Source organism: Pinus tabuliformis, chromosome 6, assembly GCF_031772625.1.
Source record: "Pinus tabuliformis cultivar Carrire ecotype Pingquan chromosome 6, CPIR1, whole genome shotgun sequence".
Classification (NCBI taxonomy): domain Eukaryota; kingdom Viridiplantae; phylum Streptophyta; class Pinopsida; order Pinales; family Pinaceae; genus Pinus; species Pinus tabuliformis.
Genome location: NC_142292.1, coordinates 417,052,744 through 417,196,922, shown reverse-complemented (window position 1 = coordinate 417,196,922; position 144,179 = coordinate 417,052,744). Strand labels below are relative to the sequence as shown.

Genomic DNA, 144,179 nt, shown 5'->3' with positions numbered 1-144,179 from the left:
ATCATCCTTTCAACTTGTATATCCCACATAAAGTGGAATGTAGACCATTTGTGAGACACTTGCTTCTTCTTAAGTAGAGGTGAATCTAACAAATATTATAATGGAGGATATTAGTGATCCTTATTCTAAAAATTCTCCTCTCTAATGATGATGATGTATGCTAGTCTCTTTATCTTCTATCTTTCTAGATTGCTTTCTCCACCCATATAGATTTCTACTTTGGTTGCCCTTATATGCTTTCAATAGATATTCCATGAGCTACTTTCTTTCTATCGGGATGACTGTTACAACCATTTAGACTTTCAATTTTAGTTATTCTTCCATGCTTCTATGATGATGCCATATCTGTCCTACTATAATGCCTCCTATCATACTTGTGATTCTTTCTATAACTAAAAACAACTAATTGAAGGAGATTATCTCAATCTTAGCAGAGATCTTTCACTTTCTCCTTCTTTGATTTCCTTTTTTTTTATTCTTGAATTTCTTCGATAGCATGGGCTTCATTTATTTCATTTCTATTCTTGTTGTCCTTCTTGAGTTTGGGACAATTCCTTTTAAAGTTCCCATATTAATTACACTCATAGCACTGTCGTTTTGACATATCCATCTTCTTCTTCTTCTTCTGACGATCAAACTTTCCAATATTTCCTTTTTCTCCTAGCCATCACAACATATGCTTGAACTTGTTCATTTGATGCAACCTCACTCTTTGCCTTCAACCTAGTTTCTTCAATCTTACATAATTACCAAATTTCACTGAATAGAGCAACTTCCTTCTTTCCATAGATACTTGATACAAAGTTGCCCCATTCATTAGGTAGTGCATTGAGCACAACGATGGTCATCTATGTATCAAAGATTATTTCTTCTAATTTTTGCAGTTGATCTATTATTTGTGACACCCTCATAAGGTACGAGGCTATCCCTTCTTCATTTGATACCTTCATTTTGTGTAGTTCGGTTTGCAATGATATAACTTCTCCTACAGTGCTTACGGAGAATAATTCTATTAGCTTATCATATATATTTCTTTCAGTTTCTCCAAATTTGGTACCTAAGGGATGAGGGGATCCTTGATTGATTATATGAGGATTTCTTAAGCCCTTATCTCCCCTTTCATATAATTTGATAGTGATTTAGTTTCCTCTTGTGATGGTATGGAGATTGAACACTTAACATGTCCAATAAATTCATTCTATATGAGGATCAAATCTATCCTCTTCTTCCATGAAAGGAAATTTGATGACCCAAATAGTCTGTTGCTTTACTTGTAAAATGAAGTCATTATAATCGTAGATTCAGACATAAAGATGAAATACTTACTTGTAAAATGAATATTCTCCTTTTGTATATCATATGTTGAATTTGGTATCTTCTTCATGGTTTTGATGATTGACAATCCCTTCTTGATGCTAATTTATTTCTTGATGATCTTCTTCAAGGATATTTGAGATGTGATATTTGTTTTAATGTGAGGGATATCACCTTGATGTCTTTGATTATGATGGAAACGCTTCTTATTTCTTCCTTGGATGTTAATACAGAATGTTGAGGCTCCCCAAGGTGTTTCAAGTGTAGAGTCCTCCTTTCAATGGAGGTAGGGTTTTTGAGGTACTTTTCTTCTTCCAAGAGTTGTGATGATGTGATGGATGGTCCTCCTTGATGTTGCTTAGTTTTCTCAAATATTATGTATCCTTCTTCCGTTGGATGGACTTTTTCTAGCTGCCTTTCCTTATTGTAACCACCTTAGCTTTGAATATCATATTGAAAAATCTAGGGGCAACTAGATTAGGTGATTTATCTTACTTTGATAACTGTTTGTCATGTATTTTTACTTAACCTGATTATTATTAAGTTCTTATCATAAAGCAACTACAAAACAATGAAATAATGGTGAGACAAGTGGATACAAAATCTAGGCTACTAGGCAAGGCCAAAACCTCTCCTCTTGTTAGGAAAGCTCACAAGAATTCTTCTCTTCTTATAAAATATTCATATGAAGAATTCCAAGACCTAAGACCCTTGACATTAACCCCTCCAAGACCATGTCAACCTTCCTTCTTGATGATATTTCCTTACACAAATTACAACAACAACCTTTGTCCTTCGAGCAACAACTTCAACCCTAAGAACTTCTCCAACAACTTCGACTCGAACAACTTTTCCAGCAACTTTGACCCCAACAAATTCTACAATTTCATTTTTCCCAAAAAATTTGCAATTTTGACTTGCCCAACAACCTATGCAATTTCAACTTTCCTAGCAACTTTAGAAACCCTAACACAAGAGTGAGAGAGAGATCCAAAAACTTCGATCTTGTTCTTCTTCTTGTTGTCCTTTTTCCATCTTTTTAAACTTACTTATCTTGTATCCAAATGAGGTAGATTTCACTGTTATATATAAGATTTCCAGGGGTGTGAATTTCCTCCATTAATTGACAAGGTCTTGGAGGGTTGTTTATGGCTCACATAAGTTTCTTTTACATAATACAAGATGCCCAAAGAGGTATTACATGTAATACAATGACTCTTTTGACTTCATAATTCTACGAAAAACCTATAATCACTCAATAGTTTCTTGACCTACAAATAAATTTACCTTAAGCATGAAACCCATGCATCAAGAATGAATATAATAAATTTATTTTTCTCTTTTCATGAAATACATAAAATCATGATTATACTAGACATTATGAGGACCAAACCTAGTTACACATTTCAACAAGTAAAACCCCATAATCAATAGACAAAACTTCAAAAATAAATGAATGGATAGGATGGGGGATTTCGGAGCCCATGTAATGGTGGGAATGTGGAGAGAACCACTTGTAGAGAAAATGCCCTCAACTAGGGAAGACTTGGATGAAGTTATACAACATTCAAGAGGAAATAACTATGAAGTATGTGACTCAAAGCATCCCTACAATTCATGTAGCACTTGATAATAGATAGGAAGGTTAGAAAGTTATGACTATTCAAATGGAAGGTATGGTCAAACAATTACCGGTCACAATTTCAATGATCCATGTTCTAACTATAGTTATATCAATCCGAAGATTGTGGAAAAATGTGAATTTCCAAAGATAACTCACATGAGGAATAATTTCTAGTTCAATTAGCTACTAGGATAAAGAGATGAGTAACATAAATAATCAAGTCATGCCCCATGGAACTTGGTGGCGTCACCACTTCTACTAAATTTAATTTGATTCCATTAGGGTCATATGGTATTTTGGTCGGTATGGACTAGTTGGAAGCCCATAGGAGTAAGGGTTACTATTATGACAAAGAGTTGGGAGGTCTCAGCAATGAGGGTGAAAAGAAAATGTTGTAGGTAATTAAGAGGTTGATTGCACTCAGAATGATATTAACACTATATGGCATCCACGTGACATATGAAAAAGAAGCTAGCACAAACCATTTTACAATGCACCCAATGTTGAAGAAATACAATGATGTGTTCCCAGAGGAATTTCTAAGACTTTCGCCTAGTAGAGATATTGATTTCACTATTGAGTTGATTATGGGAACAACGTAGCAACAAAGGCTCCTTATCATATGAGCACACTTGAAATCATTAAGTTAAATTGTAGTTGAAAGAAATGATGGAAAAAGGGTACATATGGCTTATAATTTCACTGTGGGGAGCACCAAATCTACTCATCAAAAATAAATATGGAATGATGCATCTATGCATAGACTATTATCACTTAAATAAAGAAATTTTGGAAAATAAGTATCCACTACCTAGAATTGATGATTTATTTGATCAAATCAAATGGGAGATTGTATTCAAAAAATCGATTTGAGGTCAAGATACCATTAGGTCAAAATCAAAGCAGAAGACATTCACAAATCCCCTTTTTGAACGTGGTATGGCCACAATAAATTCAACGCAGTACCTTTTGGGTTGTTTAATGCTCCAACAAATGTTATGTTTCTGAAAATAACGTGCTCATACCATACTAGGATAAATTTGTGTTCATATTTGTGGATGATATATTGGTATATTATTCAATAGGATGAAAAAGAGCACGACGAGCACCTGAGAGTTATTGTAGAACTTCTAAGGGAGCATAGGTTATATGCAAAACTCAACAAGTGCCTTCTTTTCCAAACCTAGGTTCACTACTTTGGGCATGTAATTTCCCAAGGAGTGGTTCTTGATCTAAAAAAGATCAAGGTAACTGTTATCACTGTAAAACTTCCTTAAAAAGTTTGGACAACTTACATGGTTTCTCAATTCTTGTACCAGTCATGGTCAAGTCATGGTCAAGTCATTTTTATGTTTTAAAGTCTAAGTCATAGGGTTAGAGTCTCATGTCCATCTTCAAATAAAGTTTGATAGCCTCATTCCATGTCCTAGAAGCCTCACCATGTGTTTAGAAGACATATCTCACATAATTTTGGAGAAATTTTGAAACTAGCTACGAATCCACGTTTTCGTAGCGCGGACAGTGTAAAAATCCTGTTTTGCGCTACGAAATCAGTGTTTTCGCAGCGCGCTGCGAAACCCCTGTAGCAGCCTGTTTCAGCAGAAAAAACTGTTTTACTAGGTAACTTCCAGAAGCTTTCCAGAGCCGTTCAGAACTCAATTTTGCAAACTGAAAGAGGCTTTTCTTCCTAACATGTTGAATTACAAAAACCTCTATCAGTTTATTCAATTCCATTCTGAGGTGGGAGAAAAGGGTGACCAAAGCTGCGCTACGAAACTGCTGTAGGTGCAGTTTTTCATCTCCTGTTTGACAACTATTTTTCAAAGACTTATTCTGGGCAGCAGGAGGAATGTTTTAAAAAACCAGGAGAGTTTTTTGTTCTAGACAACATGGGCTACAAAAACCTCCTTCAGTTTCGTAAAATGTGTCATGGATGAGGAGATAAAGGCTCTGTCCCATGTGCCATTTTCAGGGATTCTAAACCTAAAAACAAGGAAACATGTTCCCTAATTTCTAGGGTTTGTCTTCAGCAGTCAGATGACCACGTGGGAGGCTTCATCAAATTCGACTTCATGGAGTGTTAGGTGTCAAAGAATGCTTCAAATGTCTAGATAAGGTTGTTTTAGTCATAATAAGGAGTTACACTCCTAGTTGTATTAGGTCTCTAGGACTACTAGTTAGGTGTCAAATACATTTAATGGTTTGTTTTATGGTTAGAATAGGTGTCACTGATGGCAAATTCGAATTCTCTTGAGGAGGGATGATGTAATCCTAATTGTAAATGCTTTATATATAGCAAGAGGTCGAATTAACAAGGGGTTGGAGACTTTTTGGCTCAACTGTTGCTCTATGTGCAGACTGTGTATATTTTTAACCTAATGCAGAATTTCTACTTAGACAACTCAAGATTCATGAAGAGTTCTTGTATGTTCTTGTTTTGATGGCATCTTCCAATACTTACATTGCAGTGAGGTTTACTTATGATACTCAGAATTCATCAATGATGCTCTAACTTCCTTCATAGATAAACTAACTGTGTTTCACTGTTTTATATTTGCATTTCTGCACTTAAAACTCTCTATGCCCTGACTTCATGTTAAGCTGATCTTGCTGTGGTACTGAAACATACTTTGACTCCATAGCCCAATGGTAGCCAGCCTTCATCTTTCAACCTATAAACATATACAATCACAAACCTTAGAGTTAGCCATCTATCTTATTCTTTAATCTAAATCATTAACCCTTTGAGAGAGCCCTCTCAGGCTGAGGAGGCTAAGCCTTAGCTAAAAGATTTGGTTTGAAATAGTTACTTGAAGTCTTCCTAGTTTGCAGCCTTCCAGGGCTTGATTTTGAGATAACATTTTGGTGCGTCTGCCGGGAGTCTGAAGATTACTCATTCCCAAAATCAATTGTTGAACTTCTGAAGGTAGCAGGAGCTCAGACATCTATTTGAGGCTGCAAAACTACCTTGGCGACTCCACACATCAAATAAGAAATTGGAAGGTGACTCCACTGCTAGAAGATCAGTAGCTTGATGAAGTTTCAAGATGAATTCCACTGCAAGAATGAATGCCAGATATGCTCCTATGAATCGGTCTCATATCCCTGGTTTTCCAAATCCTATGCCAAAGGTTGATTGGTTAGAGGATATTCCAATATTCAAAGATGAAAAGAAAGACAATGCTGCTCTTCATTTGGTTAAATTCCATATGCATGTACGCAGTCTTAAGGTTCATTTCCCTGAAGATTGTCTCATGAAGATGTTTATGACCACTTTAGAAGGAAAAGCATGGTCTTGATATAAAAGTTTGGAAAATGGTTCAATATATTCGCTTGCTAGTTTTCATGATGAATTCTATGAGATGTATAAAGAATGTTATCCTTCCTTATTGCTGCTCAAAGATTGTTGTAGACATTCTTTAAGTCTTATTCAATACTTGGAGGATTGTTATGATGATGATGAATTTATGGATGAAGAAATTTTAGAGGCTCTTCATAACAATGCATTTCAACACCAAGAAGAATGTATAACATCTCATGAAACGCAGCATGAAGATCAGCAGGGGTTTATTTGTGAAAACCATGTTTCATCCTTTGATATGAATGAAAAGATGCAGCAGACTTCTCATTCTTCGAATCATAATGAAGATGAAAATGATTACACACAGCAAGAAGAAATACTAGAGGAAATTTTCTATGACCCTCAGGTGGAGGAAAAGGTTGTTCATTTTTGTGATTCCTTGCAGCAACTTGCATCAAAGAATGATCTTTATAATGAAGAAAATTACATTGTTTGTGGGCATCATTTAGAAAGGCAGTTGGATAGCATATCAAATAAATTTGGTGTGGCTGAGGATCAGTTGTTTGAAGATATAGAATGTTATGAGAATCATCAAACTAACCATGTCTTCTTTGACCCTATAAGTGAATACATGGCAAAGCTTTGCACACCAGTATTTCATTTTCATTTGCATTATGAAGATCAGGTACATTATAAGTTGATTTGGTCATCTCACTATCATGGTTATTTTGAGGTTGAGTGCAGTCAAGAGCCTCTTATATCAGAAAGGACAATTGATTGGCTTTATTGGAAGTTTCATGTTCCTTGAGCTACAAGTGGAGATTGCAGCTGATAGGGTAGGTAGGAATGTGCAAATAAGCTCAGGGTAGGTTGACTGAGCATCTGTTTCAGTAGGTGCAGTTGGAATTCTTCATTCAGAAATAATTAAAGGCTTGAGGAGCAAATTGGGCAGAAGTTCAAAGTTTTCTTCTAAAGGATGGATAGCGGCACTGGAGCTACAGGTTCTTAATGTACCACAAGGGCACACTATCCCTAGTGGAGCCACTGTTATCACTGTAAAACTTCCTTAAAAAGTTTGGACAACTTACATGGTTTCTCAATTCTTGTACCAGTCATGGTCAAGTCATGGTCAAGTCATTTTTATGTTTTAAAGTCTAAGTCATAGGGTTAGAGTCTCATGTCCATCTTCAAATAAAGTTTGATAGCCTCATTCCATGTCCTAGAAGCCTCACCATGTGTTTAGAAGACATATCTCACATAATTTTGGAGAAATTTTGAAACTAGCTACAAATCCACGTTTTCGTAGCGCGGACAGTGTAAAAATCCTGTTTTGCGCTATGAAATCAGTGTTTTCGCAGCGCGCTGCGAAACCCCTGTAGTAGCCTGTTTCAGCAGAAAAAATTGTTTTACTAGGTAACTTCCAGAAGCTTTCCAGAGCAGTTCAGAACTCAATTTTGCAAACTGAAAGATGATTTTCTTCCTAACATGTTGAATTACAAAAACCTCTTTCAGTTTCTTCAATTCCATTCTGAGGTGGGAGAAAAGGGTGACCAAAGTTGCGCTACGAAACTGCTGTAGGTGCAGTTTTTCATCTCCTGTTTGACAACTGTTTTTCAAAGACTTATTCTGGGCAGTAGGAGGAATTTTTTAAAAAACCAGGAGAGTTTTTTGTTCTAGACAACATGGGCTACAAAAACCTCCTTCAGTTTCGTAAAATGTGTCATGGATGAGGAGATAAAGGCTCTGTCCCATGTGCCATTTTCAGGGATTCTAAACCTAAAAACAAGGAAACATGTTCCCTAATTTCTAGGGTTTGTCTTCAGCAGTCAGATGACCACGTGGGAGGCTTCATCAAATTCGACTTCATGGAGTGTTAGGTGTCAAAGAATGCTTCAAATGTCTAGATAAGGTTGTTTTAGTCATAATAAGGAGTTACACTCCTAGTTGTATTAGGTCTCTAGGACTACTAGTTAGGTGTCAAATACATTTAATGGTTTGTTTTATGGTTAGAATAGGTGTCACTGAAGGCAAATTCGAATTCTCTTGAGGAGGGATGATGTAATCATAATTGTAAATGCTTTATATAGAGCAAGAGGTCGAATTAACAAGGGGTTGGAGACTTTTTGGCTCAACTGCTGCTCTATGTGCAGACTGTGTATATTTTTAACCTAATGCAGAATTTCTACTTAGACAACTCAAGATTCATGAAGAGTTCTTGTATGTTCTTGTTTTGATGGCATCTTCCAATACTTACATTGCAGTGAGGTTTACTTATGATACTCAGAATTCATCAATGATGCTCTAACTTCCTTCATAGATAAACTAACTGTGTTTCACTGTTTTATATTTGCATTTCTGCACTTAAAACTCTCTATGCCCTGACTTCATGTTAAGCTGATCTTGCTGTGGTACTGAAACATACTTTGACTCCATAGCCCAATGGTAGCCAGCCTTCATCTTTCAACCTATAAACATATACAATCACAAACCATAGAGTTAGCCATCTATCTTATTCTTTAATCTAAATCATTAACCCTTTGAGAGAGCCCTCTCAGGCTGAGGAGGCTAAGCCTTAGCTAAAAGATTTGGTTTGAAATAGTTACTTGAAGTCTTCCTAGTTTGCAGCCTTCCAGGGCTTGATTTTGAGATAACAGTAATAATGGAATGGGCTACTCCTTGAAATGCAACAGATGTTAAATACTTTATGGGATTGGCTAGTACCTATCGAAGTTTCCTTCGTAACTTCTAAAATATTGGACATCCCATCACTACTTTAGAAATAAAAGGAATAAAGTTTCAATGGATGCTTGAATGTGCAACTAGTTTTGAAAAACTAGAGAAGTTACTCACTTTGTGCACATATCTTGAAAATTATTGACCTAGGAATATTTTTTGGGATTTGCACTGATTCTTGTAAGGAGGGACTTGGTTAGGTTTTTATGAAAGAAGGACATGCAGTCTTCTATGAATCTATGGATTTGAATGATAATGGAAAAAATTATGTCACCCATGACTTGGAACTAGCATCAATAGTTCAGTTTTTAGAGATGCGGCGACACTATTTAATGGGAATAAGATATGCGTTGATAATAGGAAATGGGGGAATGAAATATTTGTTGGATGAAACCAATTTGAATGATAAAAAAGCTAGGTAGTTAGCTTTAATAAGTGTGTTTGAATTTGAGATCAAGCACATCAAATGAAAATATAATAAGGTGGTAGATGCACTCAATAGGAGTTTGCAAGATATTCACTTGGGAGATTTGAGCACATGCTCATTTCACATCGAGGAAATAATTAAAGAGGTGTTGATTAATGATGAATACTAAGAAACATACGAAGAAGTGTTGGAAAAATCCACTAGATGGATTTGTGAGCATAAGTTAATGGCTCAGTGATGATGGCATACTATTGTTAAAAAAAAATATTTACATAATGCAGTTGATTTAAGGAATCTTGTTATGGATGAGTTCCACAAGAGACCCTATGCAAGTCATCTTGGTTACCATAAGATGATAACGACCATGAATAAATCATGTTATTAATTACGATTTAAGAATTATACAACTTAAGACACTACTAAGTGTTTGGAATGCTAACAAGTGAAGTTGGAATGTAGGCATCAAGCTGGATTGTCGCAATCAATCCCAATCATAGAATGGAAATGGGAAGTCATACCAATGGACTTCATCACGATATTACTCAGTAAAGCTAGGAAATATGTTGCTATCATGGTGGTAGTGGATATGTTAAGCAAAGAAGCTTATTTTATAGCTATTAAAACTACTCATAAAGAAATTGAGAGAGCTCGAAAGAAATATTTAAGTTATATTGAGTATTTAAAAATATAATATCAGACATAGATTCCAAATTCAATTCATACTTTTGGAAGTCATTATTTGTTGGTTTTAGATACTATCTAGCCTTTAGCGTTGCCTACCATCCTCATATATATGGTCAAATATAAAGAGAGAAAAATCTTGGAGGACATGTTGAGGTGTACGTCATTCATCAACCAAGGAAGTGGGAATACTTCCTTACACTAGTGCAGTTTTCATATAAAAATGGTTATAAAGAATGATTCAATTTGAGGCATTATATGGTAAGAAATGTAACAATATTATCAATTGGGATGACCTAGTAAACAAAGAATTTATTTGACTTGATGTGTTGAAGTAAATGGAGTAGGAGATGGTCAAGATCAAACAAATTTAAAAACAGCCTAGGATAGATAGAAGAGTTATATAGACCAAAAAATAATGCATAAATGTTTCCAAATGGGATACCATGTCTATCTCTGCATGACGCCAAAGAAGAGCTCATTGAAATTTGGATCATGTACCAAGTTGGTGCCCATATGTTGTAGACAATTTAAGATCTTCAAAAGTGTGAGAAAAATAGCTTAGAGAGTTTCCCTAACACCCATAGTGAAAGAACAATATGTTATGAAACCAGCTCACAAAAAGATAGAAAAGAGAGATCCACGCCTTAGAATTTAGCATCTTCGAGGGGGCAACCTCCTTTACATTACATAAATGATCAATTCTTCGATGATTCAAATGACAAAACCTCCTTTCTATATATAGGAGTCTAAGGAGTCACAATATAACCCAGCCGACCTAAAAATAATAATATAAAGCCAAAAAAATAAAAATAGAGGGATTCTATGGGGCACAGTAATAAAAATATGGGGACAATAGGGGTGCAACAATATTAATAAGGGATACAACTACAATAGTAATGGGGTAATCACTAGTATTATAGGGACCCAACATGCCCCTCTCCTTTAAAAAATTGTTGTCCTCAACGCTTCAGTAGTTTTGGATGCTTCTATATAAAATTCTCATCCTGCCATGTGGAATCTTTAGTGGATAAGTTCTTCCACTTGATAAGATACTACGAAACTGATCGATTTCGTAACTGTCGAGTTCTTGTTTCTGTGACTGCTTCTGGTTCTAATATAATTTTTCCTTCCTCGTCAAGTTCTGGCAATATTGTTTGAACTGGGAGCTTGTCACCTATAACCTTCTTTAAACATAAAACATGGAAAACTGGGTGCAATGGAGAAGTTGTAGGAAGCTCCAATTTGTATGCCATAGTACCAAACTTTTGCAACACCTTGTATGGACCATACTACTTTGGTGATAATTTATTATCCTTCTTAGCTTGCTTGAGGGACATTTTCTTATATGGTTGTAGCCGTAGGAATACCCAATCGCCTACATCAAAACTTCTTTCGCTACGATGTTGATCTGCCTGTTGTTTCATTATATTCTGTGCCAGCACGAGGTTATCCTTTAAGAGTTGGAGGACATGTTGTTGATGTTCGATGTGATGTTCCATTGCTTGAACCTTAGAATTTTCTCTTAAATATGATGTGATGGATGGTGGCTGATATCCATAAAGTGCCATAAATGGGTTCATTTTGTTGTTGTATAGAAGGAAGTGTTATACCACCATTCAGCCAGAGGCAACCATTTGACCCATTTTGTCTGTTTATCAGATACAAAGAAACGCAGATATCCTTCCAAACATTTGTTTACTATCTTAGTTTACCCATCAGATTTAGGATGATAAGATGAGCTAACTGAGTACCAAGACAAGAAAATAATTTTGTCCAAAAATTTCCAGTGAAAATGGGATCTCTATCACTTACAATAATCTTTGGGTTTCCATGTAGCTTTTGAATTGTTTCCATAATGTAGTAGAAATTGTACTGGCTTTAAATGGATGTGCTAATGCACAAAAGTGTTCATACTTGGTAAGTCTATCAACTACCACCATGATTACACTCTTTCCCTCAAACTTGGGTAAACCTGTGATAAAATCCATTGAAACCTCCTCCCAACGTTGGCTTGGAATGGATAAAGGTTGTAATAGACCCGGTGTCTTAATTATTTCAACTTTATTTTGTTGGAAAGACAAACATTCCGCCACAAACTTTTGAATATTTGATTTAAGGCCCTCCCAAAAGAATTTCTTCTTAACCTTGTGGTAAGTTTTTAAAAATCCTGAGTGCCCTCCTAAGGGAGAAGTGTGCAATTCCATAAGAATCTTTTGTTTTAGCTGGGAATTCTTACAGAGGTATAGGCGATCTTTGTACCATAACGAATAATTTTGCCAGCTAAATGTATCAGACGTACTGGAGTCTTGTTGTAACTTTTGAACAAGTACCCACACTTCTTCGTCATTCTTCCATTCCTCCCTTGCTTTGTTTATCCAATCTGGTTGGATAATAGAAATGTCACACAACAATGCTTCCACATCCTCATCTTGTCTTGAGAGTGCATTTGCCACCACATTTTGCTTCCCTTTTTTGTAGATGATTTCAAAGTCATAACCCAACATCTTTGTGACCCACTTTTGTTTCTCTTTAGAGGATAATATTTGTTTTAAAAAGTATTTAAGGCTATCATAATCCATTTTTACCTTGAAGTGTCTTCCCATTAGGTAGGGTCACCATTTCTTAAGTGCATGGAGTATTGCCAACATTTCCTTCTCATAAATAGCTTTGTGTAAAAACTTTCCCTTGATCGGATGACTTTCGAAAGCAATGGGTCTTTCATCTTGCATTAAAATAGCACCAATTCCATTTACTGAAGCATCACATTCCACAATAAAGGTTTTTGTGAAGTCTGGTGTAGCTAAGACTGGTGCTTGGCACATTGCCTCTTTAAGATGCTCGAAGGCTTTTGTTTCTTTTGGAGTCCATGAAAATGCATCTTTCTTCAATAATGTTGTTAGAGGTGCTGCTATTCTCCCATAATTCTTAACAAACTTGCGATAATATCCTATCAACTCAAGAAATCCTCGCAGATGCTTTATGTATGTGGGGATTTTCCATTCCTTAATGGCTTTAATTTTGCTAGGGTCTACCTTAACTCCTTCATGAGATACAATATGACCCAAATATTCCACCTCTTGTACTCCAAATAAACATTTGGATCTTTTTGGATATAATTGTTTCTCCTCCAATAATTGTAGCACCCTGTCAACATGTTCAACATGATCCTTCGAAGACTTGCTGTAGATTAGTATATCATCAAAAAATACTAACACAAATTTTCTAAGGAATGGTTTGAAAATGGAATTCATCAAACCTTGAAATGTTGAAGGTGCATTGGTAAGGCCAAAAGGCATGACCAACAATTCATAATGACCCTCATGAGTTCTAAATGCTATTTTTGAAATGTCTTCAGTCTTCATTCTGATTTGATGATATCCTAAACGAAGATCCAACTGGGTGAAGTAAATTGATCCATGCAATTCATCCAGTAATTCATTAATGACAGGAATGGGAAACTTATCTTTAATAGTGAGCTTGTTGAGCTCCCTATAATCTGGACACATGCACCATGATCCATCCTTCTTGTGCACCAATACTATTGGAGCAGAGAAAGAACTTTGACTTGGTTGAATTATACCAACCTCTATCATTTCTACAACCATACATTCAATTTCACTCTTTTGGGCATAGGGATATCTGTACGGCCTAATGTTCGGAGGAACGCTTCCTGGAATCAAATGAATAGCATGATCATGATCACAAATAGGTGGGAGACCTTTGGGAGTCTCAAATACCTTGGAATGATTGTCCAAGACATTTTGGAGATTTGAAGAAATAGATGATTCCAATGTGGAAACATCTAGCGAACATAATTGTGCAATTACACCTCTTTTTTCCTTTTTTAGAAGCTTTGTCATACTATTAGAGCTGATTATCTTTCCCGGTTTCCCTTCAATACCCCTTAATTCAACTTCCTTTCCTTCCACAGAAAATTTCATGAAATGTTCTTGAAAATTAAAAGTTATTGTACCCAAGGATTGTAGCCATTGGACTCCTAGTACAACATCAACACCTCTCATTGGAATGGAAAGCATTGGGCTAGTCAATACATATTCTCCCATGGATAGCTTGATATTATAGCACTTTCCAGAGCAATTTATTGTTCCTCCATTTGCAACCATCACTTGACACTCTAGTGCTGGATATAAGAAGCAATTCAATTCTTTTGCTACCTTACAATGAATAAAATTGTGGGTACTTCCTGAATCAATCAACACTATTACCTTTTTCTCTTGATTTGTCCTTCTATCTTGATGGTTTGAGGAGTGGTAATTCCTGCCAATGCATTACAAGATATGGTCGGATTCATTTCTTCTTTATCTAGGCTTTGTTCCTGGAGTATATCCTCTTCTTTTGACTTTTCTTGCTCCTTTTCTTCTTCCTCTTCACAATCTATGTAGAATAATTTCTTCTCATCACATTTATGACCTTTAGTGTATTTGCTATCACAACTGTAACAAAGCCCTTTTGCTCTTTTTTCTTCCAATTGTTGTGGTGTCAACCTTATAGGTTGTGGAAGACTAGGAGTCACAATATAACCCAGCCGACCTAACAATAATAATATAAAGCCACAAAAATAACAATAGAGGGATTCTATGGGGCACAGTAATAACAATATGGGAACAATAGGGGCACAACAATATTAATAAGGGATACAACTACAATAGTAATGGGGTAATCACTAGTATTATAGGGACCCAACACAATATTTTTAACATATTTCATTGCTTAAGAAGTTTTTTCACAATGCTAATAACCTCGGTGCATCCTGGATCATATGAAAATTTCTTTATGGAATCGAATAATAGAGCAAGTAAATGTATAATGGAAGCACTTTGGACTTAATGAAGCCACATGGGACATCACTGAGAAAATAAGGGTGATTTACCCATCATTTGTTTTCTCAATAAGTGAATGTAAGAGCTATTTGTAAAGATCAGTGTTCTTCTAGAATTTTATTGATAAGAAAACCGAAGGCAGTGTTCCACTTAAGGGGGTGGGATCTGTAGCACCCATGGTATGCTCCCCCTAAATTTTGTAATGTAATTTTATTTTGAATATGAATGATTACGAAGCTAATTGAATAGATTAAAGGGTGGGATGAAAAATCCATGATCTAAGAGGGGAGATGAAGATGAATCTGAGTAGTGATATTTGGAACCACTACTTAATTAGATATTGATCTAGCAAGAAATATCTAGAAAGAGGAAAATCATTCTATGAGGAAGAACAAGGGGAACAAAAGAAAAATATGAAAAGCGATTTGAGCAGTAAGAGAGGAGTTTTTCTCTTGTTGGTGTCTTTTTGGTCCTCCCTTGGAAGGAATGGGAATTTGGCATTAAAAATTAATTTTTTATAGTGTTGGTTGACCACTGGTGTGGCCTACTAAGGTTGAGGGAATGGAACTCCCTGGTGGTGAATCTATGGATTGTGTGTGTTTCTAAACTTGGAGAAGCTCTACGAAATATGTAAGGAAATAGGTGATGGGTGCTTGTGACAAGGATGATAAACCACTCAAGGTTCTTTTGAGAGGGATGGTAAACCACTCAAGGTGCTTGTTGTAATGTTGATAAACCACTAAAGGTGCTCACAATTGAGTTTATAAACCACTCTTAGAGTGCTTTCCATAGCTGATAAACCACTTAGATGTATGAAATTCATGTAGTGCTTTCCTAGCTGATAAAAAGCCTATATATCTAAAAATTTCCATACCCCTAGATATGAGCATGGATTTCTATTTAATTTGTTGAAGGAAAATCCCTTGGATCATGAATTTAACTTCAAGTTGAAAAGTGGAAGTAATATTCATTGCAGTTAGTCTATGGTTGGGTGGAAAATCAAAGTCCCACATCAATTTTGTTCATCAGTATACATAATTTGAGGAAAGTATTAATAAATTTTGAGTTGTAAACTTGTTGAATGGTTCTTTATGAAATTAATGTACAACTTAGTGTGAACTTTGTAGCTACCAAGAAGGTTCTATTATCCCATTTAATTATTTCCTATTACTTATTCATGAAAAATTAGTTATTTTTCAGGAAGTAACAAATAATAACATAAAAAACACCAATAAAAAAAATAGAATCACAGGAAATATACAATAAACCAATCATAGAATTCACATTGATGTTTTTGGGCAAAACAACCATGGAAAAAACCCAATATAAGGAAACTAGTTTTTAAATGTGGGGAATTTTTATTAATATCTCCAAAAAAAATGCTTAATGAGAAATTACAACTACTTTCCCGACTCTATCAAAACTCCAACAATATTTTTATCTCCACCTTTCAACAAATAGAATTGGAAAACTTCATTGTCTCCCTTTGTAGTTCAACTTGACCCTTTCCTACAATTAACACTCCCTTCGTACAATTGCACTAACTAACTAATAATTAGCACTTCTTTTCCCAGAAATTCACATTTCCTTTTGGAAATTGATCTAGAAAGTTATATTTCCTTAGGAAACTCACATATGCCACTCACACTACCTCCAACAATTTGCACTATGTTAGCCTCACTCTCACATTAAAAACAATTCTAAGTCCAAATAATTAAATTAATTAAAATCATGAAAGTTAGGATTTAATCCTACCTTTCTAGATTGAGTTTGTTCCTCATGGTTAGGAGTCCTTTTAGGCTTAGTTGGTTGAGAGATTCTCTCCAACTAGTTAGGCTCCTAGATTAGTGTGTTGTTAAGATATTTTCTCAACCATAGTGTCCAAGATAGACGTACTATCTTGAGACCAACCTCCTCATGTATTTATTTGTACTATTGCCATTCTTTGTACATTTGATTGATTAATAATGAGAATATGAGGAACACTGTAAGGCTGAGGCCTTTTCTGCCTTGTTTTTCTATATCTTTGATATTTTTATTTTATGAGTGTGAGTGTTTTATTAGTGGTTTAGTTTTCTTCATGTGGTATTAGAGAGCTTAGAATGATTCTGTGGTAATTTTCCATGGGATGTGGAGAACTCAAATCTCATGGTGGTAATTTTGGTGTGCACTCTCTTTTTCAAATTGTATGGTTAAAGAAAGTAATGCTAGAGCAAGGACGAGCAAGCAGTGTGAACGGTGGATTGCGTGTGGAACCTATGAGATTGGTGAAGGAAGTGTTGACTAGTAAGAGTATTAAATTGTTGTATAAAGCGTTGGATGATGTGAAGCCACATTGGTGATAGACATGTGTTTGACTGTGTAAAGAAAACTAGCGTGCAAGTAGCCGTGAAGTCATGGAGCACCGAATATTATTGTTATTATAATCCTGTGTGCTTAAAACATGTATATGGACATTGGATCTATGATTTGGAATGCTTGAGGAGTCAGCAAAATTGCAGAGATCTGCATTAAAATCCATATCAAGCCTTGTAATTGGCCATTTACATTGAGCATGCATTGCATGGAAGACTACGTATAGCACCATGGAAGAGTTGTGCATGTTGAAAATATAATTTCAACTGTGATCGCCGATATCGCATCGGCAAAGTCGAAGTGAAGGAATTATAAAGAAGCTTTTGTGTTTCCGACGAGCGATCGCCGATATCGCTATCGGCACATCGCTATCGGCAATATCATAGGGTCGGGGTCTTTAACATGAGTAAAGTTGCGATGCGATGGAGCAGACCCGACAACATTTTAAATAATTTTTGATAAACTTTCAAGTCCGCGATCAGGGCTTCCGATATCATTTTCGCCGTACGATCTGCTTCACTCCTTTCAACCGTTGATTGCCCAAACCTGCATACGAACATACATTAATGCTATTGCGTGGAGTAAATTAAAAGCATGGTTGACCGCAGTAAAATAATTATGGAATTAATTGTTACTGTAGAAGTATTGGTAAGGGTTTAAATTTTAATGTTTTTTTATATATCGGGGGTATGGGCGTATGTGCTTATTACATAAATTTTGTATGGGATATGTGTATGTAATTTTTTTTAAGTGTTGACCATTTTGAGAAACGTGCGGCAGTAAAAACCAATAGGCTGTAATGTTTTAAATATGTTGGCCATCAAAAGAAACTGTGGTGCAGCGAAAACCATGTGTGGTATGTATTGAACACACAGCAGTGTGTAAAAAGATAAGAACCAGGTGATGTAATTTTTTTATGGTGTTGAAATACTCTGTCTCTCAGTGAATTTTTTTTTAAGTCTTCTGTGCACAAAAGGATCCTGGAGAAAAGTAAAAACAGAGCATTGCCTCTGTGTGTTTGAATGTTAGGTTTTTGGTATTTTCCCCATTAAAGAAAAAAAAGTACACCCGACAGTGGTATCAGAGCGGGCTTAGGCTCTTGAAGGTGTTCAAGAAGCTGAAGGGAGAAGGTTGTTGCTGCAGCAAAACCTCTCAGTCAGACAGAAGACTCAGACAACAAAGGGTTAAGGTATTTCTCAAAGATTTTTCTTTGTGTTGCTGCTGAAAGAAACAGTCAGTTTTTTTTAAATACACAGTCAAAGAATGGCCAGCACAAGCACTGGTATGGGTTTGTTTAACACCCAACTCCCACAGTTTAATGGGAAGAACTATGACTACTGGTCAATAACTATGAGAGCCCTGTTTGCCTCTCAAGATTTATGGGAAATAGTTGAAGATGGTTTTGAAGAAGTAGCAGATGAAAATGAGTTCAATGCACTAACTCAGGGAGAGAAGGATCAGCTGAAGAGCAATAGGAAGAAGGATGCAAAGGCCATTTTATTGTTGCATCTAGCAGTAGACCAGAGTATATTTCCAAGGATAGCTGCAGCTAAAACATCAAATGAAGCATGGCAAACCCTTAAGACAGCCTATCAAGGCATGGAGAGAGTGAAGACAGCAAAACTACAATTGCTGAGAAAGGATTTTGAGAACTTGAACATGAAGGAGTCAGATAACATTGACTCATTCTTCACTCATGTGATTGGTGTAATCACACAAATGAGAACTCATGGAGAAACAATTGAAGATAGAAGAATAGTGGAGAAAATATTGAGGGTCTTACCCTCAAGGTTTGATGCCATAGTCACCACCATTGAAGAGACAAAGGATCTCTCAAACTATTCAATTGATGAGCTACATGCATCACTGATAACACATGAACAGAGGTTGAGTAGGAATGAAAACTCATCTCTAGAGAAAGCCTTCAAGACCCAGATGTCCTTTGGAAGAGGAAGAGGTCAAGGAAGAGGAAACAAAAGAGGAAGAGGCAGAAGCCAGAACAGAGGTGGAAGGAACAGTCTAGCAAATGCACAAGGAAGAGGCAGCAATCCAAATCAGAACCAAGGCCAAGGCAGCAGTCAACAAGGAGGACAACATCATGCTCAAGGACAAAGGTATGATAAATCTAATGTTCAATGCTATTATTGCAAAAAGTATGGACATTATGCTAGTGATTGTAGAAAGAAACAACATGATATGAACAGCAGACAAAATGCAAATGTTACAAGAGAAAACAACAGTCAAGAAAATGTCCTGTTAGCTTGTAACATGGCTGAAACACATAGTGAGGACATATGGTTTTTAGACTCAGGTTGCAGCAACCATATGACAGGGAATATAGCCCTCTTTTCAGCCTTAAATCAGAATGTGAAATCAGAAGTCACACTAGGAACTAATAGTAAAGTGTCTGTTATGGGAAAAGGAGAAATAAAAATACTTTCAAAGCAAGGAGAAAGGAAAACCATAGCAGATGTATACTATGTCCCCGGAATGAGATGTAATCTCTTGAGTATTGGACAGCTAGTCCATAAGGGGTACAATGTTTTCTTTAAAAATGATGTGTGCACCATCATGGACATACCACCCAGCAAAAGATGCATTGCTGAAGTGAAGATGACAAGGAACAGGATGTTCCCTCTCCGGATCAGGGCAGACATGAAGAACAAAAGGGAAATGGCAGCAGTCACCCAAGAGGCCTTCCAGAGCGTGCCAAAGGATGAGAACTGGTTATGGCACTTGAGATTTGGGCATCTCAATTTTGGAGGCCTAAACTTATTGAGCAGAAAAGGAATGGTAAAGGGATTACCATTGATAAAGAAACCGGACAGCCTATGTGAAGGCTGCATTTTGGGAAAACAACATAGAGAAAGTTTTCCATAAGGGAAAAGCATAAGGGCAAAGACACCCTTAGAGATTATCCACTCAGATTTGTGTGGACCAATGCAAGCTCCATCACTAGTAGGCAGCCTATATTTCTTGACATTCATTGATGATTTTACAAGAAAGACTTGGATATATTTCCTCAAGAACAAAAGTGAAGTCTTTGAGAAATTCCAAAACTTCAAAGCACTAGTGGAGAACCAAAGCGGGCTGCACATTAAAGTTTTGAGAACTGATAGAGGAGGTGAGTATATCTCCAAGGAATTCCTAAGATTCTGTAGAGAAAATGGAATTCATAAACAGTTTACAACTCGGTACACCCCACAGCAAAATGGAGTTGCTGAAAGGAAGAACAGGACCATCATGGATATGGCGAGGAGCATGTTGAAGGCAAAGCATTTGCCAAATGAGTATTGGGTTGAAGCTGTACATTGTGCAGTTTATATATTGAACAGGTGTCCTACAAAAGCAGTAATGAACAAAGTGCCAGAAGAGGCATGGAGTGGGAGAAAGCAAGGAGTCACCCACATGAGAGTTTTTGGGTGCGTGGCCTATGCACACATACCAGATCAGCTAAGGAGGAAGTTGGACAGCAAAGGGGAGAAATGCATCTTCATTGGATACAGTGATGAATCCAAAGCCTACAGGCTGTACATCCCATCTACCAAGAAGTTCTTTATCAGCAGGGATGTTCAATTCATTGAGGAAGAAGCTTGGGATGGAAGCATAGAGAAAACAGTGAATGTCAAGAACTGTTTGTCTCATGATGAAGATGAAGAGGAGGTGGCTGAAATGCATCCCCAAACAGCAGCGCCAACACAAGGACAACAAGGGACACCATTGAGGATCAATGAGAGTGCTTCTCCAAGCACACCACAAGAAGGAAATTCAAGTGCATCTTCAAGCACTTGCACACCAAGTGAACGAGGTAAGAAGTTTAGAAATCTAAGTGACATTTATGATGAAGGAATGAATTCCTTATTTGCCTTGTATTGTCATGTTGATGATCCTATTCATTTCGAAGATGCAATCAAAGATAGTAAATGGATAGAAGCTATGGATGAGGAGATGAATGCCATAGAGAGAAACAAAACATGGGATTTGGTTGAGTTACCAAAAGGCAAAGAAGTCATTGGTGTGAAATGGGTTTATAAGACCAAGAGCAATGCTGAAGGTAAGATTGAAAGGCATAAAGCAAGGCTGGTTGTCAAAGGCTACAAGCAGCAGTATGGGAGAGATTATGAGGAGACTTTCGCACCGGTTGCAAGAATGGAAACCGTGAGAGCAGTGTTGTCCATAGCAGCACAAAACAAATGGAAAGTCTACCAAATGGATGTGAAATCAGCATTCCTAAATGGAGTGTTAATGGAAGAGGTCTATGTGGAACAGCCTCTTGGATATGAGAAGAAAGGTGAAGAGCACAAAGTGTGCAAATTGAAGAAGGCTCTTTATGGGCTGAAGCAAGCGCCAAGAGCATGGTACAGCAGGATAGATTCTTATCTAATGGATAATGAATTTGACAAGTGTGAAGGAGAACCCACAGTCTACATCAAGGAAAAGGATGGTAAAATTTTAATTGTTGTCTTGTATGTAGATGATGTTATTTTCACTGGAAATGATATTTATCTTATTGAGAATTTTAAATCAGTCATGAAGGATGAATTTGAAATGACTGACATGGGTTTGTTGAGATACTTCTTAGGCATAGAAGTAGATCAAAATGAAAAAGGAATTTTTATATCTCAAGCAAGATATGTAAATCAAGTTTTGGGCAGATTTAAGATGGAAGAATGCAAGGCAGCCATCAGTCCCACAGTGATGGGATTAAAGCTCAGCAGAGAGGACAGCAGCAAGGATTTTGATCCTAGCTTGTATAAAAGCATTGTGGGGAGCCTTATGTATTTAACAGCAACTAGGCCTGATTTAATGTATGCTGTTAGTTTAATTTCCAGGTTTATGGAGAGGCCAAAGGAGGCACATTGGCAGGCAGCAAAGAGAATTTTGAGGTATGTCAAAGGCACCAAAATGTTTGGAATTTTATATCATGCCTCAGAACATTCAGATTTGGTTGGTTACACTGATAGCGATTGGGCTGGAAGTGTAGATGATCGGAAGAGCACTTCCGGTTATGTTTTTCATATGGGTTCAGGAGCCATTTCATGGGCTTCTAAGAAGCAGTCCATTGTAGCATTGTCTACAGCAGAGGCTGAATATGTGGCAGCTACAGCAGCAGCATGTCAAGCAGTGTGAATGAGAAGAATGTTGAAAAGCTTAGGCCAAGAGCAGGCAAAAGCGGTAGTCATCTTTTGTGACAATAGCTCAGCTATTGCATTGTCAAAGAATTCAGTGTTTCATAAGAGAACGAAACACATTGATACAAGGTTTCACTACATCAGAGAATTGGTAAGCAATGGAGAAATCAGTTTACAACATTGCAATACTCAGGAACAGGTAGCAGACATTTTGACAAATCCATTGGATCAGAAGAGCTTTGAATTTTTGAGGAAGTGTTTGGGTATGATTGAATGCCCGACAGTTGAAATTAAAGGGGAGTGTTGAAAATATAATTTCAACTGCGATCGCCGATATCGCATCGGCAAAGTCGAAGTGAAGGAATTATAAAGAAGCTTTTGTGTTTCCGACGAGCGATCGCCGATATCGCTATCGGCACATCGCTATCGGCAATATCATAGGGTCGGGGTCTTTAACATGAGTAAAGTTGCGATGCGATGGAGCAGACCCGACAACATTTTAAATAATTTTTGATAAACTTTCAAGTCCGCGATCAGGGTTTCCGATATCATTTTCGCCATACGATCTGCTTCACTCCTTTCAACCGTTGATTGCCCAAACCTGCATACGAACATACATTAATGCTATTGCGTGGAGTAAATTAAAAGCATGGTTGACCGCAGTAAAATAATTATGGAATTAATTGTTACCGTAGAAGTATTGGTAAGGGTTTAAATTTTAATGTTTTTTTATATATCGGGGGTATGGGCGTATGCGCTTATTACATAAATTTTGTATGGGATATGTGTATGTAATTTTTTTTAAGTGTTGACCATTTTGAGAAACGTGCGACAGTAAAAACCAATAGGCTGTAATGTTTTAAATATGTTGGCCATCAAAAGAAACTGTGGTGCAGCGAAAACCATGTGTGGTATGTATTGAACACACAGCAGTGTGTAAAAAGATAAGAACCAGGTGATGTAATTTTTTTTTGGAGTTGTAAGAAATCCATGTGTGTCTTTTGCACAAGCAGTGCATAAAGAAAATGGTGAAGTTTTTTTTTGTAAGTCTGTGTGAATTTTGTTTACAACAGTAAACTTATGTAAACTTTTATTGTGTTGCAAGATCTAGGAACAGCTAACGTTTGCAAAATTAAAAGGTGTGGAGCTACCTAAATTTGAGGGCCACCATATCTATTGAAGCGTAGAGGCTACATAGAACAAGCTAGATAGAACCCCAATCACAAAAGCAAAGCTTGAAGGGGTGTTGATCAGGGGAGAACTCGGCTTGTTACGGGTGGAGTGAATAATATCAGTGCACAGATCCTTGCTACTTGTTAAATATTCACGAACGTTGGTGTGTTATCTAGTTAGTTTTGGGATTGATGACAATCAAATGCATGTGGAAGGGTGACAGTGTTTTGATTCAACCGCTAAATTTTACAGATCTAAGAAGGGATATTGCAAAGTTCCAAGGATCTTTCCAGCCCGTAATTCTTGAACCTTGTTTAGGCGAATAACGCGAACAACATCTCTGTCTGTATCATCTGTTCAATTAAATTGATAGATACATCGCTCTCCGCGCCTGGTATATTGCATTCAATACTAAGTTGAAGGAAGTAGTGCTAGGCAGAATTCCGTAATCTTCCATCTGTTGGACCAAATCTAGCAACTCGCCAGCGGATGTGCCAATCATCAAATTAGCACGCAAGTAATGATTATATAGGTTAATGTCAGACTTGTTAGGCTTGTGAGTCTAGTCCAGCAATCTCAACCACAGCTCGAACAACTCCACAATGTCAAACCACTTCTGTGAATTCATTCAGTCTACAAACACATTCAATATATTGGGAAAATTGTGCGACTAGGAAACCATCTGTAGTCTGGTCGACGAGTGCTCGTCATATGGTGTTGGACGAATGAGACAGTGCTCAGATGAAAAGCCAATGGGAATGAGAGATTGTGAAGCAACGAGGTCAGAGCTCAATGGGTTTATCCAATTTTTCCAGATACAGTTTGCAATGGAAGCATGATTGCATCATCTTTTCAAGTGTGTGGTTGTATGATTAAGTGTTCCATCCTTATAGCATAGTATAAATCTAGCTCATCCATTCATATGAAGCGGATGTGAAACACGAAGATTGTATTTTTTCTGTGCATGGGGAGATCGATTTATGCTTACAGGACCAGCTGTGAGGTGATCTATTGACGGTAAGCCTCCTTCCATTTCTCGAGAGACACATTTTTTTTAAAAGAGTGAATTATTGTGGTTAGAGGCCGAACGCATTCATATTTTGGGTGTGAGTATTTGACAACCCGATTTCCATCTGATTGTTGTGCAGGTGAGTAAATGTTGACGGCGTGGGTTCTCCAAATCGAAATTCTAGTCCATGGTCAAATTTGCTAATCACCTGACGATAGAAGTTGTAGAGATCTGCTTTAAAGTCTCATTGGCCCCTCTAGTATCATTTGCTACCATAGCCTATGCACAAATAAGAAGAAGTGACAACAAAATGGTAAAAATTTTCTGGAGTGGTAAGTGACAAGTTGAGATAGGGAGTGATAAGTTGAATTTTGGGATATATTATTTTTCATTTTGGAGCAATAAGGTGAAATTATTTTGAATTTTTGGAGTGATAAGTGAAGATTTTTAAAAGGAAAGTTCATTGTTGTATTTTGAAGATTTTTTTTTACCAAAGTGTACTTTTATTTTTGAAGACAACTTGCTTTAAGAATCTGTGAGCTTCGCATTCTCATTGTTGGAGAAATTTCATTCATGATGTTGTGAAGGTGAAGACTGATGTAATTCACTACTTAATAAAAACATATCTTTTAGGTTTCAGATAACACAGGAAGACGTGAGTATGGATTTCAAATCTCAAGACACTGATAGGGACAAGAATACAAACAGAGTAACGGAGTAGTTCTAGTTTCAACTGGTAGCAGTAAACAAAAACAAAAACATTAATCATATGTAAGTGTTGTTGATATTCTGAACAATATAATAGGAATAATGATAACAGTCATATGTAGATAATCTATTTGGAAAAACTTCTTTTGGATAAGCATGGAAATAATAAATCTATCATTATCCCTTAGTTGAATATAAACTTGCGAACACCTTCCCGGGCCAAGCTTTCACCTGTCAACTATGGCTTATTATAATGGAGAATTTAGAGTTTTTTTTAAGGGTTTTGTCAAATGTAATACCATGGATACAATACCATGAGGCATTAATACCAGTGCTTAAAACCATAATTGTTAACCTAAAAATATTATCTATTTTATCTAATCAACCAAAGATTAGAGATATCAAATCTCTTTTCACTCTAAAATAGGTTTGCATCTATGAAAGTTTGATCCTGTCAATGCTTAGTGGATCTCGAGTTAAAGTGAATCTAAGCAATTATTAATTATTAATTCTATATTTTATTTTTAGTTTTATATAATTTGACTAAATCAAAATATTTTATTGATAGTTATATTTATTAGTTTTTAATTTAATTTTATCTTATTTTTAATTTTGACCAAATCAAAATATTTATGGGATATTACAACATCTCTTTCTTTTAGATTTAATTTTTAAAATGTTATAAAATAAAATATTTATTGATTATTTTCATTTTGAAATAAGTTATGGTTTTTGTGCATGTGGTATTGATGAGTCATGGTATTGGCCCATGGTACTATAACAAACCCTATTTACAAGTTAATAATATTTATATTAAAATGTGAGTGAACATACATGGTTAAGAATCTTCTTATATTGTAAGTATTAATTTTTTATGTGCTTATTAATTAAAATTAAATATGGTTATGGAATCATTGAGCCTCTAGGCTCATTCTCCACCTCAGTATGATCTGTAACCCTATCCTTTCATCATCAAAGTTGAAATTTTACTCATGTCAACCCAAATTTTACGTTTGATTTTTGGGAGATATAAGGATTATATACTAGCATTTGCACCAGATGTTGCAAAGGAAACCCCCGCAAGGCATAAATTGAAGAATAATCAAGACATGGGAATGGGAAAATCTAAATAAGATGTAGAGATGTAGTAGAAATGAAATTCTAAAGATATATAAACTCAAGTTGATTTAGGGTGCCTAAGGCTATTTTTTATTAATTATTAAATTAATATTGCATATAAATCTCATAAAATTCAACCAACTTACAATTCATGGCTTTGATCTCTAAGTTTTACTTTGGGTCATTAACATGGTGATGCTCTGTCTCAACCACTAAACCACAGGCTAACAAACAAAAGACTAAAAAATGTTACCATCATTATTTTTCTAGAATCATTTTGTGAACTTACAATTCAAGGCTCTGTTCTCTAAGTTTGAGTTTGGGTCATTAACATAGTGATGCCCTGTCTCAACCACTAAACCACATGCCATATTATATTCTATTGTATTCCACTTCAAGCCATTCTAAATCTCCAAGATTTACGAAAATAATGTTTGGGAACTTTGCAAGGCTTTCCTGCAACGAATCACTTTACATGTGCTTCAGATGCTCCACCTCTCAAGATTGAACTTGTTGACCCTCAAAATGTCTTCTGTTGAGGCTTGGGTTTTGAAAGTCAAATCGCAAATAAACATTTCTAATAGCCATTCAAAGATTATTTTTCTTTGTAGCTTAAAAATTGGTTATAATCTCCATGTGTAATCAGGAAAGTTGGATATTTTTTCATAAAAGTGAAGATTGCATTGGCCTTCTGTCTTCAATCCATCATCAATTTACGACCATTTCCTACAAATTCCATGTACAATTTAAGCTGTGTGATGAAGAGTTTGATAAGTGATAGCAACAACTCTCATTGTTTTCACCATTCATCATTCAAAAGCCAATTGAATTGTCTATCAACTTTCTCTTTTCACTATCCAATCCCCCAGGATAGCTCAAAATTTCTGAGAAATTGTGTGGGCCCAACTACAACCCCTCCAATAACAAAGGTTCCATCCATATATGCACCGAAATCTTTGCCAATCTAAAAGCTAAATTTCAGATCATTACCAAGGATCATATTAGCTACTATTGTTTTTGGAATGTTTTCAGTGTGATCACCATGTCAACAAAGAATGAATGAACCAGACAACAAAATCTAAATAATTGGTCCCATAAGACATCACTGGGTTGGTCCTGACTGAAAGAATACCTTACTGGTTGATTGGGACCTTACTGTCTGTAAGGACTCTACATAGATTTTGGGTTAAGGCCTTGAAGACATAGTATTAACCGGAAGCTTGTTTATGCCATGTACAGTTTGAGATGGGCAATGAAGAGTTTGATATGTGATAGCTGCAACTCTCATTTTTTTTCCATTCATCACACAAAAGCCAATTGAATTATTTATCAACTATTTCTTTTCACCATCCAATCCCCCGTTATAGCTCAAAATTTCTGAGCAATTGTGTGGACCCAACTACAGCCCCTCAAATAAGAAAGGGTCAATCCTTGCTTCATGTTGTTAAGTGTTCCATATGCATAATAGTTGTGAAACATATGTTTTATAAAGCATACCTGCATCGAAAGGTTTGCCAATCTAGAAGATGATTTGCAGATGCAAGTCCCCATGTTGACGTGATAGCATCCTCCCACACTAGGATACTAACATTACTGATGATTTCAGTGCTATGCCTTGTGAAATCATCTTTTCCTTACAGTTATTATCTATGGGTTGTTACATGCTATCTTACCACATTGACATGTTGATGTGTTGAAGGGCCTCCTATTGATTAACCCACAAATGATAGTCGACCCCATAAGTGCAGGAAACAACCATTTACCAATTTCTATCCATAAGACTAGTACTGCTATAAAAAATACAAATGATTGGCTGCAAGAAGAAAAAATAAGAGTGCTGCCCTCAGGGAGGGCACAAACGTGCAGGATAACCCCTTCTATCTGTTGAAAAATGCCAACAAACAGCCAAGAAAGGAGGGCACTAGAGGAAATGAGGATAAAAAAACATTTAAAACAATTTGTTATGCAAAATAGAATGATGAAACCTAATTTCATAACTAAAATTTACCATAGCTTCAGACCTAGAACAACTCTGAAACAATATAGAATAGAGAAAGAAGAGTCCACAGTAGCTTTGATACCATGTTGAGATTATAAGATGGTGGATTTACAATGAAACATTCAATAAACCCTAATTCAATGCAACAGAAAAATATGGCAGCACTTCAATAATGGGCCTAATATATATGAACCCATACAATGTGCTTGAAAGAGAATTTCTACACAAAAAAGGATGATCACTGTCGAAACACAAGTATTCAAGAGAGGGGCACTATAAGTAAGATTACCCCTAGGTCTTTTATCAAATAAGAACTTGAGTGATTAATTTACAAATGAGGAGGATGGTGTACACTGTATATATATAATATTACGCCTAAAAATCCATTCAGGTTTAGAGTACCAGTCCCTAGATGATGAGATGACTAGGCCAACATAGTCAAACATTGATAACTGATAAGTACAATAAGGTGGGTTAATTATCAATATGTAGGCTCAATAAAAACGCTGAGACCTCAAATAGAGGGCTGACACATGGCATCAATTGTATATTAGCCATAATCTCAACAAAAATAAGTGTGCCTTTACCGTTGTTGTACAAATCTACTGCTATACCAAGTCACTGACTATGCCCCGCTACTCTAGAGAAGACTACCAAAGAAAAACAAGATAAAAAAATAAAAAAATCAATCTAATCATATTATATTTTATTCCACTTCAAGCCATTCTAACTCTGCAGGATTTACGAACATAATGTTTGGGAACTTTGTAGGGTTGTCCTGCAGCCAATCAATTAACATGTTTTTCAGATGCTCCACCTCCCATGATTGAACTTGTTGACCATCAAAATGTCTTATGGGGAGACTTGCACTTTTGAAAGTCCTGTACGTGGTTACTGACTGTGCCCTGCTAGCCTAGAGAAGGCTACCAGAGCTAAACAAATAAAAATTTAACAAAATCAATCAAATTATATTATATTTTATTCCACTTCAAGACATTCTAACTCTCCAGGATTTACGAACATAATGTTTGGGAACATTGCAGGGTTTTCCTTGTAGCCAATCACTTAACATGTGCTTCAGATGCTCCACCTCCCACAATTGAACTTGTTGACCCTGAAAATGTCTTCTAGTGTTAAACCTGAATTCCTTTTTATCATGCTTACTCCAACCATTATAGCACATTACAAATAGACACATAGACATTTCCCCACCAAGATATGCAATACCTGCACTTTCCAAACAAAACGATAGTAGACTACCCCTACTGCCATGGAAGTGATCCCAACACTAGAAGAAATAATAGGAAACAAATATGCATATCATTCAACCTTCTTCCTACCTATTTTCTCAAACACCTTTATCTGTCTTTCATTTATTATCATTAACTCAAATGCTAACTTTGACTGCAAGGGCTCATCAATATTTTCCTTCTCATCTTTCTCTAGGCCTTTCTCTATTGCTATTTATTGAGATCCTTCACTCAATGCCATGTTGCACAATGACAATGTTTCTAAACAATAATATTAAGAAATCCTAATACTAGCAAGACGAACGCCAAGAATGTCTTGTTTTGGAAATCGTACAGTCTAGAAAAAATCCAAGGCAATTTTTTCAGGTATAATTTCATGGTAGGGGAATTTATTTAAACTCATGGTCCATGACAAAAATGAATTCATCACCAATGTTTTCAGAAGAAACCAACCCCACGAAACTCCCTCCTAATGCTCTTTCGTTCCTTCCTTCCATGATTACGTAATTTATGAAAAAACTCTTCTCAAGTCTATAATCCTTGCATGGCTAGAATTATTCATAATGGTTTTAAAATAATGAAAGTATTCATTGTACTGGAATTACAAATGGATGATGCATGGTTTGTCAAAAACCTGCAACTATTAAGCATGTTATGTGGAACTACGAGATTAACAAGACATTTTGATATGGCTTGTTGTTGAGAACATTCTTCTCTTTGTTACAACTCTTTGTTATTAAATGGTTCCTTTTGGGGAAAAATAGATAATCTCCAGGAACAAAAACCATGGGAAACCAAATCAGACTAACATACAACTCCTTATGGAAACAATGGTGCATAACAATATTCTAATCCAGTCCATTTTGGAGAAGTTTCAATTAATAGAATGGAGTTGGCTATGAAAATCTATAATATGATTGAAATTTTTAGGGATGATGTAGATGCATTGATATCAGATACAAAACGAACATGCTTCTCCTTTCTTATGTAGGGATGGTAAACCTAGTATGTGGTCATTGTCTTTTGGGTTCATAATGTATCATTCTTGATTCACATTTTTCTTGTGCCGTAGTGAAATATCAAATGTATTATTCCCAAAACAAGTGATACAAGGCTGAAGAGTTTGGCCATACCTAATTGGATTCTCCTTAAGATTTACCTTCTCTGAATGGATGGCAGGCTCTCCAGTTATAACAACATTGCATACTTTATGTTGTGTGTGATGTGTCATCATGGCCTATATGCACCAAGATAGAAGCCTATTTCGGAATTATGCTAACAAGAACAATCTATATAAAAGGAAATATTATTGTGTCTAATCTGAAAGATAGTGCGACATACAATGAATGGAACTGCCCCGCACCTATCATCATGGCCTATATGCACCAGGAGAGAAGCCTATTCGGAATTATGCTAAGAAGAAAAATCTATATAAAAGGAAATATTACTTTGTCTAATCTGAAAGATAGTGTGACATACAATGAATGAAACTACCCCACACCTCCACTTGGATCTTGTTTGAATTAGGTTTGTGATGGTGGCCATGTAACTGTAGTATGACAAGACATAATTCTAATTGGCCTAGAGTCTGTAAGAACAGAGCATCAACCTATTCAAGGTACACATTACTCTAAAATGCTTGATTAGCTTCCCAAGTACCCAATTTATTAGCTCATTATACTTTAAATACATTTGAATGGTTCGCGTAATTATAATGGTATTTGCACTTACAAATGCATTGTTGCAATAAAAATTAGATGGTAAAGAGTCACGAGATTAATAACCCAAAAAATGACACACATTGTCTAATTTATGAGCTGTGTATGTCCCTTCTGCAAAATAGAACAATCGTTAATGTTACGATACTTTTGCTAGAATATCATACAAGAATCTAGATTTGTTAGATTATATAAAAACTTATTTAGTTCAATAAAAAAAACTCTAAAATCGAGACCAATGTACATGCTCAAACTCCTGAAAGCATTGGAGGCTTAGATCCCTAGACTACTTGAGTGCATAAAACATATGTTGTTCTAACTCTTAACCAATAAATGGCATCCCACATAGATCATCACAGTATGCCACTTTGTCAAGTATTGTACAAGGTAAGAGAGAACATTAAACCTTCCGCTTCCCTACCTCCTCAACTAATTTTGCCAGAAATGTTTCAGTTTCTATTTGAGTATCCAACAAAAAGGAAATTTTTAGTCTATGTGCATAACAAAATGACTATGCCAACACTTTAAATTTGATACAGAACTTTGAGGAAGCAATCAAATATCCCCTAATACCAAACATGGATATGAAGGAACTCAATGTCACAGGAATCAAACATACGTTAACTTGTGGAAGAAATGACATATGATCTTCATTTGGACTAGAGGGAGAAACATGACCTTCTCTCTATTGTTTCTTAGATTTGTGATATAGGTATAGGTACACAAATATAGAGAAGATGGATAGGAAAGAAAAAAACAAAGGAATAGAATAGTTCGAATTTGACATGGGAGGAGCTTCATTGGAACATAGGGAAACGTAGGAGCATCTCACCTTAAGTTTCAGATATACCATATAGGGACAGAAGAGTAAAAATAAAGGAATATGAAAGTTTGTATTTCAAAAATAACAGGAACTTGATAAGGTTAGAAATAGAAACAAAGGAATATAGTAGCTTTCATATTGGAAGGAGCAATTTAATTGGAAAAAAAAAACATTAATCATAGTAAGTGTTGTTGGTATCGAGATAAAAAAAGTACAAAAAGAATAATGAAAACAACCACACATACGTTAAAAATATACATAAGTCATGATTTACCTTGGAAATCTCCAATCATGGAAAAACTAGTTAATAACCAACATAGATCCATCTTAAGTGTGAATCTAACATGAGTCAAGAAGGATCAAATTTCTTCACGGAAAACTTCTTTAGAGTGAAAAATAAAACGTGTTATTTTTTATTATTTAAATTGTATTTTTGAATTCTAAACATAATATATATAAGACCAAATAAATATTTTAACCATAAAAACTTATTTTTTTTCATGATATATACATAACTTTTTAAAAATGATATATAATGTATATATAATTTACATTAAAATATTTTACATCACATGCACATCAAGACATTTTATCATGCAAATTAAAATGGTTTTTTATTATTAATATATTTTTAAGTATATGTCAATATTAATTCTTATTAAAATATTTTATTGATAACCCACATTGAATATTTTTTTATATACAACATTAAAATGTTTTATTTTAACAAATCTCTCTCTCTCTCTCTCTCTCTCTCTCTCTATATATATATATATATATATATATATATATATATATATATATATATATATTGGATATAAATTAGTTAACACATCTTCAAATAGTTTATTTATATCTCTTGTTGAAATAATTTTGAAAATTAGAAAATTTAAACATCTTACTCATACATTTTTTTACTTCTATTCGTTTTTTAAATTATATTATTTTTCTATTTGGAACATCATTTTTATTCTGTATTTTTATTTTAAAAGGGGATGAACATACAGACAGACTCACACATCCCTTCATACTGGGTTGTAGAATGCATCTCTTGGCTCAATAAATCTACCATGGGCTTAATATCACAAGTCACGAATACCAAGTTCCGTAAACCACAATTGCTAACCTAATAACTTTAATTCCTTCAATGAGTTAAGTTTCTCTAACAATTCCCACTTTAGACATTATTTGGGGTTTCCATTGGCTGAATTTAGTCAAATTTGCCAAATGAGCCAATACCACTCACCTCGAGGCCATACGTCCTTCAAAATTTATATCTAGGGTATTTAGAAATTTGAAATGTCTGCTTATCACCTAGGTCTAAATCTAAAATTTATTGTTTATATCCAGGGGAAGGCATACCCATTTACATGCAATAAAAAAAAATCAATTCCATCTAAATTGGTTATTGTCCATTTCTTTCATCCTCAACAATGCATAGTAATGCCTCATGGTGATCTAGAAGGCTCCATGAAGCCTCAAAAATCAAATCTCTCAAAATCTTACAGAAACAATGTCATGTCGAAGAGCTTTATGAGATGATTCCAACGTAATTTGAATCACGTTAAACAAAGCTAATATAAGGAAGATATTGTGGTCTAAAGTTTGTACCAACTAGGAAAAACAAGGGTTGTAGGGTTGCCACATGGAAACACCAAAGAGTGCCATATGGCACTATAGGACAATGATGTGGTGCTAAGTTGGTGAATGGCGTGGCAAGGCAATGTAGATGTGGAAAGTTAACACGTGGCAGGAAAAGACGGTTATATGGAATTGAGTTGGAAGATGACCTGGATCATTGAAATGTTTCCATGTGGCCCAATCAAGTGGTGGCACATTGGGATAAATGGGCCATGAGAGTCCATGAGGCTTGATTAAGCATCGTTGAGGATGCGACGATGGACAATAACCAGATATATATATATATGTGTGTGTGTGTGTGTGTGTGTGTGTTTTATAATGTGGTTGATTTTTTTTTTTTTTAATTACATGAAAATGGAATGCATACCATTGAAAAAGTAGCCATAAAGGTTGGAGTTAGACCAAGGTGATAAGGGCATTGTCAATTACTAAATATGTTGTATATAAACTATGAGGGTGGTAGGGCCTAGAGGTGAACGATGTTGGCTCATTTGGTTGGTTTGGTTAGATTTTGGTCGATTTGGTCAATGAAAACCACAAATCAAGCATTGTTATTGTTGGGCTGAGAGACACTTTGTAGCCTAGTGTGGGGGAGATGTGTAGGGGTTAACCGTAATGTAAGAAAAAATGCATGTCAACATTTTTTAAATACTTTATTTCAATTTATTTAATAACATTTTTGGGTAGATGCTCTCCAACCTAGTATGGTAGAGATGTTGTAATGGAATGTCTTGTTTAAGATTTTAACTCAGTTAAAAATAAAATAAAATATAAAACATAAAATCAATAACTATATTTAATAATTAAACCAGGCTAGATCCATCTTAACTTTGGATCTATCTAGCTACCACATGGATCAAATATCTTGAGATGAAAATCTCTTTCAGACTAATAGATATTTGATCAGACACTTGGTAGATCCGAATACAAGAAGGATTTAGGTTTAAATTAAATCTAAAAGCAAAAAAGTATGGGGGAGATGTAGTGGTCTAAAATAATGATTCCATAACCATATTTAACTATAATTAATAATCACATAAAACCTTAATATTTACAGTATAACAAGATTTTTAGCTATGTATATTAACAACCATTTTACCATGTATATTATTAACTTGTAGAGAGACTTTGTTACAATATCATGGCTTATCAGTACCACACTAAGAAAACCATAACTCGTTTTAAAATCATAATTTTATTTTATAACATCTTTACCTTGAGCTCTCCAAACCAATATGCAAGAGATATTATAATGTCTCTTGTAAACATTTTTAATCAGTCAAAATACATAAGAATGAAAATAAAACTAAAAATAAATAAAGAAATTAATATAATGTAAAGAAAACATTTTAACTCCCTCAAAATAAAATAAAAATAACCCTATGTTAAAATAAAAATTCTACAATATCATTTTTTTATTAATTTTTGTTGAGTAGTTAAGGTAATCATGACTTGGTCAAGTTAGTGGTGGTTTTTGTGCTCCAAGTTTACAAGAACTGATGGTATTACCCATGGCATTCATTTGGAATATAGCCTATATAAAGGGGGAATCTAGGTTGGTTTTAAATAAAATCTAAAACCAAACAAGTATGGGGAAAATGTTGTAATATCCCAAAAGAATTTTGACTTGGTAAAATTACATAAAAATAAAAATAGAAATAATAAAAAGAACATAAACACACACACACACACATATATAGATATATTATTAATTATAATTGATAATAAAATCATCGTAGATCTATTTTAACTCTAGATCTACCAAGGGTCAAGAGAGATCAAATATCTTAAGATGCAAACCTCTTTTAAAGGGAAAAGTATTTGATCACTCTTAGCATTTGTTACATTGAGAATGACTTAAGATGTATCTAGGCTAGTGAAAACTTGGCTAGGTGAAAAAGTAGTTGACAATTATAGTTTTAGACTGGTATTTGTGGCTTTTAGTAATGTGATCATAATATTACATGTAACCAAGCCTTTAAAAAGCTTGCAAATGCTAAATTTTAATGAACGAGAATTGAAAGCAAGTGCTTACGACCAGCTGAAAATGTTGGCCAACCTTTTTTGTTGAAGCAAGAGCAATACCTTCTATATCATTAAGGCAACAAAAATTTACATAGTATGCAAAAGTCCACCCAACACCGTGGACCCAGGCAAAAAAATGCTAACCACCTAAGGCATGACCCACAACCTAACAAAGATTACCGCCAAACCCTTGAAAATACAAACAAATTTGGCGCCAAGTGGACAGAAGAACATAAGAAAACCACAGAGTCATCCGAACGCCTGCTCCCCTGACTTGCATCTTTGATCTTAACCATCCAATCACCACGTGAAATCCACCAACAGAGGAAGAAATCGCCTGATGAAGTCAAATGAAGTTTAACAATCCAACCCCACCAAACTGCATGATCTTTCCTGACCATAGATCTGCCCCGCGAAATTCAATGGTCGGGAGACATATCTCATGGAACAAGGCATCTGAACAATAGTGGCTGGGGAGGCTGGTATTCATTTCCACCCCCTACCATGTGTAGGAAGCCAAATGGAATCGCTCCCAAAACACTAAAACCAATTCCCGCTTAAGGGTCGTGCGATCACCTGAAAACCACCATAGTAGCGATTTTCCTTCCCAAAAAAGAAAATTATGGAACTTGCGGTTGCCGGAAAAACCGTGCTTCCCATCCCATACATTCTTTCTATTGTGCCTACCATGAAACCCTCGAATGTTGTGATCCATACCACGATGCACCCACCCGAAAATCTAAGGAATCCCGTTAACGAACATCGAGGTTTTCCGAGGCCGACCTCCAAAGAACATTCTAAAGAACAAAGGTGAAACATTTTGAGATATTGTCATTTTGTACTCACCTTCTCATCTCTGTTACGAAATACTTCCATATCCTCTTTCTCTTGCTCGATACAAAGAGCATTTAGTCTTCTCTAAGGAATCTCTTGCCACTTCATCAAAACCTTGCCTTCTGTACTACACACTCCTTGGTTGCCTAGAATATCCGCCAGCTTATTGGCCTTTCTTCGAACATGGTTGAAAATTACTATGTGAAGACCAAGGAGGTGACTTTGAATTCTTTGGAAAACACAGATTAGCCTCCAGCGTTTTGACACTTTCTCTGGCACTGCTCCACAACTAATTCTTTTCACAGAGCTAATGGTTAACTCGGAGTCTGCTTCTATAATTACATTTAAGCGGTTGTCCTGCTTCAGAAACTCTAAGCATTTTTCCAAATCCATTAATTCTGCCATGTTGTTGGTAGCTCTACCTAAATGGAAATGGAAGATAAAGATAATGCTTCCTTCTTCATCCTTTAAAACCCCTCCAAAACCAGTAATTCCTGGGTTTCCTTTTGAAGTGCCATCAATGTTCAATTTCAAAAGACCTGTCGGAGGAGGATGCCAAAAGTCCTTCTCCACTTCCTTTGTGATCCCCTTCCTATCCAAGCCTTGAGGAATGAGCCCCTACAAACCCAGTTGTCTGAGAATTCTTAAATTAGCCTCTGAGGGAAGATTCCTAGGGTGATTATGAACTATGGAGCCAACTGTCTCCTTAATCTATTTCAAGGTTAGCTCAAATAGCCGATGAGGGGGATTCTTTTCATCCTTGAATATTCTCTTGTTCCTTTCTTTCCAAACATTCCATATAATGAAGCTTAGCGTTAGGGCCCACGCCAAGCTGAGGAACTCATTATCCAAAAAGTTTATTCTCCAATTATTTAGGGTATTAATGATACTCCCTTTGTCCCTATTGGTCTGTTGAAAAATGGTAGCAAACGAATCCCATAACTAGGAGGTGAAAATGCAGCTATTAACAATATGCTCCATTGTCTCTTCTTGGGCTTTACAAAGCTCGCATATAGAAGGCCCCAGAATACCCCTCTTTCTGATATTGTCCTAGGTCAAGATTTTCTTATGAAGAACCAAACACATGAAGAGTTTGATCTTCATCTACCCTTGGTGCCTCCAAAGGTTCTATCAAATCTTATCCGGAACATGGGAATCCAGCTCTAAGAGAATACCTTTTTCTTCCTTTAGATTAAAGGTGCCCTCTTTATTGTTGCCCCATCTTAGTTGGTCCATCCCCCTTGCCACTAAGATCATCCTTTGATCCAACATTCTCCTAAGTTCTTCTGCTTTTGCTTTCAAGGACCTATCATCTCCGCAATTAATATTTCTCTAGATTCTCCATTTTTTGTATTCTGAGTATGATCCTAGAAATCCTTTACCTTGTTTAAGCCTTGGGAGTCTGTTTCGTTCTTAAGGCTAAAAAAGTCCTCTTTTAACAATGTTGGTTCTTGTTGCCATCTGTCCTCCTAGAATAGTGCTAGATCTCCCTCTCTAATTTCCCAGAAACTATTTTTTTGTACTAGGCTCTTGTTCTCCCGGAATTTATTGCAGATGTATGACCCCTTTATATTTCCGGTCATTCTTATGAGATCACTTGTTTTCCAAGAGCTTGCATATTTTTCTTTCCAAATACTTGCTCATTGAGCTTTTGGATCATGAACCCAATGCCACCATAGTTTGGCCCCTAAAACATTACAGAGAATCTCCTAGTCATCCAAGCCAAGGCCCCCATGGTTCTTGGGTCTACATATTTTTTCCCAAGAAACTAAGGCCCATTTCTTCCTGTCTCCTCCTTACACTAGAGAAAGTCTCTTTAGATATTTCTAAATTGTTGCAGAACTCCTTTTGGAGCTGGGAGAGCTGATAACATAAAAATAGAGATAGCTTGTAGTAAAAACTTTGTAAGAACCAACCTACCAGCCAGATTTAAGGCTCTGACGTTCCATTTTCTGACTTTGACCTACATCTTATTGATCAACAGTTCCCAAATGCTCTTGTGCATTAGTTTAGCAATTAGAGGAACTCCCAAATATTTTGAGGGGAGGGAGTCCCGTTGAAAACCTAGAATTCTAGAGATATTTCTCTGAATAGCAATATTGGTATTAAAGAAAAAGATTTTTGATTTGGAGAGATTAACTTCCATACCTGTGGCCCTGGAAAAGTCATTCAGGATTTGTTTGTAGGCTGTAGCTTCTTTGACTGTGGGGATTCCCTGTAACATGGTGTCATCTACAAATTGTTGATGAGTCAAAGCCTGACCATTCTCTATTAGTTGAAGGCCCTTGATCTTACCCGTTGCTTTAGCATGCTTGATAGACCGACCAAGTCCTTCCATCATGAGGATGAAAAGAAATGGAGAAAGCGAGTCTCACTGCCTAAGACCTCTAGAAGGAATGAAAATCTCAGAGGGAGAGCCATTCACCAATATTGAAAAACTGGAGGAAGTCACAAGGGCCATAACCCATCTAACCTAGTTATGTTCAAAAGAAAAGGCAATTAGAACTTTTTTGATGTAGGTTTAGTTCACCTTGTCATAAGCTTTGGCTATGTCCAGTTGCATGATCATTCCAGCCTGCCTCTTCCTAGTTAACGAGTGAACCACCTCATGAACTTGAATAATGTAATTTAGATTTTTTCTACCTTCCCCATAACCTAATTGTTCCCCTGAAACAAGTGAAAGAAGTAGAGGTTTGAATATGTTGGCTACTACCTTGGAGATGATCTTGTAAACCACATTGCATAAAGCTATGGGTCTATACTTGTCAGGAGTTTGAGCGATGTCCTATTTAGGGATCAGGGAGATGAAGGAGGTATTGAGCACTTTCATAATAGTTCTGTCCAACCTGGAATCCTCCACAACATTCAATATATCCTGTTTAACTATATTCCAGTAAGCTTGTTGGGCAATTTATTGTGCTTAAATTGCTGCATTAAATATCGACCAGGGAAACTCGTACGCTTTTGATGATGCCAGCACTATATGTGCAGGAGTAGGCGACTAATTCTATGTCTAATGAAATTATCTAAGATTCAATACAATATGCAAGGGAAGAGGCTCCTAACTAAGGAGATCCTGGTTGTCCTTCCCTAGAGTATCATAGAGAAATCATAAAACTTAGAAACTTAAAATGCAAACAAGAGGATGAACTTTAATTGTTGTTTAGATTCAAAGAGAGAAAGACTAACTTAGTCTCTTGATTGTCCTCTCTTGTACTAATCCAGACTAAACTAAAATTCATCCATAAGCGTAAACTAAATGAAATAACTTGAAACATAAAAGCAAAAAGTTGAATTCCAATTATCATACAAATCATTGGAGAGAGAGCCTAACTTAGACTCTTGGTATCTCCTCATATGATACTTGAAACATAAAATCAAAAGAATGAATTCCAATTATTATGCAAATCAAATAGAGAGAGAGAGCCTAACTTAGACCCTTAGTTGTCCTCTCATATGTTGATTAGATTCTAATTTAAAACTCATCCACCAATCACAAACAAATCCTTAAACAAGTAAATGAAATAAGATCTAATATGAAATAACATGTTTCTCTCATCCTTTTAGAGTGAGCTCAATTCTCCTAAGAACAAGACAAATTATTCCATATACTACATTAAGCAAACTTATATCTAAAAACTACATAATGGAAATAAAACTACATAATGGAAATATATGCAAAATGAAGCTTTATTCTATTCCATCATCAATTGGATACAATGCTCTAAGAGTCCTCCCTCTTGGAATGGAGGAGGTACTCCTATTTATACAAAAACTATGATAACAACCTCATAAATGTAGACCCACTATTCTCTCCTTTGACCCACATATTTCTCAACCAATGATGACACATAACCCTATCCTCCATGAGGTCCATGATCTTCTCCATGAAGCTTATCTTATCAAATTCGAATTTGATCATTCAAGGCCACATAAAGATGCCCTGGAAGCGTCCTTTGTGCCTACACATGTCAACAAACTCATGCTAATTGTTAGGTATAAGTTTAAGCATATTATTTTCTAAGTTTTAGCCATAAATTCACTTAAAAATGTTAAGAATTAATAAACTTTGGAAAAGTATTGTTAGAACCCAATAATGAGGTAAATGTAATGATATGGAGGTGGAATGGAGGTGACATGAAGGTAAAATGTGAAAATATTGGTGAATAATGGAGTGAAAATAGGGACTATTTTGAGGCCCAACATCTGCCCCAAACTGAAGGTATTGCATGTCCTCATGCAATCTATTACATTACTTTTTGGTACTTGAGCTTTGGCTTAAACTCTGCATGATATCATTTACATAACTTTTGCAAAGCATTATTTTGATGAATTACAACTTGGTTGGTTCTTGTGTTTCAACCATATTTTGTTTGTTGCATTCAATGTATGATCTTTGCATATTGATAATGTGATTTTTGTTGCAGAGTATTTTTGTAGGAATGTATCATGGTTGGTTCTTGTGTAACAACCATGATTGTGTTGGCATCCAATTAACTTTTAAATACTTTTATCAAAGCCATTTGTAAGCTCATGTAATAATGGCAGAGTATTTTTGTTGGAATGCGTCATGGTTGGTTCTTGTGTAACAACCATGATTGTTTTGGCGTCCAATTAACTTCTAAATACTTTCAACAAAGCCATTTGTATGCTCATGTAATAGTGAATATACTTTGAAGGTAAGTGGGGTTAAGTGGGGTTGTGATATATGAATGTAACAAAGCATGTATGTAAGTGTATCCTTCCCCTTAAACAAATGGTTTGGGCAGTTATGTGAAATGGGAAAAAGAAGGGGAAAGGAAGTGAAGTTTCTTTTCCAAAAATTATTATTCTAACTTTTTAAGGAATTTAATGGTTAAAAGTTAGAAAATATCATACCTTAACTTACCCTTCCAAAAATGGATGAGAGTTGTGCACGTGTGGCTGCAAAAATGTCATTCATAGTCCTCCTTACTTGGTTGTGAAAATGGTGGATGAATCATGCATGTTCAGCTGCCACAATTCTGCTCTGAAACTTCTTCTTCAAGTTGTGGATGAAAGATGGATCTGTATTGTCGTATCGGCTGCTGGATCCTCTGCTACTAGATGAAAAATCTGAAGAGTCTGCTGAGCATGGCTGAAAGTTGTATCTGCTGCAGGATGATGAATCTGATGAGTCTGCTGAATATGGTTGAAGATATATAAGGCTTGGAAGGTATACAAAATATAGAAGTTACCTTTTCCTCCCAACCTTATTTATTCACTTGTCCTCAAGTGAAATACAATGTATACAATGAATGGAAATACAATGAATGGAAATTGGCTTCATCTGCTACAAAATATGGGTCTTCAAGTCTTCAACGCTCGATGGCACAAATCTTACTATGTGATTAAATGTGTTGATGTCGAACATAGCAAGAAGTTGTTGACTTAGTGGCCGTTAATGAATGCCCCTAGCCAACACAAGAGCTCCCACCATTGATTCCAATGGGAGTCAGGATGCCTAACACATCTTGGTAGGTACGAATAAATTTGTCGTGGTCGAGTCACCTACAAGATCCAACGAACAAGGGATATTAATGTACTCCCATTGTTCATTGGCAAGAGTACTTGCCATTAAGGCATGCAAGCCTCTAGGTGTTTTTTCAATGATACATAGACTCTAGGACTTTGACTCAAGCAAGGTTTTATTGGCGGAAATGAAGGGGAATGATAATGACAATGAAAATGGATGATGTAAGGAAATGCATGATGTATGAATAATAACTCTTGCTGTGAAAAATGGATATGGAAGTGTCACGCCTTATGGATGTACGATTGGTGGAATTCAAAATCGTTTTCAGAAAGGGAGGTGGAAAGTAGTGGTTGTGGAAATGGATTTGTCTTCAGAATTTTTCATGAATTTAGTCGTTGGAAGACTAATTGTCGTCACAATGAAGTCTCCTTAATGATCACTTTGTCATCCTGTAACCTGTAAAAAAACTTGGCAGAAAGACAACATAAGTTTGTTCAAGAAGAATTGTGCATTTCCTTCATGATTCTTACGCAAAAATTTCTAACCAAATAAAACAGATTTAAGAAAAATCAAAGCGTTGAAAGTAACTCAATTCATGATATCAATTTCAATCCATTCTTAAAAACAACCATGTGAAATAATACTCCCTCTTGGTGTTAGATAACTCATGTGCTTGGCAATTTTGTCCTGCATATTAGTGCGTCATAAAGCATAGAACAAAAAGATGTGATGCCAACTAAAAGCTGTCAGAAATAATTATCGTCTTGAGAATCCTCCAATCGATTTTCGAAATGTGTTTCCAAGTATCCCTTTTTTTTTTTTTTTTGCAAAGCTGCGATTTTCGAAATGTGTTTCCAAGTATCCCTTTTTTTTTTTTATTTGCAAAGCTGTGTGAATTTTGTGAATTTTTTTTTATTTTATCTCTTTTTTATGAATACATAATTTTTATTTTTTTTTGTATATTGATTTTATTTATTTTTTTTAGATTTTTGTTTAAACAATAAATTAAAAACATAAATGTTTTAATTTATTATTTAAGTTGAAATATTTAAAAATCAACACAATTTTATTTATCAAATCCTAATAAAGAAAATTTCTAAAAGAAGTTAGTTTGTTTTTTTTTTAACAAAAAAAAAAACTATTTTGTGTTGTTTTGATTTTTTTTTTTTTTTTTTTTAAACACAAATTAAAAAAACATAAAATGTTTTTTTAATTTAAGTTGAAATGTTTTTTTCTATCAACAAAAATTTATAAAACCTAATAATGAAAAAAAACTATCACTAAAAAGTTATTTTTATTTGTATTTTTATTTTTAGTTAAAAATAAAAATAAAGAAAACCTTTTTTTTTTAAATTATTTTGTTGTTTTGATTTTTTTTTATTATACAAAATATTAAATAAAAAAAAAAAAAAAAAGGAAATGTTTATTTATTTATTTTTTTTAATTCTAATCCACACACAAATTATTTTTTATTTTTATTTAAATAAAAAAAAAACAACACACAAAATATTTTTTTTATTTATTTTTATAACAAATTAAAAACAATGGTTTTTAATTTATTATGTATTTTGATTTTTTTATTCGTTTTAGTTGTAAATAAAAAAAAATGAAAACTGATTAAAAACAAACCGTGGGCAATTCAAACCTGAAATAGATTGATGAATGATGGTTTTAGACCGTGAAAGGCGAAACCGTAGAGTGATAAACCGGCAACAAACCTTATCACGATCACCCTACTATCAATTGGATCAAGGATGGCCTTGGATAGATAAAACTACAGACTGCCAGCTAACGAGAGGTGGTAGAAGTTATAACAGGGTTAAGAGGAACTTGCTGGCCACAATCAAGATTATCACCGGCTTGTTCTCGTCCAACGCCCAGCAAATCAAGGAAATACAGGTAATGTGAAATCCTGTTGTTCATTGCATCAATATCCCCTTTCCCACATTCTAAACCCCCATTTAGAACATTGATGACCATTCCAAAACCAGGGAGCCTATATGATTCAGTGTCATTTTTGGTTGGTTTCCAGTTACCCACAAACACATCATGAGCAGAGGGCTGTTTTGGCTTGATGGGATTCATCCACCTCCACATTGCAGTTAAAAATCCTATCGTGGCATTGTTTGACACCATATCTGGATTAGTAAGCAAATCAAGTTTCAGTGCTTCACCAATCGGTCCGTAGTTAAAGTTCCATTAAATAGGCAGGGCACCACGTCCATGGTAACTGGCTCCTGGAGCGCAAGGGTATAGCAAATTTTGATCACAGTATAGCTGGTCCGGACTCATTTCTTCTTTGTAGCACAAACCCCAAGCAGTTGGACCACCAGTAGCAACATTGTAACCACATGAAGTTTCAGCTGCAACATTGCTAAGGAAGGCTGCAAGCTCCTTCTGCTGCATCAGCTGTCCTCCAGTAGTACCAAATCCTATGCCCTCGAACTGTGCAGCCGCGTTGATGAAGGAATTGTAATCCCAGAAACCCACCGCATGAGCCACTGGGGTATTCCTCTTGGAGAAGAGTTCTTCGAAATTGTCCACTATGAAAATTTCCGATATAGTCTGGTTGCAGCAATAAGTCCCCTTGCATTCCCATCCCTTGTCGCAGACCTTCATCTTCTTCGACGCCAGTGAAACATTCAAACACAGTGCTAATGCCAACAAAACAACCAAACAAATCCTTCCCATTGCCATGACAGGCGAGATCTCCGCCAATCTAGGAAGATTTTGAATCTTAATGGCAATATTTGCTGTTGCAGATCCGACATTGGAGATCTGCGGATTTCATCAACAAAAGCTGGTGCATAATCGTTTATGAAATCGTCGAAGGGGATCGAAATGTCGTCCTGGAATGCCGCCGACCATTGTTGTTCTTCCAGAAACTCTTCCAGATCGACCGATTCTTGCTGCGATTACAACTAGACTTGTAGGAAAAATGTTTCACAACCGTAATCGCCGGCAGGAATGATGTAGATATATTCCTTGTCAACCCAGATATGGAGGGCAATCTCCCACCGCTCGCGATCTCCAGGATAATCATCAATTGCCTCCTACTAGGATAATCATCAAGGTGCACGGGCAGCTGCATTGCCTCCACGTCCACAGCATCTACTATCACCATCGGAAACGCCGGAACACTCATCTTTTCACCTCCAAAATCGCCTTAAAAATGTAAAAGATCTTTTATCTCTTCAAGCGGATCTTGTATCTCTTCAAGCAGCACATCTCTTTTGCTCTTCAAGATAATGTTTAAAATATGTTTACCTTTTCTTCCGGTGGGGGGCCGGGGCGGCTTTGAATGAGGGAAGGAATAATGGCCAAATCAATGACCAACATAAACAAGGATGGAGGGCGAAATTCCCAATATCGTGCATGATGTGCATGGACGTTAAAGTGTATTTGCATACGAAACACTTCGACAATGAACCGCCGGCCACCACGTTTGAAGTCACTGCATCCTTCCAAGAACTGAAGCTTGGAATTCCGAATCAATGTCAATGAAATCCGAACAGCTAGACTGTCCCACATCTTCATGAAGCCTTGCCAGAGGAACAGGATTACCTTGCTTCAAAGAAGATTTGGGTTGTTTTGGTATACGTAGAGACTGCAATGTTGATTGCTGCTTCAGAGAAGCAACTGCTGCTTTATTATCACTTACCACAATCTCTTTCTCATTCGGTTTTTCCACTGACTGTTTGCAATGGGGGTGTACTGAAATTTGCTCAGCAATTGGATTAAGTTCTTTAGGATTGTCCTGTACTTCTTTTAGAGTGTTCACATTATTGTTTTGCTTATCATCCCCGATTGCATTACCAGCAGATGCATCGTCAACATTACAAATAGCTGGTGAGGTCTTTTTTTTTAATCTCTGCCTCTTGAGTAATCTTCTTGTTATTCCGAGGAATTCCTCGGCCTCTTCCCTTGGCATTGGCATTCTGAGATACAACCTTAACTGCTTTTGGTTTTTTTCAAGCAATCAACCGCGGCCGCTTCCTTACAGATATTGGACACATCTGATAACACTGCACGTCGTTTAAGGGGTTCAGCAGCAACACTGGATCCAGAAATATTTGACTCCGTTGCTGCACGTTTTCCTCTCGGTTTACCTTGGGCTGGCGGAAGAGGAGGAAGGGCATTATTCAACGTGGACGTTGCAGCCCTCGCCCATGTAATGCGAACATTAGATGCCAGTTCTTGCAGCCCAGCCAAAGGACCACCATGGCCGATCAGCTTGCAACAAAAGAAAATTGTCTCAGTCACATTCTCGATGGTTTTTATTTAATGTTTTGCATTTTTTTTTATATATATATATTTTTAAATATCTAAGAAAAACAAAAGAAACAAAACAAAGGGTTAATTTAACAAAACAAATGGTTAATTTTTTAAAAATATATATATATGATATATATATTATTAATTTTTTTTAATTTTTTTTTTAAATCTAAAATTAAAAAACTAAATTTCATCTAAAAATTTAAAGATGTTTTTTTTTTTTTTTTTTTTCTCACAAAATTCTTTATTGACATATTACACATTAGTTTTCCAACAAGAGTATTTTTATTCGAACGAAATCAATAGACTTTCTGATCTTCCTGATCGCACTAAGCGCAGGAAGAGAGCATACTAGTCGCTTGATTCGTTTTTATTTATGCAGGGGGGGTGTTTTTGAAAAGACAAAATTTAAAACTAGCTAAACACTAAAACATAAAAAAACTTAAACTTAAACTCCTTTGTGAAGATCCTGCTGTCACCAGGTCTCACAAGTTATTTTGTCTAAAGAAAAATAAACACTGAATTAAATTCTAATGTCTAATCCCTTAGAACCATCCCCGGCAACGGCGCCAAAATGTTGGGCAATTTATTGTGCTTAAATTGCTGCATTAAATATCGACCAGGGAAACTCGTACGCTTTTGATGATGCCAGCACTATATGTGCAGGAGTAGGCGACTAATTCTATGTCTAATGAAATTATCTAAGATTCAATACAATATGCAAGGGAAGAGGCTCCTAACTAAGGAGATCCTGGTTGTCCTTCCCTAGAGTATCATAGAGAAATCATAAAACTTAGAAACTTAAAATGCAAACAAGAGGATGAACTTTAATTGTTGTTCAAATTCAAAGAGAGAAAGACTAACTTAGTCTCTTGATTGTCCTCTCTTGTACTAATCCAGACTAAACTAAAATTCATCCATAAGCGTAAACTAAATGAAATAACTTGAAACATAAAAGCAAAAAGTTGAATTCCAATTATCATACAAATCATTGGAGAGAGAGCCTAACTTAGACTCTTGGTATCTCCTCATATGATACTTGAAACATAAAATCAAAAGAATGAATTCCAATTATTATGCAAATCAAATAGAGAGAGAGAGCCTAACTTAGACCCTTAGTTGTCCTCTCATATGTTGATTAGATTCTAATTTAAAACTCATCCACCAATCACAAACAAATCCTTAAACAAGTAAATGAAATAAGATCTAATATGAAATAACATGTTTCTCTCATCCTTTTAGAGTGAGCTCAATTCTCCTAAGAACAAGACAAATTATTCCATATACTACATTAAGCAAACTTATATCTAAAAACTACATAATGGAAATAAAACTACATAATGGAAATATATGCAAAATGAAGCTTTATTCTATTCCATCATCAATTGGATACAATGCTCTAAGAGTCCTCCCTCTTGGAATGGAGGAGGTACTCCTATTTATACAAAAACTATGATAACAACCTCATAAATGTAGACCCACTATTCTCTCCTTTGACCCACATATTTCTCAACCAATGATGACACATAACCCTATCCTCCATGAGGTCCATGATCTTCTCCATGAAGCTTATCTTATCAAATTCGAATTTGATCATTCAAGGCCACATAAAGATGCCCTGGAAGCGTCCTTTGTGCCTACACATGTCAACAAACTCATGCTAATTGTTAGGTATAAGTTTAAGCATATTATTTTCTAAGTTTTAGCCATAAATTCACTTAAAAATGTTAAGAATTAATAAACTTTGGAAAAGTATTGTTAGAACCCAATAATGAGGTAAATGTAATGATATGGAGGTGGAATGGAGGTGACATGAAGGTAAAATGTGAAAATATTGGTGAATAATGGAGTGAAAATAGGGACTATTTTGAGGCCCAACAAAGCTTTAAAAAATCCACATTAAAATCATCTGAGCCGGGTGCTTTTCCATTCTACATTTCTTTGAGGACCTCACTGACTACCTCTTTCGTTACTGGCCTATTAAGGTTGAAATTGTCCTCTCTAGCCACCAACTTAAGAATGTGATTAGTTACTTCCCTAATGAACTGATTTCTATCTGAATTTTTTCATGAGTTATGCCTCGGAAGTGTTGAACCAATATAGTATCTATATCCTCATGGGAGATATGAAGCTTCCCATCCTTGTCCTTGATCAAAGAGATTCTGTTGTGAGCTCTATTATCCATGGTAGATCTGTGAAAAAATCTAGTGTTACGCTCTCCTTCTTTCAACCATTGAACTCTTGACTTTTGCCTCCAAAATATTTCCTCTTGTTTGCACAAATTCTCCCATTCTTGATGATGTCTATCAACTTGTTCACTTTTGACTTTATCAAAGCCTTCCGAAATTAGAGCTTGATTGAGTTCCTGCATTTTGATTTCCATAGTTTTTTTCCCACAAAAATATTGCCAAAATCATTCTTGTTCCAATCCTTAAGCCTGAGTTTGATGTGCTTTAATCTTTTATGCAGAAGGAACATTCTTGTTCCTTGAATCTGCAAATCTTCTGACCACCATTTTTCAATGTTGTTGATGAATTCTGGGTGAGAAAGCCAGATGTTCTCAAATCGGAAAGGTTTGTTCCTGGGAGTACCTATGCCCTTGATTTCCAGTTGAACCGGCCAATGATTTGAGCCTCCAAAAGGAAGAACTCTTGTTGTTATTTCCTTATCTATAAGCATAAGATCTTCTGAGATAATGAATCTATCTAATTTGGAGGCGACCTGAGCCTTTCCTCCTATTTTATTATTCCAATTAAAGAGGTCATTGTTCGTTTCAGTATCAACAAGATTAATATTATTTGTAAAGGTTTGAAATGCGACAGAGTCTTTACTTACAACTCTAGTTCCCCCTTTTTTTCTGAAAGAGATTTGATCATGTTGAAATCCCCTCCCATGATCCAAGGAATTCCTACATATCTGTCCCTGAGATCCACAAGGGAATATAGAAACTTGAGTTTATCCTCTGTTCTTTGGGGGCCATAAACATTCGTGACCAGATAGGTATCCCTATCTCCTACAAGCTGAATAACTACTGATAAATAATTCCTAGATGCCTCTGCATCTATTATGCCAATTTTTTGGGGGTTCCAAAGAGTGAGGATGCCCCCTACTATATTCCCTGCTTTGACTTCTAGAAACTCAAATTTATTGAGCCATTTGCTGTGAATTTGTCTTAGTTTTTGAATGGAACATTTGGTTTCCTGGATAAAGATTATGTCTGATGCCGCTTGTTTCATTCTATTACTAAGCATTCTTTGTTTTCTTTTACTGCCTAAACCCCTTATATTCCAAGATGTGAACTTCATAATTAAAGATTTGTAAAGGAGTAGCTAGCTAGATCTTTCATCTTACCTGAGTCTATCATTAGCTTTCCACACTCCATCAAGAGCTCATTCTGCTTTTCTCTACCTCTCTTTTTTTCTGAAATTTCTGGTTGCTAACCCAGGGGTTGTTTTCATCGTTTTCACACCTTTATTATCCTGCTTGTTACTGTTTTTTCCTTTCTCAAACCCCTTGGCCTGAGTTTTCCATAAAAACCATTGTTGTATTCTATTGAGCTCTTCTTGAGATACTGAATCTACCCCTCCTGTGGTTCTCTTAATCAAGAATCCTTCTAGATCTACGTGCTCCTTGTCAAAAATCTCTTGAAGCTCCTAGTCCTCCTATTCCATTTCACTTTGGGTCATTTCCTGGTCCATCTCCAGTTCTGCATCACTCATCATAGTCTCTTTCTGATTATCAATATCCTGTATTTGTTTCTAATTATCTTCTTTCTCCTTTTCCTCAGGACTCCCTTCCACTTCTTGATCTTCTTTTATACTCACTTCGTCCTCCTCAAGAATTTGGAATGTGTTATGGCTGACCTTTTTCCCTTCATTTAGATGTTGCTTTGGCCCTCTTTTTCCTCCTTTTCCTTTATGTACCACTTTGTGAAAAATATCATTGTCCTTCATTGTATTAGCTTTGCCATTGTTTTCTGCTTTACTGGGGAGCAGTCTCTGAATAGGTGCCCATGTTCATGGAATCTACGACATCTGAATGGAATATGCTCATAGTCTACTATTTACACCCATTCTTCATCATAAACTTCCAAGATTACCTCATCCAAAAAGGCTCCAGATAGATCCATTTCCACACATATCCTTGCAAAGGAAGTACATTTTCCTCTTCTTGTGGCTTCAGAGGCCTTGACAAAACGACCTAATTTATTGCCTATAGTAGCTAACGATTATGTTTGCCAATAATCAAGAGGTAAAGAATAGAGCCTTACTCAGACTGGTACCAAAGTAAAAGTTTTCGCGCTTTGGGACAAAATTCATTATCCATGGCTACTTATAGAGGCCAGATGCTACATAGAAGTAGAGCCCTCCTTCAAACATGCTGTCTTTGTCTTCAATATTTGTGAACACCACCGTGAAGAATCCCTTTGACCCAAGATGTAGGTCAATGCTTCCTTTAAGTTTCCACTGATATTTGATCCATGTTTGTAGAGCTTTTTCGGTGGGCCATAATCCCATGAATTTGCAGATAATAGCATAAGTCCTCATGTGATCCTTGTGCACCTACAAAGTAGGATCATTTAAGACTATTTTGGGTGTGATCTCAACGTTGAGTTTACATGGTCCCTTTTGTTTTTTGTCTTTTGTTCCCTGCATTTTGTCTTCTTCCTCCTTGTCTTTTGTATCATTATTTTTCTTGGTTTTGGTTCCTCATGTCTCCTCTTCCGAGTTCCTTTTCCTTTCCTCTACGATACCGTTGTCATTTTCTAGAGGTTTCTTGCCTCTACTGGCTATGGCATCCTTGTAGGAGGGAGTGGAGCTTCCTCCTCTGCATCCCTCCATGAAGATCAACCTCTGTAACTATTTGAAACCCTCGATATTCTCCCGCTCCGCCAGCGTTCCCAACTCAGCTCAATGTTGGCCAACTTCACTGTGTTCAATTCTAGAATTATTTGCAATTTTCTACCCCCTAACGTTTTCCAAAATAAATTTTGTTGTTACTATCTCTATATATAAAGACACACATAAGTGTTATGCTTACTCCTTTTATATTTTTCTCAGTGTGAACAGCACTCACATATTGTTATCATAATTCTTTTTATATTTTTCTGATATGGCATAGATCATTTTTCTGATATGGCATGAATAATTTTATACGCGATACCCATATCGCCACCTTTATGTAGTTTTGAAATTCCTGGAAAATCTTACATGGAATATTTATAGAGAGTAAAGTTATAATGGGATTTATAAATTCACAATTTGGTTAATATTAATTAGTTTAATTTTAATGTGAAATATTAAATTTCTCAACATAGTGTAGAAAATTATATATTAATTTTATAATGTCATTTGAAAACTATATAAAGAAAGATTGGTAGAAAAAAATATGGGGTTTGATTTTGTAAAAAATTATATATTAAATTTATAGTCATTTGAAAAATATATAGAGAAAGATCGGTAGGCAAAAAAAATATGGGATTTGATTTTGTTTTTCTGTTGTAAAGGTGGTTTAAGCTTGTATATAAGAGATATCGTAATGTTATATTATATAATACATATATATTTGATTAAATTAAATAATATGAAATTAAATTAAATTTAAAATAAAATAATATTAAAAAATTTAATATAAAATAAAGAAATTTAATAATTATAATAAAATTAATGTAAAATAGTTAATTTATTACTGTTATTTTTTGGATTCATATTTTGATAACTCATAGTTTTGTTAATGGTATTTTTATTTAATTTAATTTGATAATTATATCTAGAAAATTTAAAAAATGTTAGTAATTTTCATATTTCAATTGAGTAGAAAGAATTACTACTAAACCTATATGACACAAATAATTTGTAGTTCTAAGTATGCAAACTTTGGAAGAACAATCATGCTCATTTTGTTGCATCACCTTACATTTGATTATTAACTAAATATAATTCCTGAGGCTGTTACTATTTTTTTTATTATTATTAACTAAATATAATTTTTTCAAATTTAGAATCATTATCTTAGACCCATAACAAAACCATTGTTAGAGGTATCACAAAATTTTCAATTACATTACTTGTAGTCATATTATAAGAAACTCAATATATTTTCCACAAATACAAACTCAATATATATTCCACAAACGCTCAAACGAACGATTTATGTACATTTGGTTCTATTGATGACTCGTATATTAAATTTGTTAAAGATTGGAAAATGTGGAGCGAAGTGCCCTTCTCAATATTCTCAAAAATCACATATATTACGTAGAAGACAACAATAATAAGTGATTAGAGTGAGACTCAACTACATAGGAGACAACAATAATAAATGACTAGAGTGAGACTCAATTATAACACGATTGAACTAGATTGAACTCAAACTAACTATGGAACCTCAATTGACTGTTATGACACTTAGCAGGTGGTTGGAATTATTTTCTCCAACACTCCCCCCTTATTTTCTCCAACACTCCTCTCAGTTAGACTTACAATTTTAAAAAAATTTGACATCTGTTGAATTTGTTTTTTCTTTTTCTTCTAGATCATGTATCCTATGGATTTATTAAACTTTGTCTTTTCATTGTAGGCTTCAAACTTTAGTTTCTTCATTTGTTGGTGTAACTCTTCCATTGTTCCAAGCTTTCCATGTATGTCCTCTATGTGTTCAACAGTAGACTTGTATGTGGAATGCTACCACATGTCCTTTTCTGTAATGTACTTTTCCTTATCAATCTTTTGTTACAACATAAGTCCATAATACAATTCCATCTATTCAATACTCCAATACATGAAAATTTCATGAATATTTTCATCATCCATGTTGTCTTCAACAGTCATTTCTACAACTTCTATGTAGACTTTATCAAATCATGGTGTTACAAACCATGCTTCAAGGAGCTTTAATTATGTTTCAAAATTTGTTGTTTTTTTCCTATTTGTTGTTAACATCTGCACATTCAAAATCAATGTTAAGTTTAAAAAAAATTGCAGAACTACACTCGTTCTATTCTTTCTGCTCTATAATGATATCTTTCTCCTCTTGTGCTTCCTTCTTTGCCTATGTTGCTTCCACTTCTTTACTAACCTATGTCGCTACAAACATGTTGTCTTCTACTTGGTTTTTAGACTCAAGTGGGCTTCTCTCACTAAATAACATCATGTTGATATGATGTTTCTATTGCATCATCTATAACCATTTATATTTGGCTAATTGTTCTCCATCAAAACTAGCATGAGATATTTTAATTATTGGATTCATCATACAAGTGGCTTCTCTAATGACAACTTCATTTTCATTAGCAATATTTGTTGTTGGATTCACTTGATTATAATCCACTTGTGGTTGTGAAAAATGGGATTCAGGAGCTTCTGTGTGCTCTTTCTCTGTTTCTTATACAATTTTTTCACAATCCTCATCCACTTATGGCTGAGTACAATGGGATTCACAAGCATTTATGTGCTCTTTCTTTGCTTATGGTAATAGATCATCATCATTGCCATCCACTTTCAAATGGGATTCACCAAATTCTTCATCTTGTTGTAGATATGTTGTTATAGATCCACCTTCATCTTCAAATTCAACACTCACACTTACACCAAAACTCCTTTCAAGGGTATCCCAAGCTTCCTTTACTGTATTTGCATCTGCAATGAGGGGAAGAATGTTGTCATCTATGCATTTTAATTCAAAGACATAAATTTTCTTTTTTTTTCTTCCAATTCATTCAAATAGATATCCAACAACTCTTGTTGTTTCTTTGAGTTTATCATCCTCTTAGCTTTCCTCATTTGTTGAGCACTGGTATAATGTGGATCAACAAGCAAATCAACCTACAAACATAACAGATGCTTGTAGTTGCATCTCTATGGTGGCCTTTTGTTGGTTAGCTTTTACAAAAGAGACAAGTCTATAAATTCTCTACAACAGAAACACTTTCACAAAATCCTTTTAAAAATTACATTTTAAATCACTATTTTCTTCTGAAAACTCTATCAAACAATCCCTTTGAAGTGGAAAACAACACTTTAATATGAGGGAAACTCTTTTTCTTAATTAAATGAATAAACCCCTTTTTAACATTATGTAAATTTTAAAACAATAGTCTCTCTTTTGAAAATAACATAAGGCCTCTTAAAAATTTTTGAAACAGAGCCCTTAAACGAATAAGCATTTTTAATAAAATACAGAGGTCCTTTTTCTTTAATGAAAAGTGAATTTTTCAAACAAAGAAAGGAGGTATATTTGAATAATTCATAGACATGAGGTATTTTGATGAGTCATCTTGTGACCAACGCCTCACAAAAAATGACAACGTCTTTTTTAATTGAATTGAATTGTATAACATTTGACATCAATGACAACTTTCATACAACAATTTCACCCTTTGTCATTGATGGCAACACTCATGCTCCCCATGCCATCATGCTTCACCAATCATCGTGCTCCCCTCATACCTATTCTTTACTTCCTTTGTCTCCATGTTGCACTTCCTTTTCTCCCCCCCTTGAAATTAATGGAAAGTATGACTTATATATTTGGGGTTGATCCCTTGAACATATGGCACTCAGCATGATTTTTGACTTCTTATCCCTCCATTCTTTATTGACATTATGGATCTTTTGATTCACTGTAGGTTTCTTTTGCTCTGCTTGATCTAGAGTATATCTGTTGTTTGGTATTCTTGTGGATGTTGCAACCAATCTTCCTGAATATTCTTCCCTGATTTCTAATTTTAGATTCAAACAAGAGATTATACCCCTGATCACAAAATTTTCCAACACTAAGAAGATTGTCCTTCAAATAATTAAACAACAAAACATTTTGTGCTTTCATATGTTCACTTCCAAGACTTTCTACACATTTTCGAGGTATCTTAACAAAGGAGTTATCTCCAAACACAACAATGCCATTTTTTTTCCTTTTAGGCTAATAATTTTCTTTTGATCTCCTATCACATGTGTTGAGCATCCATTATCTGTTTACCATTCATCTTATTTATCATCAACGATAAATGCTATATTGAAAGTTTCTTTCTTTTTCTTTTCCCATTTCAAAATTGGCTTCTTGGACCTTTGGTTGGATCATTTTCAAGCCTAAAATCCTATGCTTTGTGACCAAGGTTATTGCACTTGTAGCATACTTTTTTTTGGTTCATTTGTGGTTCAAATAAATTGTAGTTTCACTTGGTAGATCAATGAACGATCGCTAATCTAAGGTCAATTATTTCATATTTATTTCAAAGTTATATCTTGGATTGATTTTATAATAGATGGATTTATGTCCAAAATTTTTTCAAGAGAAATAATGACCAAAAGAAAGTGTTCTCATATCTAGAAAAGTAGGATGAGATTTTAAAGTTTTTCTTCCTTGGATAAGGTTCAATCCATTGTTGATCAACAATAGTAGTATCCTTTCTAAAATCCATTTGAGTTTCTTCCTCTAGAAGCTTGGAGCTTGTGTCTTCCTTGCTTGAGGATGCATTTGTATAGCTAACACCGATTTACCTAATGGTATTTGATAGCTAATAATGTTTTTCAACAATAGTGATTTGTTCAAGTTTTTATTGAGATTATCAAATTTAGCTCTTTGTCAACTAAATTTACTGGGTAGATTAAAACATATATTTTACTCATCAATCCAGGTTAGTAATCTTAGAATCAAACCACAATCTATGGAATTTTGGATAAAACTAATATAGAAAGTAGTTTTGAAAATGGAAATGCATATTACAACTATAATTTATTCTACAGAAGAAAGTAAAAGCATTTAGATCTATTCTATAAAAGCATAAATTATTGGTCAATGAGTTTAGTCTATTTTAGAAGATTGAAAATAGGCTCTTTTCTAAGAGCCTTGGTGGTCCTTCCACAATATTTCTATAATAACATTTCTAAACATCTAAGAAAGCATAAGAGAATATGAATTATGAAAGCACATGAATTTAATCTAGAAAAGCATATTAGAAAGTGAATCTTAATAGAGTTTAAGCTTATGTGATCCATATCAAGTTAAGAAAGATTCTTCGGCGAAAATCACATGGAATATCATTTGTCCACGCGTTTGGAACCAACTAGTGTGGTTCATCGTCAGGACAAGTTGAAGCAACAGATCCAGCTTAGCATGATAAATAGTTTGAGCAGAGACTCCAACGGCTAAATTCCTTAGCAGTTGAAGCAACAGATCCAGCATGATAAATAGTTTGAGCAGAGACTCCAACGGCTAAATTAATGGCTAATTTTGACCTTAGGCCCGGTCAAATTCTTATTTACTATTTTTAAGGAAATCAGTTGAATCGGTCAAATTCTTATTTACTATTTTTAAGGAAATCACTTGAATTCGGTAAAGAGGATGGTTATAAAAAGGGAATCTGTTTATTTATTTAAATTAATATATATATATATATATATATATATATATATATATATATATATATATATATAAAAGGTAGGAATAAATGGTTGGTTTGCTAGTATATTTATTTATTTATTTTATTCAATTTATAAAATAATTATTATTGGTATTCTACATATATAGATTAAAATAATAAGATGACTAGTTTTTTATTCACTAATAACTTAATGGTAGTTTATTTTTATGGAAGTTAGTTAAAATAATTTTAAGGTTAAATATATAAATATATATATTCTATGATTAAAGTTAAAATATTCGGTTATTAAGGTGAAAGTTAGGGTTAATGGTTAGAATTAAAAGGATAATTTATTTACTTATTTAAATTATTTAATAATTAATAATTATTATTATTATTATATATTATATATATATATATATATATATATATCATAGGTTGAGAAAGTAATTAATAATTAGTTTATAATAATGTTTAGCACCAATCCCATACAAATAATTCTAAGGGGTATTAAGATCAAAAAATATTATCAAAAATATAATTTAAAAGGAAATAAAGTTAAATAAAGGACCAAAGAATATAGAAGTTAACTAGTAATAATAAAATGGAAAAAAGGATTTAATAAAATAAAGCAAAGTTAGTTGGAAAATAGTTAAAAATTATAACAAGATTAGAATGACTATAATTTTTAACAAGATTAGAATGACTGTAATTTTTAACTATTTTCCAACTAACTTTGCTTTATTTTATTAAATCCTTTTTTCCATTTTATTATTATTAGTTAACTTCTATATTCTTTGGCCCTTTATTTAACTTTAATTCCTTTTAAATTATATTTTTGATAATATTTTTTGAACTTAATACCCCTTAGAATTATTTGTATGGGATTGGTCCTAAACATTATTATAAACTAATTATTAATTACTTTCTCAACCTATGATTAATTATATATATAGGCATGTATATATATATAATAATTATTAAATAATTTAAATAAGTAAATAAATTATCCTTTTAATTCTAACCATTAACCCTAACTTTCACCTTAATAACCGAATATGTTAACTTTAATGATAGAATATATATATTTATATGTTTAACCTTAAAATTATTTTAACTAACTTCCATAAAAATAAACTAACCATTAAATTATTAGTGAATAAAAAACTAGTCATCTTATTGTTTTAATCAAAATATATATATATATATGTAGAATACCAATAATAATTATTTTATAAATTGAATAAAATAAATAAATAAATATACTAGCAAACCAACCATTTATTCCTATATATATATATATATATATATATATATATATATAGATATATATATATATATATTTTAATTTAAATAAATAAACAGATTCCCTTTTTATAACCATCCTCTTTACCGAATTCAACTGATTTCCTTAAAAATAGTAAATAAGAATTTGACCGGGCCTAAGGTCAAAATTAGCCATTAATTTAGCCGTTGGAGTCTCTGCTCAAACTATTTATCATGCTAAGCTGGATCTGTTGCTTCAACTTGTCCTGACGATGAACCACACTAGATGGTTTGAAACGCGCCGACAAATGATATTCCATGTGATTTTCGCCGAAGAATCTTTCTTAAAGTGAATCTTGTTTCAGTTTAGTCCTAACTCATGCAGAAGAAGCTCTTTTCTAAGAGTCCTGGTTTTCCTTCCACATTCAAGCTAATTATTGAAAGGAAAAAAATATTCACTTAAAACATGGCCATAAAATGAATTCATACTGAAAACATATGTAAATATTTACAACAAATAAATATGATGAACATGAAGAATTAAAGTAGCATATGCACAATTATGAACATTATACAACAGAGTGTACTTAGCTTGGTATGGGGGTCCTCCAAACTTGCTGGTACATTGTTAAAACACTTAGCTACAACAACTCATTCACTCCAGCAAGCATAAAGAAATCTTGAAACAAAATCTCTATCTTCAAATTATCTCAAAATAATAATCTTCAATTTTTCTCCATTGTTTCTAACTGTGAATACCTCTTCTTGAATAGGAAAAATGATAACAATATAAGCTAAAAATTCTGAAACAACTATCATTAACATTATCACACTTCATCACGTTGAAACTATCCATTAGATATAAAAAATTAGGATGAATCCCCAAAAATCCTAATATTTCCTTTTTTTCAGGGGATATTCTAGATGACCGGTCAAGTTTGACTAGCATTGACCAGCTACTTAGCAGTTAGTTTAATGTGCCCCAATAGTTTTCATTCATCATCGGTTCCCTTTGTTTCCAGATATACGCTTGGATTGAGCCCAGGTGTCTTGGAACCATGACTTCAATGGAGCCATTACAAGCTTTTCCAGTTCTGCCTAAATTTTAATTAAATGCTTAATTTTTAGAAAAATACTAAAATAATTAAAATACTTAGTTAAGTTAACTTTTTATGCATGGATGGATGAAAATGAGGTGAATATGGTAGCAAGATAGTGGGAAAGAGTGATAAATATTGAAATAAGCATAATAAAAATAAGTCAAACTCAAAGGCCAACACTTCCCCTTGCTAAGCATCAAGCATCTCCTCATGTTTAGTTGCTTCTTCCGGATCCTCTTTCCTGGAGCTGATGATGGGGCCTCTACTTGTGCTGCCTGTAAAAGTGCCTCTATCCCTGCTGCTTCCTCCTGCCTCTTATAGATTCCAGTCTTCACCTTTTGGGATTCATATTTGTATTTCCAATGTTTTTGTTCCTTCAACCATCTATAATCTTGTTTTGAAATGAGAATATTTTGTGTTTCAAGCTTCTTTGCCTTCCATTTTAGTTTCTTATTCTCTTTCACTAGGTGATTGTTTTATACCTTGTACATTTCATTTTCTTTCTTCAGATGCCTCTCCATGATCTCTAATACTTGAAGTTTTGCCTTTAATTTCTCTATCTGTTCTGTTTCGCTTTGTTTTATTAGCTTAGAGGTCTCCCCATATGTTTCTTTTTCCACTTCCTTAAGTTTCCTACTTAGTTTTTCATAAGGAGAGTATGAAGAGGAACGATCCTTTTCAATTTCATCACACCACCTATCTCATTTGTCTTCTTCTATTTCCCTCAATCTTTCATTTAATTGTCTCTCTAACTTTTCGAGGTGGTCATGATGTTCTTGATGCGCCTCATCAATAGGCAGCACCTCGAAACTTACTTGTTCATCTTCATCCTAGATTTCAATATGACTAGTTTCCTCAGACATTCTATTTTCTTTTGATACCCTCTTCCTAGATTTCCTAAGGAAAGAGACAAAAGGTTTATCCTTCTCACTATTTTCTAATTGGAGCTTTTTCCTTGACCTTGTTCTTGGATATGAAGATGTGTTCATTATCTCCTTTGAAAAACTTGTTTGGGTATTTTCTTGTTCTTATTTTTCTTGATTATCTGTGAATTTATTTCTCTTAATGAAATCCACCCATGTCTCCTATGTTGTTTTTTCCAATTGATGTCCAATGATCATTCTTATCAGCCCTTGATGATAATAGCTTGTTTCCTTTCTTTCTTTCTTTTGATTAACTCCCTCAATCATTTTAAAGAGGCTCATTGTAAAGAAGTAGGGTAGATTAATTTTATTTTCCCCTTGGATATGTTGGAGAATTTTAACATGGTACATGTGCACCATACTATATAGACTCATAGGTAATATACTTTTGAATGACCAAGATGAGTTCCTTCGAGGGATCGTGAAACCAATCCCTTATAACTCCAATTTTCCAACTAATTATCCCTTTTCTAGACTTCTGTAAAAAGTAGTTCCACTCCTTACCCTCGAAGTGTTGTCCCCTATGATATTTTTCCCTTCTTTGTGGTAATCCTATAACCTATGCTATGTATTCTTCATTAACTGGAATAGTCAAACCTCTTATGACTGTTTTTCCTTCCTAAAAATTGGCTACAAATTATTCTGTGAGTTCAGCATTATGCCCTCTAAATTTACTCAGGAACTCACGAAAATTGGCCTCAGGGAGTTCAGTGATACTCTCTGGTGTCCAATTTTCTATTTGAAAGCCTATAGGTTTAGTTCTTCTTTCCATTGAAGAGGCTTTGTGTTATGTTTAGAAAACACTTTCAATTTCTAGGTTTTCAAAAATGAAATTTTATGCAAAATTTCAAAGAAAACATGTAACATTGTTGAATTCTTAGGAGAATAAACGAAAACAATGCCCTATACATACCAATTTCGTGTGATACCATGGTCCAGTTGGTTTTGTGGTCGAAACAATACCATGTATCCTTCTGCATTTTTTTTATAAGGCTCATCTACGAAACAATACCATGTATCCTTCTGCATTTTTTTTATAAGGTTCATGTACTATAAAGAAGATTTGTGCATTGTAGTAGCCATGAGGAACATGCATTACTCCTTTGTACCGACAACCATATTTATAGATAGAGAAAGAGAGTGAGGCAACCTCACCTTCTAACTAGATTTTCTCTCAAAAGGGTTTCCCAGAGAGCATAAATTGTGTCTTATGTGTGTGTGTAAGATTATTTTGTCATTCTCTACCTTTCTGCATGATTTCCATTCACATGCATTCACTAATTATAGTTAAATCTATAGATCTTAAAGTTTAATAAAATTATAATAGTGTAGAATATCATATTTTTAATATAATATTATCAGATATGTTATGACTAACTATTGAGTGGAATATCCATTATAGTTTATGGATCATCAAATTCCTAATTTCCAACACAATTTACCATTTATGAAAAAAAATCAGGCCTTGAAATTTCAGAGTCGTTTTGAGGCACTAAATGATGTTTTTTTTAGAAAATTTGCAAACTAGTGCCATGGATCTGCAGTTGAAAGTTTTTTTCCTCAGCGAGACCTTTCTAATGAGTTATCATATGCATCAAACAGAGATCATATGCCAAAGGTATGACCCTGGGAAATTGATGTACCAACTAACCCCAATGGGGCACACAAACTTTTGGCGCTTCATCCCCTATGGTTAGGTTTTTAGATTTTTAGAGGTTTCCCTTGTTTCTCAATAATAAAAAGGAATTTGAGCATCATGGTATCCATCACCTCTCTTCTCAAAGATAGCTACGATCGCCCGAGCTAGTTTGTTTCCATTCTGCATGTAAATAATTTTCAGTATTTGTTATTAATGAATTGAAGTTTAGTTTTCATTGTAGCTTTATGTTTTTATTTAAATTTGTATTTCATTTCATTCTTTCATAAACCTAGATTAGAGGTTCCATAAGTTTCATGCAACCAATACATGACCAAAAGAGTGTATATTTTTAAACCCTGATTCTACAAAATCTTTTGGAGCAACAATCTGATCCCATGCCACTAAATTCCATCCATTGTTATGCTTCATGCCAAAAAAAAGAAAATGAAAAATCAACTTCTGAATATTTTTTTAAATACCTTTGGGCACCCATGTAATTGAGGTCTAATAAACAAGGATACTTTCAAGAACTGATTTAACCAAGACTAATCACCCACCTCTTAACAAAAGTCTATTGGTCCAAATAGAGATCTGACCTTCCACCTTCTTAATCATCCACAACCAATCATTGAAATGGTAATCATTTGGTTTAAGTAAAAAACATAGATGTTTTATGCCATCTTCAATCAATTTTAACTGGAAATGGAAGTGTTAATGAGTATCATCCATTATTCTTTAAGACAAACATAAAAAGGAAATAGTAGACTTCGGGTTACTAACCATCATGCGAGTAAGAAGGGAGAAATGGTCTAAAATTTCTGATATTTCTCGAAGGAAACATACTTCTCCAAGGACAAAAATAAAAACACCTTCATCAAATAAATACATTATGTGATATATTAATGCCCTCCAACCTTCCCTTTTTTATGGCATCTCAAACGAGCTTGTTAAATGCATCCACTACCAGAGGAAAGAGAAGGGGGGATAAAGGAAACCCATGACATGTGCCACAAGAAGGATTGAAAAACTCCAATGGATGACCATTGATAAGCACAATGTAATTAGAAGAAGTAATACACCCCATAATCTAGTTTACAATAGCACGATTTAAGCCAACACAGATGAGAACCAGTGTTAAGAAGGTCCAATCCACATGACTATAGGATTTAGATAGATTGATTTTAATAACAACAATAGGAATGTTTTTTGTTTTGATAGAATGGAGTGCTTCGTAAGCTAGAAAAACAACATTGTGTATTTAACAATTTTGTAAAAAAATGAATTGTTACTTTATAATGATCACACCTAGAATAGGCTTCAGTCTAGTTGCAATGATTTTGGATATCAACTTATAAGCCACATTGCAACAAGAGATAGGGTAGAAATCATCGAAATAATACGCCTCCTACATCTTAGGAATTAGGGCAATAAAATAAGAATTAATAGCACCCAATACCAAGCTTGATCTCTAAGATTCTCTAACAACCTTTAATACATCCTCTTTGATCAAATAAAAAAAAACACAAAGAATTCCATTTTCATATGATTCAAATTGAGGCTTTTCTCCTTTTGCATGGATAAAAGGGCTACTTGAACTTCCCCTTCAGTAACTTCTTGCAAAAGTGAAGCATTCATGTCCTTGGAGATGAAAGGAGGAAATATAGATAACAAACCTAGCAGCTCCAAAATAGGGCATCCTCTAGGCTGAGTGAAAAGCGATTTAAAGTGTTAAACACCAAGTTGAGAAATATCCTAAAGGGATGAGAAAGAATTCCCCTCAATTTCCTTCATATAGCATATAGTTTTCACATTCCGATGATGGTTGGCATAATTGTGGAAAAAAATAGTATTATTATCTCGTTATGAGATCTAGATAGGATGCCTCTTTAATCTCTAGGTTTCATCTTCTTTGTCAAGGATATATCTCCTTTTGCGTTCAAGGGAATATAATGCTTTGATGAATTCAAATAACAAGGCACAAATAATTTGATGAATACAAAACATTAATTTTGTCTTCCATCTCCTTCAACGTAGCTCTAATGAGTTTATTAACCATTGAAATCATTTTTTTTAGAAAAACAATACACACACTATATCATGGTGATTAGTACTTTATAAACTGGGATAAATGCTACAGTAGCCATACAAATTAAATGGATAGTAAATTCCTATAGCCATAAATCAATAATCAACATCAAAACACTTACAACTTGACACATCTCACATTGCTAAAATTTTAAAAATCACAAACAATAATTAAATTATAACTTTATTTTTAATTTTGTTGTTTTTTTGTCGATAAAAAAGCTTTCATTAGAAATTTAAAATAGAATAGCATACAAAATCAGTCTCAATAGTCCTCGCACTCTCATTCTGACCAGAAATTTTGAGATTGGGGACTAGAGGATACCAAAATGGACACTTCACATACATTATTTTCGTAAGGCATTGAAACTGTAGCATACTAGGAATAACAAAAAAGGAGACCAAAATTGACAACAACATATCAAGGAGGGGGTAAGGGGGAAGTTCATGGGGAGATGCGAAGTAACCAACATGATCATGAATGTGGAAATGTTCCACTCGCGCTTCCAAGCTACGATGATGATCATTGGTGCGATGATGACTACGATGGAGACTATCTAGTTGAGCCATAATTTCATTTTGATTGTATTGAATATCAGTAAGATAGGTCAATATTTCATTTTGATCATCATACTAGTGGTCCTTGAAGATGTCCAGATCAATTTGGATGTGTCACAACTGCTCAACAATGGATTCCATAGAAGCAGAGGCCTCCATGTAGCCTAGAGAGAGAGCTAGAGAAGTAGCTTATGCACCCTCTATTTCCTAGCTAGTCGAGTTGGTGGAGGATGATTTGTGTCCAGGCTCGGGGTGCCATCCTGGGCATCCTGGCCCCTCCCTCGATGGGGTTGGCCCCGTTGCTTGGGCATACTGAAATTGAGAGAGGCTAACAGTCAGCTAAGGGTGAAGACCAAGAAGAGTCTGTCCATGTACCTACAAGAAACAATACAAAACCAGATACCATGGAATCATTGCCCCAATTGAAAAGATAACCAAAAGACTAACACAATGTGTAATGGAACAAGAAAGGCAAGACAACCAGGTGAGAGGGCTAGATGGGACATACCCCACCAACGACCCAAGGAATTTACTAGAATAGAAAATACAACCCCAGTTGAGAAGAGGAGTAATTTTAGTGACTTGGACCCATAACAGACTCTCAGACTCCCTACCAAACTTACCAGAGGTTGGGGTATCGCCTTCACGCCATTGTAGACTAGGAGGAGGTATGAACACTGAGGCCACAACACAGTGTACGCCAACATACAAATACAAAACCTTGCAACAAAATAAGAATGCAAAGGATGTGAGAGATAGAGAGACCTTACCCCACACACCTGAGGGAGGAACCCAGAGCTTCCGAAGATGTGAGGATGACCTAAGACCTGAAATGATGTGGAGACTATGTCAGACACCATCTGCTCAGGTTCTAGGATCCTAGGGGTAGACTAGTAGACAAAACCCAACCCAAACCAAAAAACCATAGTTTCCCATGCCGCTCCTTAGCCAAGGTTGAAACTCCAGAGAGCCACCATGGCACTAGACTCGAACACCTCCAAACTCCTCACAACCCAAATTCATCGCTCAAGCTTCCAAACTCGAGCAAAACACTCTCCAAACATCAAATTGAACAACCGGTTGCATGGAATAAATCATCGCACAAGGGAATTGATTGCAGGGATGACACATTAAGGAAGAGTTAATACCCACGTGGCAAAGGAGCAGGCCCCAATGGCCACACTAATTTTCATCATAAGATTACTCTTAAGCAACAGAAAGAATGAAGATCGAACCTTATTTTGTATACATACCATAGATCTTCTGACCATCATGGACTATTCCATTAAAGGAATTATACCATCTTATTGTATGGATTAAATAACATGAATATCTAGCTTCATGATTTCAGACTTAGAACCAAAATCATTTGTCAGGTATAGTTACCATTTTCCAACTCCTTAGGCATGGTCAAAGGAATACTGATATGCACATCAAACCACAATGGATGCAATCATTTCATAAGAAAACATTAACACAAGTAATCTATTTATGAATAATTGTCACATGCCAATTTCTACCATGAATGGGTCCTAGAACTGTTACCCACTAGACATGCTTCTACAGTTAACTTCACACTAGAATGCAACCTGCATAATAAATCCGTCATTCCATAATAGAGATAAATTCAACCATCATTATATCTGAGATAATTGATTTTAATCTCATAACATGTAAGGATTAACACAAAACACATACCATGCAAGTGAATCTCATGAGATTAGAGGGAAGCATCATTAAATCTATTAATACATAAGCATATACTATTCATCAAGCATTCTCATGGCGAAGAAAACTTAAGAACTCTTCTCATAAACAAACTGGAACTATAACATAGAGAGAGTAAGAATAATCATACAACCATTTCACACATCTGACACCAACTAAAACCTCACTTGGAAGGAGGAGCACCACCACCCAGCCATGAATCACCTTTGATTCCCCCCAAGCTAAAGATATTGCCAAGGATCAACTGTCCTCAATTGATCAATGCACTAGGTATTTAATATCGTCTTTCATAATTTAGTTATCATTAGCGGTGTCCTGCTTTTATAGATTTTTCCATTTTCCTAGTTCTTTTTCGGAAAAGCTCGTCTTTATCTCCCACGAGGCTTTTCCTCATAAAATCTTGCCTTTATCTCCCGCAAAGATTTTATGTCCAATGGATCTTTAATCCATCCAAGCTTATCTAGAATCACATCTAGAAGCTTTATCATGAAAGATTCATCTCTATCCCATTCCTCATGGGATTTGGCAAGCATCTCCTCTCTCTTGGTGCTCCACCCTCCAAGCGATTTATTTTATCAATTTATTTAATAACACATTTTCTTTTCATATTACATATCACCTAGTTTTCCTTAGCTTAGGTTTACAAACATTTAACACACAAGTGAGGATATCACACCTAGCTTTAACTTAGCTTAGGCTTACAATAATTTAGTACGCAAGGGAGGGGTGTTACAAAATTAAAAAAGAAAAATAAAGTAAAGTAAATTAAATAAAAAGTTTAATTAAAAAAAAACAAATAAATTAGGATGGAGCTTTATCTCAATTTACAAAAATGAGGGAGTCTAACTAACAATCAAAATGATTTTTTCCAAAGTTCAAGGATAAAATTTTGGGTGAATTATATTTTTTCCAAAATTCAAGGATAAATTTTTGGGTCATTTTATTTATTAGTTAAATTAGCCTATATCCATCTTAACTTTGAAGCGCCCAGAGGGTTGGTAGATCAAGAGTTAGGATGGATCTAGGCTAATTTAATTTTCCCCTTTAAATAGGCTATATTCCACATGATTACCATGGGTCAATACCATGGTTTCTCAATACCATGAGTCATTTTTATGTTTATTTTATTTTTTTATGTAATTTGACTTAGTCAAAATGTTAAACATTATTTTACAATATTTCTATCATACTGAACTAGAGAGCACCTCTAGGCTTAATTACCCTAAAAAAATCCATTGAAAATATTAAATTCATCCACTTATTAAATCACTTTATCTAGTTACTAATTTCTTGGTGCACTTATTAATTTATTTGTCCACTCATTAATTTGTTATAAAAATAAACAAACTCAACCCCTTTTCATTAAAGAAACAATTCTAATCTAATGTTAATTTTTAAAAATATAATAAATTTTAAATAATTAAACCAAAACATCAATTTAAAAAACAAAAACAAAAAAACTTAAAACTTCACATTAAACCAAAACTATTTATTAAAAACAATTGAATTTTGAATATTAAATATCCACTAATTAACTTTATTCCACTTATTAACCATTATAAAAAGAAATTAACAAATAAATATACTCAATCTCTTTTAATATAATTATTTTTGTAAGTGGAGATTTCCATGGTTATTTATATTGTATTGTCAAAATTTCGAAGGAACAATCTCAAGGTAATCTTGTCAGACTTTTGCGGTACACTTTACCCACTTTACCCATTATTAGGGCCTTAAATTTCATTAATTGACCGACTTTTGGGGTGGACACTTTACCCACTTTACCTATTCCACTTATTAAGTTTTATAAAAATAAAATAATAAATAAATATATTCAATCTCTTTTAATATAATTATTTTTGTAATTGGAGATTTCCATAGTTATTTATATTATTAAGTGTGTTGAGTAAAGTGTCTACCGAAAAAATTGGAGAGGAAATTTTTAACAAAACCTTTTAAAATTTTAAAAAATATAATTTGGCTTGATTGAGTAAAAAATTAAACATTAAAAATATTAATTTTGAACATTTTCATACCTAATATAACCCTATAAAGTGAGTAATAATAATAATAATAATAATAAATAAATTTAATAATAAATATTAAACCAAAAAAATATATTAAATATAACAACTAGCTTACTAACCTTCCATCTTCCCGCTTCGTGTTGGTAAAGTTTCACCCAATTTAAAGCTGTACTTCTCCTCACCACCGTGATCACACCATACCTATAAATATGTGCTCGTGAGAATTGAATTTTTAACATTCTCTATCGTCGTGTCGTTCTAGTGAGAGTCTGTTGCAGAATTTTTAACTTTCTATGGTGCTATCGTTCTAGTGAGAGTCTGTTGCAGAATTTTTAACTGTTGAAGATCTTGCAAGGGAGAGCATTTTGGGTGTTAAAGGAGTCCCCGTGTTTCGCTCGAAGATGGAGAACGCTGTAATGAACAATCCGACTGCCAATACCATCTTAAGAGGGTATGTTTCCCTTTCACTTCTTTTTACTGTTATTGAACGGTGTAATGAGAAATTCAACTGCTAATACCATCTTGCGTTTTCCTTTCATTTTTTTTACTGTTATTATACCTGCCCACGGCATGGTATATATCGTTGCCACTAGCATTAGTTTGAACCAAAACAATAGGTCTATTAAAGTTTTTTTATTCATATTTTTTTGGGTTAATCAGATATTGACAACTTCGGAGTCTTATTGTCAGTGATATAGATAAAAGAGTTATCTATAATGTGATTTTTTGGAGATTTGGATGACTGAATAACTAATTCTAACTGTGAAACTAATTAATAATAAGTTAAGGCGTAGTGCAAAAACATTTGCGTCAACAAACCCGCTGAGGACTGTGCCGCGCGGGTGGCCCCGGCTGGAAATTCTGTTCTGGCACTAACCCCTGGACTAGCGCTCATATAATCTATTTTTTCAGTTTCCTACGACAGTTTCCTAATGTTTTCCACAAACTTAGTATCCTAACGTTTCCTGCTATTTATGTTTTCCACAAATTTCAACAAAAATGAAGAAAAAAAACAGCGAGCGCATTAGCATTTTTCAAGTCCATAAAAAAAAAAAATTGACTCTCACTGCAAATTTCAACAACAGGGATGCTCGCTTACTATTTTATCTGGAAAACACAGAGGCTTTGCAGCTGCACAAATCTCCCCGCGAAATCTCCACAGCCCCACACCACCAACCAAATTTGTTCGCAACGGCAATTACAAACAAACCGAAACGTTGCGCCATGGGTCACCAAGTGAACTCATAAACCCCACATACCTCAGAGGAATCCAGAAAGATACTATCCGACCCTATAATCGTCGGCAGGGCTTCCATGGTTCTCCTTTGCACTTCCCCTCCCCGCGACATCACAAACCCCATCGAGGATGCATCTTGGAAACGGACCGCAATGTGTCTCCAACTTTAGGCCGACAACGAACGGCGGAGCGACAACGCTTTCTTGCGAAGCGGCCTCCGTTTTCCCCATTTTCAAAACAAAACAAAATGCAATTTCGAAAGGTCCCTTTCTTGTCCTCGAAACGCTCGGCATGTGGCTGACGACTGGTGGCGAGGCCATCCGAGTAGATGCAATTTCCTGTAACAAGCTTCTCGCCCATTTGCCTAATAACAACCATGCCGAGATAAACGAATGCCTCATGAGCTTCCTTTCTGGTCTTACCCTTCGGACATCAATGTAAAATCGTGTGGGAAGAATCACCCCACCTTTATAAAATCAGTAATTTCGACTTAGAGATCCTATTTACTGGTTTAAAACTTTTACTAACAGCTGCGAGTTTATGGGGTAACAGGAAACCTCAACATCCACAAAGCTATTTTGCTTCAAAAAGTAATGGGCTTCATGTCCCCACAGAGCTATTTTGTTTGAAAAGTAATGGTCTTCATGTCCCGCGTGGCGAGCTTGCCTAAAAGCTTAAAGTCAGAGGCATTCCAAATAAATTTAGTAGTTAATTTAAGTTATCACTACAGCAACAAACCGCCGAACCTGAACGTAAACCTCCACGAGGTCTATGGATAGGTTAATACAGATACCATGTTGGGGCGGAGGGATGAAGAAACTCTTGATTCTTGGTTGCGAGTGATAGGGAAGTGCGTGCAGTGATAACTATCCTCTTAAGCACCTAACCCTCACTTCAGCATATCCTATCTTAGGTTTCCTCTTCGATGCCCCTTAGGAATAGGATTGCCCTGCTTAGGAATAGTCGATCTGTTAAGGCGGGCTTAGGTTTGTGCTCAGAGGCAGGGCCTTCTTCCCGGACAAGGGAATTGCTTTTAAAGATAGGAGAAGTCGACCATGATGGAAGTATTGAACGACACCGTCCAACGACTTTATAGCGCAGTTTACTATGTTAATTGATTTGGCCCAGGATGGTTTTGTACTTAGGTTGGCGTATTTGGCGAGCTTTACAAAGCAAATTTCTCTGAATCGCTTTTTAGGGTCAATTGAATTTAATATTTAAATTGTCACTAGCCATGTGAGTGACTCTACTCTGAACCCATGCATAATTCCCACCATTATGAGGATCGCGTAAGGACTTTTTGTCGCCATCGGTGATATGCGAATCTTCACTCAGACAAGGTTTGAAAAGAGAGAGATATAGCTAGACAGTGTACTCAAATGCTTATTGATAATTTAAGTGAGGCTATATATGTGGTAGGTTCTAAGAATACCACAGAATCAAATGCTTTCGTTTCCTTAGAAATCAATGCTTTCTCTTAACCTATTTGATCTTACTCACTATAGCTAACTGTACATGTATAACTCAACAGATTATACCCTCATAGTTAATTCATTGTTTATGCGATTGCACATTCATTTCTAGTCCGCAATAGTAGCTGTTGTTAAGGTATTTAGTATATCATACATTCATTTGATTTGCCCTTGCCAAAGTTTATTTTTTGGATTATGAGTTTATTCATTCTTTTGCTTACTGGTAAATAAAATAAGAAACTTCATATTTGTTACAAGTTGAAATCCTTGGCTTTGTAGATGCACAATCTGACCATTGGTCAATCCATCGATAGCCATGATCACAAAGACTTTGACCATACAAGCTGCCCCGTATCCCCTAAAATCATGGGTGATTTCCTCCCAATGTTCAGGATAGAGTTGTTTCTTCTCCTTGTTTGGAATGGTATACATCAAAGTTGCAACAATAAAAGAGATATTATTTCCTAATAAACCTTTCTGTCCATAAAGATAACCCCGAGTCACAAAGACTGGATTAGGGATAAAGGGATTTTTCCCATAATGGGAAAGGACCTACATGTTAAATAAATTCTAAGGAGATTTGATTGCAAGGTTAACAACGGCAAGCCTATCCATTCCACTTCATTTAACATTCCCTCAATGACTCACGACAAGTGAGTATTTTCATGGTTAACTCATGAAAGAAATTTCTGTCCATTCAAAGATAAAAGCTAATCACAAAAATTAGTTTAGCGATAGAGAGATTTTCCCATACTTGAAAGGGAAATGACATACATGTTGAGTTCTAAGAGAATTTGATCACAAATTTAACAATTACAAGCCTATGCATTCCACTTCAATTAACATGTCCTCGATGAGTCACTACAAGTGAGTGTTTTCCGCGTTAACTCGTGAGAGAACTGTTAATTGATTGATTCATGCTAAGTTACAGTTATATGTAACATTTGCAATGTCAAAATATTTAGTAACACATAGAAGAAATGTTCCACTATAGTTTTGAACCTGGTTTCCAGGATCTACGATGATATAATCTTGGCAAGCCAATTTAACACCTATTCATGATACACATTACTTGCAGGGTGGATTCTCTATGATATTGCACCAAATCATGGTGATTGTTTAAGAGCATCAAGGTTTCTCATTCTCAACATAAGAATGAACACAATGTTTTTGACACTCGATATCGTACATAAAAATCAACTTAAAAATGAACTCGGTTATTGATTTAGTTATTTTCTGCAAAGAATTGATAGAAAGTTGGTTGACTGCGTAATATCCCAGAGTTGCATGTATTCCATCTTCCATGCACACTTGTTAATCATAAGCATTAGTTTTGGTTGGTGATATTTATATATTTAGTTTTGATTTTGTTTTTTTGGAATACTCTCATTGAAATGTTTTGGTGGACATTTATCAATTGTGGCTCATCTTGTAGTGTTTTGAAGATGAGAAGTATTGTTGGTAAAAATTGAAATGTGAGTATTCTGAGAATATTTCAAGTCTCACAAAAACCACCAATCTCAAATGTGTTTAGTTTTATTAAGGTTTTATATAAAAGTTTCATTATGAAAATTGTTTTGGAATGAGCTAAATACAAAAAAAAAAAAAAAATATTGGGTATTTTTGGATTATGAAGGAAAATTAAAGTATAATAATATTCACATTATTCAGTATTTTAATTTTTGAGTTCCTCCCTTTTTATATAAAATTTCACATTGATGTTCTAATATAATGTATTGATTGTTTGTGTAGTAAAACAATATTTCAATAGTGTTGTCTCTGATTTTTTTTAATTCTATCATAATATAGGTATCAATTGGAAATACTCCATGCTGCTCTCAACAATAACGTTATTGCTTTTGTGGGAACTGGATGTGGCAAAACATTGATTTCTGTGGAACTCATGAAAAAAATTGCTCAGAAGTGGACGACTACAAGGAAGAAAAGTTTAATGATTTTTCTTGCACCCAGCATTCCTTTGGTCAAACAAGTAAGTTCTACCATTTACACAATGATTATTTCAATTGAATTGATGGTAAATGTACAACCTATTTTTTTAGAAAATTGATAACATATATTTGGTGAGATTTTCAGCAAGCTAAAGTGATTATTAGCAATAGCTATTTGAAAGTTTTCATTTATCATGGCCAAAGTGATAGCCTATGGAATGATGAAAAGTGGAAAACAGAAATCAACTTGAATGAGGTACATCTAGTCACAAAACTCTTTTATCATATAGCTTCAATCAATGTTGCTCTCTTAGGTGCATGTTGTTACCATGTTTTTGTTAGGACTCAACTCTTATTATTATTATTTATTTAATTTTAAAATATTTTTATATTTATTTTGCATAGATAAGTGTTTTAAAATTATGATGAAAATATTGTATTAAATAAATATTTATGTCTATATTTTTGGATTTCTAAACGTTTTTCTTTATCTTTCTTAGTAAAAATTAGGCGAGTTTTTTTATCTTTCTTTATTTATTCATCTACCAACAAAAAAATAAATACTCTCTACCATTCACATTTAATTTTCAAAGGCAGCCCCAAGGAGTGTCTTAGTCTAATTATGCCATGATTGGTACACACTGAGGAATATATTTCACACATGAATTCCTTTGCAATGGAGATGAATTTTATTGCACATAGATTTGGAGGTGCATTCTTATTTTGGAACAAGATAGGATTATAAACCCTCCAAATTCTACTAACTAGAATGCATGGGAGGATAGAGAGAGTGAATTGATTTATCTGAAATCCAAATTTGACACTCCTAGAAGAGTCATTCCCAACTGAAATAGGAAAATTCATATGAATGTCTAATCCATTCTATCAGATGCTTTAGATAGGTCTAATTTTAGTATTATTGCACAATATTTGGTGGATTCTATCTGGTACATTACCTCCTACATAAGAGGTACAACATCCAATATGTTTTGATTTTGAAGGAATCTAGATTTCTCTTGAGAGATGAACAAACTCAACATTATCTTGATTCTTTTGGAAATACTTTTGGAGATAATCTTATATATTACATTATAGTGGGTGATTGGATGGTTATCTGTAAAAGAGGTGCCTTCTTGTGTCTTTGGGATTAGACAAAGGAAAGCAACATTAAGAGAACCCAACACTTTATTTTTTCTTGGGATCATGCTCTTATATTTTTGCATGGCTCTCAAGGAAACCAATATTTCTAAGTTTTATACTTCTTCATTCATAACAGAATTCATTTAATCATTGATAATGGGGGGAAAAAGAGAAACCACCCATAGTATTTCTTATATTGAGCAACCCCATAGGTGCTTGAAAAAGATAGTGAGAATAATGAGCTCTCACCTCATCTTTCTCCTAGAAGGAGAAGAGAGAAGCCCCTTCATTGGTTTTGATTTCCCAAATGGTACTTATATACTTTCTTTGATTGGAAAATTGATGAAAAATTTGTATCATTTTGTTCTCACTTGAAACACATTGATCTTATTTTCATCCTCCGTCTTTCTTCTTAATCAATGTCTCCATTCATTAATGGATTTTAGTTCCTTCAAGACATCTAATGTATTCCAAGAGTCTAGTATGTTGTCAATGTTGGATAGCTACATTTCCACCTTAGTGAACTCATTCAATTAAACATGATGATATTTTTCTCATATTTATGAGGCCTACTTGATAGCTTTAAGGTTTTCTACAAATTATTTCATATAAGAGGAATACTCCTAGGAGGAAAAGTGGACCCAAGTTGATTGAATCATGGATTTATAGTCCTCAAGGAACCAAGAGGGATTGAAATCTAAAGGGAAGGAATTTTAATTTCCCATGGGGGATAGATAAAGAAGGATAGGCTTGTGATTTTAAAGTCCACCCAGCTTGATTGAAGGTTTGATTTCACATCCTAAATTCCATAAACCCTCATCGATTAGAAATTGATCAAGCCTTTTTTCTACTTTGGTGCAATATGAGTTTTCATTTCTCCATGTTGGTGAAAGTATGACAAGCTCTATGTTGATTAAGACATGTTTTATTAAAAAAATTTGAATGTAATCACCCTATGGATCCAATTGTGTGTTTGGATCCCAAACTTTACGCAAGGAGTTAGTTAATTTCAAATCACCATATATGATAATCAAATGGTTAGTAAGAGCACATGCTATGATCAATTCTACAAAAAAACAATAACAATTAGAATGGGTTCCATATATATCATAATCAAAATCCTTTAATTTCAATTTTAGAATGATAGAGGAAGGAAATGAGGAAGAGAAGATCATTGAGTAATTTGGACTCCATCTAGTGATTAACCCTCTTCAGTGGCCATCCACATCCATATTGATAGAATGTCCAATTCTTAATAATACCTTCTAAAGCCTTATTAGATTTTTCCTTAGGACACATAGCTTCCTGAATGAGTATAAAGTATGGATTTTAGCTAGTTACCATCCTTTTGAGGGCTAAACTTTTAGAGGCCCCCCAAATCCTATGGCATTAAAGGAAGGTATAAACATGGGTCCTTATTCGAGAGGGATCTACTTTCTCTAAGGGCCTTGTAAATTGGAACTTGTTTCCCCTCTTTGATATAAATCAAACCTCATTCCTTTCATTGGATTTGTATAAATTAGATTTATGGCCTACAAGATTGCGAGAAAGTTGGTTGAGTTCCAAACCCCCACTCAAGGGGATCACTTCATTCATTTTTATGTGAGGATGAAGGGAATAAATATTTTTTCCTCCATTTTAGCAACATTGGAGGGGGAGATAGAAATGGGAAAAGGGGAAAATTTCGTTCATTTTCATGTGAGGATGAAGGGAATAAACATTTTTTCCTCCATTGTAGCAACATTCAGGTGGGTGGGGTTGTGGGGGGGGAGGGGCAAACAGACATGGGGAAAGGGGAAAATTAAAGATAGGGAATAAAATTATTAGGGATTGAGGGAGGAGGGGGAGAGGAAGGGTGAGGATATAATGAAATTTAAATCACCACCTATGACCTCATCCTTCCTCCAATAATCCATGCCATTGGTGAGTTATAATGTGTAGAGTCGGTAAGAGAATGTGGGATCTTTAGCGAAGTGGGACCAGAATGCTAAAAGGAGCCAAAAAGATAAGTGGGTGGCATAAGTATTGAGCGATTAAGAGGGAAAAAGGGGAATCTTCTCAAATCCATGAAAATATATGAAACCTTAGCCCCTTGTTATTTATTTATTTATTATTATTTATTATTTTTTACATAGTTATAAAATAGTTTTTTATAGTTATTTTTCTATGTTGTGTTTTTATTTAGTTTTAAACTATTTTCATATTTGTGATGGGTATTATTGTCCAACCAAGACATAGATAAGGCATGGATTTGTTGGTCCGACATTGGGATCGAAAGGAGTTAACATCATGGCCTTTTGCAAGGATTACAATGCCAAAAGGGAGGGAAATTCGTACGGAGGTTAGTGGAAGAAATGGGCACACACTTGGTCACATGGGCATTCCATAAACCAACCAGAATGACAGTTAACAATATAGGAGATTTCCCTATATTGTCTTGTAGGGTAGTTGTAAAGAGATTTTTCTTTGATAGTGTTGTGATGACAGTTAACACTTCTTTAGGGAAATCTCATAATGAAAATGATAATTTTCTTTATTCAGTCGCATAACGATAATTATTCATTATATTCGATATTTATAAATTTTGAGGATATGATGTGACTGAATATTATATAATATAGCTTAACACATCCAAGCCTTATTATCATTGACATATGAAAGGAGACCTTCTTTTCCTTTTCTAAGGCATTATATGACTGAAGTTTTTCTTTGTCACCTGTCATCTGTTTTGAGCATCCACTATCGATATACCATTGATTTTCTTGTCCTTCTGCATACAAGGCTATACCACATCTTTCTAGTTAATAAGGCTTGGATGTGATGCGTATATTAACACATCCAAGCCTTAATAACTTGTGATATCCTTACACCCCAAGTTACTAGGTCAACAGGTTACAGTTAAGACCATCTGATCACAACCTATAAACTCAATGCGGAGGGAAGGGCCAACATCACATTAGGATCAAGCCAATAAAGAAATTTTGCTTTGATAGTGTTGTGATGACAGTTAACTCAATAACCTAATAACCTAATAATTAATGTTCCTAGTGTCGTTAGGCGACTGAATAAAGAAAATTATCATTTTCATTATGAGATTTCCCTAAAGAAGTGTTAACTGTCATCACAACACTATCAAAGCAAAATCTCTTTCCAATTACCCTAAAGGACAATAATACCTCATGTTATATAATGGAAAGAGATTTTGCTTTGATAGTGTTGTGATGACAGTTAACACTTTTTAGTGTAACTACATCATTTTATTTCACTACAAGGTGATTTCCGTATTATATAATGGAAAGAGATTTTGCTTTGATAGTGTTGTGATGACAGTTAACTCAATAACCTAATAACCTAATAATTAATGTTCCTAGTGTCGTTAGGCGACTGAATAAAGAAAATTATCATTTTCATTATGAGATTTCCCTAAAGAAGTGTTAACTGTCATCACAACACTATCAAAGCAAAATCTCTTTCCAATTACCCTACAAGGCAATATACGGATTATCATATATTAGTCAATATGTAATATTACCAATTGTGTTTACTCTGCTAACTTCATGACCGTATCTTCAATAGATAAAAAAGATTTACTCTAGGTAATATAATGAAAATGATAATTTATGATGGTCTTAAGCGTAACCTGTTGACCTAGTAACTTGGGGTGTAAGGATATCACAAGTTATTAAGGCTTGGATGTGTTAATATACGCATCACATCCAAGCCTTATTAACCAGAAAGATGTGGTATAGCCTTGTATGCAGAAGGACAAGAAAATCAATGGTATACCGATAGTGGATGCTCAAAACAGATGACAGGTGACAAAGAAAAACTTCAGTCATATAATGCCTTAGAAAAGGAAAAGAAGGTCTCCTTTCATATGTCAATGATAATAAGGCTTGGATGTGTTAAGCTATATTATATAATATTCAGTCGCATCATATCTTCAAAATTTATAATGAATAATTATCGTTGTGCGACTGAATAAAGAAAATTATCATTTTTATTATGAGATTTCCCTAAAGAAGTGTTAACTGTCATCACAACACTATCAAAGCAAAATCTCTTTCCAATTACCCTACAAGACAATATAGGGAAATTTCCTATATTGTTAACTGTCATTCTGGTTGGTTTATGGAATGCCCATGTGACCAAGTGTGTGCCCATTTCTTCCACTAACCTCCGTACGGGTTTCCCTCCCTTTTGGCATTGTAATCCTTGCAGAAGGCCATGATGTTAACTCCTTTCAATCCCAATGTTGGACCATTAAATCATGGGTATATTTAATGGTAACAATATTAAATATAACACTAAGATATAGCATCGATGTACCAAGTCATATTTAGGAACTTTTATTCCAGAGCTTTTACTATCGATATACCATTGATTTATTTTAGGGTAAATCATATATTATTCTTATGATCTTATGATGTTGTTTCTCTTCACACCTTCAAGAGTAGAGATAACCCTAGACTCAAAATAGAGTTACTAGTTACCCATGATTTGTTGGTCCGACATTGGGATCGAAAGGAGTTAACATCATGGCCTTCTGCAAGGATTACAATGCCAAAAGGGAGGGAAATCCGTACGGAGGTTAGTGGAAGAAATGGGCACACACTTGGTCACATGGGCATTCCATAAACCAACCAGAATGACAGTTAACAATATAGGAGATTTCCCTATATTGTCTTGTAGGGTAATTGGAAAGAGATTTTGCTTTGATAGTGTTGTGATGACAGTTAACACTTCTTTAGGGAAATCTCATAATGAAAATGACAATTTTCTTTATTCAGTTGCATAACGATAATTATTCATTATATTCGATATTTATAAATTTTGAAGATATGATGCGACTGAATATTATATAATATAGCTTAACACATCCAAGCCTTATTATCGTTGACATATGAAAGGAGACCTTCTTTTCCTTTTCTAAGGCATTATATGACTGAAGTTTTTCTTTGTCACCTGTCATCTGTTTTGAGCATCCACTATCGATATACCATTGATTTTCTTGTCCTTCTTCATACAAGGCTATACCACATCTTTCTGGTTAATAAGGCTTGGATGTGATGCGTATATTAACACATCCAAGCCTTAATAACTTGTGACATCCTTACACCCCAAGTTACTAGGTCAACAGGTTACGCTTAAGACCATCATAAATTATCATTTTTATTATATTACCTAGAGTAAATCTCTTTTAATTTATTCATTAACTCTATTATTCATTAATTATTCATCTTTGTGGTAAGGTGTAATTAATGGTGCATCAAATCTCAAAATTTATAAATATCGAATATAATGAATAATTATCGTTATGCGACTGAATAAAGAAAATTATCATTTTCATTATGAGATTTCCCTAAAGAAGTGTTAACTGTCATCACAACACTATCAAAGCAAAATCTCTTTCCAGTTACCCTAAAGGACAATAATACCCATCACATCCTTAGGGAATAATCTTTGGATAAGGCTTTGGATGTGTTAATATACGCATCACATCCACTATCCATATACCATTGATTTTCTTGTCCTTCTGCATACAAGGCTATACTACATCTTTCTGGTTAATAAGGCTTGGATGTGATGCGTATATTAACACATCCAAGCCTTAATAACTTGTGATATCCTTACACCCCAAGTTACTAGGTCAACAGGTTACGCTTAAGACCATCGACATACATAACATTCCCAAAATTTAACCTTTTCTTTTAAGAGAACAAGCCTTTACCTTTTATGACAACAGGAGTGTCATTTCCAAAGGAGACCTTCTTTTCCTTTTCTAAAGCATTAACCCATTACCCTAAATAAAATATTAATATACGCATCACATCCAAGCCTTTAATATATGCATCACATCCAAGCCTTTAATGTTCTACCCCTTTAAGGAGAACAGAGCCTTTTCCCTAAATAAAATATTGATGTTTTCTTTAATTTTATTTGCAAAACACAAAATCACAATTTTGTATGTTAAAACTTTTGACTATATGTTGTATGTAGTAATTTTTGGGAAATGTTTTGCATTTGAATAGACATTTTAACCATTATAAAAAACAAATAAAGATTATAAAGTGACCAAAATGAGTGATGAAGTTAGAAATTCTTTAGTTGAAAATTTATCAAATTAACAATGATTTAATAAATTTTCACTATGAATTATCTCAAAACAATATGAATTATAGAAATTTGAATTCAGAGATAAAATTCTATGTTCAATATATATATATATATATATATATATATAGATATATATATAGATATATATATATAGATATAGATAGATAGTGTGTTTATTAAAAGAATTAAGGTTGTATCAATAGAAAAAAAATTGGTTGTTTATCAATAAAAAGAATCTGGTTGTTTTCATATTATTGTGGGATTAAGATTTGATACTTGAATTTTCTCAAATAGACTCCTTTGTAAAAATTTTGATATTTACTAAACACTTTTATCATTAGGATAGAAAAGTCATAGAGAAGAAGGAAAGCTATAAATGAAGGCTAAAAGAGGTCGAGGAGAAAAGAGAAGGGTCATCTCAAGACATAGAATGACCTAAAAATCAATAAGGATATATTTTTTAATAGTGTCTTCAATGATTAACATTTCAAAATTAATGAACAGGTGGGTTAATAATTAATATGTTGATGTTATAATTAATATATATATATAAATAAAGCAAAGGGTATATAATATATATAAATCAATAATAAAATTCAATATTATTATAGATATATAAATTAGTATAATAATAATAGGTGAACTAGAATATAATAATTATATATTGAAAAAGAGATAGAAGGGAAGAGAGAGTATGATTAAATTAATTAAATAATAATATAATGAATTAATATTGTTTTTATGTTAATTAATATTATATTAGTAAGAAAAATATCATAGAAGAGAAGGGAAAGTGGGAAGAAAAAGGAGTGAAAAGCTAGAGAAGAAGAGGGTGGCATAGGGGAGGAGTGTTAAAGATAAAGAGAAATAAGAATATGAGTTTTAAAGAAAATGAGGAATAAGACAAAATGATAGGTATAGGGTTAATAAAAAGAATTGACGAAGAGGAAGGAGGAAAGAGAGGTCCAACAGGAAAGGAGGAGAAAAAGAAAAGGAAAAGAAAACGACAATTAGAAAAGAAAATAGAGAGATATAACAATAATGGATATGGATTGATAAAGATAGTTAGTTAAGGAATATGATTGAGATTGATTAATTAGTGGAATCTCATTCCTACTTATTGTGATGCCTTTATATATATTCAAGTTGCGAGGATTTTTAGCAATTTCAATGCCTTTCTAATGTGTCTTTTGAAATGGTGATTTTATTTAGCAAGAATTTTGGTGTCTTCAATACAAACATGCATTTTTTTACAATATTTTTAGCTAAGGCTAAGGATATGATATGTTCATGTTTTACATTTGCAGAGTGTTTTTTTATTCTAGTCTTGAATGATGTACTAGATTCACCAATGTAACATCTCCCAAAGGAGAAGCAAATTTTGTAGACCCCCTTTGGTTGGTGAATGTCAATTTTGTCCTTGACAGATCTCATCCTTTTTTTACAGTGACCAAAGTTTTAAAGGATGTGATGATATTCTTCTTCTTTAGTGACCAATGTTTTAAAGGATGTGATGATATTCTTCTTCTTTATAACTTTTGGAATCTTATCAGTAACTCTCTCAATGTAGTGAATGTATGCATTCCTATTCAAGTTGTTGTTTTCAATGGAATTAATTTGGTTTGATATTCTCATTGCAACTCTAAAAAAGGTGTTATTAATGTATCTTTATTTATATCCTACATTTTTTAATAAATTTTCCAATTAACAAAATTCTTACTAGAGATGTTGGGGGACACAAATCTTAGCTAGGGAATCTAGGATTTGCAACCGCAAACATCTCCAAAAAAAATTTGATCACTTGGAAAAGGTATGAAAAAATATATGCTATAAAGAAAGAGACATAACTAAAAACTTTTATAGAGTTGCAAGAAGAAGATCAAGATGAAACAATTCCCTTGAAAACAACATGATTTGGAAGGAATACCTTCTGTATATTTAGGGAGTTACTGAAATTGTTGCAATATTTCTAAAGAAGAAGAATAACATCACATCCTTTAAACCTTTGGTCATTTTTATATAAAGGATGACATTTATTAAGGAAAAATTGACATCCACCAACAAAAAGGCGTCTATAAGGTTTGTTGCTCCCATGGGAGATGTTAAATTGGTGAAATTAGGAGATCATTCAATAGTGGAATAAAAGAACATTGCAAACATACAACAAAAACATATCAAAACCTCAACCTTAGCTGAACATCTTGTAAAAAAAATCTACTATGTTGGACCATATTCTTGGTTGTATCTATTGAAGACATCAAAATTCTTGCTAAAGAAAATAATCATTAAAAAATACACATTGGAGAGGCATTGTAAATTGCTAAAAATGTTAGAGATTTGAATAGACACAAAGACCTTGAAATAAATGGGATTTGACTTCCACTAATTAATAAATCTCAATCCTAGTCCCTCGAAATCTATCTTGATCAATCCTTGTCCTCTATTGTCTAACACGATCTCTTTATTTTCTCCTCCTTTTCTCCTTCTCATCATCTTCTGTTGGATCCCTTCTTTTCCCTCCCTTTTCATCACTCATTTTTATTAACCCTATACGTCTCCTTTTGTCTTACTCCCCTTTTTCTTTAACCCTCCTCCACCTTCCCTTCTTTTCCACTCTCTCTCTTTTGTCTTCTTTATCTTCCCCTCTTTCCCTTCTCCTCTATAATATCTTTCTCATTAATATTATGTTAATTAGTATAAAAATATAATTACTTTGCTATATTATCCCTTCCCTTGCATTTCTCCTTTTAATATATTGATATACTATAAAATTGTCAATTAATTATTATATTGGAACTTATATATTGTTTATATTAATTTATATATATATATATATATATATATATATATATATATATATATATTATTGATTTATATTATTAATTTATATATTAATATATTATAACATTTTATTATATTTATATATATATTAATTCTCAACCTACATGTTCACTTTTTTTTACATATTAATTGTTAAATGCACCATTTATTTATTATTATAGTTTTTTACCTTATTGATTTTTAGGTTTTTCTATCTCTTAGAACCAACATTTCTTCTTACTTTCTCCTTCCCCTTCTCTATCTTGCATTTACAACTTTCCTTCCTTCTATCTTCTCCTTAAATCCTATGTCATGATGATGAATCTGTTAAATAAATTTGGAGCATTGATGTCTAATATGAAGTATACTAAGGAAAATTCAAGTATAAAAAAATTGTTGATTACAATAATATATAGATATAGATTTCAAAGTGGTACACATTATAAAATGGAAAGATCACATATTTTCCAACCCAAACATATTGCTATACTAGAATGTAATTTTTTGAAATTGAATTAGATAGACCTAGAGAGTTAGAAATCTAAAACCTACCATATAAGAAATTGATTTTATAGTTTACACATTAATTTATAATACTTTATAACATAGCTATCACCAATTAAATTATAATTAGTTTTATACTTTATTACAATAATAGTAACTTTTTTAACTATATATCTAGATTATATATTTATTTTAAAAATTAATAAAAAAAATATAATGTACTTTCTGATACTTAAACAATTGAATATATATGAGTAGAAAACTTTTAAAATATTTTATTCTGAATAAATATTCTAATTATTAATAAAAATAATAAATTAAAAAAAAAATTCAATTTTTAACATTTTAGTTTTCATTTATACTATACAAAATTATATAAATAAAAAAAAATAAAAGCCACTTTTAAAAATCGGACGAGCTACTTTAAATTACTTTTCTATTCCTATTCTATACTGTGGATTATTAGCATTAATCGTTATTTAGACAATTAGATAGAATTTTGTGCTTTCCACCGTGAATTTGAAACTGTTTTCCAGGTAATTGTCATGACCCCTCAGATCCTCTACGATAGTCTTGGATCCGAATTTCTAAATCTGGATATTGTGGATTTGCTGATTTTTGACGAGTGCCATCATGCATCGGGAGGACATCCATATGCGAAAATAATGAAGGTTTGAATTTATTCTCACTATTTTTTTAAAATAATAACTTGTTTTGACGATGAATCACAATAGTTGGTTCGAAACGCATAGACAAAAGATTGATTTGTGATTTTGCCAAAGATTAGCCAGACAATATTATGGATCACAGAAGTCTAAATTCCTTAATAACTATGATGTTAAAACTATATATTATGACGCTTATAAATGGTGTATATTGTTTTCTTAAAGGACTATTATAAAAAATGCGAGCGTAAACCAAAAATATTTGGGATGACAGCATCGCCCCTCAAACGGAAAGGTAAGATCACTTTTATATTTATATTTATAAAGGTGAATGAATTTCGCATATGTTAAAGTTTTGATTTTCGTATATGTTCAAATTTCTTTTATAATATTTTTGCATAAATCTCTCAGGATGATGTTTGTGATTAAATTGTTCAGGTGCTTCTTCCAACATTGATTGTGAGGATCAAATTTCCAAACTTGAAGACATTTTAGATTCGAAGGTAGTTTAAAAAACCATTCCAACTAAGTAGATATTCACTATTTTAAATACTGGATACTTCACCATTTTTAAATATACATTTCTAATAGTAATATCACAAATGCATTTAGGTATATATGCCACAGCATAAGGCTGAGTTGGAAGAATTTGTTGCTACTCCTATCCTAAGAGTTATATATTACGAGAGTCCAAGTTCATTTCATGATTCTATGAAAAAGAATTTTGAAAAGGTTATACATCAACTCTTTCTTGTCCAAAAATTCATATTTTCTATTTCTTTGTGAATTATTTTCATAAATAGTCATGTGTTTTTTTGTGTGGGCAGATTATCCAAAATAATTTCATTCACAATCAATTGGAGGATGAAGAAAATACAAATGACAAAACAAGGAAGGAATTGCAGAAAATATGTGGAAATATTAATTACTGCATTGAGAATTTGGGATTTCTATGTGCTTATGAGGTATGTTATGTAATTCAATTAGTTTATAATTTAATGAAATATATTTATTATAAAAAATTAAATAGTTTTTAAAGATAATATTTTTTTTTTGACATATTATTTTTTCTTATAATTATATCATTTATAATTATTTTAAGCTATAAAAACTAATATTAAAGTTGGCAATAAAAAATAGTTAGGTATCTTAAATTTCTCAATATTAGAGTTTTTCATGATGAAACTAGTTGTAAACTTTTATATATATAATTTTTATGGTATAGTAAATTTAGTAGTAATTCTTTCCCTTTTTTTAACTTATAAGAGATCTAATGACATGTGTAATTCATTGTGAATCATTAGAAATTATAATTATGTATTTTATTTACATTTGAAATTTAAATATATAATATTTTGATAATTTTTAAAAATATTATATATATTTTGTGAGATTAAAATTATTTTATTATATTATAATACCTTTGGAGGTCAAGAAGTGTTTCATTTTATTTAATATATGCTTATTATTTTTGGTTATATATGTTTATTATGAAAAATTATTAATACATTTGCTACATTGTTTATGAAGGCTATCTGTTACTACATTTCTAAAGAATCACAGAAAATGCAAGGATTCTTGATGGATATGTTAAACTTATTCAAAAAAATACTGGAAATTGGTATGTATATCTTTTCCTTTTTAATATGCTCTAGAGTTAGACTCTCTCCCCTCTTCTCTTTTTCTCCCTTTTTTAATTGTTTTCCTTTTATTAAAATAAAGTAAAAAGGTCTAAAAATTTTATAATATTTTGTCTTTTAAAGTTTATTTATATTTTTAATTAATTTAAAATTTTATTTAACAATAACTATTTAAAAAATAGTATAAAAAATGATAATTTTTATAAGATATTTAATATAAATTTTACCAAAACAAAAATTAGATTTATATATTTTTTTGTATTCATGAGAGATGGAGTGTTTGTCTGTTTTCTTCACTAATGCAAGCAGGATATATTATCTAGATACTCATCTTCCGTAACAATTATTGCTTTTAACGATGATTTGATTTAATGTAATTTGTTGTGATTAGACATTGAAGAAGCAGGGAAAATATTTAGCAGAAAAGGAGGATATTATGATGCAATCCAGAAGGGTCTTTTAACACCCAAGGTGCATGCGCTAGTGCGACTTGTTTTAGAGCAAAGGTATGACTAATTGTATATGTTTAAAGGATTTTATTGATAGCGGTTGGACAGCAAGTGACATTATAAAATCAATCTCCAGGGACGCTGAATCGATGCGATGTATTATATTCGTAGAAAGAGTTGTTGTAGCAGCGGTACTCTCAACCTTGATGCAGCAACTTCAGCCTCTTTTATCTGTCACCTGTGACTACGTATCTAGACAAACTTCTTCATCAAAAGGGAAGAAGCAGCATAAGATACTCGAAGATTTTTCAAATGGCACGGTGGGTTTTATGTTTCTATCATCTTATTCATCTCCACATAGGTTTGAGTGGGCTCTCAATGATTTGATTTTATTTTTTTGGGTTTGATTTGCGCTGTCTCCAGAATGATAAAAATGTTTTTTTTTCATAAATAATAATTTTATTAAAGAAATAAAAAGGTATATACAATGATGTTAAAACTTCAAAGGAGGCCGCGGCCATTCCTCAACCAAAAACTCAGAGACATTACATTCCTCAACCAAAAACTCAGAGACATTACAGTTCAGGCTTCCTGCCTAATTTACAGTACAGACTACAAAATTTTGTATTCGGGCCCTGACACACTGAAAGAGATTACCAGGACTGATTTCGTCATGCCCTTCATTGACCACAAAAACAGAAAAGCAACTATCATAGCCATTTTTATAACAAAAAGCAGAGACTATAATGGCATTTGCCACAATCTGTAACCAGAGTATGAACCAGACAGAGACACCTAACCTCAAAATTAATGACACAAAACCAAAATTGCATAGGCCACCCGGCAGTGAGGAGACAATTTTAATCTGCATGCTTTGGTGAGTCCGGCATATCCCTACCCACCTGGCTGGAAAAAGCTACCGAGGTCACGAAACTGCTTTCATCAAATGCCGTTGCGCCACCATCAGGAGTGGTCACCAAATTTAAAATCCCACCTGCACTCTGAGTCTGGCCGCAGGCCAGAATATCGCTCTGAGTCGGATCCATGGACTATCATGGACTATTGAGTCGTTTCCGAAACATGGGCATCGTCTTGCATGTTGTCCACTTGGAACACCATCCCAGAATGATAAAAATATTATAATTTATAGTAGATTCATTTTAATTTAGAATTATGACGGAGTATATGTGTTTATAGGTAAAACTCTTGGTTGCCACTGATGTCGTCGAAGAGGGCATTGACGTGCAAAGGTGTAGCTGTGTCATTCGTTTTGACTTGCCAAAGACAGTACGGAGCTTTATTCAATCTCGTGGGCGTGCTCGTCAAAGGAAATCAAAATTTATCCTTCTCGTTGAGAGGTACTCTTATGTTATGCAGTAATCAATTTATAATTTGTGCGTAATCCAAATAGAAACAGTGACAGACCTGGAATTTGACGTTCCACACAAGTTCTTTTTGCAGATTTAAAATTTCGAAACATCTCGAAAATTTTGAAACTCTAAATTTGGCTGGGAAGTATTTCATACTTAAGTTACCATGATAAATTCTAATAACTGATTTAAATTCTAGTGAGTGATTTAAACATAGAATAATTTAGACAACTAGTTGCAACACCACCTATTTCCTGTCTGGAAATGCACCAGCCTATCCACCAAAGAGTGGTGATACATATAGCTGCATTTGATCCAGACCAGAAATATATGGGTACTGCAACTAATTGTGTCTAAGGTACTTTCTTTCTGTATAAATCCTTCATTCGAATTTAAATCACTTATTATAATTTATGATGACAACTTAAATATTTACATCTCAATTTAACGTTTCAAATTTTTTGCAGACATTTCAAAATAATATTCAAAATGCAAAAAAAAATTGTGGAACCTGTAGGAGAATGAAGAATGGATATTAATGTTGCATCATTCTCAGATTGTCCGTCAAAATAGATGAATGAAGAATGGATATTAATGTTGCATCATTCTCATATTGTCTGTCAAAATAGATGGCCCTTGTTGATTTGTTAATTTTTTTTCTAGTTTTTGTTAAATACACATGGACAGCAAAAACAATATGAAAGATAAAACATGCAATACATTTTTATTAACATGAGATATAAATTTATAGTACATTATGTGACTCTTGGGTTTCAGATCCCAAGGTCTCTTGGACTGCTTTTGTCCATTCACTTCCACACTAACCCATTTAAAATTAGGTGTCCAACTATTTTTACAATATTGCGGTGAGATTTTCAGGGGTAACGAGAAACAAGAAAAGCTAGTAAATGAATTAATGAGGAGCGAGGAATCAATGAAGGAGACGTCTGCGAATAGAAATTCAAATCATGCACGTTGGGATCGAGAGGAATGCAATGTTGAAACTGATATATATCGTAGAGATTCAATGATGGAGACGTTTCAGAATAGACATTCAAATCATACACGCCGTAATAATCCACAGGATTGTTATAATGTTTTATCAACTGGAGCTACAATCGCGTGTGATAGCAGTGTCGATGCCATCTCTAAAGATAGTGCAAAGTTGCCAGGAGATAAGTAAGTGCCTGGTGTTTCTGGAAGTTCAGTTTTTAAAATTCACCTTCGTGATAAAATTTAACTTTCTATTAATTCCTTTGAATATTGAATAATAACATGGCATACACAAAAGTAAGGCATGGAAACCGCTTGTGTATGTTTCCACACCTAGTCGTCCTAATGGTTTTTGGAATATTAAGAATTAACATGGCCTAGACAAAAAGAAGGCATGAAACTTGCTTGTGTATGTTTCCACAGCTATTCGTCCTAATGGTTTTCAATTTTTTTAGAGTTTTAACTTTGTACGGATTTCGGGTGCTTGTGTATGTTTCCACAGCGATTCGTCCTAATGGCTATCAATTTTTTTTAGAGTTTTAACTTTGTATGGATTTCGGATTGTCCAATGTTTTGGATGGACTTACTACTATCATCATTTCTTCTGATAAAATTTATTATTTTTCTTGAATATTGAATAAGGTAAAGAATGAATATGGCGAGACAAAAAAAGGCATGAAGTGTATGTTTTCACACTAGTAGTTTTAATGGCTTCCAATGCTTTTAGAGTAATAAGTGTGTATGGATTTCAGGTTGTCCAATGTTTTGGGTGGACTGACTACCTATCAACGCTTGCTTTTGTGTTACTGCTGATAGGTAGGACTGACTACCTATCAACGCTTGCTTCTGTGTTACTGCTGATAGGTAGGGAGTCCAATTAAACATTGGACAAATAAAAATCCATACACAATTAAAATTGACCACTATTAAGGCATGAAGCCCTTTATTATATTCTTTATTAATATTATTGTATTATGTATTGATACTAATTTTTGAATTTATAATACATTAATTACCATTTTACATTTTCTAGATTTAGATTACACATTTGGATAGGAAGTGATCACAATTGTATTCTTGAACTCTGATGGTCTAGAAACTCATAATCTAACAAATAATTATGTATATTCAGTAAGAGTTATGTATGTTCAGTAAGATTTTGGGCATTTACTGATTCAGGGTATATTGGTTTAGGTATTACTCGCCTAAAGTTGTATTTACACAGAGAACTTTGAAACCTACTCTTTCAAAGAATCTTGTAGGCTTGGAGAAATGCAAAGTGTCACAGAAAAATGAAGACCTTCATGAACATCTCCAACCACAACCAGTTTCAAAAAAATCATCCGAAAAACAAATAAAAGATTCAGAAGAATTGTCACAGCAAAAAATAAAAGATTCAGAGGAGTTGTCTGAAAGACAAGTAACCAATTCACAAGAGAGTGAGATTGAGACTTCTAATCATGGAGGTATGTTTCCTCTTAAGCACCAATTATTGTAAATGTGCATGCTAGCATTTTTTTAAATACCTGTCTGATTTCTTTTGCTACAATTACTTTTGAAAATATAAATATTCAAACTCACGATATTATGCTTTACAATTAGTATGATTTAAAGTGTTTAAGGAAAACAACTGATAAGTGGGAAATATATTTGTGTTTATTTAGGTATAACCAAGAAAAAGGAGCTGCATTCATATAAAGGATATGCTTTATCTGGTACCTGGGGTGAAAAATTGAGTGGAGTAACTTTACAACTTTACAAAATTTATTTCACATCACAATCAAATGAGATGACATATGCAAGCTTTGCATTCTTGATTGAAGAAAAAGTAGATGAAGACATTGCAAATCTTGAAATAGAACTCTTTCTACCAGATGAAAGAGTTAGCTCGAAATTTTTGCATTGTGGGGATGTGGAATTGAATTCCAATCAGGTATGAATATTATAGAAAAATTAGTTTCAAGGGTTTTGATATATACCTCAAACAATTTATTTCAAATTATTTGCCTCACTGATAGTTGTATGTGATCTTGTTTTGTTGGTGTGTTCTATCAACAGTTGAAAGTTGCAAAATATTTCCACGAAACACTCTTCAATGGAGTGTTTGCTAAAGTATTAGTTCAAGACAAATGGTCCAGGTCTAAAACTAAAAATCTATGGGTTAGTTGTAATATGTACTTCCTTTTGCCCATTGAAGAAGACAGTTTTGGAGCTTGTCACAGAGAGGCCAATATTGACTGGCAATTAATCAGATATTGTATTTCCGGAACAAAATTGTTTAAGTGTCTTTTCCGTTCAGAGAAGGGCACTCATGTTACAGATGATTTTGATATCTTGCTTAAGAGGAATTTTTTACAGTACACTGTTCCTCAAGAAGAAGTCATTTCTTTGGCCACTGGAATTCACAAAGCTTCGGATTTAATAGATAAAGCAATAATAGCTGTGCATACAGGAAGAATTTACATTGTTGTGAGAGTTCTTTTTGGTAAAACTTCCAAAAGTCCCTTCCCTCCACATAAGGATGGAAAAGAATCTCAGTACAGTTCCTATTGTGATTATTTTGAAAAAAGGTAAGGATATGTGATATTTTAACATATTTAAAGATTTATAGAATTATGTTTATTTGAAAAAATACAAAATTAATGATGATTTATTTTGTAGATATCAAAGGCAACTCAAACATGTGAACCAACCTCTTCTACTACTGAAGCAAACTCATCGGCCTTACAATCTCCTTGTCAACCATTTTGACGTTTTAAAAGGTTTGAAGGTTTTTGTTTATTTCTTCTTTAACTTGATGCAATGTTGTTGCAATTTTATCAACAATATTGTAATGCCAATATGTAAATATATATTTAGTAAAGAAACATTCAATTTAAAACATTTTCAGTATGAAATGAGTGATCGATTTTAATTGGTAATGTCTATAAATTTTAAGAATAAAAATATGTATATTGGTAAAAGAATATTCAATTTAAGAATTTTTTAATTATATAGTAAATGGTTGATTTTGATTTGATATGTACAGAAAAAGAACCAGGTTCCAACACTGATGAAGTTAATGAAGCTAACTATGTAGAGCTTCCTCCTGAATTGTGCTTGGATTTAGGAGTTCCATCATTTATAATTCGATCCCTCTATTTACTTCCTTCAGTAATGTACCGCTTAAATTCATTAGTGCTGGCTGGGAAACTTGGAAAAGTTATTAGGGAAGAGCGTCCTAAATGTCCATTCATATCTGCTAGATTGGTAAGTTTGTATTTATATGTTTATTTATAAGATTAGTAGTGTTTTTTTTTATTATTAAAAAGTAACATTTCTATCTCTCTGTTTTCTGATAGATCATGGAAGCACTCACTACATCCCGTTGTTTAGAGTCGTTTTCATATGAACGACTAGAATTGCTAGGGGATTCATTTTTAAAATATGACGTTAGTTGTCATCTGTTCTTGAAATATGAAAGAGAAAATGAAGGACACCTCTCTGCACTTCGAGCTGAGCTAGTTTCAAATGCAACTCTTCATCATTTAGCGACCACTCGCACTCTGCAGGTATCAAATTATGTGTTCGTTATTATATTTATAATTGAGAAAATATGACCATATTATTGAAGTTTTTTTTGTGACGAGCCAATGTTATATGTTTTGTTGAAATAGTATTTTGAATCTACACTTTTTTTAAACAATAAATCTCGTTTGGTAATGTATGGGTTGGTTTTACTTTAAAAAAATTTAAATACTCATTTTTATGAACATATATTCTTAGAGTTTACATAAGAAGATCATAACAATAAAACTACCCCCTTAAACATGCTAATGATATATTGTCAATGATATGTTGTTATTACAGGAATATATTTGTGATGAAACATTTGATGCACGTCGATGGGTCGCCCCTGGAATGCCTAAGAGAAAAGCCAATCGCTGTCGTTGCAACCTGGAAGATCTGGGTAAACCTGGAAAGGAAGATAATTTAGCTACAGATGGGAAATCTTGTGATGAGGGTCATCGGTGGATGTCCCCGAAGACAATATCTGATGCCGTGGAGGCTCTAATTGGAGCACACTATTTTAAGGGTGGCGCACCTGCTGCTTTTGAGTTCATGAAGTGGATGAATATGGAAGTTGATATTGAACCTGATTTAGCAGTGGCAGCATGTCCACGTGCTTTTGTCGATCCTTCTGTTTTAAGGGACACAAATTTGCATGGCCTGGAATCAGTGTTGAGATATGAATTCCAGAACAAGGCTCTGTTAGTGCAAGCTATTACACATGCATCACTACAGGGAAGCAAGGGTGGATGTTGTTACCAGGTATATATGAAGTATATAAGTTTTACTTTTTACATATTAAGTGTAGATTATTTAGTTTGTGTGAATTTTAGTTCTTATGTCATAAGTTAAACATGATAAAAAGAGATTGAACTACTTACCAGTTTGGATAATTCAGAGATATCCAAGTTCGACCAGATGGTTTTTCTATCCAAAATTAAAACTAACCCCAGTCTTTCTGGTTACTATTTTCAAATTTGATATTTCTTTGTCTTTTTCAATGCTGGATGCTGTAGAAGGGAAATGACACTTTTTATAACTAACTTCTACATATACTATGCTAAATTGTGAAATTATCGCTGGATAGTATGTTGAAAAGTTATCATTGTGCAGCGCTTAGAATTTCTGGGGGACTCTGTGTTGGATTTTCTTATCACGCGGCATTTCTATTCAACGTACCCAGGACTTCCTCCAGGATTTTTAACAGATTTACGCTCGTCAACTGTCAACAATGAGAATTTTGCACGTGCTGCTGTGAAATATAACATTCAGAAATATCTTCGTCATGATTCAGAGTCTCTAATGAATCAAATAACAAAGTTTGTAACTTATGTTGACCAAATTAAGGAAGCGAAATGTGAATTTAAGTCTTTTGGCGGCACAGAAGCAGGACCAAAGGCAAGTAAATACCATGTTATTTAATTCTGACAAGGTTTTTGTGTACTTTTAAAAAAGAATGAAAGGCATCTTTTCGTTTCTTGAGTATGCTCTTGAGCAGTTCATAGTGGTTTTTTTGGTTCCTCCTCTTTGACTGTTCTTTTTATTCTAACCAGGTGCTGGGAGATATAATAGAAAGCATTGCAGGTGCTATATTCCTAGATACCCAATTCAATTTTGAACGTGTATGGAAGATAATGAAGCGTATTTTGTCTCCTATTGCTACACCTGACACTCTGCAGCTGCAGCCATTGCGGGAGCTGCAAGAAATATGTTCTGAACATCACTGGAACATTGAATGGGATTTTGAGGAACAGGTGGAAGGAGTTGTGGCCACCGGAGTAGTTCATTTAGAAGAATCAGATCATATAGTTGGAACAGGGATGAAGGAAAGCAAAAGATCTGCAAAGATCGGCGCTGCCCAACAAATTTTATTGCGAATGGAGGTAATATAATTTACTTTTCATGGTTTATGATTTAGGAATTACATTTATTTATTTATTTATTTTGTATCTACGCTCAGGTTAAGTTGAATCTAGCCGCGCCAGTGTTGAATGAAAAAACAATCCCTCCTGCCCATTTGTGAGATGAATTATATTAAATCAATTTATTTGTGTTGACAGTTGAATGAAAAAACGATCTGCCCGGATCTGCCCACCTGTGAGATAAATTACATTAATTGATTTGTGTTATTCTTTCTGAAAAGTAATATACTTGTTTTGTATCACAGGAAAGAGGTTTACATCATAGCCGCCGGCGGAATGATATTGACAAGGTAACTTTGGATACTAATGGAGGTGAAGATGAAGCCGTGGAGGAAGTGCGAGCTACAATCAATGCAGATATTAATTTAAAAGTAGAACCGGTAACTGCTAGCAATGCAGGTGGACAAATGGAAGAATCTGAGATGGTTGTTTCAGAACATCAACCTCTCAAGAGAAAGAGATGTCAAGACAATCCATTTTGTGATAGCATAATGATTTCAGTGGAGGAGGGTGATGCATATTCAACTAGGCACCTAGAGTCCACAACTAGAGAGCTTACCTTGGAAGATGCCACTGGTTCCAATGCCAAGGCAGCCAGAAGGTTTTTTGAGACTTCAGTGAATTCCAGAACATCTCAGCATGATGCTGTTGAGAAATTTGACGGTCCTGTTTGTGATAGCATAATGATGTCTGTGGAGGGTGGTGATGCATATTCAACTAGGCACCCACGGGCTACAACTAGACAGTTTACCTCGCAAGAGCCCATTCCTCCAAATGCCAAGGCAGCTAAAAGGTTTCATGGGACTTCAGTGAATTCCAGAACATCTCAGCATGATACTGATCATGTCAATCAGAACTGGTGTGCTGACGGTATGTTGTTTAAAACTTATTTTACATTTCTTTTGGTTCTAAACTGTACTAATAGTATTGGATAACCTGATAAAGCACCATATTGCCTTTTAAAGTTTATAACAAATTTCGAATGTCTCATGTTTAACTATGGTTATAAGCAGGATTACAATGGTTTTTAGGAGTTCCGTCATTTGATTCATGAACATTGACGAGAAAATAAAAACCAGAGCCGTGTATAGATAATGTATATATTGGTGTTGGTTGAAACTCTTGTTATCACGATGATTATAGAGAGAGTCAAGGAATGATATTAGTTGAATGTACCATGTAAATTCTGGTATTATTGTTATTTATTTTGGTAATCCCATCTCAATTTTATTAGTAATTGTAGACTTATTATCTTTTTTTATTGACCAATTCAGATGGTTTGGCAAGCAGCATTATAACTTGTCATGGGGATGAGAAAAACAGTATACCTTGTGGTCAATCAGGCTTTTCTGCAGGTGTGTAACTGACCACCACCACTCTTATGTTGTTAAAATTTATAGTATACTTGAAATTTCAAGCTGACTTATTGGCCCATGAAATAAAAAGTTGGAAGAAAACACAAGGGTATTTTTGACATCTTATTTGAATACCAAAAATTCAAATCAGCTTAAAAGGAAGCTCTCAATTATTATTATTAAATTTATAATTCTAAGAAAATAAAGACAGAGAAAAATTAATTTACAATATTCTAAAAAAAATAAAAACGAAATATATATAATAAAGAAAGTTGGTTTATATAAATTAATAATTTATCATTACAAATAAATTATAAGTACACAATTTTTATGATGGTTGGAAAAGATATGTAATTATAAAAAAGTTATAACTAAATAAATTAGAGTGTAATTTTTTTATGATTGTTGAAAAGGAAATATAATTATTAAAAAATAAAAAGAGAATATAGAAAATAAAGAGAGTTTATAATTTAATTTTATACCATAGAACATATGATTCTACTTTTTTTCTATCAATATTTTTTATTTTTATTCCACCTCTAAAGATTTTGATATTTTACCCATTATTACATGCATTGAATTTATATTTAGTAAATAAAAACAAAAAAACAAAAGACAAAGATAAAGATATTTTACTCACTACAATATGCATTAAATTATATTCACTAAATAAATACCTTGAAAGTAGCTATCCAAGGCTGAAAGTGAAAAACATCTTAGATAAGCATTTGAATAATTGTTTACAATACTACTCACCAACTTATTTTCAATCATAACTTTAATTTATATTACTAATTTTTTTTATCAAAATGAAAAGATTACAATTACCTCTAGAGTTTGTATATATATATATATATATATATATGGATGATGGTGGTGGTGGTTAACTTTAGCTGAGACCAAACTTTGGTCTATAAAACCTAAAGAAACAAATTATTTAGTTTGATATATATATATATATATATATATATATATATATATATATATATATACTGGAAATCAGGATAAATCTATTATGGTGAAAAAAAAAATCTCACAACATCAAATGCACTTCAACATACAATCCCACAACATTAGTGTGCATTATCAACTTAATTTAAAGAATTGAGAAGACTGAAATGTGTACATTTCCACATTTCAACACAATTGGTTCTATATTGATCAAAACTATATAGAATTTAGTTTTAAGTTAAATTTCTAAGTACTTGTAAAATAATAAGATTATTATTTTTCATTAGCAAAAGTTGAGTTTTGGAAATCAAGAAAATTATGTTAAATTGCCGTATATTATATTAGTATTTTTACAATTTTAAATTCTTATTAGATTTTATATAATTAGTATTTTGGTTTGTTACACTAATTTAGATATTTACAAAAGAATAAATAATTTAAAAATTAATATTATAATATAAATATTTATATTTGGAGTTTCTAATATTATTGTAATATAAATATGTATATTTATATTTTGTAAATATTTTTTTTATAGCTAGGATTTATGGTAATAATATTTATATGGGAAATAAATAAATTTAAAAAAAAATACTAAACTTAATTTAGATACTTGTTTTCCAAACAGGTCCACCCAAGGTTCAAGGAGGTCCGCGCAGATTGTTGCATGAAATTTGCCAAAAGAACAAATGGCCATCTCCAGTGTTTAAGTGTGTAGAACTAGGGAATTCTCACAAAAGAAGGTGCCTATACATGTTTAAGTAAAATGCTTGGTTCATTTAAGATTTTGGAAGCAATATGTTCTGACTCTCATTTTATTTTGCAGTTATGTTTTTAATGTTCACATTCCTGGCACAGAATTCCATGAAGTTAGTGGGAAAGAAATGCTTACAAAGAAGATTGCCCAGGATACAGCAGCTTTTATGATGCTTTATCAATTTCAAGAAAAGGGATTTTTTCCCATGGATGTAACATCCTCAACCATATTTTTTGAATTTCAAAAGCAATTTCAATGATGCTTTATAAATTTCAACCAGGCACCGAGAGTCTACAACTAGACAGTTTACATTGCAAAAGCCCATTCGTCCCAATGCCAAGGCAGCGACAAGTTTTTTTGGGACTTCGGTGAATTCCAAAACATCTCAGCATGACACTGATCATGTCAATCAGAACTGGTGTCCTGACTGTATGTTGTTTAAAACTCATTTTACATTTATTTTGGTTCTAAATTGTAGTAATAGTATTGGATAACCTGATAAAGCACCATATTGCTTTTTAAAGTTTATAACAGATTTCTAATGTCTCATGTTTGAGAATGGTTATATGGAGGTTTTTCACAAACCTCATACGGTACAACGGTTGTTAGGAGTTCCCTGATTTGATTGATGAACATTGACGAGAAGATAAAAAAACAGAACTCCATATGGATAATGTATATACTCTGGTTTGGTGAAACTATGGTTATCACGATGGTTCTAGACAGAGTCAATGAATGATATTAGTTGAATGAACGTTGTAAATTCTTGTATTATTGTCATTTATTTTCATATTCCCATCTCTATTTTATTAGTAATTTCAGACTTATTATTTGCTTTTTGTTGACCAATTTAGATGATTTGGCAAGCAGCATTATATCTATATCTTGTCATCTCTATTTTATTAGTAATTTCAGACTTATTATTTGCTTTTTTTTGACCAATTTAGATAGTTTGGCAAGCAGCATTATATCTATATCTTGTCATGGAGATTAGGGAAAAAATATACTGTGGGGTCAATTAGGATTTTCTCAAGGTGTGTAACTCACTATCATTCTTTTTGGAAGTCTCACACACTTAATAAAGAGTTTAAAGAAAACATAATGGTATTTTTGACATGTTATTTGAAAAAGAAATACAATTGCAAGAAAATATGCATTAAATTATAAAAACCAATATGCATTAAATTATATTCACTAAATAAATATTTTGAAAGTAGTTATCCAAGGCTGAAAGTGAAAAACATGCTAGATTAAAAGATAAGTGAAAACATTTAAATAATTGTTTACAATGCTACTCACCAATTTTTTTTCTAACAATAACTTTAATTTATATTCCTAACAAAATTTGGTCAAAATGAAAAGATTACAATCACCTCAAGAATTTTGAATATATATATATATATATATATATATATTATGGTGAAAAAAAAAATTCCCACAACATCAAATACACTTGAACATACCATCCCACACCGTTAAAGTGCATTACCCACTTAAGTTGAAGAATTTAGAATACTGGAATGTGTACATTTCCACATAATTGATTCTATATTGATAAGAATTGTATAGATTTTAGCTTTAGATTAAATGTGTAAGTACTCATAGAATAATAAGATTAGTATTTTTCATTAGCAAAAGTGAGTTTTGGAAATCAAAACAATTATGTTAAATTTCAATATATTAGTACATTTTACAATATTAAATTTTATTAGATTTTATGTAATTAGTATTTAGGATTGTTACTATAATTTAGATATTTACAAAATTATAAATAATATAAATATAATTTAAAAAATAATATTATAATATAGACATTTATATTTGGAGTTTGTAATATTATATTTAGATTTTGTAAAGATTTTGCGAATAGCTAGGATTTATGGTAATAATATTTAACAAAAAAACAACCTAAATTTAACCTAGATACTTAGCTTTTTTTCAAGAGGTCCACCCAAGGTTCAAGCAGGTCCACACAAATTGTTGCATGAAATTTGTCTAAAGAACAAATGAGCATCTCCAGTGTTTAAGTGTGTAGAGCTAGGCAATTCCCACAAAAGGTGACTAGACATGGCTAAGTAAAATGTTTGGTTCATTTAAGATTTTAAAAGTAGGCAATTCTCACAAAAGAAGGTGCCTAGTCATGTCTAAGTAAAATGTTTGGTTCACTTAAGATTTTGAAAGTAATTTGTTCTAAGTTTCTTTTTATTTTGCAGTTATGTTTTTACTCTTCACATTTCTTCCACTGAATTTCATGAAGTTAGTGGGAAAGAAATGCTTACAAAGAAGATTGCACAAGATGCAATGGATTTTATGATAGCTTTGTCAATTTCAAAAGAAAGGAAAATTTCCCCTGGATGTAGTAGCTTCAACCATGCTTATTGAATTTCAAAAGCATTTTCAATGATACTTCATGAATTTCAAACGAAAGAACTTTAGGACTTGGCTCTTATCAAATGTCCAAAGATTTAATTTAAATGAAAGTATGATAAATTAGTTTCCTATATTTTAGTAATAAGTTCTTCTAGTTTATGTCCAAGTTTTGTATGCAATGAGTTGTAATGAATTATCTTTATAAGCTAGCTAAATTCAACTCTATATGTTATGCCTTGTGTGTAATGATTTACAACCATTGGTATATATCATCTATGCAATTATTATTTTCTTTATTCTTGTTCCCTATTTGTAGTTTAGCATGTACTTATTAATTGATTTTATGTACATTTTGGTTGGCTATTCTAATTCAATTATACTCTATGACGTTTACTTTTGTACCGAATCTCCTAATGCAATTATATAGTTAAATTCATTCACTTAGTAATTAGAAAGTCAAAAAATTTGCGATTCTATAATTATAATTTTATTTTATTTTATTTTTTATTTTTTTCTTTTGAATTTAGATCAAAGATTGAAAATATTTTATTTTTTGCATTTAATTTTTACCAATTTAATTTAGTATATAAGCATGCAATCAAATTTCTTTTACAGTTATGTTTTTACTATTCATATGCTTTGAATAGGATTTGAAAAGTTAGTGGAAAAGAAATGCCTACAAAGAACATTGCCCATATTCAGAAATTATCATGCTTTGTGAATTTCAAAAAGGAATTATAGGACGTGAATCTTATCAAATGTCTGAAGATTTAATTTAAATGAGAGTATGATAAACGGGTTGTCCAATATCACAATTGTAGATGATAAGTGTTTCAAGTTTATGTCCTTGTTTTGTTTTGTTTTGAATGCCTTGTAATGAATTATTTTTATAACCTAGTTAAATCCAAGTCTATTTCTTGTGCCTTGTTTGTGATGATTTGCAACCATTGTTATATATCTTATATCTTATTTGTAGTGAATGTTTTTTATTTATTCTTGGTTAATTTTTTATTTTATATACATTTTGATTAGGTATTCTATTGTTACCATGTTTTTTGATGTTTACTTTTATATGGATGGTCCTAATGCACCAATATAGAAATATGTATTTATATGACATGCACATAATGAAAATTCATTCATTAAGTAACCCCAAATTCAAAAGAAATGTTTCATAGTTGTGAGAGAGAGAGAGAGAGAGAATTTAGTTTGAGATTTAAAATGTTCAAGTTTGTGTATTTAATTTTTATCAACTTAATTTAACATATAAACATAACTATTTTCTTATTAAATATCCACAATTTTTTAATTTATAAGAAATATTCTCACTGCATATAGATACTATTGGCTCTTATTTTTATATTCTTCTTATGATATTTGAACTGTCATAAAATTTAACAAAAAATCATTCTTTCATCATAAATAGAATTTGTTACAAGTATTCATCAAATTTATGCCGTTTTCATCACAAACATAATTTTCTATAACATTCATCATTACTTTCAAACTCACATCCTCATTTCAAGATTCGTTTGCAACTAAATTAACTTATAAAATATATAATTTTGTTTTTGAAATTTCTCATAACTATATACTAATTTATTTATTTATTTATTCTCTTTTTTATGGGAGTACTATATTACTTTTTTTTTCAAAATATATTCATGTTAATTGAATTCCTAAAAAATGGAAATAAATTTCAAATAATTTGTGTAAGAGTATTTTGTTTTTATGGACAATTAATATTTCAAAAATTTCAATGTTTATATATATATATATATATATATATATATATATAAAATTCATTATAGAAGTGTTTTGATCTTATATTGACATTCCTCTATATGGATGTAATTCAAGCAATGTATTTGTTGTCCCTCCATTCATAATATTCTTACAAAAGGGATTGTTATATAACATCACATATCATGCACAAGAATCGAAGTAGACCCTATAAATATTGAAATAATCCTAAAGTTTCCAATTCCATCAACACATAAAGTACATATGTTTTAGGGCATATAGGTTCTATTTCATGTTATTACAAACACAAATATTTTACAATGACATAAGAAGCATATTAATTGGATTCTGTATGAAAATGTTATTCCACTCAGTTCACCTTCATGTTTTCACACCTATAGATCGAGATGATGTCGCGCCAACCCCCATTATTCATAGAAAAGGGGCTAGCCACATGATTATGATGTAAAAGACTCTAGAATAGTTTATATTGTAACTCTAGTTAAGAGTTGATTTACTCAACATGAACCACTAGTAGGTTATCAGGCTGTGTTATAACTAGGCCACTAGGAGGAAGAGGCATTCCATTCTTTCGAGAGAATTTTGTTCCATGGCTGAGAAAAGATAGCCACGAGCGATAAGAGGTATAGAACACAAAGTGTATATGTGCATTGTAGCATCCCATGGGCCACAGGATGTAAAAGACTCTATAAGAGTCTATATTGTAACTGTAGTTAAGAGTTGATGTAGTCAAAATTAACCACTAGTAGGCTACCGGGCTATGTTATAACCGAGCCACTAGGAGGAAGAGGAATTCCATTCTTCCGAGAGCATTTTTTTCCATAGCTGAGAAAAGATAACCAGGATCGATAGGAGGTAGAGCCCACAAAGAGGATTTGTGCATTGTAGCAACCCATGAGCCACATGCATTACTTCTTTGTACCTACAGCCATATTTCTAGATAGAGAAAGAGAGTGAAGAAACCACACCTTCCAACTGGGCTTTCTCTCAAAAGGGTTTCCCACAGAGCATAACTTGTGTCTTATGTGTGTGTGTAAGATTATTTTGTCATTCTCTACCTTTTTTCATGATTTCCATTCTCATGCGTTCACTAATTATAGTTAAAACTATAGATCTTAAAGTTTAATAAAATTATAATAGTGCAGAATATCATATTTTTAATATAATATTATCAGATATGTTGTGACGAACCATCGAGTGGAATATCCATTATAGTTTATGGATCATCAATTTCCTAATTTCTAACACAATTTACTATTTCAAAAAAAATCAGGTCTTGAAATTTCAAAGTCATTTTGAGGCGCTAAATGACGTTTTTTTAGAAAAATTGCAAACTAGTGCCATGGATCTATTTTGAAAGAAAAAATAAGAAGCAATATTATTACCAAAATAATGGCCAACATAATCAAGAAAGTGCTCCCATAAATAATATCTGAAAATCAGGGACGCTTTGTGCCTAGCAGGCAAATTATTAATAATGTAATTATTGTACAAGAAGCAGTCCTCACAATCATGCAAAGGGAAGAGAAAGGAATCATTATAAAATCATATATGGAAAATGCCTTTGACAGGGCCAGCCTTCCATATTTAATGCCAACACTCAAAAAATTTGGATTTTCTCAAGACATAATAGAGGTCATCTAGGCTTGCATCTCGGCCCCATGGATTGCATCTCTGATAAATGGAAGACCAAAGGATTTCTTCCAAAGCCCCAAAGGTCTCAGACAAGGGTTCCCACTTTCCCCTTTTCTCTAGATTTTAATGGCAGAAACTCTAAGCAGAGCCTTAGAAAAATAAAGAAATATCACTGGTCTCCAAATAGCAAGAAGAGTAAAGAGCATAAACCACTCTATTTTTGTGAATGACACCCTCTTACCAGGAGGGGCTTCAACAATAATTGCAAGAAGATTAAAAAAAAATCATGAAGACTTTATATAGGTCTCAAGGGGGCTCTTAAACGTCTCAAAATGCAGAATATATGGATGGAACACTCCTCCCAGAACCATGAAAAGGATTTCACAAATTCTAGAAATCTCCACTCAGGAAAAATGGACCCATTCCTTCTATATGGGACCCCATCTCTAAAGAACATATGAAGGAAGAATTATGGACCAAACAAATTGAAAAAATGAAAAGTAAAATTTAAAACTAAGGTATGATGTGGCTAAATATGGCAGGCAGGGTGATCTTGATAAAAGCATTACTTCCTGCACACCTAATCTATCAGTGTGCAATAATTTCGGCACCCGCAAGTGCACACAAACAAATGGAGTTGATTCTGAGAAATTTCTTATAGCGAGGAAACAAGAGAATAAAAAAATTATTTTGGTCAACTGGGAAGAAGTAACATTACCTTATGAACAAGGAGGCTTATCAATAAGGTTAACTTGCTTAATGAATGTTGCTCTGGGAATGAAAATAATATCGGTAATGATAACAGGAAAGGAGAGTTGGTGGAAAAAAACTTTCATCACAAAATACATGGATAAATCTAGAATAAATATATTGAGTGAAAATGTCCCCATAAGGCCATGCACAAAATTCTGGAAGCTTATGAAAAAAGATAATTCCACTATTCAAAAAACATATATATAAAATCCCAGGCAATGGGCAAACGTTCTCAATTTTGAAGGACAGAATTATGGGGAAAGAGCCTTTAAAGTTTCATTTGGAACTTGAGGGCATTCAAAATTGGATGACAGAAAGAGGCCTCAATACTCTTCACTCAATATCTATTTGGGATCAACGAGAATGGCAAGAATGGAAAAATATAATAACTCCTCCAAATATAAAAGGGAAATGGGTCAAATTAAGGCAGCACCTTAAAGAAGCAATGCCCACAAGCACCGAGGAAGAATATGAATTTGTGTGGGATCCAAGTGGAGGAGGATACACAGTCAAAACTAGTTATAAAGCCCTACAAGATCATCCAAATCAACATGATTGGGGCTTTTGGAAGACAATATGGAAATATGAAAGTTTACCTAAAATAAAAATATTCATGTGGACCCCCTCTTAAAATGTGAAATCCTAACTAGTGAAAATATCTAGAAAGTATCATCCTTAATAGGTGATGTTATGAATAGATTTCTTGGCTCCAGTGTTTGACGATTTATTTTTTCTCGCTTCATATTCATCGATGTTTTAAGTGAAATATTAGCCATGGTAATTGATTACTACAAATATAATTCTAGTTTGGTCATTAATATCAATGAATATGCAAGGAAGAACTAGAATAAGGCATTCAATGAAATCTTGGTAATTGAGATGACTAGATTAGTGGATGCCATAAGGGCTATCACTTAAATGTCCTTTGGAAATTTTCATAATTATGGTTCCTTTTATATCATTGGAGAGATTCACAAAATTTATTAAAATACTTCTTACACCATCATTGATTTGGCAATAACATGTATTCCATGGAAGATACATTTTTTTTGGTAATATTTAAAGGGCCCCCCTCACCAATCATGGTCTAAGAAATATTTTCAGAAATGGTGTGAATTTCTCCAATGATATAAAAGAAATCATAATTATCATATTTTTATAGAAACTGTAGTCATGATGACATTTTCTATTCTGGTCAAGTCATTTAACAATATATCATTGAATTCCCTATTCCAATTTCTCTTCAAGTATTCATTGACATGAATTTCTAGGATTATATTCATAGTAATTAATTACCATGGCTAATGTTTCACTCAAAACATTGATGTATATGAAGCGAGAGAATAAACCATCGAACATCTAGAAACCAATAAATCTATTGATAAATATATTCAACCAACAACCATAATTTCACTGACTTTATTTTTTCATAGTAAGAATCATTGACGATATTGTTAAATTGTTCACAAGAGCAATAAAGAATTGGATCTTCTCTTTTGCATCAATAAAGCATTGGATCTTCTCTTTTGCATCATTACGGAGTAGTATAGTAAAGTTTAATATGTGTAGAACTTACTTTCATGGCATTTTTTTAAAATATTTTTGAAATATGATGAAAATTAGTAAAATCAATTGTTTGGCTTGACTCTCATTTCTAAATTTTAAAATCTCTATATAACCCAAAACATATGTAAAGAAAAATGATCCAAAATATAAAACATGGTTTTGACAATTCACATATGAAAGGTGGAAACTATATATTGCAGTTATTTATTTTAGTTATTAAATTAACATTTGGTGATATGATTTTGATGATAAAATATGAATATATTACCTAAATGGCTCTCAAGGTGAGATACCTAGAGAGTGTACAAACAATAATACACACACTCTATTCGATCAGGAGAATAACCTAGTACATATAGGCTTTTACACTATCGGGTGGTTTGAACCACTCCCTAACAAATAGGATCTCAATCCTATTCTAAAGAAGCGAACACTCAAACATAGGAAAGCTAACTTTCTCCATTATTGCTAACACTCCCCCTTAATGGAGAAAGGGTTCACTAAAAAACTCGAATGACATACGAAACCTACTGGTCTCAGTCTTAGTTAGGCTTACAATGGTAAAAGACAGATATTTCCTTTTTTTCTTCTTGCAGCAGAGCCCATGCTTGTTCATTTGTGGATGCGGCTTCATCTTCAGTTTCTTTACCATAAGAAAATGATGGAGCTTCGCCTCCTTTTTACGTTATCTCCCCCTCTGGAGGAACACATGAACTCTTATAATCCTCTTCGAGTATATACTAACATTCTTTGCATTTGATGTTGTAGGTTCTTGAGATTCTTCAATTGCTTCTTATTGTCTCCCAATATCTGCACAAAAAACAATGTTAGATTTATAAAGAGGACCACATTTTCTTTTATCTTCCTACTCCTTTAGGAGAGCTTTCATTTCTCCATCTCTCCCTACTCCATCCCTTTCTATTGTCATAGCTATGCATTCAGTCTCTTCACTCAGTTCTATTGGTGCAAGCATGTTCTACATTTGATCTATATGTGAGAATAGGCCTTCCTTCTCACAAACAATAACTCATCAATAAGATGTTTTTCAATCATCAAATTGATCCACTCATCATGAAGTATATAAGTCTCATCAAGCTTGATTTCTACATCTGGAAAAATTTCAGGTTCTACAATAATGGATTTGTTTTCATCATCACAAGTTTCAGTTACAGACACACATTCATCACCTAGCATTGCATCTTTAGCTTCACAATCAAATATGAGATCATTTTCAAGAACAATATCTTCAGCAACATTGCCCTCATGCAAATAATATTTTCCTTTTTATTAACAGGCTTCCCTCTGCTCCATTAGTATCCAGCTAATTATTTTCAATCTATGATGGCCTATACTTATATTTTCACCTGTCACGATGGTCGGTACCAAGTTCCTATTGTCTCTATCTTTGAACATAAGATAGAATATACAATAACATAGGATTAAATTATGCTTGTTCTCTAACTATATTTTAGTTATTTTCCTTGCAACTTCTTATTTAAACTCTTAGAATTCTAAGTGTGTCCATCAATTTAGGTGTGTCCTCCTATTTCATCATATTGTCTAACTCTTATTCAGGACCTTGTTGAGATCTATGTGTACCGTACTACTCAAATCTACTAGTCATCTTTTCTTTATCCTATTCTACCTTGATCTCTTCCAATTTGTTCTTACATATGCACATTATTATCCAACCAAAAATAAAAAGGAAAAATAAGCACCATTATCCATGACCTAGGCTTATGTTAAGGTGAGGTCATTTGGGATCCACTTCCATCTTAATCATGGATCTATTGTCTCACCCTTAATTTTATTCAACTAAGTTCATACTCATTCATTGGCATAGTACAATTAGATTACAAAAACCAAGGGGATCATACTAGTGGTGTTACAACAATGTCTTGGTTGAAAACCATCTTGTTGGTGGTTCACAAAGAATGCAAGATATATTCCTTTATTGAGACATATGTCAGTATGGTCCTTGAATATCTATTTCCGCTATATTAATTTATTCTTGCATATTCAATGTTTTTTGATACATTGTTAAATGATGGCCATCTCTTAGTTGGACATGCAGCACAACCAACCTTGTCTCTACATCCTACTAGACCTTCATCCTACCATACCTAACCATTGGCATACAATGTTACTACATCTCTTCTCTATTCCATGCTCATGTGAATATAATGGTTTCTTCATATACCTACCTTAAATCTCAATCCTAACATAATATTTTCATGGAATTTCCTATTTACTAGTGATAAACATTAGTTAGTATGACTTTTAGGAGCCCTAAGAAAATACTAATTGTTTTCCTAGCAATATATTCACACCCAAAGATGAAAGTGGAACCATTTAAAAATATAATTACCACATGTTTTTTGGTTCTCTTATACAAAAACAAGCTCATTGACATAATGCACATTGCCTTTGACAATGACTACATGGGTTCCTGAGTTGTTGTAAGTAGGAACAAAATGCAATATGCTAAAGGGTTCTTCTAAATCCCCTACAAGACTTAATAAACTAACAAAACACTAAAATCATGAGAGAATAGAGAAAAAGACATGGTGGAAAGGGCCTAAAGCCTCAATGTATTATCACACACACTTACTCTCTGTACAAAATAATAGGAATGATACAATATTAATACATCAAGAGTATGTCTCAATATAGTACGTCTATCTCAATCACTTTGGTTGAGTAAATATCTCAACCACACGCTAATCTAGGATCCTAAATATTTGGAGAGAATCTCTCAACCAACTAGACCTAAACAAACTCCCAAGTTTGAGGAACTATCTCATTATAGAATAGATAGGTAGGAATAAATCCGAGTTTTATAATTTTAATTATTTTGAATATTTTGGACTTTTTTTTTATATGTGAGAGTGAGGCTTACATTCCCCCTCTCAATCATAAATCCAAATTAATAACCTAGTACCATTTCCATGTCCCCATGTTGAAATGGTTGACCTGATCGTCAATGAAAAATTGCATGAAAAATCACCAAACCTGAATGTTGAAAATTGTAATCTGAAGAGAATAGACCAAGAAACATGGATCAGTCGCAAGTCTAATACTCCATCAAATTCCCAGCTTCAATGCAAAAGGATCCATTTTACCTTTGCTTGGTCCAATGACCATCCAAGTGAACAAAACAATGTCCACAAATGCTCTCAATCAACATCCCATTCACTTGTCTACTGACAAAATGTCGATGATTCCCACTACATAATTTGTTGAAGTTTAGATTCCCAATCATTTTCCCACTAAAAAAATTGATGATTCCCTCTTTCTTCTTTGATGATGCCCACTGGCTTCTTTCACGATGCCCACTGGCTAATTTGTTGAATCCCACTAGTTGCTTAGTTTACGTTGGTGAAACTTCTAGTCTGACAACCATTTTCAAGTCCGTTATCATTTCCCCCTTTTTTAACTAAAAAGAGAGACAATCATCTGCAGTTAAGTTCCACCTTAAGGTGTAGGATGGTTTCTCAACGAACTTTACCTTTTTCTTAAGTAGATTATAGGACTTATGCAGTTTCTTCATCTCTAGGTTCCATATCCAAGGGTTTATCCAACCATAATTAACGGTCACTTTAGTCTTCATTTGACATTTATTAGATAGATGATTCTTCTTGCCACAATGATGTCAAGGATGGAGGTCAAAATATTTACTCTCCATATGACCAATTCCCTTACAATGGTTACACTTAACATGATTTTGAGAATTTTCTAGAAAACTAACACTTACAAACTGAAACGGTTTTGAGAAATCTAGAACATAGAAAGTATTTAATGTGGTGTAACCCAAGCCATGTCGATCTTTGTTGAAAAAAATTTCTTCCCAAGGTCTTATCACCTTCTTGGAAAGTTCATTTTGTTGTTATTCACACCTACTATTGTTGTTGATAGTCATTAAGTCATTTGTATCACACCGAGAATCAATCATCTCTATTGATAATTCATTTGTATCACATGTTGCATAAAACTTTTCAATTAGAATTTCAGTACTACTATTTCTATCATTTAGTAGCACAACTTGCTAGATGAGATCATTTGTGTCACAACTTTTATCAGCATGATGAATGAAGTCATATTGTTCACAACTTGCATTTTCTATTTAAATAAGGTCTTTTGTTTCACACATTGCATCTATCTTTTCTATACATCTTTCATCAAGTAGATCTTGTTTCACACTTAATTTTATTTGGAGTGCATTAATGAGTTGTTCTTTCACATCTAGCTCAATTTGTAAATATTTTGTTTCTTCTAATGTGTTGGCCATCTGATTGATTAAGTTTTGATTTTGCATTAACTTCCACTCAAGCACTTCAATTGTATTGTGTAATTCATGATTGCACTCTTACAATTCTTCGATTTGTAGTTTTGTACTTTGAAGACATTTTCCTCCTTTACAAATTTTAATCTTTGACACATTCACTTGTACTTTCTCGATTGATTATCATGCTCGCTTGCTTTCACACTCGCTTGATTTTTTCTTCCACGGGATGAGGGTGTCAGATACCACCAAAAATGCACCCAAGAGAATTTTCACAATGATTTTAATGACTTGACTTACTCACTTCAAAATTGACAATGATTGACTCACTTGACTTTTGACTCTAGATTATAAAATTTAAACCTTGGGTGTCGAGTTCAATTGAGAATGCACCCATACAACTCAATAATTCTAGCTTGATCTTGAGTCACTTATATTACAAGTGACTTATAAAAAATGTGACTTAACTTTCATTTTATAACCATGGCCTTCAAAGTAAAAATTACTTTGAGTTACAATGTGTTTCCCATGACTTTGACTCTTTCTCAGTTAGCTTACTTCAAATGTGTGCTTCAAAGAAGGTGTTTCAAATTTTACAAAATTTTGGCTTTTGTTTCACACCTTATCACTCCAAAAGTTACAAAAGTCACTTATTACTCCAAAATTTAAAAAATCACTTATCACTCACATCTTATCTTCCTCATAAAATACTTTTACATACTTCATGTAAAACAATCTAATCTTAATCCCAATCTTCAATCTTATAACTCCCCATACAATAATAAATATTATATGTATTCCTTATATCTCCCAAAAATCACATGTAAAATTTTTTACAGTTTTACAAAAATAAAAAATAAAAATTGACTCACACATTATCACTCCAAAAATTACAAAAATCTCTTATTACTCCAAATTTTAAAAAATCATTTATCACTCACACCTTATCTTCCTAGTAAAATATTTTTACATACTTCATGTAAAACAATTTAATCTTAATCCCAATCTTCACTCTTATAACTGCCCTTACAACAAAAAATATTGTATATACTCCTTATATCTCCAAAAAATCACACGTAAAATTTGGTCCGACATGAGTAAAATTTCAATGTTAATGATGGACAGACAGGGTTACACAACATACTGGGTTGTAGAATGATTCACTCAACTCATTCTACCAAATTGTTAAACTTATTAAAATCATAAACGCTAGGATTATAATTCAACCCTAAGATTACTATTATAAAGTCTAATATTATAAATTATAAACCCAATATTAATAATCCTTAAAATTATAAACCTAATATTGAACTTGAGTTTTGTAATGTAACAATGCGACGTTGAATAAATTGTAATGTAATGTAAAATGCAACAAAAATTGTTGGATTGATTGTCATATTGACACAATGTTTTTCAAAATGTGTCAATTGATAGATTTTTGTACCATACAAATGTCCCAATATTAAACCCTAATACAAAACCATGAATTTATAAAACCTAATATAATAAACCATAGGTTTAATATTAGAAATCCTAATATTAAACCCCAATATTATATATAATAAACCTAATATTAAGCCCTAAAATTTAAACCCAATGGATTAATATTATAAACTGAAGGGATTGATAAACCCAAGGGATAATTAATATTATAAATCCAAGTGGATAATAAACCAAAGGGATTAATATTAAACCCTAGGAATATAAACTCTAAGATTAATATTATAAAGCCAAGGGATTAGATATATTTTGGAAATCATTGTAAGATTGATTAAAATTGCAAACCCTAGGATTAATATTAAGCCATAGGATTAATATTACAAACAATAAAATTAAACTTTAATATTATAACCCCTGCATTAAAAATCCCTAATATTATAAACATAATTAATTCAATTATATATTAATTAATTCAATTAGTAATTTTTTAAATATTTCTCATGTCTAAACTTAGGGAAAGTGGATAAGTAATTGACATTATTTGGGTACGATCAATTTTCCTCTATGAACTTGTATAATTTGTCCAAGTTGATCTTAGACATTGATTTGATTAAGATACATTCTAATCATGGCTATTCATGAATGAATGAAATATTATAAAGGGATATCGACGAGCAATATTAGAGATCAGGTCAGATCATAGAGATAATTTGAGTGGGTGATTTTCAGGTGACACCGAATGGTTTCAACAACAATGATTGAGGAAAGAATTTTTTGGGATCATTATTCATTAGATAGATTTATATTTCTTTAGTTCCATTGGGAGTTTATTATGGTTCAATTATTTCTATAGAACAAGGCTGACTTTGGAAGTGCAATTTTTCCAGTTTACTAGTGTGAATTGGCATCGGTCCAAAATGAATTTCCAGTGAAAATTGTTGGAGGTAGTGTGAGTGGCCTATGTGAGTTTCCTAAGGAAATATAAATTGCTAGATCAATTTCCAAAAGGCAATGTGAATTTATAGGAAAGAAAGTGCTAATTATCAGTTAGTTAGTGCAATTGTAAGAAGGGAGTGTTAATTGTAGGAAAGGGTCAAAGTGAACTGCAAAGGGAAACAATGAAGTTTTCCAGTTCTATTTGTTGAGAGGTGGAGCTAAAAATATTGTTGGAGCTTTGATAGAGTTAGGAAAGTAGGTGGAATTCCTCATTAAGCATGTTTTTTTGGGATATTAACAGAAATCCCTCACATATAAAAACTAGTTTCCTCATATTGGGGTTTTTCTTGGGACATTTTGCCCAAAAACATCGGTGTGAATTATATTATTGATTTATCGTATATTTCCCGTGATTATATTTTTTTTATTGGTGTTTTTTATGTTGTTATTTGTTACTTCCCGCAAAATAATTACCTTTTCATGAATAAGTAGTACTAAATAATTAAATGGGATAATAGCACCTTCTTGGTAGCTAGAAATTTCACATCGAACTGTACACTAATTTCATAAAGAGCCATTCAACAAGTTCACAACTCAAAATTTATTAATACTTTCTTGAAAGTATGTATACTGATGAACAAAATTGAAGGTGGGACTTTGATTTTCCACCCATAGGGGTGTGGGAATATATATAGATAGAGAGAGAGATTCTATAGAGAGAGAGAGAGAGAGAGAGAATAGCAATCCATGATCAAATCTAGGGGTATGGGAATATATGTATATATATAAATAGATAGATAGATAGAGAGAGAGAGAGAGAGAGAGAGAGAGAGAGAGAGAGAGAGAGAGAGAGAGAGAGAGAGAGAGAGAGAGAGAGAGAGAGAGAGAGTTTTTATCAGCTAGGAAATTACTACATGAATTTCATACATCTAGGTGGTTTATCAGCTACAGAAAGCACTCTAAGAGTGGTTTATCATCCTTGTCACAAGCACCCATCACCTATTTCCTTAAATATTTCGTAGAGCTTCTAAAAGTTTAGAAACACAAACAATCCATAGCTTCACCACCAGGGAGTTCCATTCCCTCAACCTTAGTAGACCACACTAGTGCTCAACCAACACCCAAAATATTAATTCTTAATGCCAAATTCCCATTCCTTCCAATGAAAGACCAACAAGTGAACAACTCCCCTCTTACTACTCAAGTCCCTTTTTATCTTTTTCTTTTGTTCCCCTTGTTGTTCCTCGTGGAATGTTTTTCTTCTTTCTAGATATTTCTTGCTAGATCAATATCTAATTAAGTAGTGGCTACAAATATCAATACCCAAATTCATCTTCATCTCCCCTCTTAGATCATGGATATGTCATCCCACCCTTTAATCTATTCAATTAGGTTCATAATCATTTATAGTCAAAATAAAATTACATTACAAAATTTAGGGGGAGCATACCATGGGTGCTACAGACCCCACCCCCTTAAGTGGAACATTGTCTTTGATTTTCTTATCAGTAAAACATTAGAAAAAATTGATCTTTACAAATAACTCTTAAATTCACTTATTGAGAAAACAAAGGATGGGTACGTCACCCTTATTTTATCAACCATCTCCCATGTGGCTTCATTATGTCCAAAGTGCTTCCATTATACATTTACTTGCTCTATTATTCAATTCCATAAAGCAATTTTCCTATGATCCATGATGCACAATGGTCATTAGCATTGTGAGAAAACTTATTAAGCAATGAAATATGAAAAAAATCATGTTCTTTCACTATGGGTGTTAGGGCCAATCTCTAATCTAATTTTCCCACACTTTCGAAGATCTTAAATTGTCTGCAATATATGGGTGCCAACTTGGTACATGATCCCACTTTCAGTGAGCTCTTCATTGGCTTCATGCAGAGATAGGCATGGTATCCCATTTGCAAACATTTATGCATTATTTCTGTATAACTCTTCTATCTATCCTAGGTTGTCTTTAACTTTTGATTGATCCTGACCATCTCCTACTCCATTTCCTTCAACACATCAAGTCCAATAAATAATTTGTTTACTGGGCCATCCCAGTTGATAATATTGTTTCATTTCTTAGCATATAATGCCTCAAATTGAATCATTCTTTATAACCATTTTTATATGAAAACTCCACTAGTGTAAGGAAGTCTTCCCACTTCCTTGGTTGATGCATGACATACATCCTCAACATGTCCTCCCAGATTTTTCTCTCTTTTTATTTGACCATCTATATGAGGATGGAAGGCAGTGCTAAACGCTAGATAGTATATAAAACCAACAAATAATGACTTCCAAAAGTTTGAATTGAATTTGGAATCTCTATCTGATATTAAATTTTTAAATACTCAATGTAAACTAAATATTTCTTTCGAATATCTCTGCTCTCTCAATCGCTTTATGAGTAGATTTAATAGTTATAAAAAGCTTCCTTGCTTAACATATCCACTACCACCATGATAGCAACATATTTCCCAACTATCTTGAGTAATATCATGATGAAGTCCATGGGTATGACTTCTTGTTTCCATTCTATGATTGGGATTAATGGTGAAAATCTAGTTGGATGCCTACATTCCAACTTCAGTTGTTGGAATTCCAAACACTTAGCAATGTCTTAAGTTATATAATTCTTAAATCGTAATTAATAACATGGTTTATTCATGGTTGTTATCATCTTATGGTAAACAATATGATCTGCATAGGGCCTTTTGTGGAACTCATCCATAACAAGATTCCTCAAATCAATTGTATGATGTACATATTTTGTTTTAACAATAGTATGCCATCATCTCTGAGCCATTAAATTATGCTCAAAAATCCATCTGATCAATTTTTCCAACACTTCTTCATACATTTATTAGTATTAATCATTAATCAACACATCTTTAATTATTTCCTTGATGTCAAATGAGCATGTGCTCAAATCTCCCAAGTGAATATCTTGCAAACTCCTATTGAGTGCATCTACCACCTTATTATATTTTCGTTTGATGTGCTTGATCTCAAATTCAAACACACTTATCAAAATTGACTACCTAGTTTTGATATCATGCAACTTGGTTTGGTCAAACAAATATTTCATTCCCCCATTTCCTATTATCAACACGTATCTTATTCCCATTAAATAATGCTTCCACATCTCTAAAGAATGAACTATAGATGCTAGATCCAAGATATGGCTGACATAATTATTTCCATGATCATTCAAATTCATAGATTCATAGAAGACTACATGTCCTTCTTTCATAAAAACCTCACCAAGTCCCTCAGAAGCATCAATGTAAATCCCAAAAAAAATTCCTGAGTCAACTATTTTCAGGATATGTGCACAAAGTGAGTAACTTCTCCAGTTTTTCAAAACTAGTTGCACATTCAAGCGTCCACTGAAAATTTAATCCTTTTCTTTGTAAATTAGTGATGGGATGTCCAATATTTTAGAAGTTACGAAGGAACCTTTGATAGGTACTAGGAAATCCCATAAAGTATTTAACATCTATTACATTTCAGGGAGTAGCCCATTCCATTATTACCTTGATCTTTTTTAGATCAACAAGCACTCCTTAAGAAATTACATTCCCCAAGTAGTGAACCTAGGTTTGGAAAAAAAGACACTAGTTGAGTTTTGCATATAACCTATGCTCCCTTAACAGTTGTAGAATAACTCACAGGTGCTCATCATGCTCTTTTTTGTCCTATTTAATAATATACCAAGATATCCTCTACAAATACGAACACAAATCTATCCCAGTGTGGTATGAGCACGTTATTTATCAGGCACATGAAATTTGTTGGAGTATTAGTCAACCCAAAAGGTACCAAGTTCAAAAAGAGTATTTGTGAATGTCTTCTTCTTTGATTTTGACCTAATGGTATCTTGACCTCAAATCGATTTTTTTGAATACAATGTCCCCTTTGATTTCATCAAAAAAATCATTAATTCTGGTTAGTGGATACTTATTTTCCAAATTTTTTTTATTTAATTGATAATAGTCTATGCATAGATGAAATGTTCCATATTTCTCTTTGATGATAAGAGTTAGGGCTCCCCATGGTGAAATTATAAGCCATATGTACCCTTTTTCCATCATTTTTTTCAACTGCAATTTTAACTCAATGATTTCAGGTGTGCTCATATGATAAGGAGCCTTTGTTGCTAAATTGTTCCTGGAATTGACTCAGTAGTGAAATCAATATCTCTACTAGGCGAAAGCCCTGGAAATTCCTCTCGGAACACATCATTGTATTTCTTCCACATTGGGTGCATTGTAAAATGATTTGTGCTAGCTTCTTTTCTTATGTCACGTGGATGCCATATAGGTCACACTCTGTTATACTACATAGTTTTTCATGTAGTGTTGATATCATTTTGAGTGAAATCAACCTCTTAATTACCTACATCATTTTCTTTTTACCCTCATCGTTGAGACATCCCAACTCTTTGTCATAATAGTCAACCTTACTCCTATGGGTTGCCAACTAGTCCATACCAACCAAAATACCATATGACCCTAATGGAAGCAAATTCAATTTAGAAGAAGTGGTGATGCCACCCAGTTCCATGGGGCATGACTTAATTATTTATGTTACACATCTCTTTATCCTAGTGGCTAATTAAACTAGCTGGTATTTCTCATGTCAGTTACCTTTGGAAATTCACATTTTTCCACAATCTTGGGATTGATATAACTATAATTAGAACATGGATCATTGAAATTGTGACCGGTAATTTTTTGACCATACCTTCCATTTCAACAATCATAACTTGCTGACCTTCATGTCTATTATCAAGTGATGCATGAATTGTAGGGATGCTCTGAGCCACATACTTCGTAGTTATTTCCTCTTGAATGTTGTATAACTTCATCCAAGTCTTCCTTTGTTGAGGATAATTTCTCTACATGTGGTTCTCTCCACATTCCCACCATTGCATGGGCTCCCAAATCCCCCATCCTCTCCATTCATTTATTTTTGAATTTTATTCTATTGATTGTGGAGTTTTACTTGTTGAAATGTGTAACCAGGATTGGTCTTCATAGTGTCTAGTATAATCATGATTTTATGTATTTGATGAAAAGAGAAAAATAAATGAATTGTTTTCGTTCTTGATGCATGGGTTTCATGCTCAAGGTAAATTTATTTGTAGGTCAAGCAATTATTCAATACTTAGAGGTTTGTCGTAGAATTATGAAGTCAAAAGAGTCATTGCATTACATGTAATACCCCTTTGGGCATCTTGTATTATGCAAAAGAAAATTATGTGAGTCATAAAAGACCTCCAAGACCTTGCCAATGAGATATAACAAGTAGTTCTACATGAAAGATCGAGTCAACCTCATGGAGGCAATTCACACCCCTGGAAATATTATATATAAGAAGGAACTCGACCTCATTTGGATACAAGATAAGCAAGTTTGATCTCCTCAAGAAAGAAGATGGAAAAGGGACAAAAATGAAGGACAACAAGAAGAAGAACAAGATCAAAGTTTTTGTATCTCTCTCTCTCTCTCTCTCTTGTGTTAGGGTTTCTAAAGTTTCTAAGCAAGTCAAAATTGAAGAGGTTGTTGGGAAAGTCAAAATTGTAGAATTTTTTGGGAAAGATGAAATTGTAGAAGTTGTTGGGGTCAAAGTTGCTGGAAAATTTCTTCAGGTTGAAGTTGTTGGGGTTGAATTTGTTGCTAGAAAGTCAAAGGTTGTTGTTGTGAGTTTTGAAAAGAAATCTCATCAAGAAGGAAGGTTGAATTGGTCTTGGAGGGGTGTTTTTCCAGGGTCTTAGGTCTTGGAATTCTTCATATGAATATTTTATAAGAAGAGAAGAATTCTTGTGGGTTTTCCTAACAAGAGGAGAGGTTTTGGCCCTGCCTCATAGCCTAGATGTTGTATCCGATTGTCTCATTGTTATTTCATTGTTTTGTAGTTGTTTTATGATAATAACATAATAAGAATGAAGTTAAGTAAAAAAAAATCAAAAACAATTATCAAAGTAAGAGAAATCACCTAATCTAGTTGCCCCTAGATTTATCAACATGATATTAGAGATAAGGTGACTACAACAAGGAAATGCAGCTACAAAAATACCATCCAATGGAATAAGGATACATAAGATTTGAGAAAACTAAGCAAAATCAAGGAGTATCATCCATTACATCACAAGAATCACATCATCGCAACTCTTGGAAGAAGAAAAAGATCTCAAAAACCCTACCTCCATTAAAAGGACTCTACATTTGAAGCACCTTGGGAAGCCTCCACATTCTATATTAACATCCAAGGAAGAAATAAGAAGTGTTACCATCATAATCAAAGACATCAAGGTGATATCCCTCACATTGAAGCAAAGATCACATCTCAAATATCCTTGAAGAAGATCATCAAGAAATAAATCATCGTCAAGAATGGATCATCAATCAACAACACCATGAAGAAGGCACCAAATTCAACATATCATATACAAAAGGAGAATATTCATTTGAAAAGTATGTATTTCATCTTAATTTCTGAATCTACGATCAAAATGACTTCATTTTGCAAGGAAAGCAACAAACTATTTGGGTCATCAAATTTCCTTGGATGGAAGAAGAGGATAAATTTGACCCTCATATAGAATGAAGTTATTGGACATGTTAAGGGTTCAATCTCCAAACCATCACAAGAGGAAACTAAATCACTATCAAAGTATATGAAAGGGGAAATAAGGGCTCAAGCAATCCTGATAGAATCAATCAAGGATCCCCTCATCCTTATGTACCAAATTTGGAGAAATTTAAAGAAATATATGATAAGATATTAGAATTGTTCTTTGTAAGCATTGTAGGAGAAATTATATCATTGCAAACCAAACTACACAAAAGGAAGGTATCAAAGGAAGAAGGGATAGCCTCGTACCTTATGAGGATGTCACAAATATAAGATCAACTATAAGAATTAGGAGAAATAATGTTTGATACATAGATGACCATCGTTGTGCTCAATGCACTACCTAATGAATGGGGCAACTTTGTATCAAGTATCTATGTAAAGAAGGAAGCCACTCTATTCAGTGAACTTTGGTCATTATGTAAGATTGAATAAACTAGGTTGAAGGCAAAGAGTGAGGTTGGATCAAATGAACAAGTTCAAGCATGTGTTCTTTTGGCTAGGAGAAAAAGGAAAGTTTGATCGTTGGAAGAAGAAGAAGAAGATCGATATGTCAAAAAGACAATTCTATGAGTGTAATGAATATAGGAACTTTAAAAGGAATTGTCCCAAAATCAAGAAGGACAACAAGAATAAAAAGCAAATAAATGAAGCCCATGTTATCGAAGTAATGGAAGAATTAGAAAAAAATAAATCAAAGAAGGAGAAAGTGAAAGATCTCTACTATGATTGAGATGATATCCTTCAATTAGTCGTTTTTAGTTATAGAAAGAATCACAAGTATGATTGGAGGCATTATAGTAGGATATAGATGGCATCATCATAGAAGCGTGGAAGAATAACTAAAATTTAAAGTCTAAAGGTTGTAGTAGTCATCTCAATAGAAAGAATGTAGCTCATGGAATAGCTATTGAAAGCATATAAGGGCAACCGAAGTAGAAATCTATATGGTTGGAGAAAGCAATCTAGAAAGATAGAAGATAAAGAGATCAACATACATCATCATCATTAGAAAGGAGCATTTGTAGAATAAGGATCACTAATATCCTCCATTAGAATCTTTGTTAGATTCACCTCTACTTAAGAAGAAGCAAGTGTCTCACATATGGTCTACATTCCACTTTATGTGGGACATAAAAGTTAAAAGGATGATGGTATGATGACAAAGATGTGCAACATAACAAGTTGGTTGAAGTAATTTCATCTTCAAGCAAGGAAAGGAAGTTGCCCGAATGAATCCTAGGTGACAACATGAAGGAAGAGATATGTATATATTTGATAGATAAAGTCATGTCATCATATCTTTGTAGATAATGTGGGTAGAATACTCTACACCATGAGCATGATAAGAGAAGAAGAAACTCTTCCTTTAGAAAGATGCACGAAGGCATGTAGACAAGGTGCCTTGAACTCTTCTATATATTGATAAGATGAAGTCAACATAATATGACCTCATATGGAATATGAGGTGGTTGACAATCATGTTTCCTATGTTGAAAGAACCATCTAAAGAATATCCTAATGAAAGAAATATGTGAATAAAGAAAGGAAAGTTTGTAAAAGATGAAACTATACTCCCATAAGATAAGATATGTGATCAACATTTGATAATGAGAAGGATTAATTATTATGTCTCCATGAATAAGGTATGAAGACCTTGATAGTTATGTTGGAAAAAGATAACCTTGGTAATGAATGTATTGGAGATGGATTCATGCATGTGTAGGATCTTGGTGTTGCAAGAAGCTGATGTCATGACAAAAGGCTATCATAAAAAGGTAACATTGATTTGATGTTCATTTTTATTTTTGAAAACACCTGGATGGGTTTTTACAAGGCTACTAAAAGAAGGTTGTAGAAGTCACCAACAACTAGTATTCATGTGATTTGATGGGAGATCATAAGAGAAACATGACTTTGAGAAGCTAGTTGTATAAAGAGAATATTTGGACTACAAGATCACTTTCTGATGAAGATAAGGATAAAATTATTATTGTTTAAACCTTATGGCTCTTCGAAAGGAAAGTGATGTATAAGATGGATAATTCTATACAAAAATGATATAGAAGATGAAGGTTGTGTGATGAAAAGTTGAATTTCATGACATTGAAGGAGGAGCCCAAAAGAAGTTGATTGTACCATGATCTCCACCAAAGAGAAGGAAGTTATTGCCGGAAGCAAGTCCCTAGTTGAGAGGGAGCACGGGAAAGTCCCTTGTTAAAAGGGAGATTAGGTATATTTCCTTTTATAGGAATGAATTGATCCTCCCTAGTTGAGAGGGAGAGATAGAAACATCATTCTTGTCTTCATGTTATGAAGGAAGAATGGAGGATTGCGTAAGCATCTGGTAATTTCCAATAATCTTTGAGGATGTTGTAGGACATCCAATAGGTAAGTGTTGCAGAAGACAAAATTCCTTGAGGATGTGTTATTCCAAGACAGGAATTTTCCTAAAAGTACATACCCTTTGAACACCCATGTGGGGTATGTGCCTTGAGAGACAATGATGATGGTGTCTATCGGTCATTTCTCTCACCAAAATTGTGCTCTGATCTTGTGGAGAGACAACGTTGTTATTCAAGGCATTTTTATGTGATAATGATGATTGTTATGATGAGATGCGCTAGTATAAGCTGAGAAAATAGCTTATGAGATGGCTTGCTAATATGATTCCTCTTATGAGAATTCTTCAATTTGAGAATTTCCAAGTACCATGTTTCAAATTAGCAATACCTCCCTAGTTAAGAGGAGCATTGAAATGTGTAACTGGGTTCGGTCTTCATAATGTCTATTAAAATCATGATTTTATGTATTTGATGAAAACATAAAATAAATTTATTATTTTCATTCTTGATACATGGGTTTGGAAAATTTATCTGTAGTTCAAGCACCCATTGAGTGGTTCTAGGTTTATCATAGAATTATGAAGTCAAAAGAGTCATTTTCATACATTTAAGACCCCTTCAGGCATCTTGTATTATGTAAAAGAAATTTATTTGAGTCATACAAGACCATCCAAGACCTTGTCAAGGAGCTACAACAAGTCAACCTACATGAAAGATCAATTCAGCCTCATGGAGTAAATTGGAACCCCTATAAAGCCTATATATAAGAAGGAACTAAACCTCATTTGGATACAACACAATGAAGTTCAATCTCCTTAAGAAAGAAGCGAGAAAAAATATGAAAATCAAGGATAAGAAGAAGAAGAATAATATCGAAGTTTTTGGATCTCCCTCTCTCTCTTGTGTTAAGGTTTGTAAAGTTTCTAGGAAAGTTGAAATTGAAAAAGTTGCTAGGAAAGTCAAAATTGTAGAAGCTTTTGGGCAAGATGAAATTACGGAAATTGCAGGGCAAGTCGAAATTACAAAAATTGTTGGGAAATTAAAAATTGAATAAGTTGCTAGAGAATTTTATGGGGTCAAAGTTGTTCAAAAGGTTGCTAGGGTCAAATTTGCTTGAAAACTAGTTGGGGTCGAAGTTTCTAGAGATGTTCATGGGGTCGAAGTTGTTGTTGGAAGTTCAAAGGTTGTCACTGTAAGTTCTGTAAAGAAATCTCATCAAGAAGGAAGGTTGACTTGGTCTTGGAGGGGTCTTTGTTAAGGGTCTTAGGTCTTGGAATTCTTCATTTTGAGATTCTATAAGAAGAGAAGAATTATTGTGGGTTTTCCTCTTAAGAGGAGAGTTCTTTTCCCTAGCTAGCATCCTACATTTTATGTCCTCTTATCTCATTTTTATTTAATTGGTTCATAGTTGTTTGATGATAAGAACATAATAATGATCAAGTGAAATAAGAAGTTAATCAAGTTAAGTAAAAATGCATCATAAACAACTATCAAAGTACGAGAAATCACCTAATCTATCTACTCCTAAATTTCTCAATGTTTTCGATGTTCATTCCTAGTGGGGTATTTAAATTTCCATTTTCCCACCCTTACTTATATTTTGAGTCCCTCTTCCATTTTCCTTTAAATTTTCCTGTGTATTCCTTCTTCCAAATAGACCAAACCTTAGTCTTATGCTTAGTCTATTCATAGAAGTACATGGTCATCTGAATAACCTGCTCAAAAGTCTTTGGCTCATCAAATTATATTATGTGTGAGTGTGCATGTGGTAACCCATTCATATATATATGGATCTTCATCTTCTCATCCTTAACATAAGGTATATACCTCAATAGTTCCAAGCATTTGTTGGTATACTCCTCAAGTGTTAGTTGTCCCATTTTGTGTTCATATAGTTCCTTGGCCCTATTTTCATAATAATTTTTAGATAGGAGCTTCTCCTAAAAGTACTTTTCAAAATTCCTTCATGACATCTCCTTCTCTCTGATGTTTTTCATGTTCATGAGATCCTCCCACCATATATGAACCTTTCCTTTTAGATTGAAAATAACCACCCTAGCCTTCATGTTATTAGAATAAGCATGAACCTTAAAGTACTTCTTCATGCCCAAGATCCAAGCTTATGCATATTTTACTTTGTTCACCTCTCCATCAAAGGTAGGAGGTTTCCTTTGTTAAATTCTTCTTGCATGGGATTCTTTCTATTTTTCCTTTGATAACAATTTTTCCTAGTTGTAGTGTAGAATGAGTTCTTAGCACTACTTGATTCTTTTTCCAGAGTGTTGAGGATTATTGTTCCTTATTGTGCATGTATTTTCCTTTTGATTAACTCGCTTCCATCTACTCCATTAGTATCCAGCTAATGATTTCGAATCTATGATGACCTATACTTAGGTTTGCACCTATCACGATGGTTCATACAAAGTTCCTATTGTCTCTATCTTTGTACATATGATAGAACATACAATAACATAGGATTCAATTATGCTTGCTCTCTGACAATATTTTAGTTATTTTCCTTGCAACTTCTTATTTCAACTCTTAGAATTCTAAGAGTGTCCATCAATTTAGGAGTGTCCTTGTTAGGTCCCTATAATACTAGTGATTGCCCCATTACTATTGTAATTGTATCCCTTATTAATATTGTTGTGCCCCTATTGTCCCCATATTATTATTACTATGCCCCATAGAATCCCTCTATTGTTATTTTTGTGCCTTTATATTATTATTGTTAGGTCCGCTGGGTTATATTATGACTCCTTAGACTCCTATATATAGAAAGGAGGTTTTGTCATTTGAATCATCAAAGAATCATTCATTTGTGTAATGTAAAGGAGGTTTCCCCCTCGAAGAGGCTGAATTCTTATGCATTGATCTATCTTTTCTATCTTTTTGTGAGCTGGTTTCATAACATTTGGTATCAGAGCTTTGGATTCTAGGGTTTTGCTACTCCAAATAGGTCATCGTGGCATTTTCTCTATAACTTTTTTTCTGTGACATTTCAGAAGCAAAACAAAACCCATTTGAGATGAAATCGCACTAAACCTTGGGTCCAAATTTTAGAGCTTTTCGCGCTATATTTGCAGAGATATGATCTGAGGAAGTTGGTCTTTTTGCAGACTCCTGAATTACATTCCAAACAGGTGACCTGGGGAAAATATTCATAACTTTCTCTCTGAGCATCGGATTGAAATTTTATAAGAAGCTACAGAAAGAGGATGACCTGTAGTTTCTTGTATGTAGTTTTCAGAGTCAAAGGTCGAAATGGGGACATGTGGCATGTCGTACAAGTTTATTCTACTAAACTAGTCCATAATCAAGCCACTATAGGAGATTTGGCATAACTCTTCCTTCGAGAATCTAATTTGATTCAGACTAGTGGCATTGGAAAGAGGACACAAAGGGCTACTACAAGTCGCAATTTTAGAACTGGATGATCCGAAATTACAAAGATACATCAGAGGCAATATCAAGCTCCTACAAAGTGAAAAAAGGTGTGTAGATTTTTTTAAATTTTTGCTTAAGCTTGGTTTGAAAAATTATTTTGAAGGAATTCAAAGGGAATAATAGAGCATTATTATCGATAACTGATGCCTCGAGGAAAGAAAATTCAAACACCTAGTAAGCAACCTGAAAGCTCTAGCATGACTCATGAAGAAGAGGAAGAAATGCTACATGATATATCAAAATTACAAGACCAAGTGCAACAAATGTCACTCTCACAAAAGCTAACAGAAGCTAAGATAAATGGCGTGGAATCTAAGATTAAGGGTGTAGAAGCTAAGATGGATGATTTGAAGATAGATTTGAAGACAGATTTGAAGACAGGCATGGCAGATTGAAGACAGATTTGACAAATATTCTACAAGAAATACTTACTAATGGTGAAAGGGTAGTAAAGGAAACTCATGATGCGAACAAAAGAAATGTTAATCATGATTTCATAGACTCTAATGTTGGATTGAAGACCCACCATATTCCAAAAATCGATATGAGGAAGTTTGATGGAAAGGATCCTGCAACATGGATATTACGGATGGAGCAATTTTTCGATCACAATAATGTGCAAAACACACAAAAGGTATGTATTGCGACTTTATATTTGGAACCAAATCAGTTTGTATGGTATTAATGGCTTTGCTCTTGTAAACAAATTATCACTTGGGCAATTTTTATGGAAGAATTGACAGCACATTATGAGGACACAAAAAGCAACACTTTTTTTAGCCAATTGATAAGTCTCAAACAAAAGGGTTCAATAATGGAGCACATTGAGGAGTTCCAAAAATTGAACATACGAGTGAAAAATATTCCAGAGGAGCATAGGATTGATGTGTTCATAGGAAATTTAAAGGATAATATAGAACATGATGTTCGCCTTTGGGAACCTAATTCATTAGAGAAGGCATTCAGGTTAGCAAGAAAAATGGAAAGCAAAATTATGGCAACCAGGAAGCATACCACTCACAACTATAAAGATGGAAGTGTTGTTGCCCCTAGTCTTCCACAACCTATAAGGTTGACACCACAAAATTTGCAAGAAAAAAGAGAAAAAGGTCTTTGTTATAGTTGTGATATCAAATACACTAAAGGTCATAAGTGTGTTGAGAAGAAATTATTCTACATAGATTGTGAAGAGGAAGAAGAAAAGGAGAAAGAAAGGTCAAAAGAAGAGGATATACTCCAGGAAAAAAAACTAGATAAAGAAGAAATGAATCTGACCATATCATGTAATGCATTAGTTGGAATTAACACTCCTCAAACCATCAAGATAGAAGGACAAATCAAGAAGAAAAAGGTAATAGTGTTGATTGATCAGGAAGTACCCACAATTTTATTCATTGTAAGGTAGCAAAATAATTGAATTGCTTCCTATATCCAGCACCAGAGTGTCAAGTGATGGTTGCAAATGGAGGAACAATAAATTTCTCTGGAAAGTGCCATAATATCAAGCTATCCATGGGAGAATATGTATTGACTAGCCCAATGCTTTCCATTCCAACGGAAGGTGTTGATGTTGTACTAGGAGTCCAATGGATACAACCCTTGGGTGCAATAGATTTTAATTTTGAAGAACTTTTCATGAAATTTTTTGTGGAAGGAAAGGAAGTTGAATTAAGGGGTATTTCAGGGAAACCATGAAAGGTAATTAGCTCTAACGGTATGAAAAAGCTTCTAAAAACGGAACAAAGAGGTGTAATTGCACAATTATGTTCACTAGATGTTTCCACATCGAAATCATCTATTTCTCTAGATCTCAAAAAATTCTTGGACAATAATTCCAAGGTATTTGAGACTCCCAAAGGTCTCCCACCTATTCTTGATCATGATCATGCTATTCATTTGATTCCAAGAAGTGTTCCTCCAAACATCAGGCCGTAAAAATATCCCTATGCCCAAAAGAGTGAAATTGAACTATGGTTGCAGAAATGCTAGAGGCTGGTATAATTCAACCTAGTCAAAGTTCTTTCTCTGATCCAATAGTATTGGTGCACAAGAAGGATGGATCATGGTGCATGTGTCCGGATTATAGGGAGCTCATCAAGCTCACTATTAAAGATAAGTTTCCCATTCCTATCATTGATGAATTACTGGATGAATTGCATGGATCAATTTACTTCACCAAGTTGGATCTCCGTTCAAGATATCATCAAATCAGAATGAAGACTGAAGACATTCTGAAAACAACATTTAGAACTCATGAGGGTCATTATGAATTTTTGGTCATGCCTTTTGGCCTTACCAATGCACCTTCTACATTTCAAGGTTTGATGAATTCTATTTTCAAAGCCTTCCTTAGAAAATTTATGTTAGTATTTTTTGATGATATACTAATCTACAGCAAGTCTTGGAAGGATCATGTTGAACATGTTGACAGGGTGCTACAACTATTGGAGGAGAATCAATTATATGCAAAATATCCAAATGTTTCTTTGGAGTAAAAGAGGTGGAATATCTGGGTGATATTGTATCTCATGAAGGAGTTAAGGTATACCTAGCAAAATTAAATCCATTAAAGAATGTTATTATATAATTTAGCATTACTAGAATTACTATTGACCCATAATTAACATTAGAATGTTATTATATAATTTAGCCATTTTTATATAGCCGTTAATGGTCACACCTAGCCGTTTGGAAGATCTACTCTCCCTATTTAACTTGCAGCTATGATCTGACTCCTCAACTTGTCCTAACGATGAACCATACTAGTTGGTTTGAAACGCGTTGACAAAGGTTTTCTACATGTGATTTACGCTGAAACTCTTCTTAAAAAATATATCAACTATCTGATTTGTTTGGTATGTGGACTTAACTGGGATAAAATGAGCTCCCTTGCTCAATTTATCCACCACCACCATGATGGAGTCATTTTATCTTTTCGATTGAGGTATACTAGTTATGAAATCTAAAGTTATGGTATCCCACTTCTATTCAGGAATGGGTAGAGGTTGTAATATCCCAACAGGATGCTAATGCTCAACCTTAACCCGTTGTCACTCCAAGAATCTGGTCAAATATACCATGATATCCTTCCTCATGCTAGGTCAGAAATAATTTTTCTTGATTGCAGAAAATAGTTTTTGATAGCCTGAATGAGCAACATAGGGACTCCTATGGAATTCGTCCAATATAACTTGTTTTACTGATAACATATCAGGAACATAATTTCTATCTTTAAACATCAGCAAATTTTCAGGGTCAATCTGGTACTCACTTTTCTTTTGAGAACTTTGTGTATCCTTAGCTTGCTGCTAGAGATACGCATATTTTGGATCCTTCTGTGCTGCCTCCTTGATTTGATTCGTGAAATTAAATTCCACTTGACTAAATGGAATTTCATAGACATGATGCAATATCTTACTTAACGCATCTGCTACTCGATTCTCCCTTCCCTTCAAATTTTTGATTTCAAAATAAAATTCGCTTAAGAATGCAGTCCATCAAGCTTGGTGTGCACTCAATGTGGGTTGGTTAAATAAAATTGTTAAGCTATCATGATATGTCATGAGTAGGAATCGTTTTCCATGCAAGTAGCGTCGCCATACTTTTAAGGCATGAACTACTGCTGTTAACTCTAAATCATAGGCCGAATATTTTTTCTCATGATCTTTTAACTTAAAACTCCACCTACACCTTCTTTACATGCATCAGTATCAACCATGAAATCTTCCTTTGGGTTTGCAATTTTTAATACAGGTGTGGCTAAGTAAATGCTTCAATGTTTCAAAACTTTCTTGACATTCCCTAGACCACTTAAAACTTGTTCCCTTTTTCTGCAAGGAAGTGATTTGGTATGCAACCTTAGAAAACCCCCTTATTAATTGCCTCTAATAACCTGCAAGACCCATAAAGGAGCATATATCTGCCACATTAGTTGGGACAGGCTAGTTCATGATGGTATTGATTTTCTCTGGATCAACCGCTATACCAGCGGAGGAGATAACATGTCCTAAGTATTGAATTTGATCCTTTAAAAATTCACACTTGTTGAACTTAGCATAAAGTTTATTTTCTCTCAAGGTCTGCAATACTATTCGAAGATGTTTTTTATGCTCTTCCTCTCTCCTAGATTACACCAATATCTCATCAATAAAAATAAGAACGGATTTATCCAGGAAAGGGTGGAAAACCCCATTCATCATACTCATGAAGGTGGTCGAAGAATTAGTGAGTCTGAATGGTAAAACCACGAACTCATACTGACCATGTCGTGTTTGAAATGTTGTTTTGTATATATCTTCGTGTTTAATGTGAATCTGGTGATATCCCGATCGTAAATTAATTTTTAAAAATACCACAACGCCCTTCAACTGATCAAATAGATCGTAAATTCATAGTATGGGGTACTTATTTTTTATGGTTAACTTATTTAATTGTCTATAATGTATGCACAAACACTAGGTACCATCCTTTTTCATCACAAATAAGACTGGGGCTCCCAAATGAGGTAGACTGGATTGAATATATCCCTTATATAACAACTCTTGAAGCTACATTTTTAACTATGTTAGCTCAGGGATACTCATTCTATAAGGAGCCTTGGAAACTGGGGAAACTCAAGGGATCAATTCTATAGTGAAATCAAGGTTCCTCTTGGGAGGTAAACTAAGAATATCCTCTGGAAGACATCCTTAAATTCTTGGACAACTAGTATCTGGTCCATGACATACATTTTAACCTTAGAGTTGGTGTACCCGACTTGGAATGCGTAAATTTGGCAACCTTAACGCATACACTTCCCTAACTAGTGGGTTGTAATGGGGCATAGCTTAACTTCTCTTCTAATACCCTGAACCTCTATTTTTCTACCATCGTTGGCCAGGAAGTTAATTGTTTTATTCTTACAATCCACTACAGTCCAATGTTGTTACAGAAAATCCATCCCTATCAATACGTCATAGGAGCCTAGTGGCAGGATATTTAAATTTGTTTTAATTTGTTGTCCAGCTAATTCCATTACACAGTTTTATACCTTTACACTATCTCTCCTTTTTTCTCCTATGGCTAATTGGACCAGCCAAGATCTCTTAAACATTACACTTGTTAAGTGGCATAAATCAACTATTCAGGGGCTAACATAGCTTAAGTTTTCCCCTAAATCTATTAAAATGGAAACAGGGTGGTTTAATATTTTACCTTCAAGCTCCACCTTCACTGGCTGATATTTTTCCTGACTATCCTCCAATGTTGCATTAATCTTGGGTATGCTCATATGATAAGGAGCCTTTCTTGCTACATTGTTCCTGGAATCGACTCAGTAGTGAAATCAATATCTTAACTAGGCGAAATAATTGGAAATTCGTCTGGAAATACATCATTTTATTGCTTTAACATTAGGTGTGTTGTAAAATGGTTTGTGTCAGACCAAGAGGTAACTCCTCAAATGCAATCATATTATTCATTCAGGTTGTTCATTATTATATACAAGAGGGAGAGATTGTCCAGTTCATCTCATGATGACTCTCCATTTTCTCTATTATTTATTTACACTAATTACAATTGTTGACCCAATCCCTATGATTAGGTGTCAACATTCCCCCCCTTTAATCTCAAGGGATGTTGGTGAGTCCAAGCATCATTCTGAATCTTTCAAGCTTTTCTCTTCCAAACGCTTTGGTGAAAATGTCTACAATCTGCTCATTAGTGGAACAATGGCAAAGATGGATTGTTTTGGCCTTAACATGATGTCGAATGAGATGATATTTTGTATTGATGTGCTTCGTTTGATCATGGAACTTTGGGTTGTTGGCAAAATTTATTGCTAAGGTATTTTCAATCATGAGTGGAGTCGATTGTACTTGTTTTACCTACATATCTTCCATAATTTTCCTGAGCCACACAATTTCTTTTGTTGCCTCAGTTGCTGCCACATATTCTACCTCTGTTGTGTAATCTACTGGAATTGATTATTTGTGTGATCTCTGGGTACTACTCCTGATCCAAGACATAGCATAATTCGAAGTAGATACCCCAGTTTCTTTGTCTCCATCGAAGTTTGAATCAAAGTATCCAATCAAGCTGAAGTTGCCCACCTGTGTATACTTGATTCCATAGTCTTGAGTTCCCTTCAAGTACTTTAGAACTCTTTTTGTAGCAAACCAATGTCCCTCACAAGGCTTTTGCATAAACCTGGAGAGGATTCCAACAACAAATGAAATGTCTAGTCTAGTAGTAGTTAGTTAGTTGAGACTTCCTACAAGCTGTCTATACTTTTTTGCATCCTCAAATTCTTTTCCTTCAATGGATGTGAGTTTTAAGTTTTGCTCCATTGGAGTAGTCAGAGGATTGCGTTCAGTCATGCCAAACCTGTTCAAAAAATATCCAATTGCTTCTTTTGAGAAAGGAATATGGACTTGAGATGATGAGTCACTTCAGTACCAAGATAGTAATGAACATAGCCCAAATCAGTCATTTCAAAACTTTTCCTTAATTCCTTCTTTATGGATGCAATTTAGCTCTCATTGTTCCCTGTCATCAAAAGATCATCTATGTATACCACAAGATATACAATTTTTTTGCCAACCTTCTTGACAAACAAAGTTGCATAATCAAGATCATTATGTTTGAAATTGAGTTTCAGAATATGCTCAGTTAGTTTTTCATACCAGGCTTGCGGTGCTTGTTTGAGGCCATACAAGGATTTCATAAGTTTGCATGCTTTATGTTCATGTCCTTTTACAACAAATCCTTTAGGATGGGACATAAAACATTCTCTTTTAGATCTCCATTCAAGAATGCAGTTTTTACATCCATTTGATGGCATTTGAATCCGTTTTGGGTTGCTAGGGAAAAGAGTGTCCGGATGGTAGCCGATTTTGTTGTGGGGGAAAAAGTCTCCTCATAATTGACGCCTTCCTTCTATGCAAACTTTTTTCCACAATATTGGCTTTGTGCTTGTCAAGTGAGCCATGAGCTTTATACTTGTTCTTGTAGACCCACTTGCAGCCAATTGGTTTGGTTCCCAATGGAGGATCAACCAGCTTCCAAGTGCCATTCTTTATCAAGGCATCATACTCCTTTTGCATTGCTTCTTTCCATTCATCATGAGAAGTAGCTTCTTTGAAGCAATTTGGTTCAAAATCTGTAGACAAATTCAATTCACAATCATAAGAAACATCTATATCAACAGGTGAATTAGAGTCATCTACATCACCTCCATTTTGTCGAGTTGAATTTCTAGTTCCTGTCTCTCCAACCTCATCAGGATGAACACTTCCAAGTGTCTTTGTCAGCCACTTTGGGGGACCTTTCTGAGATGGTCCAAGCTGCTTTATTGATTGAGTTGGGATTGAATCAAGATTGAGTCTCCCAATTCTATCAATCACATCACTCAAAGTATCATTTGTTATTGGAGTTTCATGTGGGGGAGAGAGTGCTTCAGAAGAAGATTTCACAGGTTGATCTAGTATAGGAATCCCCCCTTCAAGATGTGGAATTTGATTATCAAATTCTTGAAATGTTTTTGCATTTGTGAACCTATCTAAGCGATCAAGTTGCCGCTCAACAACATTGTCAATTTTGGATGATTCAAGAAAGATTACATCTCTAGATACAACAATTTTTTTATTGAATTCATCATAGAAATGGTATGCTTTGGAGGTGTTTGAATACCCCAGGAAGATACACTTACGACTTCTTGCACCAAGTTTTTTTCTATGTACCTTTGGTATCAAGGTATAACATGTGGAACCAAAGACCCTAATATGCTTTATCGAAGGAATGTGCCTATACCACATTTCATAACGAGTCTTGTTTCTAATAGCATTAGATGGACATGTATTCTTTACATATACAGCACATAGAACTGCATTAGCCCAAAACATCATTTTTACATTTTTGGAAAACATCATGGAGCACACCATATTTAATATTGTCCTATTCATTCTTTCAGCTACTCCATTCTGTCGGGGATTATAAGGCACAGTTGTTTGATGTTTGATCCCATGTTGGTGAAGATAGTTTTCAAATTCATTTGAATTGTATTCTTTTCCATTATCAATGCGAATAGAGCCGATATGAGATTGTGCATCATTTTCGATCCATGTATGAAAAATCTTGACTGTTTGAAAAGCATCAGATTTGTTCTTCAATAAATAAACCCAACACATTATGGTGTAGTCATTCATAAATGTCATCATATATTTATTTCCATTTGCAGAAGGAACATGCATTGGACCACATAAATCTAAATGAACGAGTTCAAGTTTTCTATGTGCTCTGGAATGTGAATCATGAAAATACAGTTTGCTATGCTTTCCTAGAATGCAAGCATCACATTGTTTAAGTTTCCTAGGAATTGTAGGAAAACTAGTAACAGCATTTTTCTTCAACAAGTGGAGGCTGTCATAATTCAAGTGTCCAAATCTAGCATGCCATAATAAACTTGATGGAAATGTACCTTATTCATAATGAGAATTGTATGAGAAATTTTGTGCATGATGTCTAGTCAATTTAACGTCTTAAATTGCTCTACATAAATTATCAATCCGGGTATCGTAAACTGATGAAGTGTGGTGCACCATATGTGCTTAGTTAACATTTTTCTTACTTCGTTGTTTTATAGATTTTATTTTGTTTTGGGGTTTTGTTTTTGTTGGTTTCCTAAAGTGTCTAATGCAAATGGAAATCCTATTCTAAGGTCTTAAGAATACTTTTAAAGGACAAGTATGGATAGAGATTTCAAGACAAGGCCTATGTCCCTAATGGTAACTTCCAAAACTTAGCACTTCAAAAGATCTTAAAACATGTTATTGATGGAATTAGTACTTAAACAAAAGTGTAAATATGCAGACACTTCAATCAAAATAGAATGCAATAACCAATCAATGAGCTAGTGACTATGAAACCCAGTATCCTTGCTGTTGTATAAAAAGAAAACTGAAGAAAGTAAAAATTGAACTTAAAGCAACTCAAAGACTGAAAGCAAAGCAACTAATTCACACTACTTCAACTCTTCTGATCCTTTACCCTTCAGCTCAATCTACCTTATGGGAAGCAATCATGAACAAGTTAAGCAATATGATATCTAAATTGCATAAAGGAAACTAATCACACTACTTCAACTCTTTTGATCCTTTACCCTTCAGCTCAATCTACCTTATGGGAAGCAATCATGAACAAGTTAAGCAATATGATATCTAAATTGCATAAAGGAAACTAATCACACTATTTCAACTCTTCTGATCCTTTACCCTTCAGCTCAATCTACCTTATGGGAAGCAATCATGAACAAGTTAAGCAATATGATATCTAAATTGCATAAACGAAACTAATCACACTACTTCAACTCTTATGATCCTTTACCCTTCAGCTCAATCTACCTTATGGGAAGCAATCATGAACAAGTTAAGCAATATGATATCCAAATTGCATAAAGGAAACTAATCACACTACTTCAACTCTTCTGATCCTTTACCCTTCAGCTCAATCTACCTTATGGGAAGCAATCATGAACAAGTTGAGTAATATGATATCTAAATTGCATGAAAGTAAATGAGAAAAACAAAACTGAAAGAAATAACAATGCTGGAATTAGAACTCAAAAAAAATAAATCAGCAGAAGGACAAGATGATTCAGTCATGTCATTAGTCATTAAAAAGCTATGTGCATTATTAACCTAAAGTCAACCGGTTGAACACACTTGCATGAATTAAAATTGCATGAATGAAAAATCTAATCTACCAACTTGAAAGCAATCAAATGACATAATGAAATCAAAGAAAAATTACAAAATGAAATCTACTCTACCTTACATTCTAATATGCTCCATGACATCTACTTCACATCTCCTTCCATGTTGAGAACATCAAAGCTTTATTCAAATTCTTCAAAATTACAAATTACAACAAAGCTCTCCAAAGCTTTCAAAAGCCATCAAGGAAGAACTACAAACTCCCAAGCTAAAAATACTTAAGAACTCCAAACTCTAAGCTAACAAATGAAGGAGATAGATCTCCTATTCATACAAAAAGATGAGAAGCCATCTCATTAATGAGAGTCCATGAATCTCTCCCTATACCTCTAGAGTCCTAATCAAAATAGGAACTGATAAGACACATGTCTTCTTAGAGTTACAATACAATTAGGAGATGTGACCCATATCCTCATGATCCCATGATTCTTTCCACTCAAATTCGAATTTGGCCTTAGAATGCCACATAAGGGTCTTCTAGAAGCCTCCTTTCAACCTACACATGTCAACAATCTCAACCCATTTGTTAGGTAGAAGCATATGCACATTATTTTCTAATGTTTAACCACAAATTCACTTAAAAGGCTTAGAAATAATAAAGATTGGAAAAACATAAAGGTGGCCCAATGATAATGAAAGTGAGATGAATGTGGTAACATAGTAGTGAAATGGAGGTGATATAATGGACATAATAGTGAAAGTGTAATGGAAATGAATGACATTTTCAAGACTCAACATACCCCCCAACTGAAGTTATTGCATGTCCTCATGCAATATATATTACATTAACTCTTTTGATCCTTGAGCTTTGGCTTAACTTTGCATGATATCATTTGATAACTTCTTATTTCTGCAAAGTGTTTCACTTGAATTGCAACATGGTTGGTTCTTGTGTTGCAACCATTTTTTTTTTGTTGCCTTCTATTTTGATCTTTGAACTATGCATAATGATATTTTGATTATTGTTGCAAAGTATATCTTTATTGGATTGTATGATGGTTGGTTCTTGTGTGACAACCATGATTTTGTTTGTATCCAATTTATCCTTTAAAAATTTTTTTCAAAAGCCATTGTATGCTCATAATAGCAATGTAATAATTAATATATGTTGGAAGTATGTGAGTTCCTGAATATGATATGGACATGGCAAGATATGAATATGAATGTATCCCCCCCCCAATTGATGGTATTGGCAATTTTATGAAATGAGGAAGAGAAATGTTTTTCCAACAATTATCATTCTAGCTTTTTATGGAATTCTATGGTCAAAAGTTAGAAAATGACGTACCTTCACTTACCCTTTGGAATGGTTTTTCAAGTGGCTGAACAAGAAGAGTCATGGATAGAGAGATAAGATGACTTTTATTGCCTCTACTAAAACTTGTTGAATCTGCTCCAAAATGCTGAAAATAATAGTCTTCATGTCTTCAAAACTCATTGGCACAATTCCTACTATGTGAAAATATGTTTTGATGTCGAACATAGTAGGAAATTGTTGGCTTAGTGGCCGTTAATGGATGCCACTAGTCAACACAAGAACTCTCACCATTGATGACAATGAGAGTCAAGATGCCCAAACACATCTTGCTAGGTACGAATGAATTTGCTGATGTCAAGTCACCTAGAAGACCTAACGAACAAGGGACATTAATGTATTCCCATTGTTTGTCAGCATGAGGACTTGCCATTAAGGCATGCAAGCCTCAAGGTGTTTTTACAAAGAACTTAGACTCAAAGGACTATGGACTCAATAATTTGCATTGAAGCAGGGCTTATTTGTAGAATGAAAATGACAAGAAATGGAAGATGAAAATGGAAGATGGCAATGGAGAGTAGAAATGGCAATGGGCAATAAGCATATGAATAAGCCTCTTGCTTTTATTTGTGGGTTATGAATGGACAAAAAGAGATGAAAAGTGTATGTGAATGTAAGTGGAAAGTATGGAGTGGAATGAGGTGAATGGTTTATTATGAAGTATGGATGTGATGGATGGATGTGATGGAGACAACAGTATCTGAAAGTTTTTCAAGTGTTTGGATCTGATTTTGCATCAGCATATTTCCTCTTTGTTGTTGATCATCTTCTTAAGAAACAAATTAGTCTCTTAGAGAGACACCATTCTCTTGTAGTCATTTGTCCTTCCTCTTGGAACCTGCAAAAAAAACTAATACTTCTTCTGCAATGGAATGTAAGATTATCAAAGGAGAGAGATGGCCAATCTCTCTAGTTATGATATTTACACAAAAAACTAAGAATTTGTATTAGTGAAACAAGTTCTCAAAGGAAAAATCAAAATAATTTATACCTGATTTGGAATTAGTGCCTCAAGTTGATGTTGCTTCTTTTCAGCAATTTATTTCATTATTTGCCATTTCAAACCAAAATGATGGATTTCCCATTGTGTAGATCTTGTTGAGATCTTTCCAATGGTACTTAAATCATCAAAATCTGATTTTGTATGAGAAAGATAGACTGATTTGAACAATGAGGTTTTTCTGGCTGCAGAATTAGACTTTAGCTGCGGAATGTGCACGGTTCTGTAGCTAAAAATCTTGGATAAAAAATTAGCATTTCATTTTTCATCATCAATCCAAAATTAATCAATACCTTCAGAAAAGTGAACAAATAACTTGTTCATTTCATTGATTCAAAATTATTATTTTTTCTTGACATGCAGCGACTCAGTGTGGCGACTGAATGTGGCGACTTAGTGATAACACTCATCTTGACTTCCCTTTGACCGGGGTCCTTTTCATCAAATTTGACCAAATGAATAGGACATCATCCATGTACTGACATTCCCCCAGCTACCCATGTGGCTTATTTTGCTTGATGACACCTGCAACCTAGAGTTTAACAAAACAGCTGCGAAAAGTTAAACCAGCTGCGGAAAGTTGAGCCAGCTGCGGAAAGTTGAATCAGCTGCGGAAAGTTGAGTCAGCTGCGGAAAGTGGCTAAAACAATCGATCATCAACTTTGAAAAAAAAAAAAAAATCATTGTCTACATGTAGGAACTCTGTGAATGGAGCAAAACAATTTTATTGTTGGACTTATAGTTTGATAAACAGTCTATAACCATAACCATCCGGCCCTTTCATAAACTTGGGCCCTTCCAGTTCTGCCCTCAACAACAGACCCATTCTTTCCTTCTTGTTCTAACAATTCGTCTGCTTGAATGATGGATGAAGAAGATTCATTATGTGTTAGTGGGGAATTGACATGGTTTTATGGAGAAAAATACAATGATGGTAAATGGAGAAATAGAGAACAAGTGGCAGGAATGGAGCGGAGTAGTGAAGTTAGATAGAAATTGCCAGATCAGTTTGGACTGGTTCACGTAATGGAGAGCCATCTTCAATTGGATTGTTGTTAACAGGTGTTTTGTTTAATTAGAACTGTTATTAATCGAGAGGTGGCAGAGCAAGTGCTTAGACGGGTGGCAAAATCAACAAACGGTTTTTTTTAATGACAGAGAGTCGTATTTCAACTACAGCGTGCCGTGTTTGAATTGTTCTCTGTTCATTTAATAAAAAAAAAAATTCTCATATTTAGTGACATGGTGGATGACCTGGCTGCCAAGGAGATCGGACCTGAGCGGATTTCTCAAGGAAATCAAAATATGGCCACAACTGTTAAAACAGACACTGATTTTTTTCACACACGACAGACAAAAATGGGCTCCAAAGAACCGAAGATTTCCCCCAGACTGCCACAAATTTCTTCAAACAGTTTTTGGGTTATCTAACTGACCCACCTGGAAAAAAAACCCATGTTTTCTTTTCTTCAAAATCTCCTCCGTTTGGGAAAATCGAATGTTTGAAGTTAGACATTTTTTCAGCTATTACGTTTTTCTGAGTTTTACTGTTCTGCAGGTGTATTACACAGGTACAATGACAGAGTTGAAGAATTGGAGCGATTGATAGTCACAGGTTTGTTATCTGAAAACAAAATAATGAGCCAATCATTGATCTATTATCCTCGTGTTTAGTCAATATTTAGAAATGTCAAACGATGACGCCCAACCCACAGGTTGCCAAACAGTTATTGTAGTGCTTGTTTTTAATAATGGTACCTTGGATTTTTAAAACAACGACTTAATAATTTTGTTGAACTTGTAGCTCAGATCGTTTATATCACAGGTTTTGTAGGTGGTGAAAATCTAAGTGGCAGCAATAATTGTATTGAGCTTATTGATTCATTCTAACTCAGATCAATCTCCAAATAATTATGGTGAATGCTGAACTCATCCCCTGAAGTAGATATGCAATCTGATGGATATAATGGCAGAGGGACTTGGCTCCAACAGTAAGAGGATTTGACCCCTGAAATAAGATAAAATTCAGCTAACAAATTTGTCCTTTTGTCAGCAAATGTAATCAGCTTACAGGCTCTCGCCCTTGGAGAAAAATGACTACTCTGCCCTCAATAATTTAATGGATCACCAGAAGCTACCTTCAAGAATTCAACCCTCTGTTTCTAATTGATAATGTAGCTATCCAAAGGTGAAATCAACTCAGAAATCTGCCACTAAATGAATGACAATGACCCAGTATCCTTGCTGCTGAATGAATAGAAAGTAAAAACTGAACTTAAAGCAACTCAAACTAAAAGCAAAGCAACTAATTCACACTACTTAAACTCTTCAGATACTTTACCCTTCAGCTCAATCTACCTTGTGGGAAGCAATCATGAACAAGTCAAGTAATATGATATCTAAATGGCAAGAAATTAAATTGCATAAAAAATCTTGGATACAAAGTTAGCCATTCATTTTCATCATCAATCCAAAATTAATCAATACCTTCAGAAAAGAGGAGACAAAATAAACTTCATCATTTCAATTGATTCAAAAAAAAAAAAAATGAAACTCAACTACTTTGATAGGTTCAAATTGTCCAAAATTGATTGGTTATGGTTTGTAGTGACCCTCAAAACACTGTATCCTGTTCTAATAAGGTTTTGCAACTTAGCTGCGGAAAGTGCCTTGATTCCGCAGCTAGTTGAGAATTCCGCAGTTGTTTCAAGGTTTAGCAGGTTACAAGTGTCCAATGGAGAAATCGACTACATGGGCATCTCCAGAGTCGTCCCGACATGGATCCTATCCTATTCACCCAACTCAGATCGAAAAAAAAAAAAAAAAAAATCAGCTTATATGGCTATCTCCATTCCTAGTTTTTGTTGTGGCCTCAATAGAAAATTTGCATTCCTGTTCAAAGCTTTGGCCCTAAAACGAACCTGCAAAAGAATTAGCTTCCTCTAGTTGTTTTTCTGAAACTTGTAATCAATAGCAGCAGGCCAATGTTAGTAAAAATCTTCAACACTCATCCATATTCCATCCATTTGCTGAAGTATCATTAGCATTGTTACCGCTGCTATTTGTCATCTCAATTATTTCTCCTCTCCGATTGAAAGAATTCGACCGAGGTTAGGAGTTCAATTTACCTTGAACTGAATCAGAAAATCAGCTGAAGAAGTAGGTTTCCCACAATATCCGAAGCTCCGAAACTTGTGAAATTCTTTTATCCCTCTATCCAGCCAAAACATTCCAAGTAAAACTATACCTATATGGAGATACTTGCCAAAATTTATGAGTAAATCAGTAAATTTCCAATGTGATGCAAGGATCATAATATAGGATTATATTGTGTTATGCTATTGATTCAAGAGAACATGTAATATCAATTGAGCAGAGGTTCATTACAACGTATTTATACAAAGAGCAGGGAGCACGGTCCAGGAAGCAAAAACATATAACCAAGAGCAAAATACTTGTTCAGGATGTCCTTGAAAATTCTAGCACCATTCATTTTCTATTTCCTATGTTCCAAATTGCAAATCAAGCCAAAATCCGAATGCAGCAATTCATCAAAATACAGAACAGTTAATCCAAAAATGTGTAATAGCTGAAAAACATCAAGTTTCAAACGCTCGATTTGCTCAAACGGAGGTGAATTTCAAGAAAATAGAACATGGATTTTTTCGCCAGCTGGGTTAATTAGATAACCCAGAAACCGTTTAAAGAAATTTGTGGCGGTCTGGGAGAAATCCTCGGTTCTTTGGAGCCTCTTTTTTTCCGCCGCGTGAAGGAAAACGAAATTTGAGTTAATTAACTGATAGTTTGATGTGTGATTCAATTCGGCATGCCTAAGGAAGGGAATTCTAATTGGGAATCAACTATATGCTGGAATCTAAAACCTGATTACATGACTTCCATATTAATAAACTCACACCTGTTTAGAGACGTATTCCAATTGAACACGACTCTCTGTCATTAAACCCCATGAAGTCGTTGCCACCCATCTGTACTTGTTCCGTTACTTCCGATTAAATGTTGGGAGAAAATGGAATAGGGAAGATAATGATTATACGCATGCTGAAACCAGATCTTGTAGACAGATGTGGAGAATCTTGAATCCAATGTGTCATACAAACCATAGAGGATCAACGGAAGTTCCAGTCAACTGTTAGGCATTTATTTCACAAAAAAAAAAAAAACCGTGATTCATATACGCACACTCAATTCACATTTGATGTCATGAAACCACTTCAAATTGAAAAATTAATATAGCAAATCTTTTCTGATGGAAAATTACAGCGAGTTACAATTGCATACTTGGATTCAAAACAACATATTGTTACAGCATAAAGCTGCACAAATAGTCCAGTCCCTGCTCAGGCCAAACAATTATGTTATTATTGAGCACGACCTTAGTATCATTGACTATTTATCAGATTTTATCTGTTGTCTGTATGGGAAGCCTGGGGCTTATTGTGTAGTAACACTGGCATTTTCAATTAGAGAAGGGATCAATATCTTTTTGGCTGATTTTGTTTCAACTAAAAACCTTTGTTTTAAAGATGAATCACTCACTTTTAAGGTTACAGAAACTCCACAGGAAAGTACGAAAGAGATAAAAATCTATGCATGAAAAAAGTATCCAAAATATGCGTAAAACTGATGGTTGACTGTTTTAACCACTTTCCGCAGTTGATTCAACTTTCCGCAGCTGGCTTAACTTTCCGCAGCTGGCTCAACTTTCCGCAGCTGGCTTAACTTTCCGCAGTTGTTTTGTTAAACTCTAGGTGCAGGTTGTTAGCACTTGAAATTTCACCTCAGGCTGAAAAGGCAAATCTCAAAGCTACATCAAACCATTCAGCGTCGTAGCTAGCCCTACGGGGTAGGAGAAGGCTCTCTCCGGTCAAATCTCGGCAAATCTTCAATGAGATGAGATGACCAACAAAAGTAACACTGAGATTAGGCTAGTAAACTGATTATAAAGGTTGTTTTGGGGTTTTTTGGGGTTTTTGGTGGCAAATTGAGGAGCTGCAATTTAGGGTGCGGGGATTTGACACAGTTTCTGCAGAGGAGTCTTTGGGGCAAGGTAGGAGCTTGTGTAGATGTCTTTAGCTGAAGTGGATTATCAGGAAGAGAGATAAGAAGGCTAAAGAGAGCAAACAATGAATTTGAATTCTCTTTAGACAATAGAAAACATAGAAATTAAACAAATTTGAAAGCAGAGCATGGCAAGCATGAATTCTAACTTTATCACTTCATTTGTTTAATATGCAGCAGTATAGAAAGGAAATGAATCACATAACAAAGCTTACAATAACATGAAGAGACACACCATCAACACAATGAGTCCACAAGAATCCCAATGATGACTGCAAAACCCTGGTCTTCCTTAGCCAAAAATTGCAGAGATACAAGTGAAAATATACAATGATAGCTTCTCCCTCAAGAGTCCAACCATGAAAATGAGCATGAAAGTACATAATATAGATGATCTAACCTCTTTCCCTGCCTCCATGGGTTGAGCTCACTATCCTAGGAGTTGTTTGAACAACTTCTAAACTAAGTACTACAAAATAGGCAGTCAAAACAACTTGCCTCTAAAAACTTGGAAACCAGTTCATACAGTCAATTTTAACCTTTTACATGAGAGAAACTTCTAGAAGAGTAAAACAAGAGTAAAAGTATCCAAAAAGTGCCACAAGTACAGTCAAGAGGACCACCATCGACCTCAGCAAGTCAAACAGGAGCTAAATTGCAGTTTCTGGGCTGAACTGGTCAAATCTGGCACAAATTCCTCAACGGGTCGCGCACATCATCCTCAACGGGTCGAGCACTTTGGAGCCCTGTTTGGAGGCCTTCCCAGTGTCATAATGAGGTGAAGGATAGCTCGTTGGAAAGGTCTCAGAGTCTACTTTCCAACCCAACTTGAATTTTTGGATTTGGAGGTCATTTGCCCAGTCAAAAGTCAATTCTCCCAAGGCTACTTCTGCAGCTCAAAAAAGGGGCAGAAAGTCAAAATTTGGCTGTATTTTGATCTTTTGGAGGCCCAAAACTCCATGAAAACTCAAATCCATCTATAGGCATGTGTAACTTTTCATGACAAATCCAACGATGCTGAGTTTTCGCAAAACGGAGCTACGATGACAAAGGGTCTCACCGGGGGTGAGACCCGTTGAGAAGCCAAAACCTGTAAATTGCCCAAAAATGCCAAAAATGAGCCAAAACTTCCAAAAAATTTTGTGCTTGATGCTGTGAAGAGGCTAGTGGAATCATGATGAGTGAGAGAAGCCTCGGCCAAGATGCGGAGGGGGTTGGTCTTCTTCTTCCTCTTAAGAGCCTCGGTCAACCTTCTTTGGAACATTTTCATCTTTGCTTTACAAACGTGCATCCTAGCCCAATAGTGGTTTTTCATATTCCTCAGCAGCCTTTTCTCTTGGTTTGCCTTAGCCAATAGCCTCTCTAAGTGGGCATTCTCCTGAATGAGCAATGACTCCCGGTTAACAGGCAATGGATCACCGGGCCTCCTACGGTTTAGGACTCGGTCACTACGAATCCTCCAAATCTCATCAAGTGCCTTCTCCTCCTCCAGTTGTGTGTTCCGCTGCTCTAGATAGGTGATGGTCCATTGGGCACCCTCAAGTCTCCGCTGCATCATTCTCGGCCCTGAGCTACTGAATGATCTCCTTTGCCTCTTGGCTAGGAGAACTGACCTCAAGATCAATCACCGGATCCTCATGAACCATGGGCTCTTTGCCCCTCTGCAATACCTGTGCTGGCGAAGAAAGCGAGGCCCCTTCCACCTGCTGTGGAGATAACACTCGCTGCTCTGAAGATGAAGGCGAGACCCCTTCCACCTGCTGTGGAGATAGTACTCGCCTAGCTGCTGCAAATAAGGCCGGGCCTTTCTGATAGGTGACCATAGGAGTGGAGCTGACATGTCGGGTGATGGGAGCATCAGGCTACTGAGATGGTCCTCCCTCCTCATGAATGGCCTCCTGATGTGGCTGAGGTGGCACTGCGAAAAACTCACGGGAGATGAAATCCTCCCATGAGATGCCATGCTGAGTCAACTGATGAGAGACTATAAGCTGGATCAAACCATAGTGACAAAGGCTCCTGTACTGCTGGGTCGGGGTCTTCCTCTGCAACATGGGCACCATCCTCTGAATGTTCTGAAACAGGAAGACCGGGAGGTTCATCATCCTCACCCGGGTGAAATGCATCAACAGGCGAATGTGATATGAATACACCTGTTAAAATCTGCCCTCACATGTAAAATAATGCATGATAAGTCTCATGAGGGGAGCATACTCACTCCGAAGAAATCTGAATGGGAAAACACCCGTCAACAGTCTCACAAATGATGGCCAGACATAGGGCTCAAAGTGAACAAAATCAAGTAGTCTGCGCTTAGGCCACACCTCACCCACATTTGGTATCCCTGTAGCCTCTGAGATCACCTCAGGTGTCAATATGAAATTCACCCCTGCAAGAGTGACATGTCCATCATGGAGGTGTAAGACAAACAAGCGGGCCAACTCTCTATGATGTTGAATCTGAGAGAGCCTCTCACAAAACTGATAGCATGACATGTACTGGAAACAATTCAGTGCCAAAGGACAAGCCTGTAACTCTGCCAAAGAAGTAGGCTCCTCCCTCTTATGATTACCTCCCTTACCCCCTCTACGAGGCCTCCTCTGTTCCTCAATCTCTGTAGATGATGAATGGTCATCACCTTCCTCATAAGTCTCTGTATCTGACATGGTTTCGAAGCAAGGTGTACAAACTGAAGGACAAATTGAACTGCTGCCTCTGCCTGCAAAAGTACTGAACTCTATGTTGTTTCAAGGGGAAAAAACATGAGGGGAATGTTAGGGGAGGGAAATTCTTAA

At 34.1% G+C, this 144,179-nt stretch overlaps 1 protein-coding gene and 1 pseudogene across 1 annotated transcript; one reads left to right on the top strand and one right to left on the bottom strand.

The window, feature by feature from the left end:
* Positions 1-43,977: 43,977 nt before the first annotated feature.
* Positions 43,978-44,915, bottom strand: LOC149259074 (chitinase-like protein 1 pseudogene; annotated as a pseudogene).
* Positions 44,916-69,531: 24,616 nt separating this feature from the next.
* LOC149259073 (endoribonuclease Dicer homolog 3a-like) lies at positions 69,532-138,195 on the top strand. Its single transcript, XM_089451270.1, has 27 exons — positions 69,532-69,839; positions 69,933-69,947; positions 72,684-72,864; positions 72,969-73,079; positions 83,941-84,075; positions 84,295-84,364; positions 84,508-84,572; positions 84,682-84,801; positions 84,897-85,034; positions 85,600-85,690; positions 86,101-86,215; positions 86,295-86,478; positions 87,356-87,516; positions 88,408-88,545; positions 88,624-88,707; positions 89,701-89,987; positions 90,186-90,454; positions 90,580-91,091; positions 91,183-91,283; positions 91,562-91,770; positions 91,863-92,072; positions 92,371-92,832; positions 93,184-93,468; positions 93,624-93,953; positions 94,238-94,862; positions 137,864-137,920; positions 138,110-138,195. The coding sequence occupies exons 1-27, from the start codon at positions 69,532-69,534 to the stop codon at positions 138,193-138,195; spliced, it is 5,349 nt and encodes a 1,782-aa protein (XP_089307396.1).
* Positions 138,196-144,179: the final 5,984 nt, after the last annotated feature.

What these genes read in the sequence shown, in the direction of transcription:
- LOC149259073 (XM_089451270.1), top strand. Translation starts at nt 69,532, where the DNA reads ATGCATCTTGGAAACGGACCGCAATGTGTCTCCAACTTTAGGCCGACA. An exon ending in GCATTCCTTTGGTCAAACAA is followed by an intron (nt 72,865 to 72,968) that starts GTAAGTTCTACC and finishes TGAGATTTTCAG; the next exon opens with CAAGCTAAAGTGATTATTAG. An exon ending in TGTGATTATTTTGAAAAAAG is followed by an intron (nt 91,092 to 91,182) that starts GTAAGGATATGT and finishes TTTATTTTGTAG; the next exon opens with ATATCAAAGGCAACTCAAAC.